The sequence below is a fragment of the Rhodamnia argentea genome, chromosome 1, assembly GCF_020921035.1.
Source record: "Rhodamnia argentea isolate NSW1041297 chromosome 1, ASM2092103v1, whole genome shotgun sequence".
Taxonomy (NCBI): Eukaryota; Viridiplantae; Streptophyta; class Magnoliopsida; order Myrtales; family Myrtaceae; genus Rhodamnia; species Rhodamnia argentea.
Window position 1 is genome coordinate 30,733,314 of NC_063150.1, and position 119,285 is coordinate 30,852,598.

Sequence of the window (119,285 nt, forward strand, 5' to 3'; positions counted from 1 at the left end):
GCTTTTAAGTACAATATTGTCTTAAACGATGGTTCGCGAGCAAGAGCCAAGAAGGCCACGGAAGACGCATGGATCAAAGCAAAAGCAAAGTAATGGTGACGAAATCGCATTGATTTGCAAAAGGTGAAAGCGATTCCATAAAATTGTGAAAGTATTGGGGTATGAGTAGAATTAATCCATTTTTATGATAAACTATAATAATGCAACAAGGAATAAATAGGATTATCTGCCCAACGTTCACGCTTTATGAGTTTTCCATTCAAGCATCATTTGCATGGGAAAGTGAGATCCTCGTGACCAAACTTTCACGCGTATAAGTTTTTTCACGGCAAATGCTTGTCCAGACTCAGATTCATATGAACCGAGTCAATTATACTTGTAATATTACACGTATTCTACGTGAATTTCACAAAATCAAATGATTGTGATTGCACTTGGTTGGACCGCCCATGATCCCGGCGAGTATTTTCCAAGAATGCCGATGGAACTCTTCATATAAAAATGGACAATTAAAGGTAAGAGAACTCATGCCAATCTGCTCTTAACACATGTAAATCTCGCTGGTCGATCTTTCGGCCTTAAAAGAACTTAGAGCATTAATTAACTTAGGGAGTGGGAAACCAAACCCACTTTTTCTTCACTCTTTTGACCCTGAAATATATATTATGACGTTAAGGAATTATGGGTGTATGAAATTAACTAAACAATTTATCTAAAAGTGATGGAATAGATTCTTAAAGACTATCGAATATGATTTATTTAAGTATACACTCCTTCCTGTTATATCAACCAAGTTCACATACATTTTGAAACAACATTAAATGAAGACTAATACTTGACTGGAAACGATTGACTTGTGTGGACCACACATGGTGAAGAAAGCACATAGAAATTCACTCAGTCCTCGAAGAACCTTCACCTAAGTTTCCAGCCAAATACATTTAGGGCTCGATATCCGATTTAGTAGCTGATTTTGGAAGGAGATTAACACTACACAAGAACGTTTTCTACACACGTTCTTTTCAAATTACTACGTTTGTTTCAAAGGTTTTCAAGAATTACAAAAGGGTTAACAGATTCTTCCGAGTCCTTTGGCGAGAATTCATGGCAGTGGTAATTTCTAAGAAGGTGAGTCACAATTACTGAAGTAAGTACACGTCAAATTTTGGGTAATTGTGCTAGTCTCTTCGTGGAAAAAGGTCGTCCACGAAGCTACAGTGAACTTTCCCCATGAACTTCACACTGCACTATATATGTGAATAAATGACAACATCACCTATCAAAAACCAATAATACATCCGTTCAACCCAAGTCAATCAGCGTTTTGACTCCCTCAGATTCATCTTCATCCTCAGAACCTGACACAAGTTGCTAATCCAAGCAGACCATTTTTGTCTTATCCTTCTGTTGTTCATCCATGCCGTCGTTGAGGCTCCGTAAACCTAGCGAAGCAGCAGGCGATGCCGTGCTCGACCGCTGCGGTAGCCTGATGAAGATCATCCACAGGCGAAGATGGCGCTTGGCTTTCACGGTCATATACTTCATGAGGGCTCTCAAGTCTCTGTCCAAACGAGTCTCCAGGAAGAAGACGAATCTGTTGCGTTCACCGTCTTACATTGCCATTGACGTCGACGTCGAAAGCAATGTTGAACCACGTGAAGGAGGAGATTGCCCTTCGCTTCGAGATGTAGACCCGAAGATCCTGAGTAACCTGGTAAGAGAGAGAAGGTTAGAATCTCTAGCTCAACTTGGTGGCATAAAACAAATAGCTTCGATTCTCATGACAAATCTCGACAATGGCTTGAGTGGGGATGAACTCGACCTCATGCAGCGAACCAATGTTTTCGGTGTGAATAAGTATAATAAGCCGCCGGCAAAGAACTTTCTCAGTTTTGTGTTTGATGCATTCAAAGACATGACCATAATCATTCTCATAGTATGCGCTGTTCTCTCTTTAGCATTCGGTATCAAACAACACGGCCTTAAAGAAGGTTGGTATGATGGTGGGAGTATAATCATAGCCATCTTTTTAGTCGTTGTTGTCTCTGCTCTCAGCAACTATAAGCAAGGAAGGCAGTTCCAGAAACTTTCAAAAGAAAGCAGCAACATAAGAGTGGAGGTTGTGAGAGATAGCAGGAGGCAACCGATCTCCATATTTGATATCGTCGTAGGCGACGTTGTGTTTCTGAAGACTGGAGACCAGGTTCCGGCTGATGGGTTGTTTGTGGATGGCCATTCCCTGAAGGTTGACGAGTCTAGCATGACTGGCGAAAGCGATCACATGGAAGTCTTCAGTGACAACCCTTTCTTGCTCTCAGGCACCAAAGTGATAGACGGCTACGGCCGAATGATGGTCGTTTCTGTCGGCATGAACACAGCGTGGGGCGAGATGATGAGCTTCGTGAGCCATGACTTAGATGAAGAGACCCCGCTCCAAGCCCGTCTAAACAAGTTGACTTCCTTCATTGGGAAGGTCGGGTCGTTGGTGGCCGTACTGGTACTTCTTGTCTTGCTGATCCGCTACTTCACCGGACACACCCAAGATGAGGCCGGACACAGAGAATTCACCAGCGGGAAGACAAAGTCCGGGGATGTGATGGACGCCGTTGTGCGCATAGTTGCTGCGGCAGTGACCATTGTGGTGGTGGCTATACCTGAGGGCTTACCTTTGGCCGTCACTTTGACGCTGGCCTACTCCATGAAGCGCATGATGGGCGACAACGCCATGGTCCGGAAGCTCTCTGCCTGTGAAACCATGGGTTCTGCCACAACGATCTGCACGGATAAAACCGGGACTCTCACATTAAATGAGATGAGGGTCACAGAGTTTTGGATGGGAAAAGAACGTGTGAGTGTAGATGCATCCAGAGAAATAGCAGGCAGCATCCTTGAAGTCCTACTACAAGGAATCAGTTTGAACACAACAGGTACTGTCCACCTGCAACCTTCTGCATCTGTTCCTGAAATTTTAGGCAGCCCGACTGAGAAGGCGATACTTTTTTGGGGTGTGTCCAAATTGGCCATGAGGATGGATGAACTGAAGCAAGAATGGGAGATAATCCAAGTAGAGGCCTTCAATTCTGAGAAAAAGAGAAGCGGTGTCGCTGTGAGGAGGAGAGGAGAGCAGGTGGTTCACATACACTGGAAGGGAGCTGCTGAGATGATCTTGGCATTGTGTTCAGATTATTATAGCCAAAGCGGGACAGTGAATGTCATGACTGATGAAGCAAGGTCTGAGTTCGGGACAATCATAAAAAAAATGGCAGACAAAAGCCTACGCTGCATCGCATTCGCCTACAAAAAGTTCGATGGGTCACTTGCTCAAGTTCATGGGAGACTTGAGGAAGATGGACTTACATTGTTGGGGATAGTGGGGATAAAGGACCCATGCAGACCAGGCGTCAGAAGGGCAGTGGTGTCTTGTAGAAGCGCTGGGGTGAACGTCAAGATGATTACAGGAGACAACGTGCACACCGCAAGAGCCATAGCCTTGGAATGTGGGATATTTAATCCCGACAAAGATCTCGAACACGAAGCCATAGTAGAGGGCATTCAGTTTCGCAACTACTCGCCCGAACAGAGAATGACAGCAATCGAGAAAATCCGGGTAATGGCTAGATCATCCCCATTTGATAAGCTTTTGATGGTGCAGTGCTTGAAGCAGAAAGGGCATGTGGTGGCAGTCACTGGCGATGGCACGAATGACGCGCCAGCCCTAAAAGAAGCAGATGTCGGCCTCTCCATGGGCATCCAAGGCACTGAGGTTGCAAAGGAGAGCTCAGATATTGTCATCCTGGATGATAATTTCGCCTCTGTGGTCACTGTGCTGAGGTGGGGGCGGTGCGTGTACAACAACATTCAAAAGTTCATCCAGTTTCAGCTCACTGTGAATGTGGCCGCCCTCGTCATCAACTTGGTTGCTGCAGTCTCTTCTGGTGATGTCCCCTTGACGGCGGTCCAGCTTCTTTGGGTGAACTTGATTATGGACACCCTGGGAGCTTTGGCATTGGCGACAGAGCAACCCACAAATGATCTCATGCTAAAGCCGCCTGTTGGACGAACCGAGCCGCTTATAAACAGAGTCATGTGGAGGAATCTTGCATCTCAGGCATTGTACCAAGTTATCGTCCTCCTGACCCTACAATTCAAGGGGAGTTCCATTTTTGGAGTGGACAAGAAAGTGAAGGACACAATTATTTTCAACTGCTTCGTCCTCTGCCAGGTCTTCAACGAATTTAATGCCAGGAAGCTGGAGGACAAAAATGTATTCAAAGGGGTACATAAGAACAAGTTGTTCTTGGGCATCATTAGCATGACGATAATTCTTCAGGCGGTGATGGTCGAGTTTCTGAAGAGGTTTGCCAACACTGAGAGGCTGGACTGGGGACAATGGGGTGCTTGCATCGGACTCGCAGCTTTGTCATGGCCGATTGGTTGGCTTGTTAAGTGCATTCCAGTCTCGGGCAAAGAGTTGTTCTTTTCCCGGAGAGAAGAAGCGTCCTGAACCAAGCATAATGCTAAACTCCTAGAGACTAGTCTATTCTTGTATATAAATTTCAGTAGATAACAATGGTTAGGGCTTAGAATAATGTTTTTTTAATTCTAGATTTTATGCATAGTAAGTACCTGCCTAGATGATGTTGCAAATTACGGTTGGCTACAGAATCAAATCGACAGTTTATTCTCATCCATTTCAACCCTAATACTTTGGTTCTTCTTGCTACACTACTGTTGAGTTTAAATGATATCACAGATGAGGTTATTAATCAGGAGAACATGCTACATGCCTGTTTTAACATTCATCTCTGAACCAGCATTCAAAAAGTTTTCTTACAGGAAAGGTAAAGAAACACTTTGCTAGTTCCCAGCAAGCTTCGTAAAGGGGCAGTAAACCCAAAAACTTATGCCTCAAGTTCATGCAAGGGTTGCCCTTTTCGGTTCTTTTCTCACATCATCTCTCTCCTTCACTATATTAACAAAAAGGGCATGGGCCCAAGCGACGAAAAAAAATTTATTTAATGCAAATGGAGGGACGAATCAAGTCACTTATTGTGAACACAACTTCAAATCCTTAAGATTGCTTGCTTCCAACTAAAGTAGAGATGCTTCATCTCTTCCTCATAACTTCTTTAGATATCTTCAACTAATTCCCCCACATCCTAGAAAAGCATGACCAAATATTCTAGCAGACGACTTGAAGGAAAAGGCTGGTAGAAGCAAAAAAGAAAATCTTTTACATGATGGAGCTTGATTTGCATAAATAGGATTAAGATTTCAATTAAAATGTCACATCTTTAGAGGCCAATATTCTAACGATTTGTCCCTGCAAATCATAAGATGGCCATAACTGTCCAATAATTGCATAAATCTGATTGCCTACAAGCAGCAAAACAGCACCAGTTCGAAAAAGGGGAAAAAAAAATACTATGACATGATTCTTTGGATGAAATGAAGAAAAGAAACTCTCATAGGAGGATACCGAGTTGGATGCCAGATTCACCTATCGATGTGAACACCTGTCCCTAATCAACATCACAATTCGTCTGCACATATCTCCGGATCAATCCTTCACCTCACTCCGTGGGCAAAACCCTCATAGCTTATTTTTGATTCATATGACCATGTTGACAAAGTAATAGCAAGACTCACAAAAAGAAGCTTACACAAGCAAATCGATTTCCAATACTTCATACCTAAGCATCACCATATAGTAGCTGATTCTTTCCGTGTCACAAACGGAACAACCAAAAAAAGACAATAAATCAATTTAAAAAGGATAGAGAAAAAAAGACACAGAGTTTGGTTGACAAGCGGAAAACACACTTCCAACCCTGAATCTGTCCTGGCCAGCATGAGGCATTATTAAGGGCAAGGCAATGAGGCATTGCCAATGTGAAACACAATAGTCAAATTTGTATATTTATTAGCTTAGAAATGTTCTATTAACTTCTTCTCAATGCATACATTCAATTAACTTTCTCAGAAAAGGGTTTCCCAGCTTGCTGGAGTACTTTAAGTTCATTCACTCCCATAATTCCTCAGCAACGTACTACATGTAAAGTAATCAAACAGTCGTAGAACTTCCATGAATAAACAAATGGGGCAGCCAAAAAAATACCAAGAAAAAAAAAAAAAACTTGAGTTTATTAAAGAACAGATCCAAGACAACACATGTTCCGATCACCCGTAAAGGCTAAAATTTAAAATTTTCAACGATGAATGTCAATGTGGGGCTCCATTGTTAAATTGACGACACTTCACTGATTTGAGCTTCCATTCCACCATTATCTCTCGAACCAACCAACAACCACAAATGAGGGGAGAGAGGGAGAACCCAACTCGTCTTCTTAAACAATGAACCTCGGAAGACCAAAAAAAAAAAAGAGTAGGAACCCGACACCACTTCTGGAACAACAAACATCGGCAGACGAAAAAAAAAAAATCAAAACTTGTCCGAATTAGCGGACAACAAGCAATCCGTACGTACCATCAGAGAAAGAGGGAGAGATGCTGACCTTTCTCCCTCGTTTCACTGTCAAAGGCGCACGATTCTGGTTCGGGGCTGGCGTGAGGGACCCAATAGTTCCTATCCGCTTTCCCTAGCTCTGCTTGTGGAGCTGAAGCGCAGGGAAATTGGCGGACCTGCGTCCCTCGCTCTCCATGGAAATTTTACTTCTTCGAACAAGATGGGCTTTGGGCCTCTGGCCCATTGATTGATATGGGCTTTGAGAATTAGGCTTTGGGGAGTGGGCCTATGGAGAGGTGGTACTAATGATGGACAATCGGAACCGGTTTGGGCTGGCGGGCGGGTTCAAAAACCCGATCCACAAGGGTATGTTTTCCCCAAAAAGTTATAAAAAAAAAAAAAAAGGTGTAGGACGAGATGGAAATGGAACGGAAGAATGGAATGGAGTATAAGAGAATGAGCTCTCATTTCTATGTTGGATCATGACGGAAATCACCATTCAGTTCCATGCTCAAGGCATAGACGTGCTAATACTCGGCCGAGAATCTAATCATTGAACGTGTCGAATAAAGTATCCCGCCTGAAAATCCCTATTCATATTCTTTCGCGAGCTTGGGAAAACGTTGAAATTTCCTTGTATGGAATAACCGGGTTTGAGTGAGACTAACCAGGCAGGTGCAGCCGAAGAAAGAAAGCCGATTGCCCAAAGGCATTGATTTGTCTTTTGATTTCCCTAGGATAAACACAAATTTCCCAATAGGATGCGAGACAAGATCATTCAAGAAGAAGCTTAGTTGTTTAGTTTGGCGAACATGGTCTTGAATTTTAGTATATTTATCTTGATTTGTTTGCCTATTTTGAAATTATCTTAGGCATTACTTTGAGAAAATTACCAAAAAAAGCTCTAAACCTGTTGTAATTGTGTCAATTGAGTCTTAAACCTTTTACATTTATGCTAATTTAGCCCATCCAGCCAATTTTGACTAGAAATTGGTGATGTGGTTGGGTCGGCGCTAATGCAGATAATTTTTTAATAATTTTTAACATTTTTTTTGAATATTTATGTATTTTTTCATAATTTTTTTCTTTTTTTTTTTGGTTAGTGCCGCCGACCATTGGGCGAGGGCTCATGAACCTCGCCTAGTGGCCAGCGGAGGTCGACGTGCCTCCCGCCGGCCCTAACAAAAAAAAAGATTGGAAAAAAATTATAAAAAATTTGTCCATGTCGGCGTAGGTAGCGTTACGTCGGTAATTTCTTGCTAAAATTTGCCCGATAGATTGAATTGACACGATTATAATAGGTTTAAGTTTTTTTGTGGTAATTTCTCGTGAGTTATTTATGTTTTGTCTTGGAATAATAGGCTAACACCATGGTCATATTCTCCATCACAATGATTGCCCCACAAATTCATTCCATATTTCCAGAGACTTGCAATTAATCAAAGTAGGCGATCAAGAAATTGGGGATTATTCCTAAGAAATTGAACTCTTGATGAAGGAAAGTTTGGCTTTCCATATCTTATCGAGGGATTCTGGCGGTGGAAAAAGTTGGCGTTTTAGACTTGGACCCTCCAAGGAAACTCATGTTGAAAGCCTTGACTTTGGAGTCAGTCTCCCTACCGTGTTGACGAAAGTTAGAATGTTGCGAAGGACAAATCTTTAGGTGATCGAGCACCAACTCTTCATAATTTCTTGTTGAGAAATGTTTCCCGACAGATATCGTGTTGACGAAAGTTAGAATATTACGAAGGACAAATCTTTAGGTAATCGAGCACCAACTCTTCATAATTTCTTGTTGAGAAATGTTTTCTTGACAATCTTGTGAGGCACGGTACAATCTCAACCGTAAATCCACACACAATATCAAAGCGTGTTTTGCATAAAGTACTCATTAATTAGGAGATCGTGTAGTAAAAAATAACCGATAGTCTTGTTATATTGTCGACCTGGCAGCTTTCTTTCTTGTTTTTGTTTGAAATTAATTTGTCCTTTTGACGTCAGGTAGATTCTAACTTTCACTATGTTCATCTCTCTCTCGAAATCTAAAAAGTGGGATGGATTTTCCAATCGTGGAGAATTGTTTGTTGTATGTTCAGGAGAGACGAACCATCTTCTTGGGGATTTAACAGTTTCTTAAAAACTAGCTTCAAGTACATGGATTCGATCTAGGATATATTGTTGGATGGCATAGGTTGATTGACAAACTAAAAGGACAGAGAAAACCCTAGTCCACAATCGCTTTCAGTAAGATACCACATCAAGTTAAGGCCAAGGTTTCGTTTATTTCGTAGAAAATAAATTACTTCAAAAATAGTTTCCTCAAAATGATCAGTCATATTGCTCACAAAAACGTTCATTCATGATTCATGAAAAAATTTGTACATGAATTGTTGTCGATAACGAGAACGTGTTTCATCGACTAATTATTTTAAGCAATACAAGCGATTAATTTTAGGAAAATATTCTCGAAGTTATTCATTTTTCGTCAAATGAACAGAGGCCTTAAGCATCGAGATTTCTTTGTGCATCTTCACATGACTCATAGCTAGCCAGGCCACTGTATTCCCACCCCACATAAAGAAAAACAACTTTTGGGGTTTTGTATATATATATATATATAGGCAAAGTGCCATAAATGGCATGTAACAAACCATGTGAACCAGTCACCTACCAAGGTGTTCCTTCTGTTTTTTGCATACAATGAACATGAAAACTGAAAGGGCTGGTGAGAGTATAGTGAGAGAGTGGCTGGAAGCAGATAATGATCATTCATCATCATGTGAAAAGGAGACTGAAAAGAAGAGAGGTATGTGAGAGAGTCTCTGCAGTCCAATCCAAGCTTCCAGACAAAAGGAAGTGCAGGCAAAACCCCAGCAAACCCCCATGCAGGAGAGTCAACCCAAGCTTCAGTTTCAAATCTGGTGCTCAAGTGCTCTTCCCTTTGCAGTAATTCCAACCCACAAGCGTTGATCTCACAGACCAACCCACCAACACAAACAGAAACACACACCATTCTAACACTCACAGAGAGAGAGAGAGAGAGAGAGAGAGAGAGAGAGAGAGGATTCAGACATAATTGAGAACAATCTATCTGTGAAGATATTACAGAGAGAGTCTACTGCAACTTCTTTTCTAGTGCTGCAAAAAGAAACTCAAACAAAGATGCAGAAACAGTTGGCAAGTTTGAAAATATTGTGGAAGGGGCCAATCAATCTATGGACTCTTTTATGAGAACAGCATTTGTATAGTTAATATGACCTCTCTACATTATTAACTGTGCCGTAATGAGGGACACTGAACCCATATTGAGATCTATTAGAGAAGTTAAGAAAGTGCGTGGAAGAATTTGGTGAAAATGATAGTTCACTTATAGTCAAGAGTTTGACTTTTCGAATTTTATTACGCATAAACTAAATCATTTTCTTGCTGCTTTAACCTATGAATTGTACAGTACCCACCACAGTGTGGTAGCAAAAATGAACATATCAAGCAACATAAGATGTATAATGCGCTTGAATATCTTGCATTTGACCCTAGAAAATTCTCCTCCTCCTTTTCCTCGTTTCTTTTTCGCCTTCGCTTGTGATAAAGTATCGATCATGATAAGAAAAAGGACTGATGTAAGCCTAAGGTACATAAGCTATACAGTATGTCTTTCTTCACCATTCACTTCCATTACCGTCTATATGAGTAGTTTCGAAATTAGAAAAAGCAAAATTTAGCTAATGGTTCTTGTAGTTTTCTTCCGTGTTTGTTTTTGCTAGTTCATCTCATTGAAATATTGTTCCCTTCTTATTTTCCTTTTGGATACGTGACCCCACGCATACAGACATTGACGGGCTTGCGTGGATGAGAAAGTCGTGGACACACACCAAATTCTTGTTCCATGAAAGCTTTGCAATCGATGTCGCGCCTAATTAGGTGATTTAACCGATACGATGAACTTTTCTTTCCCTTTTTTGGAAGGAAACTTCACACACACCGAGTGTTTTTTTTCTAGCCCAAAAGAGATGAGGAAGGGCAAACTGAACGTCCAATTGCAGCACGGTTAAGAATCCGCATCTACTGTGGAATGTGCAGAATTAGGATTGTGGAGAGGTCGTATGCTCAGCACTACTAGCAATCCACACCATTAACAAACCAAGAAACATGCACTGCTACACCACCGCCACTGCATCCAGATATATTAGCCCGTATCCATATGCCACCGCCACCGCCACCGGTCATTCCTTACATCAAGTTGTAATATTCTACCAGATCTATAAAGGTATACAATCCAAACAGACCAAACGGATTTTGTTTTCTTTCTCCTTCCAATTCTTGGTCTGGCCGTGAAAACAATTCGCTGTTCCTCGTGATAGTTGACTTGTTCAAGTTTCTTAAATCTTGTTATACGTGAGAGAGAGAGAGAGAGAGAGAGAGAGAGAGAGAGAGAGAGAGAGAGAAGTGGTCCAAGTTTACTCAATTGAAGCATCAGTAAATATACAGCAAGTCTATATTGGAGGCATTACAAGGATAGGACGACTCGTAATGAATTTAGCGTTCGGATCCATCAATCTGACTGTTACAGAGAAAAAAGAGAGAGAGTAAGAATTCTCCAACAAAGAAGAAGTAGAAGATGGTGATTAGTCCATGCCCTGCTGATGTAATATCTCAGCCACAATGAATTCTGTAACATTGTCGCAATTGATCGACAACTTCAACAAGATAATTGCAAACTTGTGCGAGCACTTCGCAGGAAAAAGTAGGACCTATAAAAAGGTTCGAAAAATTCACAACATCCATGAAAATCAGACATATACTTTGGAAAGGCATCATCTCAAATCTAGCTACACCAATCCCCAGAACAATCTGCAAAACTTGTAAAACAAAAACCCTGAGAAGAAATCCTGCTATTTCATGATCTTCACGTATGTATACGAGTCGCGGCAACACAAAACTAATGGATTTGATCATGTCAATTTATTATGGCCGTGCGATCAAGCGACATAGGCTTATACAGAGCCGGTTGGACACATATCGCCGCTTCTCTAGTTGGTAAGGAAGAAACCTTGTTGTCGCGCCTGACTTCAAAAGACCGCTGCATTCAAGACGAATGCGAAACCCTTTTTAAACACGCCGATATTCATTAGCCGAACCTGCAAATTGCACATTTTGTGCATAATTTGTCCCATGGTAAGTGAGAAACAAGAAAACACAGTAAACTACACAAAAGAAAAGGCGAGAAAAGAGAAGGAGTGGATTATTTGAGAATGTTGATAGTATGCAGTTGAGATTGACACATATCAAAATAGAAGACGAGGAAGTACAAGACCTTATCTCAAGAGGGGTCCTTGAAAATGTGAACGGCCAGATCAATGCAAAGATCAGAGAAAAAGTAGTTTTTTTTTTCTTTTCTGGTACTGGGATATCTCATGCTTCCCAGCAACAGTTGAAACTGCCAGATGATCTGACAGCTTCTTCCATTGAAGAAAAGCTCAGATCATGCTGGCAGCTTCAGCTATTAGTGGTGCATGATGATGATGGTGATGATGAAGAGATGAACTGAAAGCAAAACCCTCTCTGCTCCAAGAACTCGTTTCTTCTGGGAATTGGATCTCTCCATGTACTTCTCTCTCCTTGTTTTCTTGGGAGGGTCTGTTTTTCTCAACTTGGGTACCCTATGTGAAGGCTGCTCATAGAGAAGAGAAGGTTTTCTGAGCGCCATAAATAGAGAGAGAAAGGGAGAGTTTTTCCTGCTTCAGATCAATACACTTTTACTAGTTCCACGACTCTCTCTCTCTCTTCACTTTTGTCCCCATGTGACGACAGATATAGACGTCGATCTTGTTCTGTTTTTTTCTTTGGAAAATTAGGATAAAAAATGCATAAAGACGGTGAGAATTAGGACATGTAACGTTTGTCTTAATGACAAAGACTCATTAGACAGCAGTATATCCACCGGTAACGTTGGAGCCGATTTCATCGCATTTTCAATTTGTGCTCTCGACACCTGTTTTTTTGCAAGATCAAGAGTATTTCGAATGCACACAGGACAAATTTTTTGAAGGTGTTAATTGTCCAGCACATTACGAAAGTTGGAACACCCGTTTTGATGGCCCTATTTTGTACAGAGGGAAGTCCCACCAAATACCTGTGGAACTACTAATGCGATTTAAGAAGAGCGGGTAGCATCTGGAGATAGCAAAACGCTAGTGACAAGAAATTAAAATTTAAGTTTAGAGAGGGGGACAGCGAGAGCCTTGGGATATGGGAAAAGAAGAGAGAGGAGCAACTGTTGTTGTTGCTGTGGTCCAAAAGGAGACAAATTGAATAATGTCACGCCCACGCCACCACATGCAGGCATTGGTTTTTGTTGAGAGTTGCTAAACTGCTGATTTGTGGAACTTTATGTCTTTTTTTTTTTTTCTTTAACTTTGCCTTTGATCTTCACACCTCTCTCTCTCTCTCTCTCTCTCAAGTTTGTATGTTTGGTAGGCATCAAATGTGTTGTCCAAAAAGAGCAAAACACAGAGCATTGGGGGGACCATTTGCATGCATTTCTTAGGAGGTAATGTACAAGGTTCACATAAAGAAAAAAAAATGCCAAAAAAGAAAGAAAAACTCTCTCTCGATCGAGACCAATGAGTGCATGTACTACAAGAGATGAAAAGAGTCTGCAGGATAAATCACAAGTGAATGTTCAACGAAATTTAATCCGTAACTTTTTCGGGAAAATTGTTTTCCAACCTTATGATGTATGGATGGTGAAAAATTAATCGATCTACGAAAAATATTCTCTATGGACTGAATATAATAAGCTTAGAAAATTTTTTGGGGGGGAGGAAATCATTTCCCCTTCTACTAAGAAAGAAATCATCCTCCTTAGACCACCAAACAAATGAAAACTAATCATTTTCCTTGGAAATTGTTTTCATTCGTCATGGAGTTTTCAAGAAAACAAACGCATCATAAGTAAATCGTTTTCAAGCAATCAATAACTACACGTCGCGTCGCTGTTGGTAGTCAAATTCGTCAGCTAGTCTCCTCTTCAATCTCCCTCTCTTTTATACGAGGTGTATGATTCAGGAAAGTTTAGGGTCCTTGAGCATTTAGGTTTCACTATCTTAGTCGACTAGGATGGTGCAAGAAACCACGTGGACCATTCACGAGCCTTCACTTTCCCACTGCTGTAATCGAAAACCCTAGATCCCCGCTTCCTGAATGGCAAATCCCACAAGAGAAAAATAGCCATCATGCGCTTGTAATTTGATAGGTGAAAAGGAAGTTCTTTCGATTGGTTCTAATCATGCAATTAAAGCAAAAAAAAAATAAAAATAAAAATCTCCTTTCCAAGGCCAACACCCGGTGGATTAGAGTGGTTTTCCATGAGAGCTTTACTAGCTTGCAAAAACAGAAGGGGAGTGGCCCCAAAGAACAAGTCGACGCGTAGCACTTTGGACAGATTGGTGTAGTCTTTAGTTGATAGTTACATGTTGTTTTTCTTGTGTTATTCTAAGTATGAACTAACCGAGTGACCAATCCGATTCCAGAGATGCAAATGCGTATGGCCTTTAGTTTAATCCACATGCCTTGACTAAATTTTTTTTTTTTTGGCCAACTTTTCTTGCTTGCCAATGTGCATTCCTCAAGTGGCGAAGCGCCGTTGGCCCGACGGTTTGAGTCGGTGATTAGATTCAAGCCGTGATTGGGAGCCGGATGGGCACGTCTTCATCAAGCGAAGGCCAAAACGGAGCACCCTTTTGGCCACTAAATATTCCTCACTCGAATGCCAAACAAGTTAAGGCCCCAAAAGTCCATCGATTCTCGAGCAAAAGCCAAGCTAAAGTAGCTAGTGACTCTTTGTTTTATGCTTCTAGAAAAGGAATATTCGAGCTTCAGCGATCTATCTCGAGGGCTCAGTCTATCGGGAGACGACCGGTTGTCTACCATGAGATTGTCTATCGAGAGAGACCGAACCTCAGAGATTCTGTCCTCCAACCCGATCGATTGTTCCATCCGCCAACTACTCTTATAGACCGTGTTTGCTGAGGAGTATGCCTGGTGTATAATTTCTCGATAGCTTATAGGACAAATGATTCTCTAAATGAAGAGATATAAAAATGAAAGCAACATTTAACTCTTTCCCTAATTGTGATAGTATTTGCTGACAAGCAACCCCAATAATGTTATAAGACAGTAAACAAATAGCCAACGCAAGTGAAACAAATAAGCGACAATTTGGGGAAAAAAAAAACTCTTTTCCAAGATATTTGTGTTCTATATTATTATCTCTTGACCTACTTATAGAATTTAAATTGTGAAGTTGAGGCAGTATTGTCCTCGAAAAAAAGTACTCTTTTCTTTTTCCAAAGGTGAATAGAAAACTCAAAATGTATAATGTTACATGCTTTTACAAAAGGTGTCTTCTTTATCTGAGTCAAGTTCCCCAGGTCCACTGCTTATCCATGGGGGGGGGGATATATGATTAAGACATAATCCACATTAATATTAGCTAGGTTGCCTCTTCTCCATCATGTCTCATAATGTAGAATGAACCAATCGCGTGCCGCCACGTCAACGGGCGCTCAATAATTGGTGCCATGTGTCCCAATTGGCATTGGTCACTTTAGATTGGATTTTCATATCAAAGTGAGCCTCGGAACTCAATCAAGTAATGGCCAGCTTTTGCATTATATACCAACCCACAAAAAACAAAGCTATTAATAGATGCTAAGTGAGCCGGTAATGGACATTTGAGGGAGCCATTTGCCCAAATCCCATGGACTTGGAAGAAATTTTGGTGACCGAGTGGAGATCATCCTGGCCCATTCAAGCCCACATAAATTATGGCTAGGTGGGTCTTTTTTAGAAAGTCACAGAAGCCAATAGGTGGGCCGGGCAGCACACGAGAAATAAACCGGAGTATCGAACTCTAATATCACGTTAGAATGTTCAATCCAAAAGAGTATGAAAATTAGGTGAAAGGAGACTCCGGGTGCATTTTGGGAGAGCATTTGGTAAAAGTTTTTGCGTAAATGCAAATGACATTAGACCAACGAGCTTCACGTGATGAAAATAAAAATCACTGCGCTCGAGACGTGACATATTGGGGGACGCAACCAGCAATTGAACCCAGTAGAGCTCTTGCGCATCTGCTTTCGTGAAGAGGGGTCAATGGTCAATGGCATGTTGACTGGTAATCATATGGAGTTTCCTTTCTTCATCCTTGTCACCCAAACTCCTATAAATATGGATGAAGCTCGACGATGACGAAACCAGAAAATACAGCAAGTAGCGACTTCGAGATATCATCCGAAAATGGCCGGGGTTCGGATTCCGCGAGTGAAACTCGGTGCGCAGGGTCTTGAGGTTTGCATTCGAAACTACTTCTTCCTTGGTCATGCTTTAATGGTGCACGAAGGAGGTGGAGGTTTTATCGCATCGTTTCATTGTTTGTGGTTGATTATCCTCTCGTGGATTTGTATAAGCTGCCTAATGCTAAAATGTAAGAGCTTTCGTTTCTTCTTCTTCTTCTTCTTCTTCTTCTTCTTCTGTTTTGGAACAATTGCAGGTTTCGAAGTTGGGTTTTGGCTGCATGGGACTCACCGGTATTCACAATGATCCGGTCCCGGAGGAAGCCGGCATAGCCATCATCACCGATGCGTTTGCCAAGGGGATAACATTCTTCGACACGTCGGATATATATGGACCCAAAATCAATGAAATTCTTGTCGGAAAGGTAATGTGAAGAAACCGCAACACACAAAACTGGTAATGTAGTCTTTTAGCTGATAAATTTTACTTGCTTAATACAAAAACTTTGTCATCTTGTAAGCGCAGGCATTGAAGAAGTTGCCCCGGGAGGAGGTACAGTTAGCCACCAAATTCGGTATCGTGAAAATCGAAGCGGACAATGTTGTGATCAAGGGGACGCCTGAATATGTACGCTCGTGCTGCGAGTCGAGCCTCGAGCGCCTCGGTGTCCAATACATTGACCTCTACTACGTGCATCGGATTGACACATCTGTCCCCATAGAGGAAACGGTGAGTTCGTTTAGCAGCTCTTCCTGTTTGTGGATAATTACCGATGCGCGAAACGGGCTTTAGCCATCAGAAATTAACAAAACCAAAACGGTTTCGAAAAACCACAGATGGGGGAACTGAAGAAGTTGGCGGAAGAGGGAAAAGTGAAGTACATCGGCTTGTCGGAGGCTAGCCCCGACACCATACGGAGAGCGCACGTGGTTCATCCCATGACGGCCTTACAGATGGAGTGGTCGCTCTGGACTCGCGACATCGAGCAAGAGATCGTCCCGCTCTGCAGGTACATTGCTGTTCACAGCCATCCTAGAAGGACTTCGAATCCTTTGCGAAGTTGGTCTCCGAAAAAGAGTCTTTTCGCTTTGCACGTTGTTTTCTTCTAACCTTTTGGCCTGCCTCTCGAAATTTTCAGGGAGCTCGGAATCGGCATCGTTCCATATAGCCCTCTCGGCCGTGGGTTCTTCGGCGGCAGGGGAGTCACAGCCACTGTGCCTGCAAATAGTTTTCTGGTATGTTAATAGTTAAACGGACTCTTCTTTCTTAAAAAGTTTTAGACTCATACATGCAAGATGGTCCAAAAGCTTCTTCACTAATGATCGCTAAACTTTCCCCTCATTTCTCAGGAAAGACATCCCAGGTTTCAAGCAGAGACCCTGGACAAGAACAAGATTCTTTACTTCCGAATCGAGAAGTTAGCAAAAAAGCACAATTGCACCCCTATACAGCTCGCACTCGCATGGGTTCTCCATCAAGGAGATGATGTTGCGCCTATCCCTGGTGAGAATCTAATCTTCACGACATTCATTAGCAGAGACAACTTGGAATTGGAATTTCTGTTGTGACTTCATGCGGTTTTCCCGCAGGTACGACGAAGATTAAGAACCTGGATGATAACATTGGTTCCTTGGGAGTGAAGCTTACGGAGGACGACGTGAAAGAGATCTCGGACGCTGTACCGACCGATGACGTCGCCGGCGACAAGATCAACGAGCACTTTGTTCGCTGCTCGTGGAAGTACGCAAACACGCCCCCGAGAGACGGGAAATCGTCGGCTTACTAGACTTTTCTTTCGAGTGTGCTGATATGAAGCTTGTCTAGCTTCTCTGCTCTTTTTTTTTTCGCTCCTTGTAAACTCAGAATAAGCTTTAACGAAAGATGAAAACCAAACCAGGCGATTTCACAGTGAATGGGGCCTCCTTTTGTGCTCATGAAGCATTGGTTTGCTGGTGATAAAAACATGCTTGTTTTTTCATTCGCCTCTTTCGGCAGTGGCTCCCCCGATATAAAGGGTACGTTCTCGTTAAAAATGGAACAATTTGAAAAAGATCTTCTCGAAATTGATTGCTGAATGAAAAACATTTCATCATGCACGAAAATATTTGGATGTAAATTGTCGTCGATAATAAAAAAAAGAATTCCGTTTACTAATTATTTAGAGTGATGTAAGCGATTATTTTTAGTAAAATCTTTCTTAAATAATTCATTTTTCATGAGACAAACCAGCGTACTCTAGTCTGCCTCATTTTTTTCTTGATTCAAGAATGGATGTCTTCCAAGTTTAGGCCACTCCACTCGGGCCCGGCGCATCGATTAAGGTGGTATTTTATGGACCTTGACATTTATCTACTTTAAATAAGCTTTTTCGCCATAAAAAAAAAGAACGATACAAGTTGTTAGGGATGTTAAGATTGATTTTGCAAGAATTAGCTTACTGAATGATGATGCGGACCCCATAACTTCCTCGTACAAACAGCTGTCCACATTCAAGAAACTATCTATATGATTAATTTCTAGCTTTACATCGAAACAGCAAAAAATGACGTCATAAAAAAGCCTTGTGACGTACTGGGTGATGCAAAACCTAAGTACTGTACCAACAGGTGGAGCATCTGCTTACGAAATGGTAAAAGCCACTTGTCCTTGATTGGGACCAAATGGGTCAAATAAACATGTGTGTGTTTCTGTCATTAATAATATTATCTCGTTTCCCTCCGGTCGTGATCGCCTCTGACTCCTATACATGTACGGTGGATGAAACTTGCTGGAAATGAGACCAGAAAAAAAAACAAGTTAGCAGCAACTGCAAGAGCATCCGAGAATGGCCGACAATCGACGTCGGATACCCCGAGCGAAACTCGGAACTCAGGGTCTCGAGGTTTGCATCAAGAGAACACATCGTTTCTTGGTTTCGCGGATGATTTTGTGGAGATTCGTTTGATGGCTTAGAATTGCAGCTTCTTGCTCAAATATATTTGAATCTTCCTTGTTTTGTTTTTGGATGATCGCAGGTTTCCAAGTTGGGTTTTGGCTGCATGGGACTGACTGGAGTTTACAATGATCCGGTCCCTGAGGAAGTCGGCGTATCGATCATCGTGGAAGCCTTTGCCAAGGGCGTAACGTTCTTTGATACATCTGACGCATATGGACCCAAAGTTAATGAGATTCTAGTCGGGAAGGTAGGGCGAAAACTCGGAAATATGGCAATTCTTTGGCCGATTGAATTTCGGCGGCATTTTAGAATAAGCGGCTTCATATGTGCAGGCATTGAAGAAGTTGCCGCGGGAGGAGGTGCAGTTAGCTTCCAAATTTGGCGTGGTGAAAATGGAACCCGGCAATCTGGTGGTGAGGGGGACCCCAGATTATGTCCGCTCGTGTTGCGAGGCGAGCCTCGAGCGTCTTGGTGTCGAGTACATAGATCTCTACTACGTGCATCGCATCGACACGTCGGTCCCTATAGAGGAAACTGTAAGTCTGATTAGCAGGTTCCGTATCGGTTCGGTAGCAATTGCTCTGCTCGAACCAGCTTAAGATTTGCTAGTTTGCGAAAATTGCAGATGGAGGAGCTAAAGAAGTTGGTGGAGGAGGGAAAGGTGAAGCATGTTGGGTTGTTGGAGGCGAGCCCCGACACCATAAGAAGAGCGCACGTGGTTCACCCCATTACGGCCATACAAATGGAGTGGTCGCTCTGGACTCGCGACATCGAGCAAGAGATCGTCCCGCTTTGCCGGTAGTTACATTATATTGCTGTCCTAACACTATCAGAAGTGAAAAACAAGAACAGAGGAAACTCTGTTCGGCACATTTCTGATTTTAAACCTTCATAACTTGTACAATTTGGTACTTCATGCTGGACTTAATTACTGGGGTTTTTCTTCTGGTCGGCTTGTCCAATGTCGAAGGGAGCTCGGGATTGGCATTGTTCCTTACAGTCCTCTCGGCCGCGGGTTCTTTGGTGGCAAGGGCCCAAACAGTTTCCTGGTATGTAACTGCTCTGTTTTCAGACATGCCTTGATTAGAAAAATCATGTTCAGTTCCCATTCATATCACGGTCTTAGAGCTTCATTCACTGGTCCACCTAGCTAATCTTTTGATTCTGTTTCTTTCTCAGGAGAGACATCTTCCTAGGTTTCAACCAGACAACTTGGACAAGAACAAGAGCTTCTATGCGCAAATCGAGAAGATAGCTGAGAAGTACGACTGCATCCCTCCGCAACTCGCGCTTGCGTGGGTTCTTCATCAAGGCAATGACGTCGTGCCTATCCCTGGTCAGCAGCTAATTTTGCACCATCTTGTCAACTCGAAGCATGTCACATTAGTTCAATGCCTTTTCTCCAGAATTCTCAGCTCACATCGCATTATAACAAGTTGAAAATTTGTGCCGTTTCTGCAGGAACGACGAAGACAGAGAATCTGGACAAGAACATCGGTTCCCTGAGAGTGAAGCTCACGGAGGAGGATGTGAAAGAAATCTCGGGTGTCATACCTATTGATGAGGTTGCTGGGAGCCGGATAAACAAGCACTATGCTTGCCACTCGTGGAAGAACGCGAACACGCCCCCGAGAGGTGGCAATTTTCCAGCTTAAGACTTGTTATGTGCAGCACTGTCAGGCATTGTTTTGGCTCTCTTGCCTTTATGCCTGTATGTGACTGAGGCCATAAAGTATCACAAAATAGTTTGAACGTAAAACCAGGGAATTTTAAGTGCTTGCTCTGTATTAAGAACATGTGAGGGAACATGTACTAAATTTCTAGAATAAGGAACTTTGAGCACCTTGCAAGACTGAGTGTGTTAGGAATAGACTTGACAGGAAAAAAGTTCATATGTACTTTAATTGATGGGGGCCAAATGATGATCTATCATCAAGTCGACGCATGTGCCAAAAGTTCCGCATCAAAACAGGAGTGGCCTAAACGGGAAACATTTTGCATTTGGTGACAACAGAAATTGAATTTATGTCGTAAGCTTCATCTGCACGCACAAATTCATTCTTGAAGAGCGAAGCCGTCTAACGAATTTGAAAAAGAGGCGGACTTATATAGGACGGATGTTCACGTAGGGCTGTCGTTGTGCTTGAGACTTCGCGGCTTTACAATCCTGATGAACAGGTATTGCATTGGCCATACCAGATCGTTACTGCAAGGGAGGTATGTATGTTCCGGATGCGAGCAGCTGCAGGGCTTGTGCCGTCGTCCAACAAACTTGTCCAGCTAGAGTCTCAAAAGGCCGTCGGAGGGATGCATATCGAGCTGTTACGCCACAGAGAGCAACAGAGAGAGTCCGCAACTTTTGTCTAGGCAGTTTTAATTTCGTAGTCTGTTCCGTAGAATGAAATTTTGCCGTTGACATTTTGATTTCTGGCATCTTATTGTATCAGAAAAGAAGGAAAACCAGCAAAGAAATGCTTCATGAGCACAAAAGAAGCCAATAACTTAGAATTCCCTGTTTTGGTTTTGTTCTCACATAAGCTATTATTGAATTTTATTTTCTGGGTGCAGTTACAAGGAGCAAAAGAGAGCAGAGAGCCAAACAATGCTTCATCAACGCAATCAAATAGAATCCTGATAAGCCGGCAGTTTCCCATCTCTCGGGGGCGTGTTCGCGTACTTCCACGAGTTGCGGACGTAGTTCTCATTGCTCCTTTCGCCGGCAACGTCTTCAATCGGGATAGCATCTGAGATCTCTTTCACGTCGTCCTCCGTAAGCTTCACTCTCAAGGAACCAATGTTTTTATCGAGATTCTTGACTTTCGTCGTTCCTGCAGAAACCGCATAATCTCAAAACAGAAATCCCAATTCATGTCATCTGTTAATGAATGTCATAAAAGTTCGATCCTCACCAGGGATCGGCACAACATCGTCTCCTTGATGGAGAACCCACGAGAGTGCAAGCTGTACAGGGGTGCAGTCGTGCTTTTTCGCTAAGTTCTCCATTCGAGCATAAAGAACCTTGTTTTTGTCCAAATTCCCTGCTTGAAACCTAGGAAGAACCTTTCCCTGAGAAATGAGTGAAGAAGCTTTTAGATCATCGTGTATATGAATGTGAGAGGTTGAAGAAAGAAGCGCCCATTAAACTATTAACATACCAGGGGACTATTTGCAGGCAGAGTTTCTGTGACTCCCCTGCCACCGAAGAACCCACGACCGAGAGGGCTATATGGAACGATGCCAATTCCGAGCTCCCTGAAAATTTCGAGAGGCCGGCAAAAAGATTGAAAACGAAAACAAGCTACAAAGAGAAAAGGCTGTTTTTCGGAGAAAAATGATTCGAAGTCTGCTCTGATGGAGGCCAACAGCAATATACCTGCAGAGTGGGACGATTTCTTGCTCGATTTCACGAGTCCAGAGCGACCACTCCATCTGTAAGGCCGTGATGGGATGAACCGCGTGCGCCCTCCGTATGGTGTCGAGGCTGGCCTCCGACAAGCCGATGTACTTGACTTTTCCCTCTTCCACCAACTTCTTCAGCTCCCCCATCTGCGTTTTTCCGAAACCGTTTGGTTTTATTAATAGCTGATCGCTAAAGCCCGTCTACAGCATCTGCAATCATCCATAAGCAGGAAGAGCTGCTAAACGAACTTACAGTTTCCTCTATGGGGACCGATGTGTCAATCCGTTGCACGTAATAGAGATCAATGTATTCAACCCCAAGGCGCTGGAGGCTCGACTCGCAACACGAACGGACGTAATCAGGCGTCCCATTTGTCACTAGTACATCGTCCGCTCCGCGTTTCACCACACCGAATTTGGTGGCTAGCTGCACCTCCTCCCGCGGCAACTTCTTCAATGCCTGCGACAATGATACCACCAAATTTTTTTTTTTATTGTAATATCCACATAACGAAAATGTATACGCTAAAAGGATAAATTACCGGTTTTGTGTGTTTCGGTTCTTTCACATTACCTTTCCAACAAGAATCTCATTGGTTTTGTGCCCATACATGTCCGACGTGTCGAAGAATGTTATCCCCTTGGCGAACGCGTCGTTGATGATCGATATGCCGACTTCCTCCGGGACAGGATCAGTGTATACACCCGAGAGTCCCATGCAGCCAAAACCCAACTTCGAAACCTGCAATTATCCGAAAACATCATCGTCGTCATCACCGTCGTCGGAAGAAGAAGAAACGACAACTCACACATCTCAGCATGAAAGCGAACCTCAAGACCCTGAGTTCCGAGTTTCACTCGCGGAATCCGAACCCCTCCATGCTCGGCCATCTTCAGATGATATCTTGAAGCTGCTACCTGCTGTGTTTTTCTGGTTTCATGATCGTTAAAATCTCGTTCATATTTATAGGAGTTGAGGCGACGAGGATGAAGAAAGGGAAACTTCAAATTAAGGCTTGACCATGACCCATCACCTTGAGCTTTGGATCGCCCCGTACGTCACTTCATATATGACGTTGACTTATACTATTATTAGATTCTCGATATTTATCCGTGCACTTGTGACGTACTGGCTGGTGCAAACCTTGTAGTATCCAACAACACGTGGAGGCTGTGGAGCCGTTGGGTATCCTGTCACGGTCAGATTTCTGTTCCAACAAATTTTCACCGTGCTGCAGCCTTTTTTTTTTTTTTTTTTATTTGGTGTCTAAACAAGTACGGTTTCTCCCGGACCCAAAAAAAAAAAAAAAAAAAACAAAGTACGATGTCATTCATTGATTTACTAAAGACGTGTTTATGACAAGAGTGAGACCGAATAAGTAGGATTAATATCATCAAGAATCTTAAATTAGTAAGTATGTGATAAATTTACTCCAAAATAATATTTTGATCATTAAAAATTTCAAATTGATACACATGTGATAACTTTAATCGAAATTGATTTTTTTAACCATAAAAAACTTCAAATTTGTACACTTTTGACAAATTTACCTTTCGTTAATTTCCATTTAATTAAGTTGATATCACGAAAAATCTTAAACTAATATACATATGACAAATAGATGGTAAAAATCCCAATCTGTTACACCCATCAAGCGCCACTTGTCATCTAACTTAGTAATTTTACTGAAAATTTTAACAAAAACTAACAGAGGGTAAATTTATTACAAATGTACCAAATTGGAGTTTTTGATGGTAAAAAAATTAGTTTGGAGTAAATTTATCACAAGAATACTAATTTAAAGTTTTTCGTGTATTAACCATAATAAATAGCAAAAGGATCGAGGTATCCCTTTTCGAAGGGCCTTGGCGATCCAATCATGCTGCAGCCATTGAGCCGTCCACGAGAAAGGAAATAAAACTAATTAGTCAGAAAAGCGTCTTTCACATGATATATTGAGTAAAAATATACAAGCCCCCGTTACCCGTTACGTATATAGTGGCACCGAGGATAGTTCTAAAAAAAAAAAACTATTTGAGTGATCTGTTTACGTAAAGTTGATTCGAAAGCAAATTTACATTAATGATTTGATTAAGAGTCCGTTTTTTCGGCGAAGAAATTATAATTTAGAAAATATTTTGATTAAAATGATCGCTTATATCGCTTACGTAAATACATAAACAAAAACTACAGTCATCGTCTGCGAAAATATTTTGATATAAATTGTTATCGAAAATGAGAACATTCCCATGGGCTAATCATGTCAAGCGCGTGACCGACAAATTAACCTTTTTATGAAATGTTTTAAGAAACACTTCACGGTTCCGTGTGTAACGGCGGACCAACGGAGCTAGGGATGGTCCCGCGCCACCAGCCTCCATCCATTTGATATCTTGAAGTTGCTACTTGCTGTATTTTTTGGTCCCCTGATCACAAAAGTCATGCCTAGTTATAGGGGTTATAGGAATTTAGACAAGGACAAAGAAAGAAAACTCCAAATGATGAATACTCAAAAAGGGTTTGACCACGACCCATCACGTAAGCAGATGCGCAAGAGCTCTACTTTGCTGAATAGTCGGATACTTTTGGCTTGCATCACCCAGTATGTCACGAGCATAGTGATTCTTAATTAGAAATTTTGGATGCAGCCTTCTTTTTTTTTTTTAATTTTTTATTTGGTGTCTAAACAAGTACGGTTTCTCCCGACCCAAAAAAAAAAAAAAAACATAAAAACAAACGAAGTACGATTTCATTCATTGATTTACTAATGAAGTGTTTATGACAAGAGTGAGACCTAATAAATAGGGTTAATATCATCAACAATCTTAAATTCGTAAATATGTGATACATTTACTCCAAATTAATATTTTGATCATTAAAAATTTCAAATTGATACACCTATGATAACTTTACCGGAAATTGATTTTTTTAACATCTAAAAAACGTTACTTGAATACTATAATTTTCTATTGCTATAACTCAACTTCAGATTGAACCGCACAGTTGGGAGCGATAATGGTGACAAATGCAGGTGCTTTAGATCGATTTCGGATGGGTTGTGAATTGCTGGAATTGGTTGCAGGATATTATGGTTAAACGACCCATCCTCGGAAGGTCGTCCATATGATTTCAATCGGGGATATGCAATATCAAAAGGGATATATGCATAATCCTAAGTAATATGTGAAATTAAATAAAATATCCTAAATATCTCTAGAATATATTTAAATATCCTTAACATCCTCACCGGCCAAACTTCGCAGATTGTGTCGGGGGATGGCGATGAGGCTTGGGGTGGTGCTTGTTTTTCAAAATACGCGGTGGAAAATGTCCAAATCACCACAAAATGGTGATGGGTTCCCCGGATCCAAGACACGGTGGCGTGTGGCAGCGCGTGTGGAGGATGCCGGTGTCCGTTGCTCATGAAATTTTAGGGTTTGGCTTGTATGAGGGCGGCAAGTCTGATGGTGGTTCAAAATGAGCAGCGGAAGTGTTCCGAACAACAATCAAGGACTTTGGTTTTGGCAGAAAATCGAGAGTGGCGCGGTTGGTGTGGCTGGCGTCGTGGCCACCGCCTTGAAAAACTAACGTGGCTGCGATGGCGCTTCCTCGGAAAAGCTTGGCCCCGACACTAACTTGAAACTAAGAATCGGAGAAATTCTATATATTTTGATATGTAATAACAAAGATAGCATTAGCCTATTTATAGGCTTTATGAGATCACTATATAAGGAAATCAAATAAACAAAAACACCATGTATAATCAATCAATGATATGCATTTATCAAAAGAGATATATGTATAATCTCGATCGATATGTATAATTAGATAAAATATCGTAAATCTTTCTAGAATATATCTAAATATCCTAAATTTCTCTAGAACACTAGTCAATGCTCCATCTGGGCTATTCTTGCTGTCATTGTGGTTTTTGAGTTCAGCTTAGCCATTATTATTATTTTTGTTTTGTGTCGGTTTTTTCGTTTTTCCCTGTTTTTTAAGAATCACGACTGTTTCATTTTCAGCCGTATACGGACTAATGTTGGTTGAAAGTAAAATCTCAGAACATATTCGCTATTTAACATTTTCGGGGACCTTCAGTCTGGTCCTCAATTCCGAAAATTGGGAATCGGGACAGGCAGTTCGGCTCTCGGTTCCGGAAAGAACCGAACCAGATAGAGAATCGATCACCCCTAATTTAGAGTAAATAACACTCAGAGCTCACAACAAGTGCGCCAGAGCTTTGTCTACCTTCACATTTTCCTTGGAAACCGGCTGACTTGTGTATCCGGTTTCCAGGGGAAAATTTCTTAGTTTAACACTAACCATTCTAAAAATCTCGAGTCTTGATCACCTCATACTCCTGTATATATTTGACTGGACGGAAATGGAATTTGCTTGAAAATGAGACCAGAGAAAACAAGTTAGTAGCAACTGCAAGAGCATCCTAGAATGGCCTCGGATTCCCCGAGTGAAACTCGGGACTCAGGGTCTCGAGGTGTAGATTCATTTGATGGCTCGCAATGGCAGCTTCTTGCTCGAATATATGAGAATCTTCTTCTTTTGTTTCTGAGCGATTGCAGGTTTCCAAGTTGGGTTTTGGCTGCATGGGACTGACGGGAGTTTACAACGATCCGGTCCCTGAGGAAGTCGGCAGGTTGATCATCGTTGACGCGTTCGCCTAGGGCATAGACGTTATTTGATACATCCGATGTATATGGACCCAAAGTTAATGAGATTCTAGTCAGGAAGGTAGTGCGAAAAATCCAAGTATTGAAATCCTTTAGCTGATTGAATTTCGGCGACCGTGTAAAATGAGCGACTCCATATGTGCAGGCATTGAAGAAGTTGCCGGGGGAGGAGGTGCAGTTAGCCACCAAATTTGGCTTGGTGAAAATGGAACTCGGCAATCTGGTGGTGAAAGAGACCCCGGATTATGTCCGCTTGTGTTGCGAGGCAAGCCTCAAGCGCCTTGGTGTCGACTACATTGATATCTACTACGTGCACCGGATCGACACATCGGTCCCTATAGAGGAAACTGTAAGTCTGATTAGCAGGTTCCTTATCAGTTCGATAGCAATTGCTCTGCTCGAACGAGCTTAAGATTTGCTAGTTTGCAAAAATTGCAGATGGAGGAGCTAAAGAAGTTGGTGGAGGAGGGAAAGGTGAAGTATGTCAGGTTGTCAGAGGCAAGCCCCGACACCAGAAGAAGAGAGCACACGGCTCATCCCATTACGGCCACACAAATGGAGTGGTCGCTCTGGACTCGCGACATCGAGCAAGAGATCATCCCGCTTTGCCGGTAGTTAAATTATATGGCTGTCCTAACACTTTCAGAACTGAAAAACAAGAACAGAGGAAACTCTGTTCGCCACATTTCAGATTTTAAACCTTCATAACTTGTACCATTTGGTACTTCATTAACAACGTGATAGTATGCTGGACTTAATTACTGGGGTTGTTCTTCTGGTCGGCTAGTCGAATGTCGAAGGGAACTCGGGATCGGCATTTTTCCTTACGGTCCTCTCGGCCGGGTGGGTTCTTTGGTGGCAAGGGCCCAAACAGTTTCCTTGTATGTAATTGCTCTGTTTTCAGGCATGCCTTGATGAGAAAAGTCGTGTTCACTTCCTATTCATATCACGGTCTTAATGCTTTCATTCACTAGTCCACCTTGCTAAACCTCTTGATTCTGTTTCTTTCTCAGGAGATACGTCTTCCAAGGGTTCAACCAGACAACTTGTTCTGTGCTGCACGTCACGCATTGTTTTGGCTCTCTTGCCTTTATGCCTGTATGTGACTGAGGCCATAAAGTATCACAAAATAGCTTGAACATAAAACCAGGGAATTTTAAGTGCTTGCTCTGCATTAAGAATATGTGAGGAAACATGTACTAATTTTCTAGAATAAGGAACTATGAGCAGATTGCAAGATTGAGTGTGTTAGGAATAGACTTGACAGAAAAAAAGTTCATGTGTACTTTAATTGATGTGGGCCAAATGATGATCTATCATCAAGTCGACACATGTGCAAAAAGTTCCGGATCAAAACAGGAGTGGCTTAAACCAGAAACAGTTTGCATTTGGTGACAACAGAAATTGAATTTATGTCGTAAGCTTCATCTGCACGCACAAATTCATTCTTGAAGAGCGAAGGCATCTAAGGAATTTGAAAAGAAAGCAGACTTATATATGACGGATGTTCACGTAGGGCTGTCGTTGTGCTTGAGCCTTCGCGGCTTTACAATCCTGTTGAACAGGTATTGCATTGGCCATACCAGATCGTTACTGAGGTATCATTGGCCCATTGCTAGAAGAGGTGTAGAAAAGAAACATGTTTTACATGACAACACAGTGGAAATGATAATTCCAGTCAACTAAGGGTAAGCAAGGGAGGTATGTATGTTCCGGATGCGAGCAGCTGCAGGGCTTGTGCCGTCGTCCAACAAACTTGTCCAGCTAGAGTCTGAAAAGGCCGTCGGAGGGATGCATATCGAGCTGTTACGCCACAGAGAGCAACAGAGAGAGTCCGCAACTTTTGTCTAGGCAGTTTTAATTTCATAGTCTGTTCCATAGAACGAAATTTTGCCGTTGACTTTTTGATTTCTGGCATCTTATTGTATCAGAAAAGAAAGAAAACCAGCAAAGAAATGCTCACGAGCACAAAAGAAGCCAATAACTTAGAATTCCCTGTTTTGGTTTTATTCTTACATAAGCTATTCTTGAGTTTTATTTTCTGGGTGCAGTTACATGGAGCAAAAGAGAGCAGAGAGCCAAACAATGCTTCATCAACGCAATCAAATAGAATCCTGATAAGCCGGCAGTTTCCCACCTCTCGGGGGCGTGTTCGCGTACTTCCACGAGTTGCGGACATAGTTCTCATTGCTCCTTTCGCCGGCAACGTCTTCAATCGGGATAGCATCTGAGATCTCTTTCACGTCGTCCTCCGTAAGCTTCACTCTCAAGGAACCAATGTTTTTATCGAGATTCTTGACTTTCGTCGTTCCTGCAGAAACCGCATAATCTCAAAACAGAAATCCCAATTCATGTCATCTGTTAATGAATGTCATAAAAGTTCGATCCTCACCAGGGATCGGCACAACATCGTCTCCTTGATGGAGAACCCATGAGAGTGCAAGCTGTACAGGGATGCAGTCGTGCTTTTTCGCTAAGTTCTCCATTCGAGCATAAAGAACCTTGTTTTTGTCCAAATTCCCTGCTTGAAACCTAGGAAGAACCACTCCCTGAGAAATGAGTGAAGAAGCTTTTAGACCATCGTGTATATGAATGTGAGAGGTTGAAGAAAGAAGCGCCCATTAAACTATTAACATACCAGGGGACTATTTGCAGGCAGAGTTTCTGTGACTCCCCTGCCACCGAAGAACCCACGACCGAGAGGGCTATATGGGACGATGCCAATTCCGAGCTCCCTGAAAATTTCGAGAGGCCGGCAAAAAGATTGAAAACGAAAACAAGCTACAAAGAAAAAAGGCTGTTTTTCGGAGAAAAATGATTCGAAGTCTGCTCTGATGGAGGCCAACAGCAATATACCTGCAGAGTGGGACGATTTCTTGCTCGATTTCACGAGTCCAGAGCGACCACTCCATCTGTAAGGCCGTGATGGGATGAACCGCGTGCGCCCTCCGTATGGTGTCGAGGCTGGCCTCCGACAAGCCGATGTACTTGACTTTTCCCTCTTCCACCAACTTCTTCAGTTCCCCCATCTGCATTTTTTCAAAACCATTCGGTTTTTATTAATAGCTGATCGCTAAAGCCCGTTCAGAGCATCTGTAATCATCCACGAGCATAAAGAGCTGCTAAACGAACTTACAGTTTCCTCTATGGGGACCGATGTGTCAATCCGATGCACGTAATAGAGGTCAATGTATTCGACGCCAAGGCGCTGGAGGCTCGACTCGCAACACGAGCGGACGTATTCAGGTGTCCCGTTGGTCACTTGTACATCTTCCGCTCCGCGTTTCACCACACCAAATTTGGTGGCTAGCTGCACCTCCTCCCGCGGCAACTTCTTCATTGCCTGCGACAATGATATCATCAAGTTTTTCTCATAATCACATAACTAAGATGTATCAACTAAATTACCGGTTTTGTGCGTTTCGGTTCATTTCACATTACCTTTCCAACAAGAATCTCATTGGTTTTGGGTCCATATATATCCGACGTGTCGAAGAATGTTATCCCCTTGGCGAACGCGTCGGTGATGATCGATATGCCGACTTCCTCCGGGACAGGATCATTGTATGCACCCGTGAGTCCCATGCAGCCAAAACCCAACTTCGAAACCTGCAATTATCCGAAAACATCATCATCACCGTCGTCAGAAGAAGAAGAAACGACAACTCATACATCTCAGCATGAAAGCGAACCTCAAGACCCTGAGCTCCGAGTTTCACTCGCGGAATCCGAACCCCTCGATGCTCGGCCATCTTCAGATGATATCTTGAAGCTGCTACCTGCTGTGTTTTTCTGGTTTCATGATCGTTAAAATCTGGTGCATATTTGTAGGAGTTGAGGCGACGAGGATAAGGCAAGGGAAACTTCAAATTAAGGTTTGACCATGACCCATCTGCTCGAGCTTTGCATCGCCCAGTACGTCACTTCATATATGACGTGACTTGGTTATACTATTTACTAGATTCTCGATATTTATCCGTGCACTTGTGACGTACTGGCTGATGCAAACCTTGTAGTATCCAACAACACGTGGAGGCTGTAGAGCCGTTGGGCATCCTGCTTACGTTGGTGGGTCACGGTCCAACAACACGTCAAATTATGAATAGCGAGAGGTGGATTGAAAAGTGGTGTTTGACCCACGACCCATCGCGGAAGCAGATGTCCGGGGAGCCGTCGGATACTTCGAAGAATTGGATCGCCCCGTATGTCACGAGCGATGGCCGCCGGCTCCCAATAAAAAAAAATTTCAAAAAGTTCAAAAAATATTTAAATAATTATAAAAATTATCCATATTAACGCTGACCACGACACGTATGGCAAGGATGTCCACGTCAATGATTTTCGGCCAAAATTGGCCGAAAGGATTGCATTAATAAATAATTAAAAGGTTAAGGATTAAATTGACAAAATTAAAAATTCTAAGATTTTTTGGATAATTTTTCTCAAACAATTTTGTAGGATACCATACCGAGGATTCTTAGGTTTACGCAACGGCTTACACCTGCGTCGGTACCTTGGGGGGCCCACCAGCCATGGCCCCCCACTTAAGTCACGAAGTCGAGTTGGGAGTTTCGAACTAGTGATCTCACATAGCACACTCTCAACCAACTTAGCCATGCGTGGGTGGATAATTTTATTTAGTTTATATTCACATTTAGCAGAAAAAAAAATTACTACAGTAGGTATCCTAGTTAGCACATCATATGTTATTTTCTTGGACTTTTATGTCACGTATAATGTAACTTGGCTACAGTATCCTAGTTTATTTAGGCCCGATGAGAAGAGCAGTTACCAACCTCACCTTTCAGCATCTCATACATTATATTGCAGTCCTAACACTTTCAGAACTGAAAAACAAGAACAGAGGAAACTCTGCTCGCCACATTTCAGATTTTAAACCTTCATAACTTGTACCATTTGGTACTTCATTAACAACGTGATAGTATGCTGGACTTAATTACTGGGGTTGTTCTTCTGGTCGGCTAGTCGAATGTCGAAGGGAACTCGGGATCGTCATTGTTCCTTACGGTCCTCTTGGCGGGGTTCTTTGGTGGCAAGGGCCCAAACAGTTTCCTTGTATGTAATTGCTCTGTTTTCAGGCATGCCTTGATGAGAAAAGTCGTGTTCACTTCCTATTCATATCACGGTCTTAATCCTTTCATTCACTAGTCCACCTTGCTAAACCTCTTGATTCTGTTTCTTTCTCAGGAGATACGTCTTCCAAGGTTTCAACCAGACAACTTGTTCTGTGCTGCACGTCACCCATTGTTTTGGCTCTCTTGCCTTTATGCCTGTATGTGACTGAGGCCATAAAGTATCACAAAATAGCTTGAACATAAACCAGGGAATTTTAAGTGCTTGCTCTGTATTAAGAATATGTGAGGAAACATGTACTAATTTTCTAGAATAAGGAACTATGAACAGATTGCAAGATTGATTTCCTTACCAAAAAAAAAAACAGATTGCAAGATTGAGTGTGTTAGGAATAGACTTGACAGAAAAAAAGTTCATGTGTACTTTAATTGATGTGGGCAAAATGATGATCTATCATCAAGTCGACACATGTGCAAAAAGTTCCGGATCAAAACAGGAGTGGCTTAAACCAGAAACAGTTTGCATTTGGTGACAACAGAAATTGAATTTATGTCGGAAGCTTCATCTGCACGCACAAATTCATTCTTGAAGAGCGAAGCCATCTAACGAATTTGAAAAAAAGGCAGACTTATATAGGACGGATGTTCACGTTGGGCTGTCATTGTGCTTGAGATCTCGCGGCTTGACAATCCTGATGAACAGGTATTGCATTGGCTATGCCAGATCGTTACTGAGGCATCATCAATCCATTGCCAGAAGAGGTGTGGAGGAGAAACATGGTTTACATGACGACGCAGTGGAAATGGTAATTCCAGTCAACTAAGAGTAAGCAAGTGAGGTCTGTATTTTCCGGATGCGAGCAGCTGCAGGGCTTGTGCCGTCATCTGGCAAACTTGTCCAGCTACAGTTAGAAAAGGCCGTCGGACGGATGCATATCGAGCTGTTACGCCACAGAGAGCGAGAGAGAGAGTCCGCAACTTTGTCTAGGCTGTTTTAATTTCATAGTCTATTTCAGTAGAATGAAATTTTGCCGTTGACATTTCGATTTCTGGCACCTTATTGTATCAGAAAAGAAAGAAAACGAGCAAACAAATGCTTCATGAATACAAAACGAGCCAGTAACTTAGAATTGCCTGGTTTGGTTTTATTCTTACATAAGCTATTCTTGAGTTTTATTTTCTGACTGCAGTTACAAGGAGCAAAAGAGAGCAGAGAGCCAAACAATGCTTCATCAACGCAATCAAATGGAAGCCTGATAAGCCGGCAGTTTCCCATCTCTCGGGGGCGTGTTCGCATACTTCCACGAGTAGCGTACATAGTTCTCATTGCTCCTTTCGCCGGCAATGTCTTCAATCGGGACAGCATCCGAGATCTCTTTCACGTCGTCCTCCGTCAGCTTCACTCTCAAGGAACCAATGTTTTTATCGAGATTCTTGATTTTCGTCGTTCCTGCAGAATCCGCATAATCTCAAAACCAGAAATCCCAATTCATGTCATCTATTAATGAATGTCATAAAAGTTCGATCCTCACCAGGGATCGGCACAACATCTTCTCCTCGATGGAGAACCCACGAGAGTGCAAGCTGTACAGGGGTGCAGTCGTGCTTTCTAGCTAACTTCTCCATTCGAGCATAAAGAACCTTGTTTTTGTCCAAATTCCCTGCTTGAAACCTAGGAAAATTTCCCTGAGAAATGAGTGAAGAAGCTTTTAGACCATCGTGTATATGAATGTGAAAACATTAAAGCAAGAAGAGCACATTTAACTATTAACGTACCAGAGCACTATTTGCAGGCAGAGTTTCTGTGACTCCCTTGCCACCAAAGAACCCGCAACCAAGAGGGCTAAATGGAACGATGCCGATTCCGAGCTCCCTGAAAATTTCGAGAGGCGGGCCTAAAGATTAGAAACGAAACCAACGGCAAAGGCTTTTTTTTGGAGAACAACTTAGGAAAGAATTTGAACTCTACTCCAATGGAAGTGAACAGAATTAAAGCAATATACCTGCAGAGCGGGACGATTTCTTGCTCAATTTCGCGAGTCCAGAGCGACCATTCCATCTGTAAGGCCGTGATGGGATGAACCGCGTGTGCTCTCCGTATGGTGTCGGGGCTGGCCTCCGACAAGCCGATGTACTTGATTTTTCCCTCTTCCACCAACTTCTTCAGTTCCCCCATCTGCATTTTTTCAAAACCATTCGGTTTGTATTAATAGCTGATCGCTAAAGCCCGTTCAGAGCATCTGTAATCATCCACGAGCATGAAGAGCTGCTAAACGAACTTACAGTATCCTCTATGGGGACGGATGTGTCAATCCGATGCACGTAATAGAGGTCAATGTATTCGACGCCAAGGCGCTCGAGGCTCGACTCACAACACGCGCGGACGTATTCAGGCGTCCCACTGACCACCATTGCACCGCCTGCTTCGATTGTCACGATACCGAATTTGGTGGCTAGCTGCACTTCCTCCCGCGGCAACTTCTTCAATGCCTGCAACGACAAAATCACAAAGTTTTGCTAACAACCATATAGCTAATATGTATCGGGTAAAAGACTAAATTACTGGTTTTATGTGTTTCGGTTCTTTGCACATTACCTTTCCAACGAGAATCTCATTGATTTTGGGTCCATATATGTCCGACGTGTCAAAGAATGTTATCCCCTTGGCGAACGCATTGGTGATGATCGATATGCCGACTTCCTCCGGGACAGGATCATTGTATGCACCCGAGAGTCCCATGCAGCCAAAACCCAACTTCGAAACCTGCAATTATGCGAAAACATCATCGTCATCGTCATCGTCGTCAGAAGAAGAAGAAACGACAACTCATCCATCTCAGCATGAGGCAAACCTCAAGACCCTGAGTTCCGAGTTTCACTCGCGGAATCCGAACCCCTCGATGCTCGGCCATCTTCAGATGATATCTTGAAGCTGCTACCTGCTGTGTTTTTCTAGTTTCATGATCGTTAAAATTGCGTGCATATTTATAGGAGTTGAGGCGACGAGGATAAAGAGAGGGAAACTTAAAATTATGAATAGCGAGAGGTGGATTGAAAAGTGGTGTTTGACCCACGACCCATCGCGTAAGCAGATGTCCGGGGAGCCGTCGGATACTTCGAAGGATTGGATCACCCAGTATGTCACGAGCGAGGGCCGCCGGCTCCCAATAAAAGAAAATTTCAAAAAGTTAAAAAAATATTTAAATAATTATAAAAATTATCCATATTAACGCCGACCACGACACGTATGGCAACGATGTCCACGTCAATGATTTTTGTCCAAAATTGGCCGAAAGGATTGCATTGGTAAATTATGAAAAGGTTAAGGATTAAATTGACAAAATTAAAAATTTTAAGATTTTTTGGATAATTTTTCTCAAACAATTTTGTAGGATACCGGGGGACTCATGTTACAATTGGGTTTCTGCTCAACAATAAATTTTATTTAGTTTATATTCACATTTAGCAGAAAAAAAAATTACTACAGTAGGTATCCTAGTTAGGACATCATATGTTATTTTCTTGGACATTTTATGTCACGTATAATGTAACTTGGCTACAGTATCCTAGTTTATTTAGGCCCGATGAGAAGAGCAGTTACCAACCTCACCTTTCAGCATCTCGATATATTGCTGATGTACTTGTTGTGGCACTCGAAATCCGCGAAGACGTGGAGGATCCATCCATCGAACAGAGGCCATCAAACTCCATCAATTTTGACTCCTCAATGTTTTCCTTCGAAACCATCATTTCAAATCCAGTAGAGTTTGCAATTTGTACATTTGGTAGCAAGTTTAAAAAAGCTACAGTAGGCTTTAAATTGGTCTCAACGAAACAATATATTGCATCTAGCAATATCACCTAGAAAAGATGAATAAGTGATTTCACACGAATTTGACTTGAAATAGCGAAACTGAAATGATCAAGTCAAATGTCACGTGAAATCAGAATATGAAGGTATGCGGTCTATGAATATGAATACCCATACGCAATATCTTTATCAAATACAATGAGAAGAGTTTAGGGATAGAGAAAATCGCACATAGAAGTTATAGTGGTTCGGCTTAGATCAAGCTTACGTCCACTCTTCCACGCTGGCAACCGATAGATTGGATTTCACTAGATAAATCGATGAGGGTTTACAACAATTAATGATTCTCTCTTTGATAAATCACACTGTCTTCTCTCAATCACTCTTATAAAGTCTCTCAATGATTACAGTGTAAAGCTCGAGCAGACAAGTACGTAGAATTTGAAGCTCTCTTACACTTTGAATATTTTTGATTTAGAACTGACGCACTCGTAACGGTACTATGATATACTTTTATACTCTTCCATCTCCAAACTAGCTGTTAGACAAGTCTTGAGAGGACCACTCTCCAGTTTTTGATTGGACGTCTCCAATCTTTAATCGAACGAGATTGTATTTGGAAGATTAAGTAGCCATTGAGTGATTAGAGTCTAAACCATCTGATTAGGTTGCATTTACAACCAAATCTTTGATTTTCATAAGTAAAGTTCTTCATGTATGAAAGTAAATTTTCCTCTGAAGGTAATTTCCAACTTGAATGAACACAGAGAACACTGCGATTGAAGTTAATAGCTTGTTGATGTTCGTATATGAATTTTCATTCAAAGGCGTGGTTGAAGCTACATAAGTGTCACTCCATTTAATTTGGATAAGATGATTCAACCCCTTCAGAATTAGATACTCGATACTCCAGCCTTGAGACTGAACATCCAACTAAAGTCAACATAAACTTCTTTTCTCCCGTGTATCACCTGAAATAAAATACATCAATTTATTTACCGGATTCAATTAGACTAAGGACAATTTTGTCAGTATCAAAATTTACTAGAGGAGGTTTTCTCAACGCAATAGATAAGCATGAGAACAAAATCAGTACAAAAGAAGATGCACATCGTATGAGCATGAATATATGGACTTAGCTTAGTAAGTTGAGATCTTGCAATTACATTGCAATGCATAATACAAGTTCCACAACAAAAGTAAGCAAGGAATGTCGGAGCAGAGGCGACTGAGGAAGGTCTCCGATAGCGAGTCCCAGACGGAGATATCCAGCATGGAGCTCGATGACTCAGGCTTCTTGTGGCCTAGTGCGAAGAACTGGTGCTACTCCAGCGAGTCTGTCTGCTTGCTGGGGTGGTGAATCATTGGCTTCAGACAAACATAGCGAGTCAACGGACGGATGTTCACGTAGGGCTGTCGTTGTGCTTGAGACTTCGCGGCTTTACGATCCTGATGAACAGGTATTGCATTGGCTATACCAGATCGTTACTGAGGTATCATCAAGCCATTGCCAGAAAAGGTGTAGTAAGAAACATGTTTTACATGACAACACAGTAGAAATGATAATTCCTCTCAACTAACAGTAAGAAAGTGTGGTATGTATTTTCCGGATACGAGCAGCTGCAGGGCTCATGCCGTCGTCCGACAAACTTGTCCAGCTAGAGTTAGAAAAGGCCGTCGAAGGGATGCATATCAAGCTGTTACGCCACAAAGAACGAGAGAGGGAGTCCGCGACTTTGTCTAGGCGGTTTTAATTTCGTAGTCTGTTTCAATAGAATGAAATTTTGCCGCTGACATTTTGATTTCTGGCACCTTATTATTGTATGAGAAAAGAAAAATAACCAGCAAACAAATGCTTCATGTGTACAAAAGAAGCCAGTAACTTAGAATTGCCTGGTTTGGTTTTATTCTTACATACGCTATTCTTGAGTTTTATTTTCTGACTGCAGTTACAAGGAGCAAAAGAGAGCAAAGAGCCAAACAATGCTTCATCAACACAAATCAAAAGAAGTCTAGTAAGCCGGCGGTTTCCCTTCTCTCCGGGGCGTGTTCGCATACTTCCACGAGGAGCGGACATAGTTCTCATTGCCCAAGTCGCCAGCAACGTCTTCACTCGGGACAGCATCCGAGATCTCTTTGACGTCGTCCTCCTTAAGCTTCGTTCTCAAGGAACAAATGTTATTATCGAGATTCTTGATTTTCGTTGTTCCTGCAGAATCCGCATAATCTCAAAACCAGAAATCCCAATTCATGTCATCTATTAATGAATGTCATAAAAGTTCGATCCTCACCAGGGATCGGCACAACATCATCTCCTCGATGGAGAACCCACGAGAGTGCAAGCTGTACAGGGGTGCAGTCGTGCTTTTTAGCTAACTTCTCCATTCGAGCATAAAGAACCTTGTTTTTGTCCAAATTCCCTGCTTGAAACCTAGGAAACATTCCCTGAGAAATGAGTGAAGAAGCTTTTAGACCATCGTGTACATGAATGTGAAAACATTAAAGCAAGAAGAGCACATTTAACTACTAACGTACCAGAGCACTATTTGCAGGCAGAGTTTCTGTGACTCCCTTGCCACCAAAGAACCCACGACCCAGAGGGCTATATGGAACGATGCCGATTCCGAGCTCCCTGAAAATTTCGAGAGGAGATCCTAAAGATTAGAAACGAAACCAATGGAAAAGGCTGTTTTTTGGAGAACAACTTAGGAAAGAATTTGAACTCTACTCCAATGGAAGTGAACAGCATTAAAGCAATATACCTGCAGAGCGGGACGATTTCTTGCTCAATTTCGCGAGTCCAGAGCGACCATTCCGTCTGTAAGGCCGTGATGGGATGAACCGCGTGCGCTCTCCGTATGGTGTCGGGGCTGGCCTCCGACAAGCCGATGTACTTGATTTTTCCCTCTTCCACCAACTTCTTCAGTTCCCCCATCTGCAGTTTTTCAAAACCATTCGGTTTTTATTAACAGCTGATCGCTATAGCCCGTTCAGAGCATCTGTAATCATCCACGAGCATGAAGAGCTGCTAAACGAACTTACAGTATCCTCTATGGGGACCGATGTGTCAATCCGATGCACGTAATAGAGGTCAATGTATTCGACGCCAAGGCGCTCGAGACTCGACTCACAACACGAGCGGACGTATTCAGGTGTCCCGTTGGTCACTAGTACAAGGTCCGCTCCGCGTTTCACCACACCAAATTTGGTGGCTAGCTGCACCTCCTCCCGCGGCAACTTCTTCAATGCCTGCGACAATGATATCATCAAGTTTTCCTCATAATCACATAACTAAGATGTATCAACTAAATTACCGGTTTTGTGCGTTTCGGTTCATTTCACATTACCTTTCCAACAAGAATCTCATTGGTTTTGGGTCCATATATGTCCGACGTGTCGAAGAATGTTATCCCCTTGGCGAACGCGTCGGTGATGATCGATATGCCGACTTCCTCCGGGACAGGATCATCGTATCCACCCGTGAGTCCCATGCAGCCAAAACCCAACTTCGAAACCTGTAATTATCCGAAAACATCAACGTCATCATCACCGTCGTCAGAAGAAGAAGAAACGATAACTCATCATCTCAGCATGAAAGCGAACCTCAAGACCCTGAGTTCCGAGTTTCACTCGCGGAATCCGAACCCCTCGATGCTCAGCCATCTTCAGATGATATCTTGAAGCTGCTACCTGCTGTGTTTTTCTGGTTTTATGATCGTTAAAATCTCGTGCATATTTATAGGAGTTGAGGCGACGAGGATAAAGAAAGGGAAACTTCAAATTAAGGTTTGACCATGACCCACCAGCTTGAGCTTTGCATCGCCCAGTACGTCACTTCATATATGACGTGACTTGGTTATACTATTACTAGATTTTCGATATTTATCCGTGCGAGTGACGTCATAAAAAAGACCTGTGACGTACTGGCTGATGCAAACCTTGGAATGTCCAACAACACGTGGAGGCTGTAGAGCCGTTGGGCATCCTGCTTACGTTGGTGGGTCACGGTCAAATTCATCTTTTGTGATGCCCAATAGGTCAAACTATCTGTTGTTCCAATAAATTTTCACCGTGCTGCAGCCTTCGTTTTTTATTTGGTGTCTAAACTAGTACGGTTTCTCCCGACCAAAAAAACAAACAAACAAACAAAGTACGATTTCATTCATTGATTTACTAAAGAAGTGTTTATGACAAGAGTGAGACCTAATAAATAGGGTTAACATCATCAACAACCTTAAATTCGTAAATATGTGATAAATTTACTCCAAATTAATATTTTAATTATTAAAAATTTCAAATTGATACACATGTAATAACTTTAACCGAAATTGATTTTTTTCACCACCAAAAACTTCAAATTAGTACACTTTTAACAAATTTACCTTTCCTTGATTTCCATTTAATTAAGTTGATATCATGAAAAATCTTAAACCAATACACATATGACAAATAGATGGAAAAAATCCCAATCTGTTACACCCATCAACTGCTACTTGTCATCCAACTCAGTAATTTCATTGAAAATTTTAATGAAAACTAACATAGGGTAAATTTGTTACAAATGTACCAATTTGAGATTTTTGATGGTCAAAAAATTAGTTTAGAGTGAATTTATCACAAGAATACCAATTTAAAGTTTTTCGTGATATTAACCATAATAAATAACAAAGGGGTTGGGGTACCCCTTTTCGGAGGGCCTTGGCGGTCCAATCATGCTGCAGCCATTGAGCCGTCCACGAGAAAGGAAATAAAACTAATTAGTCAGAAAAGCGTCTTTCACATGATATATTGAGTAAAAATATACAAGCCCCCGTTACCCATTACGTATATAGTGGCACCGAGGATAGTTCTAGAAAAACTGTTTGAGTGATCTGTTTACGTAAATTTGATTCGAAAGCAAATTTACATTAATGATTTGATTAAGAGTCTGTTCTTTTCCGCGAAGAAACGATAATTTAGAAAATATTTTGATTAAAATGATCGCTTATATTGCTTACAGAAGTACATAAACAAAAACTATCTTCATCGTCTGCGAAAATATTTTGATATAAATTGTTATCGAAAATGAGAACATTCCTATGAACTAATTATCTCAAGCGATGTGACCGATAAATTAACCTTTTATGAAATGTTTTAAGAAACATTTCATAGTTCCGTGTGTGTAACGGCGGACCAATGGGGCTAGGGATGGTCCCGCGCCTCCAGCCTCCATCCATTTGATATCTTGAAGTTGCTACTTGCTGTATTTTTTGGTCCCCTGATCACAAAAGTCATGCATAGTTATAGGAATTTAGGTGACAAGGACAAAGAAAGGAAACTCTAAATGATGAATAGTCAAAATGGGATTGACCACGACCCATCACGTAAGCAGATGCGCAAGAGCTCTGCTTTGCTGAATAGTCGTCGGATACTTTTGGTTTGCATCACCCAGTATGTCACGAGCATAGTGATTCTTAATTAGAAATTTTGGCTATGGCTTAGATAGATTCCTTAATTAGGGGTGAGTAGTTCCAGATTTAATACAGATTCCACTTCAAATTTGGGATCTACCCATCGAAATAGATTTCTCATTTTTTAGAACCTAGAATCTACCATGCATACATTGAAACCCGAAACCTACTCTATCATAGGTTCCAGGATTGGTTCTGTGCTTTTTACGGGTTCTCGTCTATATTCTTAATTGAGTTACTGCCATGAATCATCAACTTTAATTATCTCCATTTACTGTTACAATTCACTGACCATAATTTCTTGACACACGAATAACTATGAAACATTAACAAAGTAAAAATTTCAATCATAAATATTGCTGGAAATAGAAGCTCGGACTAGTAGTTTCGGCTTATACACCCATCATTAGACGTCATAGAATATCACATGATCGCATGAAAAGATATACCAAGAAAAGTACAAAAACTTGTTATCCATCATGTTACGGGTTCCAGTATCCACCTACTTGAAATCTGAAACTTACCTAATGGAACAGGTTTCTTAATTTTTGAAATTCGGTACCTATTCTGCATAACTTGGAACTTGGAACCGGATAGGTTCCCCACCAATCCGATTCCAAGTTCTACGTTCTACCTTGAAATCATGCTTACCCCTACTTTTAATGCCAAAAACAATAAGGTTGCGAATGCAACTCTTGGAGAAAATTCCAGAGGAAATCCACGTTGCAAGAACAACAAGGGAAGGCATTGCAAGATATTCCAACACAAGATCCCAAATAAGAAAGGCAAACAAAATTACCTAAAAAAGAAGAAACATCATGGTGGGAAAAAATAGGAAAAATTACCAAAAAAAATCCTAAATCTATTGCACTTTCAATTGTTTTAATTGAATTATAAAATTTTTCACGTTGTACCAACTAAATTCATCCGATCAATTTTAATTGAAAATCACCGACATGAAAGCCGATCGTCCTATGTGGCATGGTCGGTCCTAACATGGACATTTTAAAATAATTTTCTTTATGTTTTTTCCCTTTTTCTTATTATTATTTTTTTTTTGTGAGGGCCGACAACCATTGCCAGCTTTGGGCGGGGCCACGATGCCCTCGCCGGCCAAAGCAAGGGCATATAAGCCCTTGCCGGACCTGGGCCAAGCAAGGGCTTGGTGGCGCTCGCTTTGGCCGGTGAGGGCCGCAATACGAGCCTTCGTCTAGTGGCTAATGAGGGTGCCGTGGCCCTCACCGGCCCTTCCTGCCCTCATTCAAAAAAAAAAAAAAAAAGGCAATGAAAAGGGAGGAAAAAAAAATAACTCCATTTCTGCCATCTACGCATTATAAGGAGCTAGTGAAAGTGACTGGTCTGATGATGCCGATGAACACATGAAAATCCAAAGTATGCAGACAGCTCCTCAGGTTCCTATCCAGATTTTCCCTTCCAAATTTGATAACCTTTTTTATAATGTCGCTCATAGATGCTGGAGCTCATTCATTCAAATTAGGTCCAGAGATTTTCTTGAATCGTTCTGGGAACCATATACACCCTAGGAAAAGTTTCCCCTACCCCGATTGACAAGCAAATAGTTTAACATCCAGCTTTTCCCACAGTGTCACATTACTTTTGGAATCCTTGGATCTCTATCTCCAGATAGATGCATTGTCAATGTCACATTACTACAAGAACCTTACATCAAATCGATCATTGTCCTAACGATGCATGGAAGGTACTTAATTTTGTGGGATCCAACTTGGTGCTCATTGCAGCAGTAGAGAAGAGTACTGGGTGACTCTTGCTCGTCTTTGTAAACCCCGATGCGATTGTGGGGCCGAGCGAATGTCAATTTGAGTGACGTCGAAGGAAGTACGGATAGGTTAGATTGTAATGGAAGTGATGTCAATGGGTAAAATTTAAATGTAAGATAGATTACGATCGAAATCAAGACATGCAGGATCCACCTCTAATCAAGTATCACGATTGGGATTGACAAATTTCACGATCAAGGCTTACAAAAAATCACCGGCCTAGGATACAAGACTTCGGAATAGGAGAAGCTCAACATCAATCAAGTATCATGATTGAGATTGACGAAGTTTATCATCAACGCTTACAAAAAATCACCGGCCAAGGATCCAAGACTTTGGAATAGAAGAAACTTACCACCAATCAAGTATCACGATTGGAATTGACGTAGTTCACCACTAAGGCTTACAAAAAGTCATTGGCCGAGGATACAAGACATTGGAATAGGAAAAGCTTACCACCAAAGGCCTACTGAATAGCACCAGCCGAGAATATAGTGCTTCTTGGCTCACCACCAAGGAAGAATCCACCTTTTAAGGATACAGAAATCGGGATAGATATTTGCTCACATAGAGACAGGTCTCATATATTCTCAATATTCAAGCTATGACCCCACATTTGAGATTTCGCCTCTATTTAAGTTATTAGTACATAGGGCATAGACTAAGCATTGATGACATGGGAACTATCTTATATTAATGGCATGAGAACTTGAAAAATACTATAAAGACCTATGAACTGAAAAATGAATTAAAACACCTAGAGACCTGAACTTTGTCTCTTGAAACCTGCAACATATTTGAGACTCACAAAACTTGAACTCAAATTGGTTCACTAGCCTGGGAAGCCAAACATACACCTTGAAAAATCGTCAAATAGCATAGGAAATTATCTAGAACAGCTTCCGATTGCTAGGTAGTCGATTAGTAGTCTCGGAATCGTCAACAAGCTTGTAAATCGACATCTAAGTAGTGAATCAGCAACTATGAAATCGATAGCTTTTCTGCATAATCGGCAACTTCAACTTGAATCGATCAACAAAGCCCAATGCGCCTGCATCAAACCCATACATCAACAATCATAGCCCGTTGCGATCGGATTTATATTCAACAATAAGGAATAGCAAAAGCAACAAATACAACAGGGTGCATCCTAGTTAGCACATGACATGGCTGGAATATTATGGCACGTACAATAGGAACTTGGCTACAACATTACTTGCTTCTCGCTAAGTGTGTGTGAGTGACGTCATCGAAGATCCTTGTGACGTACCAGGTGACGCAAGCTTTAAAGTAACCAACCGCAAGTGGCGGCTGTGGAGGTGTTGCGCATCTGCTTCCGTCGACGAGTCATTGTTCAATCCTTAGGTCAAACAATCTCTTGTCACCATATTGCAGTCATAGAGCCATTGAGGAATAGGAAATCAAACTAATTAATAACAAAAAGTTCTTTCACATGATAAATTGTGGAGAATGCATTAAGCTGCCTCTGTTATCGTTCACTTAGTTAGTTATATTTTTCAGTAATTAAATAATTGAGTTTATAGATATTATGGCGTTGAGAATACTTCTAAAAGAAAGACGTTTGCTTAACAAGTATACGAAAATTTAATTTGGAAGCAAATGTTATCAATTTTTACGCATATTTTTGGTCGCCTCGACTCCTATATATAAGCATGGAACTTCCCGAGGATTGAACCAAGAAAATAAAAGTAGCCATTAAGACATGGCGAAGGAGCAAGAAGTTCAAATTCCTAGAGTGAAACTTTGGAATTCATGGTCTTGAGGTGATTTGCCACTGAAACTACTTCTTGATCACATGGAGTGGCGAAAATCCATGGTAGTTTTTCGGCGTTAGACGATGATTTCTTGTTGTTGATTCGACTTCTGAGTCGGGAATGAAAAGCACAAGTTCAGTGCAGATGATAGATTCATTTGGCTCCTTTTGCATAAGGGGGAGAGACCATAATTCTCCAAGGCATATTTTGCGTTCTCTTTGACAAGTTCGCCAAGTTCAGTGCCGTTTCTGGCTGAAATGTGCGAGTTCTTTTGCTCTACTTCTTGGTTTTCTTGGTGCTGCAGATCTCCAAGTTGGGCTTTGGCTGAATGGGACCGACAGGAATCTACAACGATCCTGTCCCGGAGGATGTCGGTGTATCCATCATCACCGACACGTTCGCCAAGGGGATAACGTTCTTCGACACGTCGGACGTATATGGCTCGAAAACAAATGAAATTCTTGTTGGGAAGGTAACTGTGAACAGAAACATGCAAAATTTGAAAGCGTTTATTGTTTTACCTGATAGAAATTTAGTTACATGGTGTGAGGAAAAAGAAGAGAAACTTAGGGTGCGCACGATAATACTTCTGGAAGTGAATTTCTGCTTCATAAGTGCTTATTGAGTAAAAAAACTGTTTAATAATGTAATTTCTGAAGTAAAATTCGTTTGGTAAAATTTTTTACTTCTGAAAGAAATTTCTACTTCTAAAGTGAATTTTCACTTCTAAAACTATTTTTTTTTTTCTAATTGAAGAGGTTAAAAAAATATTGCTACTCAACTCAAGAAGTACTTCTCAACTCACATTCTTTTCATTACGCCCTTATCCTCTTTTCGATCACGCCCGCCTACGCCACCACCCATTGCCGACCATCGCCCACCGCAGCCGTCAACCACCGTTGGCCACCGCCCATCGCCGACCTCCATTGGGCGACGCCCATCGTCGACCTCCACCGGCCGCCTCCCATTGTCCCCCGTAACAACCGCCAATTATCACCCACCATAAACCTCCACCTACCGTCGCCCACTACAAAACCTCTAGCACCCACCAACCGACCCCTGCCGCCAACCACCGCGACCTCCGCCAGCCGTCGCCCATCGCCGCTCGCGACCATTGTCACCCACCAACCGCCGTCTGCGCCATCGCCAACCTCCGCCGACCGCCACCCACCATTGGCCACCACCGCCACCCCCCGCGGCCAACTGCCGACTACCCACCGCCGACCACCTCCCACCGCCCGCCACCGCTTGTCACCGCAGTCTACCATTAAGTCGCCGTCTCCGGCCACCGGAGTAAAAAATAAATAATAATTTTGTTATTTTAAAAAGTAAATAATATTTTTAATATTTTTTTAAAGAAATTTAGAAATTTTAAAAATGAAATAGAAATTTTTCAGCCGCCAATAATAATTTTTCATAAAATATTTTGTGTTAATAATATTTCAGATGTAGAAATTTTCAACCGTTACCAAACGAATTTTTCTAATCAGAAATCAACTTCTGATTCTGAGTAGAAGTAGAAAAATCAAATTGTAGCTAGAAGTCAATTTCTGAAGCAGAAGTGTTGCCATGCGCGCCCTTAGTGACTTCATTTACAGGCATTGAAGAAGTTGCCTCGCGAGAAGGTACAGTTAGCTACCAAATTCAGGATGATGATGTTCGCTCGAGCTGCGAGGCCAGCCTAAAGCGCTTCGATGTCGGCTACATAGATCTCTATTATGTGCATTGAATCGACACATCGGTCCCAATAGAGGAAACTGTAAGCTTTCCAAAGTCAAAGAAAACTGAATAGGTTTCTCTGCTCCATCAGACTTTAAACTCATCAGTTTCCAACAAATTTGCAGATGGAGGAACTGAAGAAGTTGGTGGAAGAGGGAAAAGTGAAGTACATTGGCTTGTCGGAAGCCTGCCCCGACACCATACGGAGAACGCACGAGGTTCATCCCCTCACTGCCTTACAAATCGAGTGGTCGCTCTGGACTCGTGACATCGAACAGGAAATCGTCCCTCTCTGTAAGTACATTGCTTGCTCTACTCTTATCTCTCAAGACATTTGCGAGAAAAAAGTAGAGGAAAACTCTGTCCACCGTCATCCTAGTAGACACCAAACCTTCATAAATTGGTCCATTTTAATTAGGTATATCCAGCACTCGGATTAAACACCGGCTTCTTGAATTTTCAGGGAGCTTGGGATCGCGATAGTGTCGTATAGTCCTCTCGGTCACGGGTTCTTCGGCGGTAAGGGAGTCGCAGGAACTATGCCTGAGAAAAGCTTTCTGGTATGTGACATGTCTTATTTCTTTGTGTGCGTATCATTTAAGTCCAAGCTTCTCCAAGAGAATCCTGTTTCCTCAAACCTTCTCGTTTATTTTATCAGGAAAGGCATCCTAGGTTTCAATCGGAGAATTTGGAGAAGAACAAAATCTTCTACACCCGAATCGAGAAGCTAGCAAAAAGCACAATTGCACCCCGATCCAGCTCGCGCTGGCATGGGTTCTCCATCAAGGGGACTACGTCGTGCCGATCCCGGGTGTGTGGCCAATTTTTTGTGCCTATTTTTCTCGAGTGGAAGCATCGATTGTACGACTATTACATTCCCTTTTACTACAAAAAACTGGACTACGATGGCTTGTCCCATCCCTAAAGTCCTATAGAACAGTCTCTAATGACTACTGGGGATCGCTGCAGGCGATGGGCGTCCCGACCATCAGTAGCCATCGCCTTCCACTTGCTGCTAAAGAGACTAGCAACTGTTTTCTGGTGCCCATCGATCGGTTTCTAAACATGGCTTTATAAGTTCTCTGAATCCATGAATTCTTGGTTCATTAAGGGTGCACACGATAACACTTCTGGAAGTAAAAATCCGTTTGGTAATATAACTTTTGAAGCAGAAATCTATTTGGCAAAAATTTTTACTTTTGAAAGAAATTTCTACTTCTGAAGTGAATTTTCACATCTGAAGTTGTTTTTTTCCCTAATTTGAGAAGTTAAAAAAAATAGCATCTCCAACTTAAGAAGTACTTCGTGCCTCACTCTTTTTTTATTACACCATCACCTTCTTTTCGATCATACCCATCTCTTCCAAACTCCGCCGCCGCGGATCGTCGCAGGTAGCTGCCCATCGCCGACCTCCATCGGCCGCCACCCACGACCACCGCCGACCATCGCCTGCTCCCGCCTACCGTAGACCTCCATCGACCGCCGCCCACAACCGCCGACCACCGCCAACCGTCGACCACCGCCCACTGCCAACCTTGGTCGGCCGCGATCGCCGCCAACCGCCAATCTTTGCGAGCCATGATAGCTGCCAACCATCGCCCCTTGTCATCAACCATCGACCACCGTGCCAGCCACCGTGGCCAAGTCGCAGTATCCGGCCGCCGGAATAAAAAATAAAAAATAAATTGTTACTTTTAAAATTTTAATAATTTTTTTAAAGAAATTTAAAAAGTTCAAAAATGAAGTAGAAATTTTTCGACCATCGATCATAATTTTTTATAGAATATTTTGTTAATAATGTTTCAGAAGTAAAAATTTTCAACCGTTATCAAACGAATTTCTCTAATCAGAAATAACTCACGAAGTAGAAGTGGAAAAATCAACTTCTGCTTCTGAGAAGAAGTGAAAAAATCAACTTCTGCTTCTGAGGAGAAGTATAAAAATCAACTTCTGATCGGAAGTTGATTTTTGAAGCAGAAGTGTTACCATGCACGCCCTAATAGACGCGTCGCATTATGAATTTCTTAACTTAGACATTGGTTTTCGTAGGAACGACCGAGATAAAGAACCTGGACATCAACATTGGTTCCTTGCGAGTGAAGCTTACAGAGGAGGATGTTAGAGTGATATCGGATGCCGTGCCGATCGATGAGGTCGCCGGTGGCAGTATTCACGAAGGGTATGCTCATTACTCATGGAGGTACTCGGACTCCCCCGAGAGGCCGGAAATCGTCGGCCTAGACTTTAGTTCCATTTCATGGAGCATTGTTTAGCTCTCTGCATTGTTCATTTTCCCGTCTGTAACCAAGGTTTGAAATCGATCATGGGCTCGATGGAAAAAATAAAACCAGGGATTGTTAAGTCCCTTAGATCCTAAGTTTGAATAAATTTGTTTACGTAAAGTTAATTCATAAACAAATTTACATTATTGTTAGGAAACACATGTGAGTGAGTTGTGTTAAGAAATCCCATATCGAAAAATCGAAGTCGTGTAGAGCAGCTAATATACCCATATTGGCTCATAACTCATTAGCTTAAACTTTTAAGTAAATGTGGGTTTGATTGGATATGTTAACGGGCTTGGACTTGGGCTCCCTCTTGATAATATCTCCAGGCGAAGGTTTTGAGGTTCTGCTGCACACTCCCATCGATTATTACTCTGATTAAGAGAACCTTTTTTAGCAAAAAATGATGATTTGTTATTCTTATTAAAATGATCGCTTGCAATACAAACATGCATGAACAAAAACTATTTTCATCGTCCACTAAAATATTTTGATATAAATTGTTATCGAAAATGAGAACATTTTCATTGACTAACGTTTTCAAACGACATAAGCAATACCTTTTAAAAAAATATTTTCCAAATCATTAATTTTTCGAGAAACATAGGCATCCTAAAATAGAGTGTTTGATGCAATTCTCACTACACTTAAAAAGACATATAACCTTTTATAAAATGTTTGACAAACACTTCGTTGTTCCTTGTACAATGGCGGACCAAGGGAGCTAGTGATCCATGGCGAGGCTTGGCCTCTAGATCCGTGAAAATGGGTCTAATGAACCCATTTTTATTTAAATGGATCATTAGTGGGTCACTCTTTATTCTAAACCAGCCATAATGGATTTTAAAAATTAGAAGGCCAAAATAGACAGGTCTTAAATGAGTCTGTTTTGAACCCATTTAGAACCCATTCAACTCATTTAACCCAATCTCTTCTTCTTCCATATTCAGTCTTCAAACTCTTCACTCGCTATACGATACAGCTTCAAGATCTTCTCTCTCCCTCTTCGACTTGACTCGACTCTTGCCGACCTATGACTCTCATGGAAGCTAGTGGATCACCCGAAGCTGCCCAAAGGGAAGACGGTTGCCATGGTGGTCTTGGACGGCTGGGGCGAGGCCAAGCCCGACCAGTACAATTGCATCCACATTGCCGAGACCCTGACCATGGGCTTGCTCAAGGAGGTGCATTTGCGAGCTCGGTTCTTTATTATTTTCTGAACTCCTTTCAGTTGAGATTGGGTGCATCTCGATCTTTTATCTCCTCCATCTAGGAGTTTTCAAAATTTAAATTTGCTTGGCCATGAAAATAGGATCGTCAAGCTTTTTTATTATTTTTTTTATGTTCTACTACGCACATTGTTCTGTGTCGTTGGAGATTTTGGGATTCTATGTTGATGTAAGAAGATTGTGAATGATCAGGTTGAATGTAGAGTCACATGATCGAATTGTTGAGGGGGAAGCGGCTGCTTTTCGTTGGCAATACCTTGAACAGGAATATGTGGGAATTGCTGGTCTGCATCCTGCGAGGCTCGGTGAAAGATCAAAAGAAAGTCTATGAAGCTAATGACAGACGTCTCTTTCGCTTTGAAGGAGTGAATGAACTCCATACCCTGTAGCATCTTATTTGCAAGCTTGCTGTGATTTGAACCTGCATTTGATACTTGAGAGTGAAATCTCTTTACCTTTGGCTATCGGTTGTCGCTTGCTGGGTCATCTTCTTCTAGTCTACTCTGTTAGGTGTTGTCAAGAAGTCAACTCTTGTGTACCGGAAGAACATTTTTCCCTCTTTAGGTTTTGAAGTGGACAAGAACATATTGGATGTGGTTATCGAGTTGACTATTCAATGTGAATTCTCAGGTTTCTTGCTGGGTGTGGCTTCATGATTGGAACTTCATTCGATACCCCTTTGTTGTAATATTTTGACCAAGAGCATGATTCGTCTGTCAATTTTGACCAAAAACAAGTTCTTCCGATACTTGTCGATGATCCTGTCTTCATTTTACAAGTAATTCTTGCAGTATATTGTATGTTTCGTCTGTCATTAGATTAACTCTAATTAAATTACAAGATTGTCTTTTTTTAGGAGTTGTGCACGTTTATTTCATTAGCTCACAAGAGCCGATCCCATAGCATTATAACTATTAAAAAAATTATGAAATATAATGAATCTTAAATGGTTCGGCCAGCGACCCTCACCTGACGTTGAAGGGAAAAAAAAGGTAAAGAAAGAAAAAAAAAAGAAAAATTATAAAATTATAGAATTATAAAAAAAAATTAAAATTATAAAAAATGCCGACTTGTATTTCATGAAAATATTTTAGCAATATAATTTCATTAAACAATCATAAGAAACAAATTTTCATATATTAGATTAAATATAGAAGTGTTTTAAAAAATAGGTCGGGTCGGGTATGAGTTGGATATGGATTGGGTCGGGTCGGGTATGAGTCAAGAAATTTGTATTGTGCATAAATGGGCCATAAACGGGTTAATTGGTCAATTTGAATCGGACCATTTATAACTTGACCCAAACTCGACCTAACCCACCCATTTGACATCCCTAGGCCTCACCTTTAGAACCACATACCCTAATTGAGACCCCGAGGGATCATACAAGATCTTTAAATGAAATACTATACAATGAGGAAGTTCAAGCTCTTTTTGCTGTTGCTTGTCAAGGCAATAATGATAGTGTCTTGTACCCGCGACAGTCAGGCCGAGCCTTGCAATGCTTGCCTACGGCCAAACACTAATCTGGCAACCGGCTGGAGGAAGAAGGAGAAGAAAGAAAACGAAAAAAAAATGAAAAGTAAATAAAAAGATTGAAAAACATTAATGTATTTTTAAAAATTGCCACGTTAGCGTCAACAGTGCCACGTCAACTCTAGCCGGCCAAAGTTGGCTGGATGGATTGAATTAATACAAATGCAAAAAGTTTAAAACTCAATTGGCAAAAAAAAAAAAGGTTAGAACCGAATTGACACAATTGCAATACGTTTAGAATTTTTTTATTAATTTTTCCTTTTCATATGCTATCTTGAAGTCACCACTTGTTGTATTTTCTAGTTTCGCAGTCATCAAATTCCATGCATATTTATAGGTCTAATTCCCCAAAAAACCTTCCACTTTAGCTCTTGCCACAATTCTATCTTTTGTCTAAAAAAAAAACCTTTATTTTTAGGTCCAGCCCCGATTCTACCCTAATTTGCAAAAAAAACCTTAACTTTATGTCTTGTCTCAATCTACACTAAACCTTTTTTTGTCCTATGAAAAACTCCCAAGTTTAGATCTTATATGAATTTCACCATCTAATCCCAATTTTGACCTAAAATTTTTACAGTTTCATAAAAGCCCCAAACTTTTACTTGAGTCGCAAATCTGCCCCCATTAGTCCTCCGTCATAAATTTCTTGCCGACAACCGAAAAATGAAAAACTCTCAAGTATGAGCTATTTGAGCATTCCGAGCACAAGTTCTCTGATGGCGAGTCCCAATCATGAGAGATCGAAGACCTAACACAAAATTACTAAGGACGATTTTGACACGGGGTCAATGGAGGCAGATTTAAGATTCAAGTAAAAGTCGATGATCTTTTATAAGACAAAAAAAGTTAGAGTAAAATTGAAGCTGGACTTAAAGTTGATATTTATTTTACGAGATAAAAAAAATTGTGGTAGAAATTGATACTGCATTGAGGGGCCTTTATGAGACTTGACCTAAAGTTGGAAGTTTTTTATGGGATAAGAAAAAATTAGGGTACAATTAGAATTGCACCTAAAGTTAGAGTTTTTTTTTTTTTTTTTTTTTGTGAGGCAAAAGGTGGAATTGGACAATAGCTAAAATGGGAGGTTTTTTTAGGGTATTAAGCCTCTATTCATAGGAGTTTATGTGGCAAATACAATGATAAAGAAAGGAAACTTTGGATTATCACCTAAGCAGATGCGCAAAAACTTTAGATTATCACGAGCATAGTGGTTTTTAATTTTCCTGGCTATCCCGTGGGTGCAGCCATTCCCCAGCAATTGACTATTGTATTAGGAAGATCCTTTTATGCCCAAAACAGAAAAGTTTGCTGATGCAACTCTCGGGGAAATTCAACAAGAAACCCGCCCATAGAGAATAAAATCACAAAGGCATTGATATTCCTTCTATCTGAGTTACCACCTGCACACAAATCCTTAGATGCATTTATAAGATGCAGATGATAAGGATTATCTTGTCATCCTCAAAATCCATTGAGAAGTTTTCTAGCGAGCGACAAAAAAGAGTAATGAAAACTTGGATATATGGAATTATTATTTAACAAATGAAGGAAAAATTACCAAAAAAGTCATAAATTTATTGCAATTGTGCCAATTCAGTCATAAACCTTTGTATTTGTGCCCATTCATTCCATTTAGCCTGTTGGTGCTGACATGACAAAATTTTAATAAAATTTAATATTTTTGTTTCTTTTTTTTCTTTTCTTTCTCATTTTCCCCCTTCTCCCCTCTCCCCCCCTCCCCCCGGGCCAGCGAGCGTCGTCGAAGCTCACCGACCACTGGGAGAAGGCTGCGAAGCCCTTGCTAGGCCTCACCCAGGCTGGGTAAGCCATTGCGGCTTCGGGCGAGGCAGCCTCGCCCAAATGCGGGCGAGCCCATGGCCGCCATGACCTCGCACAAGCTAGGCTAGGCTGGGTGAGGGCCATGAAGCCCGAGTTGTCGTCGGCGAGGGCTTCGCGGCCCTGCCTAGTGACTGTAGGGGGAAGTGGGAAAATTTGAGAAAGAAGGAAAAAAAAAGAAAGGAAATAAGAAATAAGAAATATTAAATATTATTAAAATGTTGCTAAAAAATTTTCACGTCGGTACAAGCCGGCCGGGCGATGCCACATCAGTACAAGCCGACCAAATGGACTAAATTGGCACAAATGCAAAAGGTTTAGAACTAAATTGGCACAAAAAAAAGGTATAAGGCTGAATTGGCACAATTGTAATAGGTTTAATACTTTTTTGGTAATTTTCCCACAAATGAAGTATACAAATGTTCTTTCACCGATGATACCGGAATTGGTGTCAAACTACTGTACTCGATCTTAATATTCTGAATGAATGCTTTAGGAATCGATTTGATAAGAAATTAGTGAACCCAATTTGGTCATCGGATATTAAATTTTAAATAGCATGACGCATTTAAGAGCCATAATGTAAAATAAAAAGAAACCAAATTTTTCGAATTTATGGTATTAGGCTGTGGCCAAATACAAAACACTGTAAAATATAGCTTCCATTACGATATTATGTAAATATTTGTTACGTTCAATCGTGATCGTGATCGTGATCAAGTACGCAATTATGTAAAGAAAACAATGGCTTTTTGTTTAGTTTCGCAATTGAATTACCTAGGTTTAGTTAATGTCACAATTAACAAGCATATTCTCTTATGGAAAAGTACATGCGTACCCTAAACAAACTTACGAAAAAAAACTTTATTTATTTGGCACGTTCTGCATCATGCATCAACTAACATTATAATCAACCAAATTATAGATCTGCATCTATGTAGACATCTAGCTTTAATTAGTACTACACTTCGATTTTCATACTTCTATAACCACAAAACCATCACAAATTGGGTTTAGGTGGCTTCAATTCCATCATCTGTTCGATGGATTGAACATTTGCTGTTGGCAATTTGATTTCTGGCTCCTTATTGTAGCAGAGAAGAATAACCAGCGAACAAATGCTTCATGAGCGCAAAAGAAGCCAATAGCGTAGAATTTCCTGGTTCGGTTTTAAACATTTCATCAATGTTACGTTTATTTCGTGAAAAATGAATGAGTTAAAAAATATTTTTTTCTAAAAATTGATTGCTTCTATGTTTAACAAGATGAATGAATGAAAAATATTTTCATCTTTCACATAAATTGTTATTGGTAGTATAAATATTTTTAATTGATTAATTATTCTAAAAAAAAAACAAGCAATCATTTTTAGAAAAATGCTTTTCGAATGAGTAGTTTTTCACCGAACAAAGATTCCTTTCGTTTTATTTCCTGAACGAGGTTACAAGGAGCAAAAAGAGAGCAGAAAGCCAGACAATGCTCCACCAACACGCTCAGAAGAAGCCTACTATGCCCACAATTTCACATCCACGGGCGGAGTGTTGGCGTACTTCCACGAGCAGCGAACAAAGTGCTCGTTGATCCTGTCGCCGGCGACGTCATCGGTCGGTACAGCATCCGAGATCTCTTTCACATCGTCCTCCGTAAGCTTCACTCCCAAGGAACCAATGTTATCATCCAGGTTCTTAATCTTCGTCGTGCCTGCGGAAAACCGCATGAAGTCACTACAGAAATTCCAATTCCAAGTTATCTCTGTTAATGAATGTCGTGAAGATTAGATTCTCACCAGGGATAGGCGCAACATCATCTCCTTGATGGAGAACCCATGCGAGTGCGAGCTGTATAGGGGTGCAATTGTGCTTTTTCGCTAACTTCTCGATTCGGAAGTAAAGAATCTTGTTCTTGTCCAGGGTCTCTGCTTGAAACCTGGGATGTCTTTCCTGAGAAATGAGGGGAAAGTTTAGCGATCATTAGTGAAGAAGCTTTTGGACCATCTTGCATGTATGAGTCTAAAACTTTTTAAGAAAGAAGAGTCCGTTTAACTATTAACATACCAGAAAACTATTTGCAGGCACAGCAGCTGTGACTCCCCTGCCGCCGAAGAACCCACGGCCGAGAGGGCTATATGGAACGATGCCGATTCCGAGCTCCCTGAAAATTTCGAGAGGCAGGCCAAAAGGTTAGAAGAAAACATCGTGCAAAGCGAAAAGTCTCTCTTTCGGAGAACAACTTAGCAAAGGATTCGAAGTCTTTCTAGGATGGCACTGAACAGCAATGTACCTGCAGAGAGGGACGATCTCTTGCTCGATGTCGCGAGTCCAGAGTGACCACTCCATCTGTAAGGCCGTGATGGGATGAACTGCGTGCGCTCTCCGTATAGTGTCGGGGCTAGCCTCCGACAAGCCGATGTACTTCACTTTTCCCTCTTCCACCAACTTCTTCAGTTCCCCCATCTGCGGTTTTTCGAAACCGTGTTGGTTTTGTTAATATCTGATCGCTAAAGCCTGTTTCGCGCATCGGCAATTATCCACAAACAGGAAGAGCTGCTAAACGAACTCACCGTTTCCTCTATGGGGACTGACGTGTCAATCCGATGCACGTAGTAGAGGTCAATGTATTCGACACCAAGGCGCTCGAGGCTGGACTCGCAGCAGAAGCGGACGTATTCAGGCGTCCCCTTGATCACGATATTGTCCGCTTCAATTCTCACAACACCAAATTTGGTGGCTATCTGTACTTCCTCCCGCGGCAACTTCTTCAATGCCTGCAATTACGAGATCACAAAGTTTTAATAATAACGGAGTTAGTAAAATTTATCAGCTGAAAGACTAAACTACGGACTTTGTGTGCTTCGGCCTTTTCACATTACCTTTCCGACCAGAATCTCATTGATCTTGGGTCCATATATGTCCGATGTGTCAAAGAATGTTATCCCCTTGGCAAACGCATCGGTGATGATCGCTATGCCGGCTTCCTCCGGGACAGGATCATTGTTAATACCCGTGAGTCCCATGCAGCCAAAACCCAACTTCGAAACCTGCAATCATCCCAAAACAGAATAAGAAGATGAAGAAGAAACGAAAAATCATACAGTTCAGCATGAAGCAGCTTAAGCGAGTCCACGGGAATTCAATCAACCACAAACAATGAAACGATGTGATAAAACTTCGATCTCGTACGTGCACCATTAAAAACACGACCAAGGAAGAATGAGTTTCGAATACAAACCTCAAGACCCTGCGTTCCGAGTTTCACTCGCGGAATCCGAACCCCGGCCATTTTTGGATGATATCTCGAAGTCGCTACTTGCTGTATTTTCTGGTTTCGTCATCGTCGAGCGTCATCCATATTTATAGGAGTTTGGGTGACAAGGATGAAGAAAGGAAACTCTATATGATGACCAGTCAACATGCCATTGAGCGTTGACCCCTCGTCACGTAAGCAGATGCGCAAGAGCTCTACTGTGTTCAACTGTTGGTTGCATCACCCAATATGTCACTGACCATAGTGATTTTTAATTTTCCTGGCTCTCCTGTGGATGCAGCAGCAATTGGCTATGGCGTTAGAAAGATCCTTTTATGCCCAGGACAGGGAAGGTTGTCGATGCAACTCTTTGCAAGAAAGTACCTCAAAGGTTCCGTTTGTTTCGCAAAAATTGAATAACATGGAAAATATTTCTCAAAAAAGCAATCGCTCGTATCGTTAACAGAAATGAATAAAACGAAAAATATTTTCATCGCTCATAAAAATATTTAGACATAAATTGATGTCGATCATAAAAGCGCCTCTCATTGATTAATTACATAAGCGACACAAATGGTCATTTTTAGGAAGATATTTTCAAAATCGTTCATTTTTCGCGAAGACAAGTGCATCTAGAAAGGAGAAACGTCATGGCAGGAAGATATCAAGCATATTGCAAACCCTATTTGTGTCATCCAAGCATTATCAGAAGCTGGTGAAAGTGGCTGGTCTGATGACGCCAATGAATAGATGAAATCCAAAGTATGCAGATGGCTCCTCCTGTCCATAAACACTAGAGCTCATTCATTCAAATTAGGTCCAAAGATTGTTCCTGAATCATTCTGGGAACCATACACAACCTAGGAAAAATTTCCGCTACTCCATTGACAAGCAAATCGATTAAGATCCCAGCTTTTCCTTCTGTGTCACATTACCATTAAAAATCCCTGGATCCCCATTTCCAGATCGAGACGTTCGTCAGTGTCGCATTACTACAAGAACCGTACATCGATTAGATCACTGACCTAACAATGCGCGGAAGGTACCTAATTTTGCGGGATCCAACATGGGGTTCATTGCAATAGTAGAGTAGAATACCAAGCGACTCTCGCTCGGTTTTTAAACCCGTACGTCGACAATCATACCCAGTTGCAAAAGAAATTATATTCAATAATAAGGTATTAGCAACAAATATTATAGGATGCATCCTAATTAGCACACCATGTGGTTGGAATTTTATCGCATGTATAAAGTAACTTAGCTGCAATATTTCTTGCTTCTCGCTATTTGCGTGTAAGTGACGTCATAAAAGAGCCTTGTGATGTATCGGGTGACGCAAGCTTTAAAGTATACAACCGCATGTGGAGGCTGTAGCGGTGTTGCGCATCTGCTTACATCGATAGGTCATTGTCAAATCCCTCTTTTCGTTTTATAGGGCCCAATAGGTCAAACTATCTCTTCTTCCGTTAAACTTTCACCATATTGCAGCCATAGAGCCGTTGATGATTAGGAAATCAAACTAATCAACACAAAAAATTTTGGCCACGGCAGCTCCTATATATATATGCGTGGAACTTCACGAGGATAGAGCCAGAAGATAGTCTACCTAGCAATTCCTAACAGGCGCATCTGAAATATGGCAAAGGAGCAAGAAGTTCAAATTCCCAGAGTGAAACTTGGAACTCAGGGTCTTGAGGTAATTTGCACAAGAAGTACTTCTAGATCACATCGGACTGCGAAAATAAATCAAAATTTTCTGTCGTTAGATGACAATTTCTTGTTTTAGATTCGACTTCCGAGTCCGGGACGAAAAGCAGAAGTTCAGTACAGACAATAGATGCATTTGGTTCTTCTTTTTATAAGGGGGAGATATCGTAATTCTCCAAGGCATATTTTGCGTTCTCTTTGACAAGTTGGCCAAGTTCGGTGCTGTTTCTTGCGGAAATGTGCAAGTTCGTTTGTTCTATTTCTCGGTTTTCTGGTGCTGCAGGTTTCCAAGTTGGGATTTGGCTGCATGGGACTGACAGGAATTTACAACGATCCTGTCTCGGATGAAGTCGGCGTATCAATCATCACCGATGCGTTCGGCAAGGGGATAACGTTCTTCGACACGTCGGATTTCTATGGCCCGAAAACTAATGAAATTCTTGTTGGGAAGGTAACTGTGAACAGAAACATGCGAATTTCAAATCGTTTATAGTTTTAGCTGATAGAAATTTAGTTACATGGTGTGAGGAAAAAGAAGAGAAACTTTAGTGACTTCATTTACAGGCATTGAAGAAGTTGCCTCGCGAGAAGGTGCAGTTAGCTACCAAATTCGGGGCAATGTTGTCCGAGGGATACACTGTGGTGATAAAAGGAACGCCTGAATATGTCCGGTCAAGCTGCGAGGCCAGCCTCAAGCGCCTTGAAGTCGACTACATAGATCTCTATTACGTGCATCGAATCGACACATCGGTCCCAATAGAGGAAACTGTAAGTTTTCCAATGTCAAAGAAAACTGAGTAATTTCTTTGCGCCAACAGACGTTAAACTCATGAGTTTTTCAACAAATTTGCAGATGGAGGAACTGAAGAAGTTGGTGGAAGAGGGAAAAGTGAAGTATATTGGCTTGTCGGAAGCCAGCCCGGACACCATACGGAGAGCGCATGCAGTTCATCCCCTCACTGCCTTACAAATTGAGTGGTCGCTCTGGACTCGTGACATCGAGCAAGATATCGTCCCTCTCTGCAGGTACATTGCTTCCTCTACTCTAATCTCTCAAGACATATGAGTGGAAAAAGTAGAGGAAAACTCTGTCCATCGTCATCCTAGTAGACTCCAAAACTTCATAAATTGGTCCATTTTAATTAGGTATGTCCGATACTTGGATTAAACACCGGCTTCTCGAATTTTCAGGGAGCTTGGGATCAGCATAGTGCCTTATAGCCCTCTCGGTCGCGGGTTCTTTGGTGGCAAGGGAGTAACAGGAACTATGCCTGAGAAAAGCTTTCTGGTATGTGACATGTCGTATTTCTCTGTGTGCGTATCATTTACGTCCAAGCTTCTCCAAGACAATCCTGTTTCCTCATAACTTCTCGTTTTTGATTTCAGGAAAGGCATCCCAGGTTTCAACCGGAGAATTTGGAGAAGAACAAAATCTTTTACACCCGAATCGAGAAGCTAGCAAACAAGCATGGTTGCACCCCGATCCAGCTCGCACTGGCATGGGTGCTCCATCAAGGGGACGATGTCGTGCCGATCCCGGGTGTGTGGCCAATTTTTTGTACCTATTTTTCTCAATTGGAAGCATCGATTGTATGATTATTACATTCCCTTTTTCTACGAAAAACTGGACTGCGATGGCCTGTCCCTTCCCTGAATCCCTATAGAACAGTCTCTAATGACTACTGGCGATGGGCATCCCCACCGTCAGCAGCCCTCGCCTTCCACTTGCTGCTAAAGAGACTAGCAACTGTCTTCTGGTGCCGGTCGCCCGATTTATAAGCTCGTTTCATAATTTCTCTGAATCCATTAACTGTTGGTTCATTGACAGACGCTTCGCATTACGAATTCTCTGAACTTAGGCCTCGGTTTCTGCAGGAACGACCAAGATAAAGAACCTGGACATCAACATCGGTTCCTTGCGAGTGAAGCTCACAGAGGATGATGTGAGAGAGATATCGGATGCTGTGCCGATCGATGAGGTCGCCGGGGGCAGTATTCACGAAGGGTATGCTCGTTACTCGTGGCGGTATGCGGACACGCCCCCGAGAGGCGGGAAATCATCAGCCTAGACTTTCGTTCCGTTTCATGGAGCATTGTTTGGCTCTCTGCATAGTTCTTTTTCCCGTCTGTAACCGAGGTCTGAAATCGATCATGGGATCGATGGAAAAAATAAAAATTAGGGATTGTTAAGTCCCTTAGATCCTAAGTTTGAAGAGATTTTGCTTACGTAAAGTTAAAGTCTACTTACAATGTTCTTTGTTTACCAAATCTTCCTTGCTTGGAATTACTTTGCCTCTGGTTAATTTAATTAGGCTGTCTTGTAAAAAAGAAGTCAAAGATTCGGTCCAATTTATCAGCATTAAAAGAGTAAACTTGTGTGTCTTTAGCCCGAGTCATTATTGCTTGTTTTATTTTGGCAGGCTTTAAGGATCAACCATGGCAATTGTAATATTTTTCATTGAACTCAGGTTCATCTTCTAACTCATATTCTTCCATGGACGCCATGTTTTATGTGTTCGTCAATTAAAAAAATAAGCAAAACCGCTCGATCGAAGCATTTTTGAAATACCGAGAAAAAGGTACCAAATATGGGGGCAAATAGACTTAGCATAGTCAAGTCCCAAATTCCCGGGACTCTTTTTCGTGGAAAAGCGAAACGATCTCTCGTATTTACTTTGCTCCTAATTGGCCTCAAACATATTAGTGGCGACTCAAAATAAAAATTCTACAAAAAAAAAACATAATAAATCAAGTTAACCAACGTCGTGATCGGTAGCCATTGGGACAACTCGTGCCAAAGTGTGCGAATAAAAGCATCAGCTCCCGCTAGGAAATCCGTTTATTGTCTTAGAGGTAAAACGCCTCTTCCTTCGAAGGATCGCGACGCTTGCTGCTGAAAAAAAGAATTTAGAGTCATTACATAAGAGCTTAAGCGCATTATGGTAGAACATACCGCTGTGTATGGATTGAACTTTACGGTTAATTAAATCGGAATTTTGCAACTCGCGCTTCTCATTTTTATTTTTAATCAATAACTTTCAAAACTTTATTACACTCAAATGTTGATACGTAATTCATATATAGCTTTTTATATTGAGTTTTAAATTTTGAACATAAAGTTATAAATTTATTATATTTTTTTTTTTTTATGGGGGGTATACAAACAGAATATATAAAGTTGGCGTTGAAATTCGAAGTCATTTTTCCCTCCCTTTTGACTTGAAACGTGGATGTCCATAAACCATAGGGAGAATTTCAAATAAAGGCCCAAAAGTGACGTCATTTTCTCAAATACGAGCCCCAAGTAAACTTTGTTTCAAATAAGGGTCTGCAGTAGCATAACATGTTTCAAATGAGAGCTTGAAATGGTCATAGAATTTCAAAAAATGGCCTGGCCTAAAGGGCATTTTCGTCATATCTATTTTGATTTTTTGTTTATTTTTTCTCCTCTTTCTTTTTCCTTTTTTTTTAAAACTTTAAAAATAAAGAAACAGCCACACAGGTAGGAGGGCCCGCCTACCAAAGGCGAGTGCCAACATTGGGCGAGGGTCGCCGGTCCTCCCCCGGTTAGGGCTTGGGCCGGTGACCCTAGCTTGAATTCGAGAGAAAGCCCGATGTCGTCGGGATCGCTGACTCTCCCCACCCCCCTTGTGTGTGTCTGTGTGTTTTTCCAGTTTTTCTTAACTTTTTTAAAATTTTTAAGGAAACATAAAAAAGACAAGTCTAATAAAAAAGACAAAAAAATCAAATGAAGGAAAAAGACGAAAATGCCATTGAAATCAAGCTCTTTTTTTAGATTTCATTGTCACCTTAGGTCCTTATTTGAAACAATATTTATTTAGGTTCTTGTTTGAGAAAATACGGACATTTCAGGTTTTTATTTGAAATAAAATTTATTTGGGAGCCTTATTTAGAATTTTTTCAATTATCTATGATAACTAATAAGGAGTTTTTTTTCAATTTAATTTTTTTAAAATAAATATTTACGACTTTGGGCTCGCGAACCCCTTATAAGTCTGCTTACGTATTCGCATGCGTCATGCCCTTAAGCCAAGTCCAATCCAGACGACAAATTGGAACGACCCAGATTCAAACCAACTATCCATTCCGGCTGAAGACAAGTGCCACTCTCTCCGAACAACTGGGCAACTCCGAGATCACACGAACGCTGCCCGAAGAGCAGAAGCAGATACACTCTGAACAGGGGAGGAGAAACTTAGCGCACTGATAGGAAATAATGGCAGGAGTGGAGGTCCCAAGAGTGAAGCTTGGAAGCCAAGGGTTGGAGGTAAAATCAACGCAATCCTGGATCTTTTTTATTGCCCATTAACAATTATTTCCGAGGAATCATCAGTTATGTTTTTCTTGGTTCTGCTGGTACTGAAAAGGCTGGACTTTCTATTGTTATGCTTCGTGATAACGATGTCTCTGAAGTTAATGTGTAGATCAGTTGATTTTCATGTTACTTTTGGGTGGTTTGGGACGTGGGCACTGGATTTATGTATGAAAGTTTCGAACTTGAGCCATGGGGTGATGAGTAGAATCCTCTGCTAGGCATTTTACTGATACAACGGGGTTTTGTGATGCTGCTGCGAGCATTGAATTGGATATCTGATTGCTCATTTGTGTCCAAGATGGAAGTAGAGGTCTTGTCCAGCCTAGTCAACTCGACACAGTTTAGGTGTGCTCGAGTTTGACTCTCGAGTGTTCGAGGCTGGAGTCTGGACTTGACTTGAGCTCGATCTAGCTTGATTTTGCAGAGAGACTGTGCTCAATTCAATAAAGAATTCGGTATGCTCGACTACTCTTGACTCGGTTTAGTCTAAAGTCAAGTTGAAGTCATTGAGCACGAGAATACACACGGGTTCTGAAAGTCCGATATGAACAGGAACTAAGATTATGCACGGTTTTCTTTTTTGTTTAACTGAAAAACTCAATTATCCAACTGCTCGAGCGAGCTCATTAGCTGCTCACCCTAAGCATTTTTAACCTCGAGGTCAATGCTATTTCATATTCAAGCTCTCGTACACCAAAGGAATTGAGTCAAGCAGGACTAATCTGCTAGTTGAGATAGCTAGTGCTATGGCACATTTGTACCCCGCCCTGCATCGGAGTTTTAGAACTTTGCTTGCAACGTTGAGCCTGAAAATATGAACTGCATTTCGTCTAAAGTACATGATCTGAGACATGGTAAGTGGTAAACTCACTAATTATTTTTTCCACAGGTATCGAAGTTGGGTTTTGGATGCATGGGCTTGACTGGTGTCTACAACTCTCCACTTTCTGAAGAGGACGGCATCGCCATAATTAAGGATGCTTATAGCAAGGCAGTCACCTTCTTTGATACAGCCGATGTGTATGGAGCAAATGCTAATGAAGTTCTGGTGGGAAAGGTATATATCTTTGCATAAGCAGTGACTTTTACTTTTTACCAATCAATTGGTTGTACCAATTCGTGCTGTTCGTATCTCAAGAGCAAAAGTCAGTATTCTTCTACTTAAGATAAAGTTGGTCTAAAAAGACTCGTATTTCTTTTCTTTCCTTGTTTTGAAGAGCCTGAAAGGTTACACCCTGAGGGAGGGCTAATTATTTGGAATTTAATTTGGCTTTTCCACTTTTCATATTACGAACCCCCTTCTCAGATCAATTCTTTGGTCATTTAATCAAAGATTATAATGGAAAGAAGGAAAAGAAGAAATTGTTCGCCTTGGACAAATGTTCTCCTTCTAATTGGTTTTTCCAGAGATAGGGGAATCTGCTCTTCCTTTGGCAAGCTTGGTGTAATGATATTGTGATGCGATTTAGGCCTTGAAGCATCTCCCGAGAGAAAATATTCAGCTGGCAACAAAGTTCGGTATAGTAAGAGTGGAAGCTTCCAAGATGATGGTTAAGGGTACCCCTGAATATGTGCGATCATGTTGCGAAGCTAGTTTGAAGCGCTTAGGTGTGGAATACATTGATCTGTACTATCAGCATCGAGTGGACACATCACTTCCCATCGAAGAAACTGTAAGTGCTTCTTTGCAATTTTTTTCTTGGGCACCCCTTCTTTTGATTTCGAGTGCATGTTTAGGATCCTGTCCTTTGGTAATTGATTGTCTCTTGAAACATTATTCCATCCCGTCTGAAGCCATGCATTTCCTGGTACATAGATGGGAGAACTTAAGAAACTGGTGGAAGAGGGGAAAATAAAGTATATTGGTCTGTCTGAGGCAAGCCCAGACACGATTAGACGAGCTCATGCAGTTCATCCCATTACGGCAGTGCAAATGGAGTGGTCTCTCTGGACTCGTGATATTGAGGCAGAGATAGTTCCATTATGCAGGTTGGTTAGTCCACAGTAGCATCTTTTACTTCTTCCTTTTGTGTTCTTTTTTTTTTTTTTGGTAAAAAACGTTTAGGAATATATCTCCCTTTAGCCCGTGAAAATCGTGCGACATTGGTCTTCTATATGACCTCTCAAACGACTTTATGTTGCAGCCACATGTGCAGTGTTGACATTCTTTATAATGTTTCCTGATCTAAAAATGCTGTCTTGATGTTGCTAAATGCCAGGGAGCTTGGTATTGGAATAGTTCCATACAGTCCACTTGGCCGTGGCTTTTTTGGTGGCAAAGCTGTCATTGAAAGTTTGCCTTCAGACAGTAATCTGGTATATAGCCATTTCATTTGGTATAGAAGTTATGTTTTCAAGGTCCAGTTCTTGAGTCTTTGATGGAAATGCTCTGTGATTTGAAGACATTATTTTGACTTAGTTGGCTTTGGAACCAAAAAATAATTGCTGGCCCCAAAAACTATGTTTTGAATGTAACTACTATAACCATGGGAGAGCGGAAAACTAAGGCTTTATTAGTTGTAACACTGTGGATTGAATATTGAACATTCAAAGCACAATCTTCTCACCGGTGATTGAATGACAACACACTTTACCAGTGTTATATTCCACAGAGACTAATGCCCGTGTTCACTTTGAAAGGCCACGCACCCTCGATTCAAAAAGGAGAACCTGGATAAGAACAAAAACATTTACACTCGGATGGATAATCTTGCCAAGAAACACGGGTGCACCCCAGCGCAATTAGCTCTAGCATGGGTTCTTGGACAAGGAGACATGGTTGTACCAATCCCTGGTGAGCCCTCTATACGATAAGCTTCTGCTTCAAGTTAAATCTGCCAGTTGACCGTTTTGCCGATAAGCTTCTGCTTCAAGTTAAATCTGCCACTTGGCTTTTTGAAAAGTGAAAAAATGTCAAGTAGTTGTTGTGTATAAATACACACAGGCTATTTAGTGGGTTAGTGTGGCCTTATGAATTGCCGAGAAGAAGGCGTGCATTTATGTCGTCTTTGTTTTGAGTAAATACTCTCAAAGTTGCTCCTAACATAATTCCATGGAATGTTTGCTGGTTTTCTTCTAACTCCAGGGACAACTAAGATTAAGAACTTGGATGACAATATTGGCTCTTTCAAAGTAAAGCTTACTGAAGAAGATCTGAAAGAGATCTGTGATGCTGTACCTGTTGATGAGGTAGCCGGAGGTAGAACCTACGAGAGCATGACTCAAGTGACTTGGAAGTTTGCTAATACACCTCTACCAACTCAAGTCTGAGCCCAAGAATCTCAGTCTGGCCAGGCACTTTAAGCATTTGTCGACTGTGCAATAATGAAGTATGTGATCACTGATAGAGAAAAAGAGAAGATGACTTATGAACTTTGGCAATGCTTCTGCTCCTATGGCAACGAAATAAATGTGCTTTGCTGGTTGGAGAGAGCACTTCTCTTCCTTTATGTCTCTCCCCTTAAAGCGTATAAATAACATGCTGTAGCTTGTTTTTGGATTGTGATGCGTTTCCATTTTCATATTAGCCTGTCGTTTTTCTGTCCCGTTTGGGAAGAAATGGCTTCAACCCAGGAAATTTTAGTCTGCGGCTAGCACGTCAATCATCAAATAGACATGAATTTATGCAGAATCTTGCCCTGCGCTTGGATTTAATGGTTCAGTGCTAAGTCTGGAAGTGTCAAGAATATGTGATGTCGAATTCTTTTTGGTTTCAACCACGAAAAAGAAGTTTAACTCTTCATCTTAGTGCCAAAACAGCCACATCAAACATAGATAAGGGAAGAACTAGTCCTTTGTTATCCCAGGTAGTCAAACGGGATGCGCCATACAATGCTTGTTGACAAAAATTTCACCCTACTCGGACAAAAAAAATCTATTTGCTGCTGTTGAAGAGGATGCAATGACTCATCTTGTTGTGGAATAGATGCATACAGTCCTAGAGAAACGAGGAACGGTCTAACCAACTAACAAGGTTAAGAACTTCTACTGCAAGATTCTATGGCAGTGTTCTGGTCTTTCCCCATGTCAATGATGGATCTGTCCTCTGTTTGTCCGTTGAAGTCCATGATATGTGATCCTGGAGTAGTGCTGAAAGTCTTCACTAGGATTTTGGCTTATCCCTACAAAAATGCGCAAAGCAGTCGCCTAAATGTTTTAGTACCGCACACCTCGGTGCAGCCTTAAGCTCTTAGATGGACTGCCAGTTTTCCTTTATGTCCAGTATATCCATTTCCTCATTTTGTTTCAATACATGCATCGTGGCTGGGGTTAGGATGCATTGGCTTGAGTAGAGTCTACAACGCTATCGTTTCCAAGGATGGAGGCATTGCCATAATGAAGTATGGTCATAGCAAGGGAATCACTTTCTTTGATACGGCAGTGTATGGAGCAATTGTTAATGAACTTCTGGCTGGGATGGTATATATACCCCTCGATTCTCGAGCTTTGCTGTAACCCCAGTTTCAGTTCATTTTATTTATTTGCGTGGATCGCATTGAAAGTCTGCTTCCTTCAGCTCATTTCCTAAGAAAACAAGGAAGAAAGGAAAGAAGAAGTCATTCAACATATAGGGAAACAGGATAATCTGTGGTGATAGAGTTCATATTGAAGTTGGAGACTGTGATGTAGTTATTTTAATGAAGCATTTTCACCTGTTATACTTATTACCAATTTACAATTTTTTTGAAGGCCTTGAAGCAGTAATCGAAATCTGACTTTGGTATAGTAAGGTTGGACAATTCTAATGTCATAGTTAAGGGCATGCCCGAATAAGTGCAATCTTGTTGCGAAGCTAGTTTGAAGAGCCTCGATGCGGAATACATTGATCTGTATCACCAACATGGAGTGGACAATTGAAGAAACTCTAAGTGCCTTTTTCTTTGATGTACATCTGTTACTACCCTTTTAATCTTTCGGTGATCCGGTTCATTTTGAAGAAGTAGATCATAGCAAGAAAATGCTGAACCATATAAGTTCGGTTCTGCAGATGGGAGAACTGAAAAAGCTGGTAGAAGAGGGTAAAAAGAAGTAGGATATAATTCCGTTAAGCCAACCCATGCAATTCACTCAAGCTGTCCATCCCGTTAAGGCAGTACAGATGGCAAGGAGGATATAATTCCGTTATGCAGGTTACTGCATATGCCCTTTTCGACTTGGTGAATACCCAAGGCATTCGCCCCGTAAGGTGGTTTGATGTCAAAATGCCAACTTGGTGTTGTTTCAATGCCAGAATAGTTCCTTATACTCTCATGGATGCAGGTTTTTCGGTGCTAGAGTTGTTGTCAAAAGTTTGCGTTTAGTAGAGTGTTCTGGTAAGTCTAATTCTGCTTTATTCGGAAGATTGGATCTTCCGGAAGTAATTTTCCAGTATCACATTTTTTTAAACTGACGCAACAGGTTCTCTGTTGAAAGGCCATGCGCCCTCCAATTAAAAGGGGAAAATTGGAAAAGAACAAGAGCCTCAACGCTAGGATTGAGCTCAGTTAGCTATGGCATGAGTCCTGGACACAGAGATGGTGTTGTACCAATCCCTGGTGAATATCCTATAGCTTCCTTTTCAAGTCTAAACCAAACACATACACTTTCTCCTGTACAGAGAGCACTCTTCTTTACAAAACACTAATGAATTGGCCACTGGCCAATAGCTGTTGACTGTGATTTGAATTCTTGTGAGCCGCACTCCATAGTTGACCTAAACCGGTAAGAGTTAAATCCATGATGTCATCTTCAGGACACAACATGGCTCCTTCAGAATCACTTAGGACTTCATGTGCATCGGATTATGTAGTCGAGAAGTGCATCTGGTGAGACTCCTGGAAACGTTTGGTTGGTTTTTCTTCACTTCTCTAGGGAACACTAAGATCAAGAAGTTGTATTCCAACATGGGCCCCTATAAGTTGAATCTCACTGAAGAACACTTGAAAGAGATTTCAGATGCTGTGCCATCAGCGAGGTGGCAGGGCGGCAGAACATACAACGGCATGGCTCATGCATCGTATAAGTTTGCGAACATGCCTCGCCTACTCGGAAGGTCTAGAGCGACTTTGAGGTTGCATTCCCGACTGCCCTAATCAAGCATTTGTGGACCGTCCTACTCTATACTGGAGCAGACACTTGGCACTGTCCTTTCCTCTCACGGTCGGCGGAAGGATTATGCTCATGTATACCACCTTTCATCTACGTCTCTGACGCTCTTTTTTTTTATGCTTGGATGATCTTCCCATGATTTTTTCATCCATTGAGCAAGGTTTCATTAGTCATATATGGTTGAGGACCTGAGGTGATCTTCAATATCAACTGGTGAAAGCGTAAGCTTGAAGCTTGAAGTCAACAGAATGACACGGACTATGCATTAGTCCTTCACCAGCAAAAAAAGTAGACGTGAAAAAAATCCACATTCTGCATGGGAATAACCAAAGTAGCTACGACAAGGAAGTGGTGGGTAACATGCCTCCACATGCTTATACTTCGGATTGAAATTGGAAGTTTTTATAATGAAATATGACAGTCAACTTGTGCCTTAAAAGTTCTTTTATTCATCGATTTAACTTTGTTTTCAATTACAATGAAATTTAAAAAATAAAGGAATCTTTATGTCCTTTAATAAGAATAGAAAAAAAAAAAAAAGGTACACTGTCCTGGACTTCACCAGGACTATGTCTAAGACACACATGGTCTGCCTCCAGAAGTAGCAGAAGCCCAGAAGCAAGCTGAGAAAATTAATGGCAGGATTTGAGATTCCAAGAGTGAAGCTGGGAAGCCAAGGACTGAAGGTTGATTCAGTCCAAACGCAATCCCAAATCTTTGAATGCCCTTTAAGTTTTCCGGGAGCTGCTCGGTCATGCTTACGCTTTCTGTCAATAAATTTCTACTGCAAAATGAGAATGCTGAACTCTGATCTACACCCTTGGGTTGTCTCAGTCTGGTAAACGTATCTGGGGATTGTCGGTGAATGGTTCATAAGTTTTAGCTTCTGAAACCATGGGAGTAAGCTTATTAGTCTCACACGTTACGTTTGTGTCCACTGAGCTTATGGCCTGTAAAGGAAGGCACAAAAATGCTAATCACTCTTGAGTTTGTTTGTGTTCAGGTGTCTAAGTTGGGGTTCGGATGTATGGGCTTAAGTGGTGTCTACAACTCTCCACTTTCCGATGAGGACGGCATCGCAATAATAAAGGATGCTTATAGCAAGGGAATCACATTCTTCGACACGGCCGATGCATATGGAGCAAAGGCAAATGAAGTTCTGGTCGGGAAGGTACGTGGTTGTTCCCGGAAAAGCATTGCATTTCAGTGACCCTATACATCATAACGCCAGTTATTGTGCACCTATGATCTGAAGCTCAGTATTTGGTCTTTACATTCCTCTTTTGATGAACCTGAAGAAGACAGTGTATACCTCAAGACAGGGAGGCTGAGGTACCAAGGACGAGATCTTTTCCACCATGTTTTTATGCCTGCACTATTGTTTCTAAAAAGCTTATAAATTCGTTATTCTGCTTAATGTTTGGTCCACTTTAGTTATGGAAACAGAGAAAAAAAAGCGGAGGAAGGAATTATTGCCTTCCGGTGATGTTTCCCTTCTATTTTTGCTTTCCAGGATACCAATTTTTCTCCATTTAGGGTGGTTGACTTGATGAATTGTCATGCCACCATAAAATAATTGGAGATTAAGGCGCTTCTGGTCTTAATCCACAGCTTCTTGTTGCCAACTGATACTCTTCGAACTCGATTCGATTGTAACTGTCTTTTAGGCCTTGAAGCAACTCCCAAGAGAAAACATTCAGCTAGCCACAAAGTTTGGCATAGTAAGATTAGACTATTCCAACTTGGTAGTTAAGGGCACCCCTGAATATGTGCGGTCATGTTGTGAAGCTAGTCTAAAGCGCCTCGATGTGGAATACATTGATCTGTATTATCAGCATCTAGTCGACACATCAGTTCCCATCGAAGTTACTGTAAGTACCGCTTTTGTTGTCTAAGCACAGTACATCTTCAGTATCATTTTAACTTGCATTATCATTTCTTCTGTACAATAGCCTTTCGGTTATTGGTTCCTTGAGGACCAAGACAGACAAGTGTTGAACCATGTATTTCCTGTTTCATAGATGCACGAATTAAAGAAACTGGTGGAAGAGGGAAAGATAAAGTACATTGGTCTATCTGAAGCCAGCCCGGACACGATTAGGAGAGCTCATGCAGTGCATCCAATTACAGCTGTGCAGATGGAGTGGTCTCTCTGGACACGTGATATTGAGGAAGGAACCGTTCCATTGTGCAGGTTAGTCTACATTAGCATCTACACTTCATTAATTTGCTCGTTCATCTACCATTAGCACAGGACACAGAAACTTCAAACAACTATTTGTTTTTCATTTGGAGCAATCCTGTTTCCGACCTAGTGCACTTCTGGAAGTGTACTCGATTTGATACAACTGCACCTTTCTTCATTCTTGGGTCATGGAGTTTGACTTTGATGTGTAAATGACGTATTGATGGCATGACGTGCTAGGGAGCTCGGTATTGGAATAGTTACGTACAGTCCTCTTGGCCGTGGCTTCTTTGCTGGCAAAGCTATTGTTGAGAGCTTGCCTTCAGTCAGCTCTCTGGTATGTCCTACTCATCTGTTTCATTTAGAAGGATGTAATGTTACTGAAAAAAGAATCTCTCGGAGATGACTTCCAGTTAGATAACTGAACAGGGAGCCTTAACAGGTTGTATAATCTTCTCTGGATTTTGTTGCTATTTATGTGACCTTTCCATTGGTTTTAAGACATTGTCTCCTCGAGGGAATTTTCAGATAGACGACTCGTGGGGCACTATACATCGAATAACTGATGCAAGAAAACTCTCTCTTTGAAAGGTTACACACCCTAGATTCCGAAAGGAGAACCTGGACAAGAATAAATCATCTACTCTAGGATTGAAGATCTTGCGAGGAAGCATGGATGTACATTAGCTCAATTAGCTCTATCATGGCTGCTTGAAAAAGGAAACGGGGCTGTACCAATCCCCGGTGAGTCCTCTATAGCTTGTATTTCGAGTTGAGTTACTGAGATGTATGTTTTGCAGTAGAGTGAAGACACTGTACTCTTCTAATAGAATTAAACAAACTCTAGAGACAACTAAAATCATGAACTTAAATGACAACATAGGCTCCTTGAGCGCCAAAATCACTGAAGGCAAAAGCGCTACATGACTCCTTCCGAATTACGTAGGGCTCCATGTGCATAGAATCATGTAGTCGAGAAATGCATCGGATGAAACACCTGGAAAATGTATGACCCCCGGCTTTTCTTTTTACTTCTCTAGGGACAACTAAGATCAAGAACTTGGATTCCAACATAGGCTCCTTGAGAGTGAATCTCACAGAAGAAGATTTGAAAGAGATTTCCGATGCCGTGCCCATTGGCGAGGTGGCAGGAGGCAGAGCGCACGATGGCGTGGCTCACGCATTATGGAAGTTTGCGAACACACCTCTGCCTACTCAGAAGGTCTAAGCATAACGAGTTCATGGTTGCGTTCCTGGCCACATTATTCAAGCATTTGTGGACAGCCCTACTCTAGATTAGAGCAGACCCGCAAACTTATTGGCACTGTCCTATCTTCAGGCTGCCTTCGAAAGGATTGTGCTCATATGTCCTGCCTTTTTATCTCATGTTTCTAATGCTCGTCCTGTTCTTATGCTTGTATGATCTTCCCATGATTATCCACCCATTGAGCAAGGTTTCATTAGGCACAATCCAATCTCGAGCCAGAACATCAGGAGGTAGATAGATGCCAGTTCGACTTAGGCTTTGCGACTAAAGCGACACTACCACTTGACGAGGTTTGTGAAGGAGTCATATGGCTGAGGCGATCTTCAGTATCAACTGTTGAAATGTGGAAGCTTGAAGCTTAAGGTACTAGGCATTAGTCCTTCACCAGAAAAAGGGAAGAGTAAACACGACCTCGTCCCCATTTCTCCAATGCAGATCTATTTGCACCTGATAAACTGAGAAATTCTATCTGAGCAAGTGACAAATTTTCTAAATGATCTCTCTCATAAGATACATATCAATTAATGGGGAAAAAAGAGTGAGGGTGTGTACATTGCTTCTTAGTTGAGAGCTTTGGTACAAATCTAATCCACCAAGGAAAAATAATTTATTGTTTCGATTTTTCCCCGGATTAGTTTTCTCTATTTCCCTGGTTTGCACAAATGATCAGTCAACAAAAAATCATTTAAGATCAAAGAAAATATGCATGCTTAAAATTAGGAAATCGAATTCCCCAACTTGAAAAGCAGAAAATATTTTCCTTAAAGTACTTTTATTTATCATGAAGTTTTATCCAAAACAAACACACCCTAAAATCTATCTAAAGTCCAAAATACTGAAAAAATTCTAAACCTATTGCATTGATTCCAATTCAATTCAAAACCTTTCAATTGAATCAATTTAATCCTAAATCTTTTTTACGTTTGTACCAATTTAATCACTCTGGCCAATTTAAGCCAAAAATTACGAATATGGATGTCGGTCGTCTTACATTAATAATATTTGAATACATTTTAAGATTTTATTTTATTGTTATTTTATTTTATTTTCCTTTATGTTTTCTTTTCATTTTAGTTGGCAAAGGTTGCCGGTAAGCCCTCGTCGGCCGCTAGCAAGGATCGCGGCCCTTGCCCAAAGCCAACGTGACCACAAGGGCCCTCATGGCCCTGCAGGCCGCGGACAAGGTTGCCCTGCCTCCCAAAATGAAATAAATAGATAAATACTTCAATTTAAAAAAAATTATCATAAATATCTACTCAAGACCTGAGCGCCACGTAGGTCGGCCGACATCCTTGTCGGCAGTTTTTTGGTTAAATTGGCTAGATGAGCCCGATTGGTACCAATGTGAATATGTTTATAACTTAGTAGGTCCCATTAAAAAGTTAGAACTGAATCAGTACCAATACAATATGTTTAGAATTTTTTTGATACTTTTCTCAAAGTCCAAAGGATCACTAGAAAGTGTGAAAAGTAACATAAACTTTAAGTATGTATATTTTATTTAAAAAATAATGGGGTGTATTCGTTTTGGGGAAAACTCTACAAAATGGTTTTCAGGAAAACATATTATTCAAGTTTAGGGAAGCCATTTTCCTAACTTTAAGCATGCATATTTTCTTTGACATGTTCATCAAACTAAATGCATGAAAATCCGAAAAATTAATTCACGAAAAATTCTTTTCCTCAAACAAACACATATAAGGGTACGAAAAACATTGAGGCTTTGTAAGAGTAAGTTGTCTACTCCTGAAAGGCTCAAAAAAGTGGACGTGATGAAATCCATTTATGTTTTGCATGGGAATAATGTACGGGGATATCACCAAAAAAGGAAACAAATTTATTGCATATATGTCAATTTAGTCAAAAACTTTTTAATTGTTTCAAGTAGTCCTGAACATTTTCATAATTTGTCAATTGAGTACATCCAATCAATTTTGGTCATCAATGACGTGGACACCAATCGTCTTTCGTGGGGCGATCGGTGCCGATGTAGACATTTTTATTAATATGTGAATAGTTTTTTAAATTTTTATTTTTTCTTTCTTCTCTTTAAATTTTCTTTTGGGAGGGGAGCATGAGGCCAACAAGGGTTGCCGATCAACCCTTGCCAACATTGGCGAGGGCATTGCAGCCCTCGCCGACTCTAGGGGAGAGCTGCAATGCCCTCATCTGATTTGGTGTCATGGTCTTGCCCAAGGTCGGTGAAGGCTGCGGCACCCTCGCTTTGGCGAGCGAGGGTGTTGCGGCCCTTGCCCAAGCCCTCTTCGGCCACAGCATGGGTCGACAATCTGGTGATGGGGAGGGTTGTTGGCCTCGCGTGTGGCAGAAGAGGGTTGACCAACCACTGTTGCCGCTACTTAGCCAATAAAAAGTACAGAGAAGAAAATAAAATTTTTGATATTCTTTAAAAATGTCCACATCGGCATCGGTCGTGCCATGTAAGACGATCGTCGTCTGTGCAACCGATTTCTGGTCAAAATTGGCCGGATAGACTCAATTAGCAAAACGTGAAAATGTTTATGACTAAATTGATACAATTAAAAATGTTTAGACTGAATTTGCACAAATGCGATAGATTTTGGACTTTTTATTATTGTGCACAATGTTTTAGTACGAAAGCAAATGGGTGACATGCCTCCACGTGCTTGTACTTGGATTGAATCACGTGGGGTAAGTTGACATCTTCTAAATTATTTTGCCTATGAAAACTCTGCATTTAAAAGATTGACTTTCTGAGATGTGTGTTTTGCGGTAGAGTGAAGAGAGAGTGTTCTTCAAATGAAGCAAAAATAGAGACTTCTGCGGAAAAACGACGCGTTCGGAACCCCCAAAATATACTAAGGAAAAAGAAAGAAAAGAACAACAGAATTACACAAACTCTTTCTAATGTGATTATGCGAATGTTTACTGGTTTTCTGGGAACTTTGTTTGGGGACAACTAAGATCAAGAACTTAATTGACAGCATAGGCTCCTTGACATTAAAACTCACTGAAGAAGACTTGGAAGACATTTTCCAAGCAGTGCCCGTCAACAAAGCAACAGGTGGTAGGACGTATGAGGGCGCGACTCCTGCGACATGGAAGTTCGCTAAGAAGCCTCTGCCAACCACGAAGTACTAAGCACAAGAAGTTCAAGGTCGCGGTCCTGCCGCCCAATTCAAGCATTTGAAGACTCCGGGAATGCGATGAATATCTAAGTGGATGCAGAAGGGTTGTGAACTTTGGCACTGTTCTTTGTTCTCCTAGCCATCGCAACAATTGCGGTTTAGCCTTTCTTCTCACGTTCAAATGCTGTTTTTTAGGCTTGGGATTGTATTTCGCACGCCTTTGGTTTACGATTGAAAGCTTAATGCCACACTTCATGGTCTTTGTGAAAACACTATACTGACACAACTGAGAGAAACTTTCGTTCTTTCCTTCAAGCTGAAGCATCCGCTTATGAAAGATATATGCAAAGAGCTGATGCTGTATCGATTTCCAGGGAAACCAAAAAAGGCAGGGTGCAAATTACTTCTTTCACATTTATTCTGACAACCATAAGTGACTTGGGTTTGATCGCCGAGTCACGGGCGATGCAGGTCAGATGGGGAGCGGCCGATACCCTTTGGGTGGTGTCCCGCGATGATCTAAAGCTAGCAGTCTCGATGGTTCCGAGACATCCTCATTACTTGTTTGCATAGCATTTAGATTAGAACTTTCCTATATCACTATATGCATTTAGGATAATTAGACTTCAAGTAATTTTGACAATGAAAAAAAAACGATCAAAAAATTTGTAAAAGCAATTTAAGAGTTTAGAGTTGTATGTTGCAGCTTAGATTTGACTCAGTTTCTTCAGTGCCATTTAGATTAGAGTAATTGCATGTAAGAGTTTACGGGGTTTTGTCCGGGGCTTAATAACATGAAGATGTATATTCTTTTATGGGTTAATACCACGAAAAAAAAATCACAAATTGATATATTTGTGATAAATTTATCCCAACTAAATTTTTTATTACAAAAAATCCCAAATCGATATACTTGTGATAAATTTGTTAGTTTCTGCTAAATTTTACCATTAAATTGTTAAGTTAGATGACACGTGACGGTTAACGGGTTTACCAGTATGGGGTTTTTACCCTCATTTTGTCACATCTATACCGGTTCGAAGTTTTTCGTGATATTAACCTAATTTTACGGAAACCAACGAAGGGTAAATTTGTCTCAGATGTACCAATTTGAGGTTTTTTGTGGTCAAAAAATTAGTTTATGGTAAATTTATCATGAGTGTATCGGTTTGTATTTTTTTTGGTTAAAAAATTAGTTTGGGGTAAATTTATCACGGATATACCAATTTGATTTTTTTTGTGATCAAAAAATTAGTTTGTGATAAATTTGTCACCGATATACCAATTTGAGGTTTTTCAAGACATTAACCTTCTTTTCTTGACACTAGTCTTGTTTTACATTTTCGCACCTCATTTTATGTGATTTATCATGTTTGGACAATCTTGCTATCATGTTTGGGGTTTTTTATTTCACAAAAAAAAAAATTAGGATAAATGTGTCACAGTAGACATAGTTTAAGGTTCTTGGTGGCTTTTACCCTATTTTTTAGGAGGTAAACAAATAGAACATGTAAGGTGGCATTGAGATATAAAAGTCATTTTTTACCCTTTCGACCTAAAATGTAGAAGTTAGTAAAAAGTAAAAATATAACTAAAAGTGAGGGAAAGAATAATGGCCTAATACCCTAAAAAACTCCAACTTAATCTCTTATCTCTATTTTAATTTTTGTTTCATAAAGAACCTTCAATTTTAGGTTCAGTCCTAATTCTACCCTCAACTTTTTTGTCCCATAAAATATATCAACTTTAGGTCATATCCCAATTCTACCCTAAAAACTCACAAGTTTAGATCTTATCCCAATTACCATCGGGTCTTAATTTTAGCCTAAAATTTTTACAGTCTCGTAAAAATTTGCAAAATTTTACTCGAGTTACAAGTTTGTCCCATTAAGGTTCCATCTAAAATTTCTCATTGACAATCGAGAAATGAAAAACTTCTAAGCATGAGCTATTTGAGCGTCCATAGCGCAAGCTCTCTGACTTCGAGAGATAGAACATTTCTAAGCATGAGAGATCGAAAGATCGAGCACAAAATCACTAAGGTAATTTTGAAGGAGGGTTAATGAAAGCTGATTTAGGACTCCAATAAAAATTGAAGATTTTTTATGAGACAAAAAAATTTGAGTAAAATTAAATCTAGACCTAAGTTCAGGGTAGAATTAGGACTGAGTTTAAAGTTTGGGATTTTTTATGGGATATAGAAAAGTTTTAAGATAGAATTGTGATTGTATTTAAAGGTTTTTTACGAGATAAAAGGTAAAATTAATAGAAAAGTTAAAGTTGAGGTTTTTTGGGCCAACCAAAGATAGAAAACCTCAGTGACTTTACACATGCCTCGTGCCGTTAGGGCAAGTCCATTCCAGACGAAGAAATTGGAACGACAGATCTTCACACTGTCTCTACATGCTGTACCGGCAATAAATTGACTCTCCAAACAACTGGACAATTCTGAGATCGCACGAATCCTGCCCAAAAAGCAGAAGCAGATGCCCTCAAGACAATGAAGGAGAAAAATCGACATTCTGATAGTAAATAATGGCAGGAGTGGAGGTTCCAAGAGTGAAGCTTGGAAGCCAAGGACTGGAGGTAAAACCAAAGCAATCCCAGATCTTTATGGGCTGCCCATTACAGATATTTCCAAGAAATGATTAGTTGTTTTTCTTGATTCTGCGTGTACTGAAAGGGCTAAACTTTTGAGTCGTGTGCTTTTTTATGACGATGTCTCTGTAGAAAATGTGTAGATGGGTTGACTTTTTCATGGAGTTTATGGGTGGTTTGGGACGTGGGCGTTGGATTTATGCATGAAAGTTTCGAACTTGAGCCGTGAGTAATGAGTAAGAATCCTCTAATAGGCATTTACTGATACAATGTGGGGTTTTTGCAATGCTGCGAGCATTGAAATTGGATATTTGATTGCTCATTTGTGTCCACAAATGAAGTAGAGGTCTTGTACAGCTAAATCAACTCAAGACAGTTTAGGTGTGCTCGAGTTTGACTCACTTGACTCCAGTCTTCAAGGCTGGAGTCTGGACACTTGACTTGAGCTCGATCTAGGTTGATTTTTCAAAGAAACTAATCTCAATCAACAAAGAATTTGGTATGGTCAACTGCTCTTGACTCAATTTAGTCTAAGCTCAAGTTAAAGTCATTGAGCTCGAGAATAAGTTCGTGTTCTGGAAGTCTGACTGAAACATCTTTAATGTATAACTGAAGAACTTGAATATCCAACTACTCGAGCGAGCTCGTGAGCTGCTCACCCTAAGCATTTTTAAGCTCAAGGTCAATGGTATTTGGTATTTAAGCTCTCGTATACCGAAGGAATCAAGTCAAGCAGGACTAATCTGCTAGTCGAGATAGCTAGTGCCGTGACACATTTGTATCTCACCCTACATCGGAGTTTTAGAACTTTACTGGCAACATTGAGCCTGAAAATATGAACTGGCTTTTGCCTAAAATAAATGTTCTGGGAAATGGTAAGTGGTCAACTCACTTCTTATTTTTTCCACAGGTATCGAAGTTGGGCTTCGGATGCATGGGCTTGAGTGGTGTCTACAACTTTCCACTTTCTGAAGAGGACGGCATCACCACAATTAAGGATGCTTAATAGCAAGGGAGTCACCTTCTTTGATACAGCCGATGTGTATGGAGCAAATGCTAATGAAGTTCTGTTGGGAAAGGTACATATTTCTGCATAAGTAGCGACTTTTTTACCAATCAATTGGTTGAACCAATTCATCCTGTTCGTATATGGGATTTAACTTAGCTTCTCCCCTTTTTATATCACCATCTTATCCCTTCTCAGATCATTTCTTTGGTCATGTAACCAAAGATAATAAGAGAGAGAGAAGGAAAATAAGAAATCATTTGCCTTGGACAAACGTTCTCCTTCTAATTGGTTTTTCCAGAGATAGAAAATCTGATCTTCGTATGGCAAGCTTGATTATGATATTGTGATTCCATGTAGGCTTTGAAGTAGCTCCTGAGAGAAAATATTCAGCTGGCCACAAAGTTCGGTATAGTAAGAATGGAAGCTTTAAGATGGCGGTTAAGGGTACCCTTGAATATGTGCGATTGTGTTGTGAAGCTAGTTTAAAGCGCCTAGGTGTGGAATACATTGATCTGTATTATCAGCATCGAGTGGACACATCAATTCCCATTGAAGAAACTGTAAGTGCTGCTTTTTTGCAATTTTTTTCTTGGGTACTCCTTTTTTTGTATTTCAAGTGCATGTTTACCATCTTTTCTGTTTTGGTGATTGGTTTTCTCTTGAAAAAATTTATTTTATCCCATCTGAAGCCGTGCATTTCCCGATATAGATGGAAGAACTTAAGAAACTGATGGAAGAAGGGAAAATAAAGTATATTGGTCTATCTGCGGCAAGCCCATACACGATTAAGCAAGCTCATGCGGTCCATCCCATTACGGCAGTTCAAATGGAGTGGTCTCTCTGGACTCGTGATATTGAAGAGGAGATAGTTCCCTTATGCAGGTTAATTAGTGCACAATAGCATCCGTTACTTTATTAATTTGCTCGTATGTCTGCCTTTAGCCCTCAAAAATCATGCGATATTTGTCTGCTATATGATCTCTCAAACAACTTCATGTTGCAGCTACATATGCAGTGTTGACATTCTTCATATTCTTTCCTGATCTAAAAATGCTGTCTGGATCTTGCTAAATGCCGGGGAGCTTGGTATTGGAATAGTTCCCTACAGTCCGCTTGGCCATGGTTTTTTTGGTGTCTGACAGTTTTCTGGTATGTAGCCATTTCATTTAGCATAGAAGGTCTCAAGCTTCATAATGCTCTTACATATTTAGACATTATTTTGCTTCCGTTAACTTCGGGATCTCATTCTGTTTGCCCCAAAAAGTATGTTTCGAATATAACTATTGTAAACATAGTGAAGCAGAAAACTGAGGCTTTATTAGTTGCAAAACTGTGGATTAATGTAGGATATTCAAAGCACAATCTTCGAACTAGGTGATTTAATGGCGATGCTCTTTACAAGAATTATATTCCACAGATACTGATGCCCGTGTTCTTTTTGAAAGGCTATGCACCCTCGATTCAGAAAGGAGAACCTGGATAAGAACAAAAACCTTTTTACTCGGATGGATAATCTTGCGAAGAAACATGGGTGCACCCCAGCACAATTAGCTCTGGCATGGGTTCATGGAAAAGGAGACATGGTTGTACCAATCCCTAGTGAGCCCTCCTTATGATAAGCTTCTGCTTCAAGCTAAATTCTGCCACTTGTATGATTGTGATTGCGGTGTAGACTTTCTTGAAAGATAAAAAATGAGCCATCATGTAGCTGTTGCGTATAAAAACCCCATAGGCTATTTCATGGGTCTGTGTGGCTCCATGAATTGCCGAGAAGGACCTAGATTTATGCCGTCTTTGTCTCAAGTAGACACTATCAAAGTGTCTCCTAACGCAATTAGTTCGAATGTTTGCTGTTTTTTTTTCCCCTCACCCCAGGGACAACTAAGATCAAGAACTTGGATGACAATATCGGCTCTTTCAAAGTCAAGCTTACTGAAGAAGGTATGAAGGAGATCTCTGATGCTGTACCCATCAGTGAGGTAGCAGGCGGTAGATCCTACGAGAGCATGGCTCTTGCGACTTGGAAGTTTTGCTAAAACACCTCTGCCAACTCAGAAAGTCTGAGACCAAGAATTTCAAAGTCTGGCCAATCAATTTAAGCATTTGTCGACTGTGATAAATGAAGCATGTGAACACTGATAGAGAAAAAGAGAAGACAACTTATGAACTCGGGCAATGCTTCTGCTTCTGTGGCATCAGAATAAAGGTACCGTGCTCGTTGGAGAGAGCACTTCTCTCCCTTTCTCTCTCCCTCTCCCCTTAAAGAATAAAAATGACATTCGGTGCCTTGTTCTCGGATTGTGAAGCCTTTCCAGTTTTGCATGATCTTGTTGTTTTACTGTCCCTTTTGGGAAGAAATGGTTTCATTGTTTTTCTGCCCATTTTGGAAAGAAATGGTTTCAACCCTGGAAATTTTATCCTGCAACTAGTACATCATCATCAGATAGACAAGATTTATGCAGAATCTTGCCCTCTGCTTCGTTTTTAATGGTTTGGTATCGAAGCCTGGAAGTTTGGTGGCAAGAATATATTCTGTCAAACGCATTTCATTTTAACCAGGAAAAAGAAGTTCAACTCTTCATCTTAGTTTCGAGAGAGCCACATTAACCAAAGGAAAGCGAAGAACTAGTGCTTTGTTGTCCTAGGATAATCAAACAGGACGCATTGTACAATGCTTGTTGACAAAAAATTTTGCCTTACTTAGACAAAAGAATCTATTCGCTCAAGCATAAGAGAATACAGTAACTTTTCTTGGAGTGGTATACTGGCGTACAGTCCTCTTGGGCTTTGCAAGGAAAAATTATCCAAAAATTCATAAACCTATTATACGGCGGTCAATTCGGTACTGAACTTTTTAATTGTGGTAATTCAATCTTAAATCTTTTGGCAACTTGTCAATTCAATCCTAAATTTTTCAATTGTACTCATGTAGTCCTAAATATTTTAACAATTTGTCAATTCAGTCGTTTCGGCTAATTTTGTCTGGACATCACCGACATGGAGGTCCAGTTAGCTATTGTCGTCTTCCATGGCGCATCGGGTGCTAAGACAGGATTTATATATATATATATATATATATATATATATATATATATATATAGTTTTCTAAAAAAGAACTGTTTTTATCTTTTTTTTCCTTTAGAGGGGAGGGCCGCGGCCGGTAAGGGCTTCACCTTGAGGCCGATCCCCAATCAAGGGAAGAAGACAAAAAAAAAAAAATACCAAAAATAAAAGATCAATAATAAAATTTCCTTAGCAAACAAACAAACAAAAATCCACATCAGCATTGGTTGTATCACATAAGATGGCTAGCACTGACTAGACTGTCACGTCGGTGATTTTTAGTCAAAGTCGATCGAAATGGCTAGATTGATAATTCGTTAAAATATTTAAAAATAAATTGGCATAATTTAAATATTTATGATTAAATTGAGAGCCGATAATATGTTTAGGACTTTGAGGGCAATTTTCCCGGCTTTGCATTATCATTATTCTTTTCTCTCTCTCTTTTTAGGCGAATCTATTTGCTGAAGTTTGACATCGGGGGCTGCTTTATTTAGCACGTCTAATTCAGCCAGATGATGACTCATGAGGGTGAATTTATCCCCTTCAAAAGAGCGGACGAAATGAAATTCCAATAAAGCATAGGTGAGGTAAGGCAACAAAAATATCTCTTAGTCCGACGAAAACTCTCCATGTGCTAACTGAATTTTGCAATGGAAAAGTGACACAAATGGTTCTAAACTTTGGCCCAAAGCGCAATGTAATTTCTGAACTTATAATTTGTTTAATATGATCTTTAAATTGTAACCCAATGTGCAATGCGGTCCCCGAACTGTTAATTTGTTTAATGTGATCCCTGAACTTTTTGTACAAGTTCAATTTAGCCCAACAACCGAGAAAATGCTCAATGTGATCCCCGAATTTGAATAAATGAAAAGATAATATTGAATATTTTCATATAGACCGAGAACTAAGTTGAACATGTTCTAAAAATTCAGAAACCATATTAAACAAATTGAAAGTTCAAGGATCACATTAACAAATTGGGTTAAAGTTCACGACCCACATTGAACAAGTTAAATTTTCATGAACCACATTGTATATTGGGTTAAAGTTTATGAATTATTTATATCATTATCTCTCTAGCAATCTCTCTTTTATAAAATTGTCAATGACTTTTAAAATATCCATTAAGCGAGCCCAAATATTTCAACAAGGTGATATGCGAAGCACATTGTCTTGAATCGTGGGTACGCAATCAACAAGTTGGTTCAAGACATTGTGTGAAGTAGAGGTCGATGACGCGGGAGGCGAAGCTCCGATGACTCATTCCAAACGCAGGACGCTACTATATGACCATACCCGATGGTAGCCGACTTAAGCCGATGTGAGGTCTACCTGTCTCACCGCCACCCCCTCATTGCTGAACATATCTTTTTCTTCCCTATTGATGATAATACCCTCTACTTGCTTTATGGATGAAGGATCTCAAGGGCCGAAAGTGGCCTCGGACCAGTTTTAGGACTTACTTTTTTTTTTTTTTTTCAGAAGGACTTACTTAGTTCCATATTAATCCCAAAAGTTATCAATGTGGATAACATATCCTCTGCCGCCAAAAGGAGCCAATCCAGAGAAGCTAAAAATCAAGACACGTCAGCTATCTAAGATAACACATGTCCTGCCTCCAGAAGGAGCAAAAACAGAGAAGCTAGAATCAAAAGCTGAGAAAAGAAATGGCAGGATTTGAGATTCCGAGAGTTAAGCTGGGAAGCCAAGGACTAGAGGTAAATTCCATCAAAGCCCATTCCCAAATCTTTGAATGCCCGTTTAGTTTTTCTGAGAGCTGCTCTGTCTTGCTTTACTCTTTTTTGTTCATTGAATTTCTACCGTAAAATGTGAATGCTGGACTCTGTCTACACCCTTTGGGGGTCTCTGGCTGGTAGACGAATCTGGGGATTGTCAGTGAATGGTTCAGAATTTAGTTTTGATAATTTTTCCAGCTTCTGAAACCATAGGAGTAAGATTGTTAGTCTCCTATTCTTTGTTTCTGTGCTTTGAGCTTATGGCCTGTAGTTGAAGGCACGAAAGTGCTAATCACTCGAGATTGTCTGTGTTCAGGTATCAAAGTTGGGGTTCGGATGTATGGGCTTGAGTGGCGTCTACAACTCTCCAGTTTCCGATGAGGACGGCATTGCCATAATAAAGGAAGCTTATAGCAAGGGAATCACGCTCTTTGACACTGCTGATTCGTATGGAGCAAATGCTAATGAAGTTCTGGTCGGAAAGGTATGTTGTTATCCCCAGAAAACCATTGCGTTTCTGTGGCGCCATACGTTGTCATGCAAGTTATCGTGTGCCTATGATCTCAAGCTCAGCGTCTGGTCTTCCCATTGCTCTTCTTTAGAAAAACCTGAAGAGGATCCTGTGTACATCTTGAGGGAGGCTGAGGTACTAAGGATGAGATGCTTCTCCGCCCACGTTTTCATGCGAGCACTATCGTTTGAAAAAGCTTATAAGTTCGTTATTCTGCTTGATCCTGGTTCATTTTAGTCATGGAAATAGAGAAAACTAGTAAGGAAGGAAGGAGTGCTTTCCCTTTGGGGATGTTTCCCTTCTATTTTGCTTTAAAGGAGACTGACTTTTCTCCATTTAGCAAGGCCGATTTGATGAATTATGACTCAATTATATGGGAATTCGAGATTAAGGTACTTCTGGTTCAACTTTGCAGCTTCTTGCCTTCATCTGATACTCTTCGTACTCGATTCGATTGTGATTGTCTTTTAGGCCTTGAAGCAACTCCCAAGAGAGAACATTCAGCTAGCCACAAAGTTCGGTATACTAAGATTAGACTTTTCCAACTTGGTGGTTAAGGGCAACGCAGAATATGTCAGGTCATGTTGTGAATCTAGTTTGAAGCGCCTCGGTGTGGAATACATTGATCTGTATTATCAGCATCGAGTCGACACATCAGTTCCGATAGAAGAAACAGTAAGTACCGCTTTTTTTTTTTTCTCAGTACAGTACATGTTCAGTTTCATTTTTAACTAGCATTATTGTTTGTTCTGTACAAGTCTTTCAGTGCTTGGTTCCTCGAGGACAAATTCAGACAAGTGTTGAACCATGTCTTTCCTGTTCCATAGATGTACGGATTAAAGAAACTGGTGGAAGAGGGAAAGATCAAGTACATTGGTCTATCTGAAGCCAGCCCTGACACGATTAGGAGAGCTCACGCAGTGCATCCAGTTACCGCTGTACAGATGGAGTGGTCTCTCTGGACTCGTGATATCGAGGAAGAGATAGTTCCATTATGCAGGTTAATCTACTTTAGCATCTAGACATTATGAATTTGCTCGTGCATCTACCTTTTAGCACAGGACATGGAAATCTCAAAAACCTTTTGGTTTTACATTTCGGGTAATGCTGTTCCAACCCCTTGAACATTCGCGGTGTACTCAATTTACATACGACCACTATAATGAATTACCTTTGTTCGACGTTCTTTGGTCACGCAGTTTAATTTTGATGTGAAAGTGACATATTGATAGTGTGACGTACCAGGGAACTCGGCATTGGAATAGTTACGTACAGTCCTCTTGGCCGTGGCTTCTTTGCTGGCAAAGCTATTGTTGAGAGCTTACCTTCCGGCAGCTCTCTGGTACGTCCTATTCATCTATTTCAGCTGGAAGAATGTAATGTTACTGCAAAAAAGTACATCCGGATATGAATTTCAGTTATATAACAGAACCATTGGTTGAACTAGGAAACTGGCCAGGTTGAGGCATTACAGGTTGTATGATCTTCTCTTGACTTTGTTGTCATTCATGTGATCTTCTGTTGGTTTTATAAGCCTCTATACATGACATAGGAAAAACGCAATTCCTCGAGGGAAGTTTCGGATATAACAATTCATGGGGAACTATGTACTTAGTAACTGATGCAAGAAAACTCTCTCTTGAAAGGTTACGCACCCGAGATTCAGAAAGGAGAACCTGGAGAACAATAAAATGATCTATTATAGGATTGAAGATCTTGCCAAGAAGCATGGATGTACGACAGCTCAATTAGCTCTAGCATGGCTTCTTGCACGAGGAAACGGGGTCGTAGCAATCCCCGGTGAGTCCTCTGTAGCTTGTATTTGGAGTTGAATGGCTGGCGCGTATGTTTTGCGGTAGAGTGAAGACTGTCCTCTACTGATGAAGCACAAAAGATCCAGCAAATGTAAAGAGGTCCTTCCAGAGATTTTCGTGCAAAAACCATGAGTTCTGACCAAAAAACTAAGGAAGAAGAAATCAAAGGAGGAGGAAAATCATAACCTGTGAGAAAAGAAAGAAAAAACAACAGATGCAAAGAAGCTCCTTCTGATGTGATTCCTGGAATTTTACTGGTTTTCTATGAACTTTGCTAGGGACGACTAAGATCAAGAACTTAAATGACAACGTGGGTGCCTTGACATTGAAACTCACTGAAGAAGATTTGGAAGACATTTCCAAAGCTGTGCCCATCAACGAAGTAGCAGGTGGTAGAACGTACGAGAGCGTGATGCATGCGACGTGGAAGTTTGTTAGCACACCTCCGCCAACCAAGAAGTACTCAGCATAAGAGGTTCACAATGGTGGTCCTGCAGCCCAGTCCATGGATTCGAAGACTCCGAGAATGCAATGACCGATAAGTAGAAGAAGTGTTCTTTGTTCTCTTAGCCATCGCAAAAATTGCGGTTGAGCCTTCCTTGTCATGTTCTAATGCTGTTTTTAATGCTCTTGAGACCCCGCGAATGTACTTCACTCGCTGTGAGCTTTGCGACTGAACGGTTAATGCCACGCTACAAGCTCTTTGTCATGACTTTTTTCTGAGACAACTGAGAGAGAGACTTTCATTCTTTACTTCAAGCAGAAGGAGCCACTTTATGAAAAATTCCATTCCATGAACTGATGCTTAAACCATTTCCAGGGCAACCAGGGGACAGATCCCTTCTTTCCCATGTATTCTGACAAGGGTGAAGTTAAATCTGAGGAGCGAATGAAATTGACTGACTATCCCTAAGCCAGCGCAACCTGCACATCAATCCCTCTGTCCTTTCTTTCTCTCTTTCCCTTGAGCAAACCAGTTACCATCATGAGAGTAGAGAAGAGAGAGACAAAAGAGGAAATAAAGATAATGACAGAAAAGCCAAAAAGAGACAATTGTAGGTTCACATGAGTGCCAAGGAACATGTTCCCAACAACCAAAAAAGCAATCTCCATAAGGTATGGCCTGCTCAATTCTCATTCACCAAACCCATTCTTCTGAACTACCTGGCTCTTCTCACTAGGCATTTTCTACCCCAGCAGCACACTATGAGCTTTTACCTGATGAAAGCCATCCACAGCCTCACTCAAGCCCTTGGGAAGCTGTTGAGGAGGGTAAGAGCCTTTGAGCCACACTCTCCATTTCAAATGAGCACTTCTTCTTCTGCATCTTCTTCTCTTATCATTCTAGAAAAGTCTGAACATGATTTAGAATTAGTGTTGATAAAGCCAAACTCCCGTGAATTAAGGCTCCGTTTAATATTTTTCCTAAAAATTACCTAGTTTGAAATAATTAATCAAAATAATTTTTTTTATTATCGACAATAATTTACACCGACATATTTTGACGGAAGATCATGATATTTTTCTTTTCAATCCTCCTCCTCTTTTTTTTTGTTCTTTTTTCTTGTGTTCGTTGACGGGGGACCTCGAGACTCTCTCGGGTCAATGTCAAGTCAACCGTATAACTTATTCCCCAAAAGCTTTCCACGACACGAACTTCTTCGTCATTCTGCGATCTCTTCCTCTACGGAGAACTGAGCTCAGAGAGAGAGAGAGAGAGAGAGAGAGATGGTGGCGCGGAGGTTTCAGGTTCGCCACAACGACTCCGACTTCGAAGTCGACTACGACACCGACGACGGCCTTGAAGTCTCTCTCTCTCTCTCTCTCTCTTCGCTGCGAATTTGATTTGCTCTTGCTCTCCCCGATTTGTCTGCAGCTAAGGCTTTGCCTCTTCATTTGCAGGTGTTCCGATTCCAGCTCTTCTCTCTCACCTCGATCCCTCCCGACGAGCAAAGGGTCATCTCTCTCTCGCTGAATCGTCGCGAAATTGTTGATTTTTTTGCTGGTGTTGATGCATTGACTTAGGGATTAAGATACGATTGCGTGATTATTCGGTTTTGCTGTTGCCTCGCTAGATCGTTGGAGATGGTGACGATCGGGTCGTCTCCGAGGACTCAGATCTCGTCGGGGTCGCTGACAAGCTCCGGCTTGTGTCCATCGATGAAGAAGGGGAGGGGGCGGTGGGTCAGAGCGCCGGTAGCAGTGCCGAATTGCTCAAGTCAGATGAGGAGCTGGCTCGATTGTTGCAGGTAGGATTTGATATTCTTGGATGGCGGTCGTGCAGGCATTCCCTGAAAGTTTGTTGAAAATTTGCGCGGGCGATTTGTGCTTTTCGTTTGAGAAATTGCTCCGCCACTCCTATTCTAATTTTTTCCACCAGATAGTGTTGGTGTTTCAAATCATCTTTTTTTGGTTCTTTTAGGCGGAAGAGGAAGCACTGCTGTTACAGCAGTTTGTTGTGGGTGAAAATAGTTCTCAAATGGAGGAGAGATTGAGGCCTTACATCGATCAAGTTCGCCAGGTATTAATTATCTGTCTGTACTTTTTTTCCTCTCATCCGTATCAGTGAGAACAATGTCTGCCGCTAGACTGAATTAATGCTGTTCGTGAAATTTAGTATGAGGATCCTAAAGCCCAAGAGGCTGCTCGGAAAACTGTACCTGTAGATGAGCTTGAGGAGAAGGCATTGGTATCTCTGGCCAAGGTTAGAGGGATAGTGTGGTTTTGCTTTGGCCTCATTACCATCAGGGACCAATTTGCTGATGTTTTCTTTTGCAAACAATCAGTATTTTTGTTACTTTAACTATTCATGAGTGGTAATTTTAATTTGGTCAGGAGGGGAACTTCAAACCATCCAAAAGTGAACGGGATCATGCTTTCTTAATACAGCTGCTTTACTGGTTCAAGCGTTCCTTCAGGTGCTTTTTAACGGTTATCGCTTGCATTTTTCTGGTTAGTTTCTCTAAAAACTGCATAGTGGATATCTTGTGCAGTGATGCCAATATACAACAAGAGCTGAAGAGTTTCTTTATCATTTCGTTTTTACATCACCCGTGTTTATTATAGTGCAACAGTTTATTGAAGTATTCCTGCTATTTGGCTTTCATATTCATCTGCCTCGTGGGTAGAACTTCTTCCACCGGTTCATTTAGCTGTAATCAGACATGGATCTTCATAATCTAAATGTCACTCGTCTTGCACCGTGGAAGTCCTGGTTATATGCACCAGAGCATGCTTTGCTGTTATGTTCAACCAGAACTGCAGGATGGGAACTTTGCTTTTCATGCTTGCCAAGCTTAAGCAAATAACTGTTTAGTTATCTTTATTGGAGCATGATAGGCAGACGTGGAAGTTGAAAAGGGATAATTTTCAGCATTTAAGTCAGAGTGAGGAATAATTGTCTTACGACAGGTAGAAACAGTGAAAACTAAAAAAATAAGAGGGGGAAATAATGGCATCGTATAGCATGTAAATCTTTTGAATACTTACCTTTATATCATGGTTTATAATGATGGAAAGTGCAAAAAAGAAATTTCATGTTTCTTTAAGTATTATGAATAAATCACTAACCTGTGTTCTTATTGTTGCCTGTACAACTAAACTGGAATATAAGAGGGGTCTGACTCATCTCTTTCTGCAGCTGGGTCAATGCTCCTCCTTGTGAAGGATGTGGTAGTGAAACTGTAGCTCAAGGCAGTGGCAAGCCACTTCCTTCTGAACTTCTTTATGGTGGTTCTCGTGTCGAAATTTACCGGTAGGGAAAGATGATATTCTTATTGCCATCTTCTTATCAACCCCCCCCAAAAAAGCCCAAAAAAAAAATAACCCCGCCTCGAAAATAAGAAAAAAAAAGGCACTTCTCTTTTTAATTTTCATGATGCAGCCAACTTAACATTTTATTCAAAATTTAGACTTATGCTTTCATTAAATAATTCGTACTATTGGCAACCTTATTTACATATTATCTGGCAGGGGATTAGTTCATCTGTATTTTTAGAGTGACTCATAGAGGAGTACATCTTCTCAGGGGGGTATAGGCAGTAGCAAGAGGTTTTTGCTATATAAAGTAGCAGAGATTTGTTTAGAAAGAGAAGCAAAAAAATAATACCATGGTTGAAATCTACTGAAGCATACTGTTTGTCAGAACATTGGAGTATTGTACAAAGGAAATTGACTCAAGCAACATCCTACGAACTAGGAAGTCGAAAATATGGTGGACTGGGAGTACATCGAAATTGGAATGTCAAACCCTGTATCCACGAATAACCGTTGGCATAACCCGATGGCTGCTAGCAATTTGAATATTGGAGAAGTGCTTATCCAGTCCACTACCTTCTTATGAGCACATTTCCTTCAGGAAAAGAAAAGGACAGAACAAAGAAAAAAAAAAAAAAGAAATAGTAAGATTCAAATTAAAATTCAATTTGTTTGATTTTTTTGGTAAAGAAATTCAATTTGTTTGTTTCTTGCTGTCTAGTGACAAAAAATATTTGAAGCAAACAAATTCGGTAATTATATTAGTAGCTATCCTTAGCTTCTATTGTTCCCTCTAATTTCACCATTCTTATTCTTTTCGTTGTCTTTTGCCAATTCTAGCTGCAAATGCTCAAGGATCACTCGCTTTCCGAGATACAATGACCCAATGAAGGTACATTGGTTCATCTAACGTCAACTGAAAATAGTTCTACTGTGTCCTCCCTTTTCCCCTGAGCGAATATTGCACTCAACAGACAACTAATCTTTCGCCTTTTTCTCTACTGGAAGCTCTTAGAGACAAGAAGGGGCCGTTGTGGGGAGTGGGCAAACTGCTTTACATTCTACTGTTGTGCTTTTGGTTATGAATCCCGCCTGGTTAGTTCTGCCTTTGCTTAATCCTTCAGGCCTCATGATACGGTGGTCTATACTTTACTCTTCATTTCCAAATAAGAAACAAAAGTACCGCCAAAATGCATACTTAGTCTTCAATATTCAGGATTGATGACAGGATGTGTAATTTGGTGTAGGAAATTTAATTGATATGGTTTCCATGACAAATTATAATGGAGCAAATTGGTTTGAGTATGAACTGGCTTGATGTAATATAAACCTTAGATCATTTACCATTACATGCTCCTCGGTGGATCATTATCTACAAGATTATATTATGTTAGGGCACACTTTGATGTGCTTAGTATTGTCTAATTAGCCTTAATATGAACTTGCATGAAGTAAACATTAGATCACTCATTTTGCCATTACATATTTGTGGGTGCATCATTATCTCCAAGATGATAATGTGTCGAGGCACTCTTTCCTGTATTATGTATTGTGTCATATGAGGTTTTAATGGCTCTTCCCCCTTTCTGTCTCTTGTTCTTCTCTAGGTTTTCGATTTCACTGATCATGTGTGGACAGAGTGCTTTTCAGTATATTTGGGAAGGTAGAAACATCATTTACATGCTGCACCTCGTTCACACTTTTGATGAAGCATGATTTTATATCAACTATCACTAATATTTCCTGTTATGCGTGATTGTACAGATGGATGCATCTTGATCCTTGTGAAGGAGTTTATGACAAACCTTTGTTATATGAAAAGGGGTAACAGTTTGATCCCCCTTTGATTGTGACTAACATTCTAAGGTGTCTCTCTGCCTGTTTTCTTACTTTGAGTGAACTTTTGCTTTCCGTGCTTAATATGTTAGGTGGAACAAGAAATTGAATTATGCATTTGGCATAGCGAAAGACGGAATCCATGATGTCACAAAACGCTACACAAAGAAGTGGCACGAGGTAATTTCTCTTTTCGGCAGCATATGGTCCTAACTGTCCTAACTGGGAGTTTTACCAACGTCCACAGTAGATTTTGTTTTTCTGCTTGTATGCAGGGAGCAATATCAGATATACACTCTTATATCGTGTTATGGTATGGAAAGACAATCCTTACAATAATAACACCACCTGAAAATTAGATGGGTCGTTGATAACTTAATATGTACTTTGCGGGTTACTTATGATGATCTTTAGGGGGTAAATTGAGTCTAAGTAATTGAGAGAATGCTACCCATTGTGTTAAATCATTTCTTTATTGGTTTCAAATGCAGGTTTTAACACGGCGAAACTTGATCACAGAGACGTCTCTTTCAGCTGTTCTAGCTAAGTTGACAAAAGAATGTCGGAGAAGTTTTACGTCTCAGGTGGTTTCTGCCCTTGAAGATCGTGAGAAAAAGGAAATGGAAGCAATTGAGAGAGATCTTCATGCGGCAGATGATGCCTCAGTATCTTTGCCTGGAAGGCAAAGTGGGGACAAGGAATGGCGCGTGTCCAGATCAGAGATTGGTTCAGATGACAAAGGATCTTTGAGCTGCTCGTCTTGCCCTGTTCGTGTTTGCTTTGATGGCCACGTAACAAGAATCTATGATGCATTTTCTCCTGTCCTCTCTCTCTTAGCAGACAATTCTGTTACTAAGTTTAGAGCTCTTGAAGTTTTAGAGACTTTTAAGCAACTTTTAGAAAAGATGAGGAGATCATCCTTCAAGACAAGGAGAGTGTCACTTGATTCAGCTTCAATCGGGACACCATCATTTGTGAATCAGTTGCTTCCTTCCTTCAGCGAGTTACTTAATGCACTCTCTCTGAAGTGTGAAAACTTGGACGGAAAGATTGACATATCTCTGGCTGGTGACCCTGTAAAAACCTCATTAGCATTACCTGTAGTTGTGGATGCTTTGGAAGATATGATCCAGAACCTTAGACAGAGTGACCATTTCAGTAGTGATGTCCTATCCTTGCCACTATTGAAATCTAATAGAATCCACTCTGGTTCAGTTCTTGCAAGTGGTGAGGAACTTCCTCTTGGAATTGTAAGTAGTGTTTTGCTCTTTGACCTCTTAAGGTTCCTTCACGTTTTCACTGTTTGTACCTTGATGTTATGTCATAAAACTATTCTGATTAACTTTCAGGCCACAGCAGCATTTGATGGTACTCGTGAGACAAAATGGGAAGAACCAAATGGGGGTCGAGGTAATAATGTCTGATCTATGAGAGTTGTTGGATTGTTTTTTCTTTCCTTCGGAACTCTGATGGTGAGATCATGGCGAAAGCATGATAATTCACCAGAGAAATTTGATAGGGTTGCTGTATCCTGTGTATTTTCTTTCCAACTATTAGTTTGTGTTGTCATTTCTTAACTATGGAAGTTACTCTTGCAGGTTGTTGGATCATGTTTAAAGTACCAGACGGCCAGATGAAAGAGCTTGTGGCTTACGATTTAATGTCTGCCAATGATGCTCCTGAAAGAGATCCAATGAATTGGTGTGCTTCCTTCTGCATACTTCCCTGTTGGCGTTTGGATTCTATTGTTGGTGTAATTTAGATAGCTTTGAAAGTACACTTCTGATGCGTGATGTTCATAAATCATTTAGCCAGCAAAATATTCATCTGGTTTTTGTGATTCCCTAACATTCCGATTGCATATTTCACCAATTTGATGCTGCATATTCCTATGAGCTTAAGATGCATCTAAGAATGTCTAAATCTTGTTTTGGTCTTTGATCATCTGACCCTTTGAATCACATCATCCTTTGTTCAGAGATAATTCCTTCTTCCTTCTGTCATTAATGCCTTCATTATAGGTCTTGAAGAAATCACTTTTTTTTTTCATGAATTGCTACTTTTTGGTCACTTCTCAGGATTGTGGAGGGAAGCAGCGACGGAGGATCCAGCTGGCATGTTTTGGATGAACGAACTTCCCAGCTGTTTGAAAACCGTTTCGAGCGGAGGACATTCAAAATTAAAACAAAAGCCCCTGCATCCAATTCTTTCAGGTACATTGTCGACCTAAAGATCTTTTTCGATAGTTTGAACATCAGATCTTATTGATTATTCACTTGAGGTTATGTATCACAGGTTTAGGTTTCTCGCAGTCCGAGATGTTCAGTCAACATCGCGGCTACAGTTAGGAAGCATCGACCTTTATGCAAGACGCAGCTGATGCACCGAAACACTAGCCAACCGGGGGGTGTCAATGTATTACAGTAGCCAATCCGAGTCAGAACAATTCAAAGAGATGAAGGAAAATTATAGTAATTATGGTAAGATCAATCTATTCGCGAAGAAATGGTGGCTCCAGTGTCCCATTCTCCAACCACCCTCCCCCAGAGACCACATGTATTGCCTGATAGAACAGCAGGACCAGTCATTTCACAACAATGTATTATGAACTGGTAAATTGGTGAGGAAATTTAGCTGGGTCAAAGCGCCTATGCATCTTGAACCACAGTTGCTACTGGTTGTAATTTATGCACTTGTGCAGACAAGCTCGAGCTCACTGGCTTTGAGTCCACTTGTCATTAAGCCATTAATTTTATTAAGAAAGGATCCGAAATCAAATCTCTCATTGTCTAATGATTCTTATGGTGCAATTTGTTTCGTAAAAAGCTCACATTTTGAAAATTATTTTTCAAAAAGTATCATTTGTATCGCTTACAAAAATGAATGAATGAAAATATTTTCCTTACCAACGAAAATAATTAGTTATAAATTGTAATCGATAATGTCGACATTTTTCGTTGACTAATTTTTCAAACGATATAATTGATTATTTTTTGAAAAACTTTTTTTAATTTTGAAATTATTGGTGAAACAAACGCACCCTCATTGTCTAGTGATTCTTCTCTCAAATCCCCTAAGTAGCACTGACATAAATAGAAAATTTTGACATGTTGTATGTTGTAAATAAATAAATACTTAAAAAAGTGCCTAGAATGGATTTACACTAAACACACTAATCCATCATTCGTTAGTATCATTCATTGTTTCGAATTAACAAATTTAACCAAAGTCCATTTGAAAATCCACAAAGCTTGGAGAAATTTACATTTTCACATGTTGGTGGAGTTTTTTTTTTCAGAATATTAGTTTTTTATGAATTGACTTTCTTACCCCTAAAAAATTGAAAACTTTCAAAATTGATCCGCATGTATCGGACGCCTCGGGAGTATACGTGCTTTCTAGCAAACCCCTTGTCCAAATTACATGCTATGCAGCAGAAATTGGAAAAGAGCATGTCGAATCCCCGAAGCAGATTTGCAGCTACCAAAAACGACACTCTCACCTGCCAATGCCAAACCGGAAAACCTCACTTCACCAAATGGCTCGGCCCAAAAAAAAAAAAACAACCACCTAACCTTAATCCCACCAAATGCCAAAAAGTTCGTACATACAGAACAACCCAACCAAATCCGAACGGACCAGACAACAACTCAAGTGGGGGTGTCTAGTGAGAAACAAACCAACTCCAACCGCCCGTCATCCTCCGCCGTCCCCTCCCCTCCCAGAAAATGTCCTCCGCCGCCTCCTCCTCTTCCTCCTCCCTATCTGCCTTCTCCACCGCTTCCCGCCACGGCCGCCGTCTTATCCTGCGCACCCCCAAGACCCTTAACCTGCGCGCCCCTTCCTCAACTCCAAAGCCCCTCTCCATCAGGGCCCACTCCTCCCCATCCCCATCCCCTCCCCTCACCCAGGACGACCTCAAGAAGATCGCCGCCGACAAGGCCGTGGGCTTCGTACGCAGCGGCATGGTCCTCGGCCTCGGCACCGGCTCCACCGCCGCCTTCGTCGTGGCCAAGCTCGGCCAACTCCTCAAGTCCGGCGAGCTGTCGGACATCGTCGGGATCCCGACGTCGAAGCGCACCGAGGAGCAGGCCCGGGGGCTCGGCATCCCGCTCTCGGTCCTCGACGACCACCCGCGACTCGACCTGGCCATCGACGGCGCCGACGAGGTGGACCCAGATTTGAACCTGGTGAAGGGGAGGGGTGGGGCACTCCTGAGGGAGAAGATGGTGGAGGCGGCGAGTGAGAAGTTCGTGGTGGTGGTGGATGAGACCAAGCTGGTAAGTGGGCTTGGCGGGAGTAGATTGGCAATGCCGGTTGAGGTGGTGCAGTTCTGCTGGAAGTACAATTTGGTCAGTGATTTTGGAGCTTGGTGACTAGTTTTGTTTTATGCTCTGGATTTAATGTGAAATGTTTTTATCTTTGGTTATGTGTATTGAAATAGAGTTATGTTGGAGTCACTTGCTTGGAAGGATATGTTAATTCTGCAGGTGATTCTGGGCTACAGCGATCGCACCGCGATGTGATGTTCTTGATTTGAACTTAAAGTTTTCATCTTTGGGAGTGTGGTTGAAACGGAGTGATGTTGGTGTCTCTTGATGGAATTGGTGAAAATTTCGGTTGGTTGCTGAAATTTGAGTGTTGAATTCGATTTGAAGTTTTCTTCTTTTTTTTGTTCCTTCCAGAAGTTTTGTTATTGCAGTGATTCTGCCGTTTATTTTGTCTGATCTTAGTTCACCTGCTTTTGCCATAAGAGTGTTGAGATTCGAGAAATTGGATTAGTCTTGCATGTTTGCAGCTACCTCCTGACTTGCACTGCACCTGGCTGCATTGTTCATTCTTGGTGAAGATACGAGGAAACCCGAGCATGCGTTTTTGAAGTTCTAGTGGAAAAAAGGATTGTGGAGTTAAAAAGTTTTCTGCTGTTGACGTTTGTTAATGCGGTTGTCGGTATGGTTCAGCTGCCTCAAATGCTGAAAATTATGTTGATCTTGATCTTTTGTGACAACAGGTAAAGCTTCAAGAATTGTTCAAGGAAGAAGGCTGCGAGGCGAAGCTGAGGTTAAATCGGGACGGGAAGCCCTACGTCACGGATAATTCAAATTACATTGTGGACTTGTACTTTGAAACTCCAATCAAGGACAGCTTAGCTGCAGGAAAGGAGATATCGGCATTCGAAGGGGTGGTCGAACACGGATTGTTTCTCGACATGGCAACAGTGGCGATAATTGCCGGAAAGAATGGTGTAGAAGTAAAGTCCAAGTGATTTTCCGTTGGGGAGGGTGAGCTTTGAATTTGTGTCTTCGCTCACACTTCGTAATTCTTAGATGGCTACTTAATTGAGTCCGACAAATTTTGTAGTATGTTCGCAGTTTTAAAGCTGCTAACTGGATCAGATCCTCCTTCAAAGGTGAAAATTTTGAAATAATGGAGACAGACTGCTCGGACAAATTGTTTCAAAGCAGTTTTTTTCCATATATAAGATTCCAGAATGTACCCTCTGTCCTTTTCAGTGTCTTTGCATTTTTCATGTGGCTAGAACAGGTTGGCTTGCTTCATGACTATTTGAGTGTTTTAACATTGCTGTGATTGGTTGTATCCATGGGGTTTGACATGCTTGCTTACTAATAATGACTTGGCAGCCAAGTACTCTTTGTTTTCTCTTTCTGATTGATTGGTAGTTTTTTTTTTTTTTTTTGGGTCTAATTGATTGATTGATAGTTTAGGGTGCGCATGATAACATTTCTGAAAGCGGATTTCTGCTCCAAAAATGCTTTTGGAACATAAATTCATTTGGTAATCTAACTTCTGAAGCAAAAATTCATTTGATAAAAATTTCCACTTCTAAAGTTATTTTTTTCATCACGTCCTTACTCTCTTTTCAATCATACACGCCTCTGCCGCCGCCGCCCGCCGCCCATAGCCGACCTCCACCAGCCACTGCCCATAGCCGACCTCCACCAGCCGTCGCCCATGCCAACCGGCGTCCGCCCTCGCCCACCGTAGACCTACGTCGGCTGCCACCCGCCGACCTCCCCCAATAGCCAATCACTACCCACCACCGACCTCTACGGCCGTTGCCCATCACCGCTCGCGAGCACCACCGCCAACCGCCAATCTTCTTTGGTCATGACCACCGCCAATTGCTACCCCCTCCCGCCAACCATCGACTATCGCGCCGGCTGCTACTAACGAGTTCTTGTCTTCGATCGTCGGAATAAAAAATAAAAAATAAAATTTTATTTTTAAAAAGTAAATAATATTTTTAATAATAAAATTATTTTTAAAGAAATTTAAAAGTTCAAAAATGAAGTAGAAATTTTTGGCCGCCGATAATAATTTTTCGTGGAAAATTTTGTATTAATAATATTTCAGAAGTAGAAATTTTTAACCGTTACCAAACGAATTTCTCGGATTAGAAATAACTTCTAGAGCAGAAGTAGAAAAATCAACTCATGTTTTCGAGGAGAAGTAGAAAAATTAACTTCTGACTAGAAGTTAATTTTTAAAGCAAAAGTGTTACCATGCGCGTTCTTGTAGAGCTAAAGAACATGAATTTCTCGGTAGTCTACTTTTCACAGAGGGAGTGAATGTCTGCTTTGTCTTTAGATTGCAGTTAGTCGCCTTTGGATGTATCGAGCATTACTTTCAGCTGGCACGTCGCTTAAGTGGACCAACTTGCAATGCTGTACTAAATGGCATAGTGATCATATTGCTGTCTCCCGTCGACGAGCGTGCTTCACGCATCTGAGGAACCGCTGTTTGTGGTAATCTGTACTGAGAAAGTGGGCAGAGACACAGCTGATAGTAGCTAGCTTTTTAGCGGCTCCACGTCTGTGAGTAACTAACCCTGTCAAGAGTGTAAAACATCAGCTTTCAAGAAATGGGATCACATACAAGATAGAACTAGTATTGCTTTGTTACCTCATGCCTGCTAAATTAAAGATGTGATGTGATAATACAGTACTGGTGATTCCGCTTCTTGAGTAACTTTTTCGCACCGAAATCCATCTATGCACGGTCTTTTTTTTTTTGTAAGAACTTCATCATCAATCGAGATGAATGAGAAAACCTTTTACATGGAATGAGCAGCTAGATATTTGACCTATTATGTTGCCATACATAGGCTGTTTCCCTCACAACATCAGGACCATCTTTGTGGAAGTATGTAATGTCGCCTCTGCATACATCGTTTCAGATCCGCCATTTGCTAGCGGCTTGACATTTTTCACTGAAGAAAAGATTCCCAGAAGAGGAAATTATGTTAGATGTTAACTTGGGAAGTATCTCTGCTGCATTGCTCAATCTTTTTCTGTGCATCCAACAATGTGTCGCCTTGAATGATAAAGCTATATGATGGCTATCAGACAGGTCATGCGTCGAAGCATCACGCTTGCACGGGCATGCATGTGGGCTCACGTGCAAAAGAGAGAGAGAGAGAGAGAAAGTAGAATTACGCCTTCGCCTTGGTAGTCAAAAATGTGTACGCTGTCTATTATACATCGATAATGTTACACCTGCTCCTGTATCTTATTAATACACGAAAAACTTTTTACACCATGTAAAATGAAACTAATAAAGAGAATACATCATCAGCAATAACAACTGTGTCTTCCCAAAACCACGTGTACTAGGAGTATGAACCAGGTAAGAGATATAGATAGACCCTGTACATCCCCCTTCTACTTCTTCAGGACCAAAGCCAGAGATGTGGCGAGGATGGCCATCCAAATAATCGTCCCAGGCGGGAATGAGCGAGCTGCGAGACCAGGAACGGAGACACTGTCAGAATAGAATTTTTGCTGCATATATCAAAGACTGTCCAAAGTTTATCAGCAGGATTTGTTCTTAGATAAGTCTGTTTCGCGATGAACCCCAGTTACTGTACTGTCTACCGATCTCGTGCAGACTAATGGGACTTCACTACGACAGTGGACCCAATACGAGCGTGTATGATCCCGGTGTACCATCAGCGGCTGATGATTCGGGTAGAAATTTTTCATTTTGGAGTGTGCTTTGAGGCATTATGTGGACAGGAAGCGAAGAAATACTTGCAGGAGCGTGTGACAAAGTTAGGCCTTGTGTCGGTCAACGGCGGGGAGAGGTGAAATTAGAATAATGGCCAGCATCAAAGTCGTTTTCTATTATAAAAATCACGACGCTAAGTGAAACTTGGAGAAAGATCTGTTGCATGGCGGGGCCAATCAGATCACAAAACGTAAGTGGTTTGACCTTTCCTACTGTTAATGCTTAAACCCCACCAAACCCGAAGAAAAAGATGTTTCTTTTTGTCCCCGATTCGTATTGATCAACGTGTCTACATCGTAAGACTTCTTCATAGAGAATCCACTAATGATTTCTCTACTTGTTACCCTCATGTGAAATGTGAAACGGGGTTGATTCCAAGGTCTAAAATTTCTTTTTTGCCCCCTTTCACATGCATCTTTCATTCTGCAGCTCTGAACATCTTCTGCAGTAGAAATGATTATGGAAGAAACATTTAAGCAGAGATATTGTGGAAGAAGAGTGTTGTTTAGCTGCCAATCTCACCGTGACTCCCGCCATCTGAGGAAGAACCTTGTGTGCTGGTCAAGCTGGACACTTTGACTCCGAGCTTGGCGCAATCGGCTCCAATAGCACCTTCAATACAAACAACTCAAGTGACCAAACCATGTATAGAAACAAGCAACACGGAGGCTAATAAGAGAGATTTCATTGCGACTTGAATTCTTGTTATCGTTCTTACAATCGCTGAAGCAAGGGTAAACGCTGATGTTCATCAGATTGCTGTATCCGGGACTGCACTGACATATATGATCGTATGATGTTGAATTTGTGCATGTTCCTCCCCCGCAATAGGTCCAGTAGCAAGCTGCAGGAGCAAATGAGTAGAGCAATCTTCAAACTCAGAAAAAGAAGTTGAGAAGCAGTGTGATGAAAAGAAATATAACGAGGGGTTAAGTGGATTACGGTCAAAGAAAGACACGTTGTATGGGACCGGCGGGAGCGGCGGAGGAGCCGGCATGCAAGAGTAATCAAGCGAACCTGCATTAAGAACATGTTTGCCCGTGAAACAACTTTTTGCTATGTACTTCTGTTTTAAACATTCAGAAAGACATATTCTTTCACAATTGGTATATTAATCAGTAACAGTTGCAATCACTAGCCAAATCAACTTAATGGTCAAATTTTGCTCCACTCCGTATCTTGAAGTAAGCTAGATAGACATTTCCAGCTAAAGCAAGTTTCAGCATTTGTCGACATCACCCCCAAAACCCAATATCTCAAGCTTAATATAGCGTTTTCGACCCCAAAAAAAAAAGAAAAGCTTAAGATTGCGTGAATTCAAGAAGAGCGGGTAACTGCACAGAAGTATTTCGTATATATGTGACATCGTGGAAGTGAGGGGGGCAAGGAGTCGAGCGCCCGCTCTTCCTTGATGTGGGGCGATGTCTCAGTAGCAGACTTTGTAAAAGGAGTGAGTTTACTCACAGTTGGGAATGACACAAGGGAGGAACTTGAGATTGTCTTCATTGGCCAGGCGCGTCCTCTTCCAACCGGCATCGCACTCGCAGACAAAGTCGAAAGGGGAGTTCGAGTTCTCTACACAGGTCCCTTTTCCACAGTTCACCACATCACACATCTTCACTATATTTGTTTCATCACAAAAGAGCACATGTACATGTATTAGCATAACATCTCTGCTCGAAAGGGAGAGGGAGAGGGGGGGAGAGCGAGAGGGAGAGAGAGAGAGAGATGATGCTGTTTAAGTACCATTAAAAGGATTCCAAGGGTATCCTAAAGCAGCAATTGGTAGCAGCACAAGCACACCGAAGGAAGCTGTTAACTTGGAGGAAGCCATGACCATGAACAAGCTAGTAGCAGAGGCTCTCTAGTAAGTTGTATTGTATGCAACATATACATACATATATATATAGAGTAACAACTTTTCTCGATACCCTTTAGGAAATAAAGAACCACAGCGTGAAATTTTTCAACTCACAGAAGCTTCTTCAGAAAATACACATCAATCAAAATCTACAAAATGGGTCCCAGAGTGTATTGCCCCAGCAAAAATCAGTGGCATTTTCAAAGTGTTTTTAGCATTTTTTGCGCCTTGGTTTAGTGCTTCAGTCATCTCATAGCCTCCAATTTTTCAAAGAAAAACAAGGAAAGAACGAGAAAAACCGGGTCCAGAAGAGGGTAGGTTCAGTACGTCATTTTCTCCGAGGAAAACGAAAAAGATCCAAGCTTTATCTGGTCTGGACAACTGGACAAGCGAGGACCTGACAAATACAATATATAAGTGTGGAGATGTGAGATGGTGCCAAAAAGTCAGCACAATAGGGATTGCCGGTCTGTTTTTTTCGTTTTCCAATGTCACGGAAGCTTCTTTCATTTCAAGCGTGTGATAGATAATTCAGTCTTAGCCAAAAAGGAAAAGGTAGTTTAATTGTCGTTGTGAAGTGGTGACATTGACATGGATTTGTGGGCCCCAAGCTTTAGGTGGGGATTCAGATTTTTGAGTTTTCAGCAGCTGATCAGATTGGCCTAACTCCTGAGGAAGGAGCCAGGAACAGACCCGAATCCGGAACTCCGAGACTCGAAACGGGAAGATTGAAATTTAACAAGTCGTCCAAACAGGGAATTCGGCGAATTGAAATCGGCGGAAAAAGAAGCGGGGCCGAGTTCGAGCAATATCTGCAGCTCGACCATCAGTAGCTCGGCGGTTTGCAAGCGCCCCTGTAATAGCAGGACAAGAAAAACCATATGAGGCCTGCTGCTTGTCCTCTTGTTTTCCCAGAATTCTCTTTATTTCTGTTCCGTTGACTGTTGTTTTTACAACTGAGGTGGCCTGGTTCTTCTTGTCCTTTCGTTAAGTCAAATTTTCCGGTTTGGCGTATGACTTTGCGCTGCAAATTACAAAACAGGACGGCACATCGATTACGCGTATGCGCTGAGAGTTTCTAGAAGTACTGCTCTTAACACCAGTTCAATCAATATATAGTGAGAACACCTGGAAAATCTCTGAGAGTTTGGCTTGTTGACAATTCCTAATTCTAAAACTTCCTATTAAACACATTGTGAATCTCATTGTCTTGAGAACAGTAGCTCTCTTCATATGTTCATGAGAAAGAAAGGAAGTCTATCAGCTTGATTTTCGTCCTTGAATCCCTCTTTTCCTTCGCCGAACTGGTTAAAAGTAGAAAACATCGATCTGTCGCCCGTGAAGTTGCTGTTATGTTTATTCCTAGATGCTGCATAATTCCAACTCCTTAGGTTGAGCACCGAGGCTATCGCTCATGGTGAGAACAATATAGCAACAGGATGTTGAGACCGCTTCAATCTTATGCTTTGTACTTCCTGCGTAGGATAAGATCGAAAGTGCTCGAGTCGGGAGTTCAAGAAAAGCTAGGAACAAAAGGGCATCCTATCCGCTTTCCCTATTTATACACATGTTTTATGGAATCCAAATTCACCCTGTTGGTGTACATAGCCATTCGCGCTAATAAATCACGATACACGCCACACCCACTAGGATCAGCAGTCGTCCCATGTCTTATAATCGCTACAGACCGAGACTTAATCAAGTAGCATTAAAAAAATGAAATTCTAGATACTTCTTCAGTTTCTGCAATGCAGAAGAGAAATATCGGATGATGACAACCTTGCAAGTTGTAAGCTTCAGGAGAATGGCAAATGGCAAGACAGGAAGTGAAAACTATTTGCCGGCCTCAACCAAACACTTAAATTGACTGAAACACTCGAGCCCACACTGCCCAAGTCAAACCTAGGACAAAAATCATTATGTAAAAAACAAACGCTAATGAATTTAAGAGCTTCATGAGTTTTTATAAGTACCAAATTCATAGTATAGAGCAATTCAGGAAGAGGGTCTATGTTAATTCTTTTCTGTTCCCCATCGCGGTATCACGAAGATGGGAAAGGCGAGCAGATGGATCCGAAACTTCTTGTTAGGGAAAAGGGATGAGAAAGATAACAAGAAGATCAATAATACTTCTGTTCTATCTGGGTATGTGACGACTAGCAGCGGTCTACCACCACCGTCTCCGAAAATAAAAAGGCGATGGAGCTTCGGTAAGTCGGCAGCCAAAGGCAAGGCGCACAAGCACTCGAGGTCAATGGACTCAGCCAAGACACCTCAGCTGGTGATGCAAACGAAGGCTGAGTTCCAGACTCGGCGAGATCGCTCCTTGGCATTGTTGGCAATAGCCAGTGATAAAGATGCAGCGGCGACAAAAATACAAGCTGTCTTTCGCTCTTACTTGGTAACTATCATTGTTCATACAGTAATTTTCATTACAGCAGTTCCTATTAAGTCGATTAAAAGGAAGCACTTCATGTTGCCTAGATGTAAGGATCCATATGTTGTGTTGCAGAAATTTGACTACATTTTTTGTTATACCAATCCTAGCTGTGACATTTCTTATCATCTGATACCAAAAATTGCAGGCAAGAAAAGCGTTATGTGCTTTAAGGAGTCTAGTGAAGCTACAAGCCCATGTGAGGGGTTTCCTTGTGAGGAAGCAAACTACAGCCACTCTATGGCGCATGCACGCGTTAATGTCAATTCAAGTTCGAGCCCGTGTTCAAAGGATCCAGATGGCAGAGGAAGCGCAAACCACAGTTCCTAGGCGGTTATCGGTCCATAGAAGTTCATCCCAGGATGGTGACAACACTAAAGTACAGAAAGTAAGCGAGAAGCACATTTTCACACACAAAACGCAATTCAAAACTTGGGAGTTTGAACATTCCTTCAGACATTGTAGTGATGAAAGATTCATTTCAGAAGAACATAGTGATCTGCAAGTCGGTTGTATAATTAGTAATGAATCTTCATAACACTCCCGAGCAAACAGGAACCGCAGGATAGAAATCTGATAGAGACGTGCCAAGTCTCCAAGAGCAAGAGTGGCCACTTCAATCAACCAAAGGTGGAAAGAACAATAGAGCAAGGCTTTACCACTTACTTTTCCGGAGACCTCTCGGTAGTCAGAAAAGGACAACAGTACGAGGAATACCTCTATTCCTCGGCACAAAACACTCCCCGCGACGATCGGTCTGTCATCACAAGAATGAGATCCACGAGGGCTTCTTTCACTTTTCATCACACAGACACTGCATCTCAAAATTATGCATTGGTGCCGCATTACATGGGGAACACGGAGTCGTCGAGGGCGAAAACCAGGTCGCAGAGTGAACCAAAGCAACGGCCCAAGTGGAGCGCGCGGCAGAAGAGCAAGCGGACCCCCTCAGTGGATGGCACAAGCATACAGCTCGAGACTCAGTTGAGAGACTTTGCTCTGGGGCCGAAACTCGCTTCTCGAGAAAATCACGAACCGTGGTTCGTGAAGCTCTATAAGTCGAGGAGATCGTTTAAGGACAGCAAGAGTGACAACATCACCAGCACAGTAACAAGTCATTCCAACTATAGCAGATCTCTTATCGCTTACGAGGTATGATTTGAATTGAAGTAGTCACAACACTACAGTCATGGTGGTTACTCAATACTTTCTTAACAAAGATCTTGTACTGCTTGGATATCCTTGCTGCAGCCGCATTTGGCTATGTTCTGAAAAAGGCGTAGAGCATATTTCGGAGACCGGAGTGCAATGTCATCGACTTTGCGAAGGAGGTGGCTTTGGCACATGAGAATAAAGAAGACATTTCTTTGGTCACCAAGAGACTCAGATATGGAAGTGTAATTGTGCGTAGCATATAGTAAAAGCATTACCACCGTTCACATGTTACTTCCTCGTTTGAATGGTTCTGCAAGCCATCACCACTGTTTGGCACAAGTCCGAACAGCTATGTAATAAAGATACCAACTAAAGTTGCAGAAAGACGAATTTTCATTCAGGCCAAAAGGGATTGACAAGCGATGCGAGATATTTTAACAAAACCATCCTACATTGGCATACTTTCGTTGATCCAGCAACAGTTGAGACAAACGCCAAATACTGGTACAAATCTGCAATTATGACACCAAACCAAAAGATTTCCGTGCATTCATGCATGCTTCATGTATGGTGCACCTCACTACTTTTAACATTCTATATCCAATTTCCATCAATGCATCTGCCTGCTCACACAGACTGACCAGAGAGGTCTTATCTGCAATGATTTATCCTAGCCAATATTGAAAATGTACACTACGATGGAACTAATGTCACTGTCAGCTTAGATTTGAACAATTGGTGCAGGCGATACCAAGTGGAAGGTCATAAAATGGAGTGGCAAAACTGTAAGTGCCTGGAATTCTAACCTAAATACTCATTAGCCTGCCTAAGTGCCTAGTGCCTCCCGTATCCTTCCCTGTCGACAAGCTTCTATAATCCCACTCTGATAAACTACGACTAACAATTATGTTACAAGTGGCATCGGTTCTTTTGAGCTAATGTTCTGGCTTCAAAGTATTCTCCTTGAAGCTCTTGGTTATCCAAATGGCAGTTTCCCTGGGGGAAACTTTTCCAGGCCCGAATGGCTTGAGGAGCACATTAAGCTCATCGTACCTGTCCTGCTTCAACAGCCTCGCACTAAACTCAAGCAGGCCTTCCAAAGCCTCGGCCCTTTGTTGGTATGATGACGTGTCAAACCGGCGCCGCCGCGAGTCGCACGAAGTGCGGCTTGATGCTCCTGCAGTTGCATTTTGGTTAGAAGAGTCGCTTCCATCCTCCCTCTCAACCTGAAACATGCTTCTCTGAATCCCCTGCCAGAGATCAGAGTAAGCAGGCTTTCTAGAAGATTTGTTGCAAATCTGAACCATGCATTTGTCCTTGGTTATTGATTTGTCCCCATAACGCGGGGAGCCAGAGAAACCCTGGGCAGAAGTTGAAGAAGTTCTCCAAATAGATAAGAAGGGCTCTTCACATGAAGATAGTGGAAATTCAGCTATCTTGTCTATTCGAGGTGAGTTCACAGATACATCAGGAGACTTCAGATGGTGGAGAACATTATCATTGGGCAGCGGGAAAGATGCTCTGCGAGCTGCAGGTACAAGGTTCTTCGGAGCATGCGAAACAGGAAGCTGAAAAACAATGGACAAAGAGTAAAGCTCAAAGTAAAAGACCTATAAATTGATGACCATATGTACTGAACAGTGGCTCAAGCATTTAGATGGTGCATAAAAGAAAAGGAGGGTTTCTGAGTTTACCGATTCACGCTTCTTCAGTGGTTCGGTTCGTCTTTTTGGAGTGGGAGAAGCCTTTGCAGGACTTATTTTTGGGTTTTTGACAACACTGGATGCTTTTGAATAAACTGGCTTGCAAATCACTGTGCCTTGTGTGCTTCCAACTGACAGTTCTTCAAATCTCTCATTTAAATAACTAGGAACATATCTTCCTTCAGTGGAACAAACAGAATCATGCTCAGCACCAGATATACTTGGGTTCAAGGCCCTATTATTGCTCGACGAGTACCGGTATTTCCTGTAAGCCCAAGCATCTTCTGGCCACTGGGCAGGCAATGTATTGCGTCTGGGGTTATTGATTTTCATTTGTACTTTGAGAACATAAGGCTGAAGAAGTCGGTTACCAAGCAGTTCGGCAGCCTGAAGGAGATAAAAATTAACTTAAATTGGAGAAGGGATGCTAACAGATTCATGAAGCGAAGATGCAAATTCCAGTCTCTCTATCCCACAAACCAGAACATATGAAGGGGAAGACATAATGAGGGCTGGTGCAATATTTAATAATTGTGTTTTGCATCTCTTGAATTTTGGGTTCCGCTAACAATAAGAAGGGTGGAAGACTTTCAGAATGGTTTGCTGGAATTGAAATATATGCAAGATCCAGGAATTATGAAAGTTCTTTATCTTGTCCCTCTTGAGTAGGGTTTTGTAAATTTCTTATTTGCTGCCTGCAATTACTTAAAATTTTGCATCCGCCTCTGAGTGCATGTCATGCATTTACAATGTAATCTACTGTCCTATCTCGAATAGAAGGGAGAAAAAAAAGAGACAAAAAAGAGACCTCCTTCAAGAAAGTGAAGAAGCACTGACTTGTTGCTCCATATTAAACTAGGAAATACTGAATGTACAGCTGCAAACAAAATGGTCAATCAAGCAGAAACTTGCATGATGGATAGGTTGGCTACATGTTTGAGATCAGCAAAGACAAGCTATCTGTATGCATGACTTGAGAGAGCTATATTAAGAGAGAAACCACATACACTTGGCCTGAGTTCTGGATTTTTCCGCAGCATGCTTTTGATAAGACTCCGGCTGAAATTGAAAATAAGCAATAACATTTGAACCATTGTACTCTTCTGCTATACCGGGAAAAACAATACCCATTACTTTTAGGACTTACAATGCCCCAGAATATTTTGTAGGAAGTGGAGACACTATGGACTTGTTGATTTTGTTTATCAGTGCTTGCATATCCTGCAAAAGTACACACCAAATTTGAGAAATGCAGCACACCCATGGTATAAAAGAAAATCAGGGGCACATAGCAAATACAAAGCTAGAAGAATTAGATTGCAGTAAATACAAGAGAGAGATTGTACTGATTGCAGTAAATACAAGAGAGAAATTGCAGTACAATCAAAAAGTTCTCCTTGGTACCTTAATTTTGAAATTCACTGTACCAATTTAAAGTAGGTCTGATATAATAATAGCACAAACAGGCACTGCACCAACATTCTCAGGAAGGAAAGATGGCTTTCAGAACTTACGAATGCTTTAAATGCAGGCTTATGTGCAGCCATTTCATACAAGCAGCATCCTGACGAATAGATATACCAGCAGAATTAACAATAAAATATGAAGGAGCGTAAACAATAATAGTTCTTACTCTTGTACTGGTTAAGATAAGGAAAAGGACATTCAAGCAGGTACACAGAGCTTACCCAGAGACCAAATATCGGATTTAGAACCATAAGGAATATCAGCAAGAAGCTCTGGACACATGTAGCTGGGAGTTCCCACGACCTGAGTAACAGATAATGATTTGTAAGAGAAAGCATATAACGAAATATGCTATTCCAGGGGGATGTATTGTACAGAATTGGTAGCTAGCAAATTTGCAGTTCCATTGTTCACGATCGATGTACAGAAATCTGTAGGAGGAGGAGAATGGTAGGCTAAGAGCGATGTTAATTTGCTATCTTTTTTTATGTTTGTAGCAGCTGTTCTGTTAGGGGTGCATTTGTTTTGAGGAAAATGAACGATTTGGAAAACATTTTCCTATAAATAATCGCATGTATCACTTGCAAAAATGAACAAACGAAGAAAATTTTCATGGTCCACGAAAATATTTAGACATAAATTGTAGTTGTTAATGGAACATTTTCATTGACTAAGCATTTCAAGCAATACAAGCGATCATTTTATGGAAAATGTTTTCCAAATCATGCATTTTCCGCGAAACAAACGGAGGTTATGTATTTGTAAGTAATTCCACAATTATTTTATTATACAACTCACTTGCTAGCTTAGCCCAAAAAAAGAAGCAACTATGCCACATCAACTCATGGAAGTTTAGTTTGATGAGAGACGGCAAAACGTACTGAGGAAGCAAGATCATCAGAAGTGAGCATTTTGGCAAGTCCAAAATCACCTGTACACATCATTTATCACCGATTGTTCAGCAGACAATTATTATGTTCTCTAAGAGAATAACAGAAGAATAGAATCACTTACCTAGGCGTATATCCTGGTCTTTTGTCAAGAATATATTGGAGCACTAAAAACCACAGAAGAGTATCAGTATGAATAACATTAGAACACAGCAATTCAGTCACAGATTACACCGATATGCCTCAAACCTTGACATCTCTATGGAGGATGTGATTCATGTGTAAGTAGTCGAGCGCCATGAGGAGTTGCACAAGCCACTTACATAGTTTCTGGAAGGACCAACAAAGAACGAAGAATAGGACTGTTAGAACGTTAATGCGGCAAAAACTGCATTGTTAACCATCATAAGGTAAAGTCAAAGCTGCAGCAACGGAAACAGAACAAAAGTGGAAACCTCTTCAGAGAAAAGAACACCATTAGCCTTTTTGATAGCTTCAGCCCTGTAACACAGCCAATAAGTGAGCAAGTATCCAAAATTGTGCCATGATTCAGTTCATGACTTAATCAGATCAATCATCTGAACTGCAGAAAGGGAGAGCTTACATATCTCCTCCTTCGCAGTAACCTATTATTATGCAGACGTAGCAACCCTGAGATAGAGGCATTTTTGAACTAAAGTTAGGCCCCATATACAAAAGCAAAAGCTAGAGTCACGGAAAAGTAAAATAACCAAAGATCATATATACTTAGGTTGAGCAGTGGAGGACTAAAACTAAAAGCTTCATCAGAAAAGACATTGTGCATGGAGTCAAAGGATATTCTTTACATTTATTACTAGAAGATAAGTGCAAAATCAGAAATAGCTCGATCTGTCAAAAGGCAGAGAACTAGTACGTGCTGGACAGCCATATAATAGACCATGCTTCATCCATGAATTTTTACCTTCTCCACCCATGAATCTTTATACTCAACAATAAATGGATTCCGCATTCTAGAAATAAGCTCCATCTGCAAAAGTGTTGAAAAGTTCAACTAAAGATAGACAAGGCAAGCCAACTTTAATGCAAAAATTGAAGTTTCTACTTATAGTAAAGCAACTGAAAGTATGCTGAGCACACATGTACTCAGCTAATCTGCTTCCAAAGGCTGCATGCTAGAAAAATAAGGTGTCAGAGTTCCTAGAAATCCAAGCGAACATTTAGGTCAAACAGTTTCTCAAAAATGTAATTGTCAAAGTACATTATCAGAAATACACTTCACCTCCAGCTAGTCATTGTACTCAGTAGCAAATTCTCTCTAGTGAACGCCACTAAATCATACGGCTCAACACTAGAAGTTAGATTGACAAGAAACCCTCAGAAATTTAGCATGAGCAGACAAGGAAGCATGAGGCTTCCAGCAATAAGGTGGCTTTAAGGAGGAAAATATGAATAGCCGCAAAGAGTATAAACTTAGGAAGAGAAAGTTATAAAAACCAACCTCCTGATGTGCGGATCTACGGGTCCTATCAGTTTGCCGAGCAAGACGAATCTTTTTCAAGACATACCTTAATAACATACAGACAAGCAGAAAAGAATGACCAAAGAATCAGACATCCTAGGTACAGATACAAAGATAACTGAACGCTGGTCCTGCAAATTTTTTTTTGTTTTTGAAGGACTAGACTAAAGGAAATAAGCAAGAGCAATTGTTGAATAGTCCTCACTTCTTTTTTTCATGTTTATGCCTCACGAGAAGAGCAGAACCAAAAGCTCCTTTGCCGATTTGCTCTAGTATTTCATATTGCTCCATGTTGATTATACCTATAAAACCTGCATTTACCAGAGAGGTGAACAGAAAATGTGAATCGCGATATCAGATATAATCCTCCGTTTCCACTGACAGAAAAAAGAAAATGCCTGAAAAACTTCTCGTCAACCAAGCAGACAAGACACTTAGGCAAACTCACAAATCAATGTATAGGCATTAGTCAATATAGCTGGAAATAAATGATGAGAAAGTGTGACACTACCAGAAAATCTGTAGCAGAACTAAGATTGCTAGTAAGTAGTAACACGTTTTCTCCAGAATAGTGGCTAGAAATGAGAAATATTCTAACTTTGAAACTCAAAGAGTTAACTGCTTCGTGAGTAAGTAATATCTCAACAGCACTACAAAGCAGCCAAACACAGAGCAGAGATCTCTACCTAAACCTTACATTAGCCAATGTAAATGGTCTTAATGGCTACAAAATGAGAAATATTAAAACTTTCCAAGTCCAAGAATTAACTGGCTTGCGAGCAACTAGTATCTTGTTGCAAGCAACCAAGCACAGAGGATAAATCTTTACCTGAACACTTACATTCGCTAATGCAAATGGTCTTGTCCGACTCAGTTGGAAGAAGCTTTCATGGTATCCTGAGAATGTCGATAAAAGGCAGTGTCTTTCCCTTTCGCTACCTACATTTCGCACCAACAAACACGCTGTTGAAAGCAATGCCGCACTGAACGGAACAAAGAAAGAGACAGAGAGACGGTCGCCAGCAGTGACCGACACAAAGCTCCAAAATCAACAAGCTACCGCAATCAAGTAAAATATTCCGAAGATGAAAAAAGGAGGTAGATTCAAAGAGAATAGAGCCAATGCCTTTTGACTAGCTGTCTGAACACCGAGACCCAATAAGCGCAAACCCAAGAGAGCGAAATCCAAGAAAATCTCAGGACACGAGCGGCGGAGCCAAGCTTGAGCACGCAGCCGCGAAATGCAGCTCCGAGAACCCAATCAACGCAAGCCCCCCCAAAAGGAACTCTCCAGATTCAAAATCCGTCCCGAACCCAAAATGGCGAAAGAACCAGGTCCGCAGATTCAGCACCAAACAGAAGAAGCGAGGAGAAGGAGCCGGGAAAGGCACATTGCCCGCGCGAAGCCCGGACGGATCGGAGGGAGCGGTAGGCAGCAGCTCGAACGGCGTTAGAGAGAGAGAGAGGGAATCTGAGACAGCTACATTTGCAGAGGAAGGAGAAAGCGACAACGCTGCGTCGTGCGAAGGAGGAAGAGGAGGAGGAGGAGGAGGGGAAGGTGCAGCAGCAGCAGCCTCGCCATTGGTGCTCGCCCGAGCGAGACGACAAACCTCAAGAGAGAGAGAGAGAGAGAGTTTTGGGTCGAAGCTACATCATCATGGCATGTGTAATCCCAGAGAATGAAACAAAGACCAACAGTGCGAGTGCGAGAAAGAGACGGAGGAAAAATGGTAACAAGTAACGACAGTGAGCTCCTCCCAGAAGCAGACAAAAGAGATTTAGAAAACAGAGCCTAAACAGGATATTTTACTATTAAATTTAAATTACATTATATTAATTAAATTAAATTAAATTAAATTAAAATTGGAGAGAGAGACAGATCAAGAACAGCTTTTCCAAATTTTCGTTTCTTTTTATAACCTCCTCTGTCATAGATAGAATAGCTTCGGAGTGGCCATGTGACCGTAAAATTTCTCTATCGATATCCGATCGCTCGCTCGAGCCATAATTTATCGAATAGCATAAGACAAAAAAAAGGGAAAAAGAAAAAAAAATCACCTCCCTCGTTGTCCACACCCGTCTTTTTAATTTCGAAATTAAAAAGGGCTTTATTACACAATTTATGTGACAATAAAATTGAAAAATAAATTAAGAATGAAAGAGCTCTCTTTCTCTCTTTCTCTCTCTCTCTCTCTAATCTTTGATTTGGGCAATGCACGTTAACTTTGTCAACTGTTTGACTAAGTGGGAGATCTGGAAGGAGCCGATAGAGAGGAGAGGCCTTTTCTCAGAGAGACCTTTGTCAGCTTTTTGTTCCAAACTCCTCTTTGTGCACCAACCAAATATGCAAGTTAGATGTCGATTTTTAGTTTTTTATTTTATTTTTCCTTCATTTCCGTCCAATCCTTTTTGCAGCTTCGGAAATCATTTCCCCGGCGTCGGCACTTCCCGTTCGAACCGGGTTGCGGCGGCCTTCCCATCGCAGCCGACTGAGTTGGTTAACCACCGATGTCAAGGATCGAATAGGCACGATATGGCTTCGAAAGAGGCTCGTTTCTCTTTTAGGGTCAGTCGTATAGTAAGAAATGTATTGTCTGTACATTGGAAAAAAAAGAGATAAGGGAATAAGTTTGACCAGATTTCCTTTAAAAAAAAGAAAAAAGAAAGGCCTGATCTTTTTTTCTTTTTCTTTTTCCTTTTTTCTTTTGTGGGGGAAGCAGAAAGAAACGTACGAGACCGACCAAAGGGAAGCGCCCGGTGGGGCCCACGCCCTTTGTCCTTCCCCACGACTATGATCCGCGCGACCCAACCCAACTCCCCCTCCCCTCCGCTTCCGCCTCCAATCACGAGGCCCCCGCCTCGTTATCCTTCGCCGCGCGAAAATGACCAAACCACCCCTCGTTTCCGACCGAAATCTCCATATTGTTACAAGAAACATCAGTTGACCTGATTTATCCTCGTCAAGTCCGTTGACTTCCCCTCTTTACTGTTTCACGAGATTTCGGTCTTACTCCCATTGACTCTTGAATTCTCAGGAACTAAAAGTGCGCCCTCGAAAAACTTTCCGATCATATTCTTATAATCCCAGTGATTTTTAATTTTCTAGAAGAAATTCAACGGATAATGAGTTGCTCCGCGGGATTTATCAAAAGTCAAAAGTAATTTTTATTTTTACGTTTTTTTTTTTTTGCGAATTCTAATTTGATTATCCAAATTTACAAAAGTTACGAAAAAAAAATTATGCATGTCGATATTTGCAGGTCATGCAAGTTTCGAGTGCTCGAGATTAAAGAAATAAGTGCATGTCCTTGCAAAACTTGCAACAAACGAAATGTCGAAGGCGAAATTTACTTCCAAAAAAGTCTTTTCACTTTTGGAGTGGCGTAAATTCCATCCACTCCTATTCCTAATCACAAAATACGGCATTGAACGGATTTTTTCTTAAAAGCATTTTAATGTTGTATTTTTCAGCAAGTCAATAGCATGTGGAAGTTTTCGAACTTGGGATATAAATTGGGTTAAGACACATATCATACGGACAATGTGATTATGATAGGTTATTGCTCATCAATGATCTAACATGTATATAAAGTATCGATCATCTAACATATATATAAAGTGGTTTTTTTTTTTAAGCGAAGAGTTTCATGTTTAAATTTACGAGCACTTTGATAGTCATCATGCCATGATTCAAAAAAGACAACCCTTTTTTTGACACCAGCGTATGAGTGCATGAGAACATAATTTTGAGATAACAATCAAAGTTTAAGGTATGTTTATTTCATAAAATAAGAAATTTCAAACCTTAGAGCTTGACTAGCCGTCACGAGTTCATTCAAATCGTCATGTCCACAATGTTAGATAAGATGCCATGTTACGGGGACGATGAGGAGGACTCAAAAATTTAATTTGAGCAGGAAACGCTGCGATTTAAGTATATACACAATCTATCTCATGTTGACCGATCGATCGCTTTAACTACCCAATCACCGGCTTTCCGAGTCGTCGCCCTCTTAAAGGTTGCCTCACCGATTGAACACCCAAACGGGGCCACTAGGATCGTGTTCCTCTATTTAATTCTCTAGAACGCAACGATTGTTCCCAATCTCATGCACATTTGTCCACGATGTGCGAACTCAATGACCATTCCATGTGTTAGGTTGGCATGTCGTGACCAACATTGATCAACATCTATGGCCATAATCACTTGCATGCGCACCGACACCTCTAGTGTAGCCTCCTACAAAAAGAAGTGATGATGAAGCATACATTATGTCATGCAGTTTGCATCCGTAGGGACTTTTATCATCATCATGGTACTTTATGAGAAGGTTAGTTATTTATGGACCACTTGAGAGGAAATTGAGAAACTGCACGTGTTGAGAAAACTTCTTAATAAATTTTGAAATTGACAAAATTATCCATGTTGTATTTCGAACGTGGTAAGTGCAAGAGTTGTTTGTGTTTCAGGTGGTATACGTGTTAAAGAAACCTTTTGATATGATCGGTGAAAAGATTCTACTTGAAGTTCATATAAACCTAGAGTCACCATAGTGTCGGAATCTATATCACTTTCATACTTGAAAGTGTCTTGAGAAACAGTTGGATATAGCCGACTTAGCAGAGGCATGATCAACTTTAGCAGCAACAGAGGCCTAATTAACTTGAGTATTGGCAAAAGCCTGATGAAACTTGAATATTAGCTTAATGCAATCTTCACTAGAAAACTGAAAAGCTAGATATAATCGGTGATTGTGGATATAAGCAAAGCACTTACACTACTTGCGACCACAATCTTACTACGATCTTCAAAATGTATCCCATCCCATTATTGTTAGTGATCTGGTATGGATTGCTTCTATAGAAGTTTTTTTTTTTCTTTTAAGGAGAGGGGGGGGGTTCAATATATAGAAGACTTTGATTGATTGAAATTGTCTACATGAAATATTCACCCAGGCAAAATATCTAAATTGATTGACAATCATCCCGAAAGCAATGTACTTTTTATAATTGAAGCACTCAATTTTATGGAAACCAAAAGTGCTTTAGCATCTACTACAATAATTTTCCATTGTTTGCTAGTGGAATCCTACCAGTAAGCTATTATCGTAGGAGAGTGGACATAGGCTTACATCAAGCCGAATCACTATAAGCTATGTATGTGTTTTTTTCTATCATCTTGCTCATATTCATTTCTTGTTTGATGGAAGCACTGCACTGCACTGCCTGATATAACCGGAACACAATTATAGCAGTACTATGTTTTACCCGATCAAGCTTATATCTAACTTGACATCTTTAAATTTCGCAGTATTTAGCGAAATCACATATTCACTCCCTTTAGGTGATAGACTGTATCAGTACATACATATCATAATGTGTATACCCTTCAATCATGCTTGTAATTTCTCTCTTCTCGTGTGTCCTTTTCTCTTGGCAAATGATGGTGGATTGGCATGTTTGCTTTCCGGCCACAATTATAGTTGATAACCACCTTTCAAGCGGTTAGGGATGATGCCCTTGGCTTATCTATTGACGAGGTGGGGAGAACATGATTACTAGTTGTGGTGTGGGTGTTCTCTTTCCATTCGTCTTGGGAGAGAGAACAAATCATCTTTTTCACAAAGAAACGTGAATAGGAAGTCTCCTCGAGTGTTTGAAAATATACTCTTTTTTTTTTTTGCTAACCATGTTGAGATTTATCACATGTTCAATTGGAATTTTATCGATCTCTCAATAAATTAAACTGTAAATATGAATACATCTAGACAATGCAGTGTGGACGAGACGAATGTGAATCCAATGTCCATTCATAGTCCAGCGAGTTCAGGAAGCCTAGACGCTAAAAATCGTCTTGAGACAATTACGGGTTCAAGTCTCGGAGTAGGTAACTTACATGTAAGAGACGTTGGTTACTAAATCACTAGAAAATGAAAACGAGAACCCTTGAACGAGAGTTTTGACATGGTAAATAGAAATTATTAACCAACACATTTTATCATGTTTTAGAATGTCCAACTCAGAAATTTAAACTTATATGTGATGGTAGACCATATGTATATAAAAAGTACATGAACCTCGATACCCCTCTCAAGGGCAAGTTGAATTGAGAACTGACACTTGAAAAATCGCAAATCGAGAGTCTTCACATGCAAAATAAAATGGGGCAGAACCCGACTTCTCTGTCATGTCAGAATGTCCGATCCAAAAAAAATTACATATAATTTCGTAGGCAGGGGACAGAACATTACGGTACGTTTGTTAATCAATAAAATTGACTCGGTGGCAATCTAATCTGTCTTCTGGCAAATTAAATGCCACGACTTGGGGAAGAGCCATCGCTATCATGGGGCGAGTGATGGAAAACCAAGCCGTGCACTTTAGCCCGATTTCAATTATTCCGTTTCGTTTAAAGGCATACGCGGTTTGGTCGTTGCCTAATTCTCCCATGTTGGCAGAAGAATAGATGATGGCCTCCATCCATATGAAAACAAACCAAAGCAATTTCAATATAGCCTCCTCCTCGTCCTCGTCCTCCTCCTCCTTCTTCTTCTGTCTCAATCACTCTCTCTTGCTTGTAGGTGAGATTCCGAATCCGCTTTCTCGTGCCGGATAAAGTTTACGCTTCGTATCCGATGAACCGCCCAAATTAGGCGAAGGAATTTCGAATGGAACTTCTTCCTATTGACTTGATCGGGGAAAGAGGGTGTCCCGAGTAAGTTATCGAACATGGAAATCCCGTCCTCCTTCGGAAGCACGAGAGCGTTATGTCCACCTTTACCAACTTGGCTGAACTTTAAGTGAAGTTCCATGGCCTCCTAAAGTTGTCCTTGCATTTGGAGTCCTTAATCAAATCAGAAACCCTCTCTTCAACTACACTTCGCCATTTGAAGTGAATACTCAAGCTTAATGTTCGGTGGCTCGTGATTGGTGAAAAGTGCTTAATTTTGTGTCTTGGAGTTAAAGACAATCTTTTACTTAATCACCATTTTTTCAGATTCGATTGGATTAATTCCACATAAAAAGAAAAACAGGTAAAAACCCTTTTTATCCGGGCCGATCACAATCTTTACAAATAATCAGATCCACAACGACTTCCGGATAAACAAAAAAATCAAAGATTTATTCTTTTTCTCTAGTAGGCCGCAGATCGCCCCTTATCGAATCGTTCGATTGTGGTGCTTTCGTTCTATTAATTGACTTTTTTTGCTTTCTAAGTCTTGACTTCTTTCTGTTTTCTTCCCTCCACAATCGTTGACTCCTTCACTAGATCATGACTTAAACGATGAATCTCTCTACACATGGGCTTTCAAACATCACAGTACATTTATTTATGGACAACATTTTCTCTTTTGTAATTTCCGGACAACTCCAAAAATTGCTAAAGATTCCTAGCTTCATGCAAAAGGACAAAAACCCTTTTGCCCTCAATAAATTAATTTTGTCAAAACCAAAAATAAATAAAAAGAAAACAAAAAATAAAAAGACATATCTCCTGGCAATGGACAAGGAGGATCCTGTGGCTATCGGCAATGTCACGAGATCTAAGGGCAGCACCTACCATCTCGGTTGGTGACTGACAATTCAATTTTCAATAGAGCAAATAGAAAATAAATAAAAAAAGAGAAAAATACAGAGATTTATTTTAGGAAAAATTCTAAATAAGGCCTGAAGTGCTATTAGGACGCACATGACAAAACTTTTAGAGAAAAATTTTTACTCCAGAAGTGCTTCTAAAAAAGAAATCCTTTTAATAACACATTTTCTCAAGTAGAAATCCTTTTAGTTACGCAATTTCAATTTCTTCCATAAATAGTTTTGGAGCCACTTGAAAAAATAAAAAAAGATTACTTCTTTCCAAAAATTAGAACCAAAAAGAAAAAATCCAGCAAGGCCTAACCTGGTGCAAGTCTGGAAACCCGACCCAAGATCAATTCTATATAATTATAATAAATAAATAAGATAAAATATAAAAAATAAAAATATATAAAAAATTGAAAAAAAAAATTGAAAAAAGCAGAAAATGCTAGGAAACTGTCTTCTCTTGTTTTTTAGTCTAATTAGTGCTTTCTTATACTTGATCCATGGCGATAGACTGATGTCCAACATGATCTCATATTTGTACATCCGACCATGTCTCGGATTTTTAATCAACATCCTAAATACTTGACTGATTACCCTAAATACTCGACGAATTACGGGTTTTCATTTCCATTGCTTAGTTTGATGTTTTAAATATTTTGGTATTTACTTATTGCATTGTATTTCAATAAATTAGATGTTAATTGCTTTCCTAGAATTATGTTACCATAAGACTAGAATTTTGATAAAAAGAAAAAATAAAAACATTTGCATGATCCCTTAGTATTGGTGGCGCCTCTAGGATTAAATGGCTATCCAAAATGCATGATCACTTAGAAAAACGATCAACTAGTTAGGTACCAAAAAGGCGCTAATTGGATTGCTAGTGCGAACAAGTCCCCGATCCTACAATCTCTAGTCGCGTATGAATAGAGATGACACTCCCGCGTCTCGATTGATTTCTAATTGGCTCCAATAGATTAGTGGTGACTCCTGAAAATATTTAGGTTGTAAAGAATTTAAAATGAAATCCAACGTCACCCGAGATATGGGCTTGGGAGAGCCCGCATTTAAATCGA

The 119,285-nt window shown here is 41.0% G+C and overlaps 14 protein-coding genes, 1 long non-coding RNA gene and 3 pseudogenes across 23 annotated transcripts; 11 read left to right on the forward strand and 7 right to left on the reverse strand.

The window, feature by feature from the left end:
* Positions 1-1,003: 1,003 nt before the first annotated feature.
* Positions 1,004-4,723, forward strand: LOC115743870 (calcium-transporting ATPase 12, plasma membrane-type-like). Its single transcript, XM_030678849.2, has 2 exons — positions 1,004-1,128; positions 1,385-4,723. The coding sequence occupies exons 1-2, from the start codon at positions 1,105-1,107 to the stop codon at positions 4,502-4,504; spliced, it is 3,144 nt and encodes a 1,047-aa protein (XP_030534709.2). The 5' UTR covers positions 1,004-1,104; the 3' UTR covers positions 4,505-4,723.
* Positions 4,724-10,286: 5,563 nt separating this feature from the next.
* On the reverse strand, positions 10,287-12,174 carry LOC125314106. Its single transcript, XR_007197744.1, has 2 exons — positions 11,781-12,174; positions 10,287-11,604 (listed from the first exon to the last, which is right to left on the reverse strand). It is a non-coding gene; the product is annotated as an uncharacterized LOC125314106 (long non-coding RNA).
* Positions 12,175-12,208: 34 nt separating this feature from the next.
* Positions 12,209-23,064, reverse strand: LOC115743875 (probable aldo-keto reductase 1). 2 transcript variants are annotated; one of them, XM_030678855.2, is made up of 7 exons: positions 22,929-23,064; positions 22,672-22,839; positions 22,351-22,557; positions 22,072-22,244; positions 21,854-21,950; positions 21,608-21,764; positions 21,057-21,526 (listed from the first exon to the last, which is right to left on the reverse strand). In XM_030678855.2, the coding sequence occupies exons 1-7, from the start codon at positions 22,986-22,988 to the stop codon at positions 21,318-21,320; spliced, it is 1,071 nt and encodes a 356-aa protein (XP_030534715.1). In that variant the 5' UTR covers positions 22,989-23,064; the 3' UTR covers positions 21,057-21,317. The 2 variants fall into 2 exon arrangements, with proteins under 2 accessions (XP_030534717.1, XP_030534715.1); XM_030678857.2 differs by lacking the exons at positions 21,057-21,526; positions 21,608-21,764 and adding an exon at positions 12,209-12,243 and having other exon boundaries at positions 21,887-21,950.
* Positions 15,752-17,614, forward strand: LOC115743878 (probable aldo-keto reductase 1). The gene is made up of 7 exons (XM_030678862.2): positions 15,752-15,817; positions 16,020-16,187; positions 16,289-16,492; positions 16,600-16,772; positions 16,902-16,998; positions 17,113-17,266; positions 17,353-17,614. Exons 1-7 carry the CDS (start codon positions 15,767-15,769, stop codon positions 17,547-17,549), a joined length of 1,044 nt encoding a protein of 347 aa, XP_030534722.1. The 5' UTR covers positions 15,752-15,766; the 3' UTR covers positions 17,550-17,614.
* LOC115743882 (perakine reductase-like) lies at positions 18,539-20,459 on the forward strand. The gene is made up of 7 exons (XM_030678869.2): positions 18,539-18,644; positions 18,778-18,945; positions 19,031-19,234; positions 19,324-19,496; positions 19,669-19,747; positions 19,878-20,034; positions 20,160-20,459. The coding sequence occupies exons 1-7, from the start codon at positions 18,588-18,590 to the stop codon at positions 20,351-20,353; spliced, it is 1,032 nt and encodes a 343-aa protein (XP_030534729.1). The 5' UTR covers positions 18,539-18,587; the 3' UTR covers positions 20,354-20,459.
* Positions 23,065-25,374: 2,310 nt separating the features above from the next.
* On the forward strand, positions 25,375-27,899 carry LOC125314898 (annotated as a pseudogene).
* Positions 27,900-28,804: 905 nt separating this feature from the next.
* LOC115743876 (probable aldo-keto reductase 1) lies at positions 28,805-30,659 on the reverse strand. The gene is made up of 7 exons (XM_030678858.1): positions 30,482-30,659; positions 30,231-30,398; positions 29,926-30,132; positions 29,646-29,818; positions 29,428-29,524; positions 29,182-29,338; positions 28,805-29,100 (listed from the first exon to the last, which is right to left on the reverse strand). The coding sequence occupies exons 1-7, from the start codon at positions 30,539-30,541 to the stop codon at positions 28,892-28,894; spliced, it is 1,071 nt and encodes a 356-aa protein (XP_030534718.1). The 5' UTR covers positions 30,542-30,659; the 3' UTR covers positions 28,805-28,891.
* Positions 30,660-33,036: 2,377 nt separating this feature from the next.
* LOC115743841 (probable aldo-keto reductase 1) lies at positions 33,037-56,657 on the reverse strand. 3 transcript variants are annotated; one of them, XM_048275542.1, is made up of 7 exons: positions 56,551-56,657; positions 56,192-56,359; positions 55,883-56,086; positions 55,603-55,775; positions 55,377-55,473; positions 55,109-55,262; positions 33,037-33,332 (listed from the first exon to the last, which is right to left on the reverse strand). In XM_048275542.1, the coding sequence occupies exons 1-7, from the start codon at positions 56,599-56,601 to the stop codon at positions 33,124-33,126; spliced, it is 1,056 nt and encodes a 351-aa protein (XP_048131499.1). In that variant the 5' UTR covers positions 56,602-56,657; the 3' UTR covers positions 33,037-33,123. The 3 variants fall into 3 exon arrangements, with proteins under 3 accessions (XP_048131499.1, XP_048131496.1, XP_048131504.1); XM_048275539.1 differs by lacking the exons at positions 55,109-55,262; positions 55,377-55,473; positions 55,603-55,775; ... (1 more) ...; positions 56,192-56,359; positions 56,551-56,657 and adding exons at positions 33,415-33,568; positions 33,659-33,755; positions 33,886-34,058; ... (1 more) ...; positions 34,479-34,646; positions 34,735-34,887; XM_048275547.1 differs by lacking the exon at positions 33,037-33,332 and adding an exon at positions 54,828-55,023.
* LOC125312503 (probable aldo-keto reductase 1) lies at positions 37,639-39,432 on the reverse strand. Its single transcript, XM_048275555.1, has 7 exons — positions 39,297-39,432; positions 39,041-39,208; positions 38,736-38,942; positions 38,456-38,628; positions 38,229-38,325; positions 37,985-38,138; positions 37,639-37,902 (listed from the first exon to the last, which is right to left on the reverse strand). Exons 1-7 carry the CDS (start codon positions 39,354-39,356, stop codon positions 37,706-37,708), a joined length of 1,056 nt encoding a protein of 351 aa, XP_048131512.1. The 5' UTR covers positions 39,357-39,432; the 3' UTR covers positions 37,639-37,705.
* Positions 44,666-48,709, forward strand: LOC115743973 (annotated as a pseudogene).
* A 1,516-nt stretch (positions 56,658-58,173) lies between the features above and the next one.
* Positions 58,174-60,441, forward strand: LOC115743877 (perakine reductase-like). The gene is made up of 7 exons (XM_030678861.2): positions 58,174-58,261; positions 58,556-58,723; positions 58,837-59,040; positions 59,126-59,298; positions 59,464-59,560; positions 59,659-59,812; positions 60,148-60,441. The coding sequence occupies exons 1-7, from the start codon at positions 58,202-58,204 to the stop codon at positions 60,339-60,341; spliced, it is 1,050 nt and encodes a 349-aa protein (XP_030534721.1). The 5' UTR covers positions 58,174-58,201; the 3' UTR covers positions 60,342-60,441.
* A 1,892-nt stretch (positions 60,442-62,333) lies between these two features.
* LOC115743881 (probable aldo-keto reductase 1) lies at positions 62,334-81,066 on the forward strand. 2 transcript variants are annotated; one of them, XM_030678868.2, is made up of 7 exons: positions 62,334-62,560; positions 63,498-63,665; positions 64,078-64,281; positions 64,425-64,597; positions 64,828-64,924; positions 65,249-65,402; positions 80,737-81,066. In XM_030678868.2, the coding sequence occupies exons 1-7, from the start codon at positions 62,510-62,512 to the stop codon at positions 80,895-80,897; spliced, it is 1,008 nt and encodes a 335-aa protein (XP_030534728.1). In that variant the 5' UTR covers positions 62,334-62,509; the 3' UTR covers positions 80,898-81,066. The 2 variants fall into 2 exon arrangements, with proteins under 2 accessions (XP_030534728.1, XP_030534727.1); XM_030678867.2 differs by lacking the exon at positions 80,737-81,066 and adding an exon at positions 65,694-66,028 and having other exon boundaries at positions 62,336-62,560.
* On the forward strand, positions 69,067-72,198 carry LOC115743880 (annotated as a pseudogene).
* Positions 77,670-86,769, forward strand: LOC115743879 (probable aldo-keto reductase 1). 2 transcript variants are annotated; one of them, XM_030678864.2, is made up of 7 exons: positions 77,670-77,840; positions 83,983-84,150; positions 84,649-84,852; positions 85,005-85,177; positions 85,423-85,519; positions 85,824-85,977; positions 86,270-86,769. In XM_030678864.2, exons 1-7 carry the CDS (start codon positions 77,790-77,792, stop codon positions 86,461-86,463), a joined length of 1,041 nt encoding a protein of 346 aa, XP_030534724.1. In that variant the 5' UTR covers positions 77,670-77,789; the 3' UTR covers positions 86,464-86,769. The 2 variants fall into 2 exon arrangements, with proteins under 2 accessions (XP_030534724.1, XP_030534726.1); XM_030678866.2 differs by lacking the exon at positions 77,670-77,840 and adding an exon at positions 83,486-83,648.
* Positions 86,770-87,225: 456 nt separating this feature from the next.
* LOC115743871 (peptide-N(4)-(N-acetyl-beta-glucosaminyl)asparagine amidase) lies at positions 87,226-94,197 on the forward strand. 2 transcript variants are annotated; one of them, XM_048281114.1, is made up of 18 exons: positions 87,226-87,263; positions 87,684-87,797; positions 87,894-87,947; positions 88,067-88,240; positions 88,414-88,512; positions 88,609-88,695; positions 88,827-88,909; positions 89,632-89,745; positions 90,588-90,639; positions 90,756-90,842; positions 91,355-91,410; positions 91,512-91,571; positions 91,676-91,763; positions 92,075-92,833; positions 92,933-92,993; positions 93,182-93,284; positions 93,662-93,796; positions 93,879-94,197. In XM_048281114.1, exons 2-18 carry the CDS (start codon positions 87,720-87,722, stop codon positions 93,961-93,963), a joined length of 2,175 nt encoding a protein of 724 aa, XP_048137071.1. In that variant the 5' UTR covers positions 87,226-87,263; positions 87,684-87,719; the 3' UTR covers positions 93,964-94,197. The 2 variants fall into 2 exon arrangements, with proteins under 2 accessions (XP_048137071.1, XP_030534710.1); XM_030678850.2 differs by lacking the exon at positions 87,226-87,263 and having other exon boundaries at positions 87,611-87,797.
* Positions 94,198-95,197: 1,000 nt separating this feature from the next.
* LOC115743883 (probable ribose-5-phosphate isomerase 3, chloroplastic) lies at positions 95,198-97,095 on the forward strand. The gene is made up of 2 exons (XM_030678872.1): positions 95,198-95,935; positions 96,595-97,095. The coding sequence occupies exons 1-2, from the start codon at positions 95,312-95,314 to the stop codon at positions 96,847-96,849; spliced, it is 879 nt and encodes a 292-aa protein (XP_030534732.1). The 5' UTR covers positions 95,198-95,311; the 3' UTR covers positions 96,850-97,095.
* A 1,936-nt stretch (positions 97,096-99,031) lies between these two features.
* Positions 99,032-101,815, reverse strand: LOC115743885. The gene is made up of 6 exons (XM_030678873.2): positions 101,358-101,815; positions 101,076-101,231; positions 100,554-100,628; positions 100,330-100,455; positions 100,134-100,223; positions 99,032-99,342 (listed from the first exon to the last, which is right to left on the reverse strand). The coding sequence occupies exons 1-6, from the start codon at positions 101,449-101,451 to the stop codon at positions 99,266-99,268; spliced, it is 618 nt and encodes a 205-aa protein (XP_030534733.1). The 5' UTR covers positions 101,452-101,815; the 3' UTR covers positions 99,032-99,265.
* Positions 101,816-105,763: 3,948 nt separating this feature from the next.
* LOC115743872 (serine/threonine-protein kinase Nek3-like) lies at positions 105,764-112,357 on the reverse strand. Of its 3 annotated transcripts, none has more exons than XM_030678853.2 (16): positions 111,752-112,357; positions 111,467-111,564; positions 110,831-110,936; positions 110,605-110,671; positions 110,068-110,133; positions 109,729-109,775; positions 109,580-109,625; positions 109,374-109,454; positions 109,249-109,291; positions 109,116-109,165; positions 108,456-108,537; positions 108,282-108,331; positions 107,915-107,988; positions 107,775-107,826; positions 106,759-107,154; positions 105,764-106,632 (listed from the first exon to the last, which is right to left on the reverse strand). In XM_030678853.2, the coding sequence occupies exons 3-16, from the start codon at positions 110,914-110,916 to the stop codon at positions 106,000-106,002; spliced, it is 1,773 nt and encodes a 590-aa protein (XP_030534713.1). In that variant the 5' UTR covers positions 110,917-110,936; positions 111,467-111,564; positions 111,752-112,357; the 3' UTR covers positions 105,764-105,999. The 3 variants fall into 3 exon arrangements, with proteins under 3 accessions (XP_030534713.1, XP_030534712.1, XP_030534711.1); XM_030678852.2 differs by having other exon boundaries at positions 111,656-112,357; XM_030678851.2 differs by having other exon boundaries at positions 111,455-111,564; positions 111,656-112,357.
* Between the last annotated feature and the right edge of the window lie 6,928 nt (positions 112,358-119,285).

Excerpts from the sequence above, each read along its gene's own strand:
- LOC115743870 (XM_030678849.2), top strand. The coding sequence starts at position 1,105 with ATGGCAGTGGTAATTTCTAAGAAG. Across the intron at positions 1,129-1,384 it reads CAGTGGTAATTTCTAAGAAG|ACCATTTTTGTCTTATCCTT; the intron begins GTGAGTCACAAT and ends TAATCCAAGCAG.
- LOC115743878 (XM_030678862.2), top strand. The coding sequence starts at position 15,767 with ATGGCCGGGGTTCGGATTCCGCGAGTGAAACTCGGTGCGCAGGGTCTT. Across the intron at positions 16,493-16,599 it reads CTGTCCCCATAGAGGAAACG|ATGGGGGAACTGAAGAAGTT; the intron begins GTGAGTTCGTTT and ends GAAAAACCACAG. Across the intron at positions 17,267-17,352 it reads TGATGTTGCGCCTATCCCTG|GTACGACGAAGATTAAGAAC; the intron begins GTGAGAATCTAA and ends GTTTTCCCGCAG.
- LOC115743882 (XM_030678869.2), top strand. The coding sequence starts at position 18,588 with ATGGCCGACAATCGACGTCGGATACCCCGAGCGAAACTCGGAACTCAG. Across the intron at positions 18,645-18,777 it reads TCGGAACTCAGGGTCTCGAG|GTTTCCAAGTTGGGTTTTGG; the intron begins GTTTGCATCAAG and ends GGATGATCGCAG. Across the intron at positions 19,235-19,323 it reads CGGTCCCTATAGAGGAAACT|ATGGAGGAGCTAAAGAAGTT; the intron begins GTAAGTCTGATT and ends CGAAAATTGCAG.
- LOC115743875 (XM_030678855.2), bottom strand. The coding sequence starts at position 22,988 with ATGGCCGAGCATGGAGGGGTTCGGATTCCGCGAGTGAAACTCGGAACT. Across the intron at positions 22,558-22,671 it reads ATGAGATTCTTGTTGGAAAG|GCATTGAAGAAGTTGCCGCG; the intron begins GTAATGTGAAAG and ends TCATTGTCGCAG. Across the intron at positions 21,527-21,607 it reads CGATGTTGTGCCGATCCCTG|GAACGACGAAAGTCAAGAAT; the intron begins GTGAGGATCGAA and ends CGGTTTCTGCAG.
- LOC115743876 (XM_030678858.1), bottom strand. The coding sequence starts at position 30,541 with ATGGCCGAGCATCGAGGGGTTCGGATTCCGCGAGTGAAACTCGGAGCT. Across the intron at positions 30,133-30,230 it reads ATGAGATTCTTGTTGGAAAG|GCAATGAAGAAGTTGCCGCG; the intron begins GTAATGTGAAAT and ends TCATTGTCGCAG. Across the intron at positions 29,819-29,925 it reads CGGTCCCCATAGAGGAAACT|ATGGGGGAACTGAAGAAGTT; the intron begins GTAAGTTCGTTT and ends GAAAAAATGCAG.
- LOC115743841 (XM_048275539.1), bottom strand. The coding sequence starts at position 34,794 with ATGGCCGAGCATCGAGGGGTTCGGATTCCGCGAGTGAAACTCGGAACT. Across the intron at positions 34,373-34,478 it reads ATGAGATTCTCGTTGGAAAG|GCATTGAAGAAGTTGCCGCG; the intron begins GTAATGTGCAAA and ends TTGTCGTTGCAG. Across the intron at positions 33,569-33,658 it reads TGCCTGCAAATAGTGCTCTG|GGAAATTTTCCTAGGTTTCA; the intron begins GTACGTTAATAG and ends CTCATTTCTCAG.
- LOC125312503 (XM_048275555.1), bottom strand. The coding sequence starts at position 39,356 with ATGGCTGAGCATCGAGGGGTTCGGATTCCGCGAGTGAAACTCGGAACT. Across the intron at positions 38,629-38,735 it reads CGGTCCCCATAGAGGATACT|ATGGGGGAACTGAAGAAGTT; the intron begins GTAAGTTCGTTT and ends GAAAAACTGCAG. Across the intron at positions 38,326-38,455 it reads GAAATCGTCCCGCTCTGCAG|GGAGCTCGGAATCGGCATCG; the intron begins GTATATTGCTTT and ends CGAAATTTTCAG.
- LOC115743877 (XM_030678861.2), top strand. The coding sequence starts at position 58,202 with ATGGCAAAGGAGCAAGAAGTTCAAATTCCCAGAGTGAAACTTGGAACT. Across the intron at positions 59,299-59,463 it reads GATATCGTCCCTCTCTGCAG|GGAGCTTGGGATCAGCATAG; the intron begins GTACATTGCTTC and ends TCGAATTTTCAG. Across the intron at positions 59,813-60,147 it reads CGATGTCGTGCCGATCCCGG|GAACGACCAAGATAAAGAAC; the intron begins GTGTGTGGCCAA and ends CGGTTTCTGCAG.
- LOC115743881 (XM_030678867.2), top strand. The coding sequence starts at position 62,510 with ATGGCAGGAGTGGAGGTCCCAAGAGTGAAGCTTGGAAGCCAAGGGTTG. Across the intron at positions 64,282-64,424 it reads CACTTCCCATCGAAGAAACT|ATGGGAGAACTTAAGAAACT; the intron begins GTAAGTGCTTCT and ends CCTGGTACATAG. Across the intron at positions 64,925-65,248 it reads TGCCTTCAGACAGTAATCTG|GCCACGCACCCTCGATTCAA; the intron begins GTATATAGCCAT and ends TCACTTTGAAAG.
- LOC115743879 (XM_030678864.2), top strand. The coding sequence starts at position 77,790 with ATGGCAGGAGTGGAGGTTCCAAGAGTGAAGCTTGGAAGCCAAGGACTG. Across the intron at positions 77,841-83,982 it reads TTGGAAGCCAAGGACTGGAG|GTATCAAAGTTGGGGTTCGG; the intron begins GTAAAACCAAAG and ends GTCTGTGTTCAG. Across the intron at positions 84,853-85,004 it reads CAGTTCCGATAGAAGAAACA|ATGTACGGATTAAAGAAACT; the intron begins GTAAGTACCGCT and ends CCTGTTCCATAG.
- LOC115743871 (XM_048281114.1), top strand. The coding sequence starts at position 87,720 with ATGGTGGCGCGGAGGTTTCAGGTTCGCCACAACGACTCCGACTTCGAA. Across the intron at positions 87,798-87,893 it reads ACACCGACGACGGCCTTGAA|GTGTTCCGATTCCAGCTCTT; the intron begins GTCTCTCTCTCT and ends CTTCATTTGCAG. Across the intron at positions 92,994-93,181 it reads AGAACCAAATGGGGGTCGAG|GTTGTTGGATCATGTTTAAA; the intron begins GTAATAATGTCT and ends TTACTCTTGCAG.
- LOC115743883 (XM_030678872.1), top strand. The coding sequence starts at position 95,312 with ATGTCCTCCGCCGCCTCCTCCTCTTCCTCCTCCCTATCTGCCTTCTCC. Across the intron at positions 95,936-96,594 it reads TCTGCTGGAAGTACAATTTG|GTAAAGCTTCAAGAATTGTT; the intron begins GTCAGTGATTTT and ends TTGTGACAACAG.
- LOC115743885 (XM_030678873.2), bottom strand. The coding sequence starts at position 101,451 with ATGGTCATGGCTTCCTCCAAGTTAACAGCTTCCTTCGGTGTGCTTGTG. Across the intron at positions 100,629-101,075 it reads CCCTTGTGTCATTCCCAACT|GTTCGCTTGATTACTCTTGC; the intron begins GTGAGTAAACTC and ends TTCTTAATGCAG. Across the intron at positions 100,456-100,553 it reads CAACGTGTCTTTCTTTGACC|CTTGCTACTGGACCTATTGC; the intron begins GTAATCCACTTA and ends TTGCTCCTGCAG.
- LOC115743872 (XM_030678853.2), bottom strand. The coding sequence starts at position 110,916 with ATGGAGCAATATGAAATACTAGAGCAAATCGGCAAAGGAGCTTTTGGT. Across the intron at positions 110,672-110,830 it reads CATAAACATGAAAAAAAGAA|GTATGTCTTGAAAAAGATTC; the intron begins GTGAGGACTATT and ends TATGTTATTAAG. Across the intron at positions 109,626-109,728 it reads TACTGCGAAGGAGGAGATAT|GGCTGAAGCTATCAAAAAGG; the intron begins GTAAGCTCTCCC and ends GCTGTGTTACAG.